Source organism: Cololabis saira, chromosome 5 (assembly GCF_033807715.1).
Source record: "Cololabis saira isolate AMF1-May2022 chromosome 5, fColSai1.1, whole genome shotgun sequence".
NCBI lineage: Eukaryota > Metazoa > Chordata > Actinopteri > Beloniformes > Belonidae > Cololabis > Cololabis saira.
In genome coordinates, this window is record NC_084591.1 from 35,134,757 (window position 1) to 35,249,576 (window position 114,820).

The following is a 114,820-nucleotide window of genomic DNA, read 5'->3' on the forward strand; positions in this document are numbered from 1 at the left end:
GCCTTTGTACTTTTCTTTTTTAACCAGGTAGAACTAGAACAAGCCCATGTAGTATGAACTCATATAAACTCTGTGTGTGTGTGTGTGTGTTTGAGTCTGTGTATATGTGACAAAACATGCAAAAACAAAATTTCTTCCCAAAGAATCACCCAGTGATGTCATGAGATTGACGCGTACGTGGAGTGGATAAAAGAAAAGTAACAAGCTCAATGTAGCCTAATGTAGCGGAGTAAGAGTACAGTTTCTTCTTCACAAATCTACTCAAGTAAAAGTAAAAAGTATAGTGATTCAAAACGACTCCTAAAAGTACAACATTTCCCAAAACTTACTCAAGTAAATGTAACGGAGTAAATGTAACTCGTTACTACCCACCTCTGGAAATAAGGGACGCCCCCATTTCAGCATTGCAGGCGCCAAAAAAAAGGGACATCCCAAAACTTCTAAACTGCATAGAAATTTATTTATTTTATATGAAAAAATAAAAAATAAAATGCTTTGATTTAAAGTCTAAAGTGTTTTAATTGCATTGAACTTGCATGACTGTACAGACAGTAAACCATACTAGCAACTGAATTAGCCTATGCTCCTATTCTATGTATGTCCACATCAGCCCAGATGTTCTGTATGCAGGTAAATATAAATATAGCCTACAGCTGAAGGTCGGAAAATTAGAATATGGTGTAAAAGTTAATTTATTTCAATAATTCAACTTAAAAGGCAAAACTAATACATTACATAGTCTCATTACATGCAAAGCAAGATATGTTAAACCTTTATTTGTTATAATTTTTGATGATTGAATTGTTTATTGATTTCATAAAATATTCAAATTTTTTTAGATTTTTTATTTGGGGTTTTCATAAACTGTGATCAACATTATAAGGAAATAAAGGCTTGAAGTATCTCACTTTGAATGTAGTGGGAAATAATATATTTGTTTCAACTTTAGTTGAATTTACTACGAATGAAGTTTTGCAATATATTCAAATTTTCAGACCTTCACCTGTATATTATGATATAAATATATAAGTGCATAATATATGTCCGTATTGGTTCAATACGGAACGCAAATTTTAATTCCCAATTACGTAAAGATTCCGTATTTTAAGGGACGGTGGCAACCCTAGACCAGATATCAGTACCACTCAAGGTGACAAAACTTGCTTATAATTTAAAAAAAAATATCTATGTCTGTAGATGATATTTTGGTACGATAACCCTTCCCGAGTGGCAGTATTTCATCACGACACCCGAATAATGACATGTACGCTTGCAAAGTGCTACTGCATGACTAGACACTGGCATGTGCATTTCATCTAGCATATTATGTATATACTGTATATATATATATATATATAATGTGTATATATAAATATATATATATAGATTATGTATATATATATGGAGATGTTTATGGATATACATAGATTGATATATGTTTATCATTGTTTCTTCATATTATTAAAATATCTGAGTTTTACACAATCTGCTTCTGCTTCTTTATCATATAGTCGTGTTTGTACATGTATGTGTGTGTATGAAGCCTACCTATCATACTCATACCAGAATATTCTATTACCGTTAAGCCTACCGGGTGACCGGTCCAAGATGGAGGCCCCACGGCTCGTCAGCGCCAATCGTTAATATTATAGATCCATGGCGCCAATAGACAGCAGCGGTCGATGAGGCATCTATGTATACATGTCTATGTATATGTCTATGTATATACTGTATGTCTATGCTGAAACCAGCAAGTCTGCAACTAATGGAAGAAACTTGTATTTGTACCAAATGTGCTGGAAACAAGAGACATATTATGTCCTTTTGTTTTAAAGATGGGTAAACAATTTCCTGAGGTAAAAATAAAATATCAGTGACATATTATATACCACATGATATAATATTAAAGCACCCTTTTCAGCTCTGGTCGTATCGGCCAGTGCAGCGTGGTGGTTTCATCACAGCAAGTAGGTCCCTGGTCCGACTCCTGGGCCCAGCAGGAGTTTGCATGTTCTCCTTGTGCTTCCACGGGTTTTATCTGGTCACTCTGGCTTCTTTCCAGAGTTCGAAAACATGTATGTTGGGTTGATTGATTATTTTAAATTGCCCGTAGGTGTGAGCGTGCACAGTTGTTTGTCTACGTATGTGGCCCATGTAGTTTTAGGTGTTAGTGGAAGTTCCTCGATTGGCCACCGGTTCCAGTATTAAATATCCATATTAAAAGGCCCAACTTTGCATCATTAATAGATTTGTGGTGAATTTCTACAAAGCAATACAATTTATTTATGATATGGAGCATAGACATTTGATTGGCAGTGTTGGATAAACAAGGCGGTCATTCCTGATTTCATCCCCAAAACAACATCTGAAATTCCCTTATGTTTTTAGAAAATCCCTTTGAAGGTTTTCAACATTGAAAATTCACATAATTTTGCAACCCCCAATATAAGCATATGACAAAAATAAATAAATAAAAATTAAACCCTGGTCATATTCATTGTTCCTGCCTCAAAGCTGCCATTTTAATGACATCAATAAATTAATGAATAAATAAATAGCGATCTTTAAAGAATGTTGTTATTCTCTTTTTCTAGCATGTTGGCTATAATTTTTTCATTATTACAAATAACCAATACTTGTATATCAATGAATAAATTAAATTAAACTGAAAGTATGACTGTCTGGTTAAACAGTTACCATGCTTACTGGATAATTACAAACAGTCACAGGAACCTATAATTCATATCATCCTTCGCTCTGTCCCACACAATTATACGCCTGCACGTGTCATCCTATCCGACGTAGGTTACTAACAGCCTTTAAAATTCCAGTATCACTTTATTATAAAGGAAAGCAATTAAAAGAATTATGGAGATAGATAAAAGGCACCTGAGAAAAGTAATTTCCACCCTTTCTGCTCTTGTAAAAGAAAAAGTAAATCATATTGATCAAAATAGTTTTTTTTAACTAAATTTAATCATTTCGGATGATCTGATCGGCGATTTCATGCTTTAATAAAGCTTCAGATACATTTGCGATACAATGAAAACTCCCAAACTGTCTGCGATAACTGTGCTGACACACAGTTATTGTTTCAGTAAGATTCATCTTTATTCTTTTCCTAAAGGACGATTAAGTTGTTGATTTAACTATGCGGTTTGGAAAGTGTACACAGTGGTGTTATGACATTTTACAGCTGTCTATCAGCTTATGACCTTTTAAAGATCTACATCTTTGACAGATATGCCACCCATATCCTTTTTTCTTGTCTATATTTAGTCTTGTCTAGACTTTAGTCAATATCCTAATGCATACACACATGCATCTTTTCACACGTTTGTAGGTTGTTTACTTAAACATTCTGCCTTTTCTCCCAAAGATTTAAACGTTAGAATATCTTCTCTCTGCCTGACTCTTAATAAATAGAGACACATAAGTGAATGTAACAAGTCTGCTCCCAGTTTCCCTGGATAAATGAGGTATTTTTGCTTTCTGTAGCATTTTATGCTTTAAACTTTTAATATATTGTTGCATATTTGGTCGAAACGTGTTAGATAAAAGTTTAAATGAATTGAAATACAGCGGCGGTAACATTTGCACATTGCACTGAGAGGATTCAGTCGCTGAACTGGAGATAACATTTGACCTCAAACCTCACTCTCCCCCTCAAAACAGCGCACAATGACTCACAAAGACCTGTCTGCTATAAGAATAAAGAGTATGCTGGAATTTAAGGGTGTTTTGCAACACTAAGTCATACGTGGAACATAAAGTACAATTCCTGCCTTAGTGCTTTATTCGCCCCTACGCTATTGATTTCTATCATTAGAAATTAGACCTGGATTCAGTTGGAATTGATATGATGGGATGCTGTTCACACCAAGCACTATGTGTCGTGTGAGCGAAATTGGGGCACCCTAGGGGGGAGGGGGGCAGAAAATATGGTCTAAATAAACAGATTTTTGATTGTTGTATCTCCTACAGGTGGAATTCCTTACACTCTCCGTAGAGCTACAGACAGGGACAGTGATTCATGACAGAACCTTGGGGGGAATTAGTTAGCATCAGTGGGAAAGTAAGCAGATCTGTGCCACATTTTGTAAGCGGTATAACTCTTTCCTCTTCTTCCTCCCATTGGGGGTCTCTCCCATCAGTTCCACACTGAACTTATTGTAAACTTGAACTCAGAAAACACAGACGATGAACTGCTGACGCAATTTATCCCATGTCAGGCACTTGGTGGGTACGACACATTGCCTTGCAAACCAATGCACGCGTGTGCACGTAAACCACGGTTTCTGTACAGTGTTTTCCGTTTCTCTTCAGGAAGCTCTTGCTTTGTTCAACAGCCTTCAGCTGTCGTTTTGGTTTATGCAAATGAGCCGTAGGACGTCTGCTGTGTCTCTGCTTTCCAAGCCGGCGGAAAAATGTATGTAATGTAAATGTCATCTGTCTATATCTTCCATGTTCAGTCATGCTTGAAACACTTTCATTTGGAGACTACAGAGGGTTCAGAAGTCACGATTAAGAGGGTTTTAACACTTGCTGAAATGACACCAGGTTCAAATCGAACACTAGCAATCTCGAGAGAAGGTCTGTACTCTCTCTGCTGACAAATACTTTACACGAACTGGACCCAAGCCTTGCGAAACTGTTTCTTTTTTAACTCTTTTTTAATTTTTCTTTAGGGGCTGAAAGACACTGCTGTATGCTGTACAGACAACAGAAAGCCAGGTCTGACAATATCTGCTTTTCACACTCGAGACCAAAGGAAACAAAACCGTCCTGCTTCAGGACCCGTCTGAATATCTGTCTCAAGGTAAGAACTGCATCCACATTACCTGTAAGTCACTGTTTTAATGGCTAACTTATGAATGCAAAACTATCCCCCCCTCATATCAGTGAGACCAGACATCAGCAGAGATCATTACAAATAAAAAGCTCATTTGAGCTCGATGTGACTTTGGACATTCTGGATCGTTAATGGTTCTTTGTAGATCACTGGAATCCAGCATTTTAATATCATGAAACACCACAAAGTGTGGAGTTATTTCCTGCAGCAGCAGCTTTCCACGTCCACGCGAACACAGAAGTCCTTTCAGGCTGTGGTTGACGCCTCCTGGAAAATAAGCAAATAAGACTGTTAGAGTGCTGACTCCATGCACACACTGGGCGACGAATGCTGCTCGTCTGAGCTGGATGTTTGTGTTGTTTTTGATCAGGATCGGACGAGGATGGAGCAAAGAGAGGCCGTGGGGGATCCTGCTGCCGAGGTGACTGACGGGAGGCTCAGGGAGTTAGCGTCCAAGTGGTTCCTAGACACCCAAGTACCACTTATTGTCAGCAACGGCCTCCTCCCCTCCTGGTTCCTGGGCTTCATCACCAGAAAGTAAATATTCTCTGAGGAAACCATTGAAATGTGTGCTTTTGTGAAATCCTCTACTTTAAATTGCTATGATATGCTACTTGTATATAGAATTTCTATTTGTATCTACTTTTCATAGTGTAAAAAAAATAAAGGGCAATGACGTCTTTAGAGGTCTTTTCCCTGATGGAAAGTCCACTTTGCAGCACACTCGCTCTCGGCTGCCATCTTTTCCTCTCGCAGACAAAAACACACACATTTATAGTACGAGTGACATTATTTTGTGTTTTCAAACGGCAGGATTATGGGAAAACTAGTGTTTTTTTTCCTCAATACCTCATAAAAAGTTTGGGTTTTAAAGCCTTTCTTGCTCCGTCTACAGGGTCGCTGAGGACATACTCAGAGAAAAGGACTTGGGCTGCTTCTTGATACGTCTCAGTGATAAGGCCATTGGATATATACTATCCTACAAGTGAGTACCGCTTTAACCTCAGCAAGTTGTCGGTTTAAAGTATATAAAGGATTATAAATAAATAAAAGCATGTATAGGAATAATGGTGTATGATATTCAGGTACTGCTATTTCATTTCAGCAAAATTGAATGTGTAAGTATTAAAAAGGCTGTAAATATGCCTTTAGAGGATATTCAGCCTCCAAAATCCATAAAATGGATGTTTAGGTGATCACTTAGATATTTACTGGGAAGTTTTAATTATTTTAAGAAAGTCCATATGATTTTTCAAGGGAATGTTTCCACAAAAGTCCTGTTCCAATGAATGTTTTGTTTTCAGCATCTCAACGTTGTTCTCTCGTTGCAGAGGCAGAGATCGGTGCCGACATTTCGTGATCAGCCAGAGTGAGACAGGACAGTTTGTGGTGTGTGGCGACACCGAGGGACACAACACTGTGCCTGAACTAATTGAACACTACAAGATGAGCCCCATCCAGCCGTTTGACGAGTACTTGACTTCCTCGTGCTTTGAAGTAGGAACCGTTTTTTTATGCAGGTCAATGGCCTAACTGGCTATTTCAGGGCCATCAATGGCCCGGCACCAGTTTCTGCTTTTTATTGGGGATTGTTGCATTTGCATAACCCTCATTTTTGTTTTTTCAGGCTCTCACTGAAGACCTGTACGACATGATACAGGTCATCCCGAGGGAAAACCCCTTTCCTGCGCTCAGAGCTACAAACAACGGGCAGAAACGGCCGGTGAACTCAGCAGTGTCGGCCACAGAGCAGCAACCCAAATGGCCAGCAAAGACCAATAAAACTCAAGAAGTGAGTTGAATGAATGCAGCACTAAAATGTTACTGTTTTCAAATCTCCACGCAGAGTCCTAAAAACAAATTGCCTTGTTTTGTAATATAGGAAGTACCGCCTTTGCCCCGGAGGAGCAGGCCCCTCGACAACAGCACCTCCAATGACCACGACAGGATCCTGTACGCTCAGCTCAGGAAGCAGACGGCCAGGGACGCACCTCGAGCCCAACACACCTCACAGGACAACCTGCCAGGAGCACACCTAGGAAAGGCAGAGAGGTCAAATCCCAAGGATCAGAGCGGTGGCAGATATAGTCCTCCATCGCTTTACTCTGAACTCGGCCTGCGGGACAGCAAGAGCAAGTCTCTGCCGCTGCTGGACGGCAGCTCCGATGGGGAGCAGTCTTACAGACTGAGTGCACCTCCAGACACCCCGCCCAGACTTTCCCCCAAGCCGGTCAGACAGGCTGACAGCTGTGGCCCGCAGTCGGAGAGGACAGACGTGAGCAGCAGAGCAAACAGCAGCTACAGCATGGACTGCATGAGCGACAGCGGTATTTACCACCTCGCCGGCAGGCCCGGGACCTGCACCCCAGCAGCCGCTGACAACAGATCCTTACCCTCAGAGCAGCATTGTGATCCTCTGTATGCCGAGGTCGCCAGCGAAGCTTCCAAGGTCGCTCACGACAGCACGTATGAGCTACTTCCTGGCCACAAGGAGACGGCCAAGCCCAAACCCCGCAGCAGCGCATATGAGCCCGTGGAGGACTTCAGATCCAAACAGAACAGCTCATCCTGGGGAATGAAGGTCAGTATGACGCTTTCACTTCACTACTTTGTTCTCTTTGTTCTAACTAATGTCCTGTTTTTAATCTGAGAACAACATTTACCTCCAACAGAATGACAAATGGAGATGGCTCTTCCCAGACGTCAAGAAGAAGTGGTGAAGAAGCTCCCTCACCAACTAACCTACAAATGTTTACTTCTTGTTCCTTATTTAACACTACTGTGCTACTTTTTATTATACAATCTGTGAAAACATCTGCTGTGTTTTGTTTTGCTTTTTAATATATTTATTTAAAAGTAGTAACCCTAAACTATATTTCCATGTGAGCTTATGTTTTAAATATATTACATTTGATTGAACCATTTTACACACATTACAATAAAATCTGTATTTGCAAATGATTATTTTCTGAATGATTATTACAGCGACGTGGATGCCACTGGTCCTCCGGATGAGGGTTAAAAAAGAAACATCCATTCCCGAAGGGAGAAAACCTTTTTAAATCTGCTTTTTAATCTGAAGAGACGACTCATACAGTACAATTTGCTGTAAGGATATCTACTTCAAAACATTTCAAAAGGAAGAAAGTTTCCCCCTCTGCATAAGTGGCCAGTCTAAGTACAAAAAGACGGGTTGTAGCTGATGTACGTCATTTCTCTAAGGGGACTGAACTGAAATAAATTGGCCATGGTGAGGTGGGGTCCACGTACTAATAAATAGTAGCAGGAACAGATTTTAACTGATAAAAAAACACAGAAAAGAAAATAGAAAAAGAAGTTTTAAAAACGGATTTTATTCCACTACAAAGGGAAAAGATGAAAGAACTGGATTATTCATAATTTAACTTTTCTCATGAGAAAATGTACTTGTAAAAACAAAAGTGGAGGCGTGACAGCAGCGTCTCTGTGTGTAGATCTGAAATGCAAATATCTACCGACTCAAGAGACATAAAAGGAGAATTATTGCTTTTCCTGAAACTCCTGCTGTGTACGGCGCACTCTTATTGTCGTATGTTTACTCGTGGTTTTCCATCAGAAAACCGGAGGAACATTCCTGTAATGCATGACGGGACGCTGACAGATGCAGAGAAAGACAGTGGAGTCACACAGGATTCACTAAAAATCTTGCACCTGATCTTCAGAAAGGTTGTTTTTGCCATCAGAGCAACACTTCCCACACAGAAAACCTGGTTTGCATACTGATTTCAAACAACTGTATGTGGCAGCAATGGGGAAATGAGTCAAAGGCACTGAAATGACATTTATTATCTTTTACCATCTGCTTCTGTATTATATCCTTGTTATAGTTTTAGTGGGTCCTGTAAACTATCATGAGGCTTGAAGCCCTTTCTGTGTGTATGAATGCTGCCTTAGTGTTACCCTGAAGCAGTTAAAGGGAAGTATGCCAGCACGGCCGTCTGAAATCAGGAAGTAAAGTGTTTCCTCTGTGAATCTTGTAAGGCCAGAACAACGACAAACGTTAAAAATGTCAGTCGTACCGTTTAAGATCAATAACTGTGTGACATTTCTGGCCCCTGATCCATATGATAAAATGTCACTGGAAAACAAACGGCATGAGCTCACAAACACATGAAACACTCACTTCTGCCTGATTGTGCAACGGGGGCTCAGCAGTGGGCATATCTGAGTAACTATATGATGAAATACTGAATTAGGAAAGAAAAAGATGACAGTAGTCGTAGCACACCCTCAAATATTCGTTCAAGTTTTCTCTTCTTAAAGAAAACTTTAGTTTTAAGCATTTACAAACAAGTTCATGAATATATAATTCAAGTGTGTTGAGAACAAAGATTTTGTCATCTTTTTAAATACATTTTAATACAGAATACATGTTTTGATAGGAATATGAAATACTTACCAGTGTTAATATTATGGCATCTTTGACCTGAATCAATGGTTATTAATGCCAAAGCCAGTGGGATTCAAGCCCAGTAACAGATATATTTATTATGAATAATTTTGTGCTGTAGGACAAACTAAGCAGCCAAATCTTCCCTGGCGGTTCTTATTCGTTGTCGCTAAAAGCCCCGCTGTTTTCATGCTCCGAGTGTCATCTGAAATCAGATCAATTCTCATAAAGTGAAACCAGTGTGAGTTTTCAGGCGCTGCTCGGCCCCTCTCAACCCCCCGAAACAGTTACTCACAGCCCTGGTTGGTTTTACAGCCCCTGTATCACATTATACCAGAAGCTTCTGCTCTGGATTTCCAATTAACAGATGTTCCCAGTGAGGCTGGAAATTAATGAGGCCACACAATCAGCACTTGGCTGCCCTGAATATTTTGTTACTGCTGTCATAAAAAGGAAGTTCACATGATTTACGAGCAGCTCTAACGAATGCAGACGGCTTAACTGACTCAGACAAATGTACCTTCTTCAGTTCAAATAGGACACACTCTGCGTTTTTCATTGTAGGAAGGGTGTACAATATAAGTCAACCTTTGCAATCAGCAGTGCAGCTCAGTGTTTCCCCTGATGTTTAGCAGATTCATATCTTCATCATCATAAATGCACAGTGAGCATAATAATCAATATACAGTATGCAGATACACGTCTGAAGCTACAGCTCAGAAACCAATATGTTAATCATCAGCCACCGTGCCCGAGGCGGTTTCCTCCAGCTTTCTGCTGAGGCTTTTCATGCTAGTCAAGCCCGGGACTGCTCATCGTTGACGATAATTACATTCAGCATGTGTGTTGGGCAACACAGAGACACAGTCACAGCCTGATCTGAAGATGTTAGATCGGCTGGGAGGGTCTAAATCCGGTCACACAAAGTAAATAAACCAGAACACACAGAATAAAAACAAAAAAAGTTTATTCCAAGGAAGACAAATATTTATAATTTCAAGTGAAATATTATAAAATACGTATCCAAAAGATGGCTGTGATGGCTGAGGTTGAAGATGAAGGCTGCCAAAATGACAGAGCCCTTTTTTTATCCTTTTTTTTCCTGGAGAACAGTAAGATGTGATTGTCGTCATGTCCCAGTTACATGAACAAAAAAAAAAAAAACACAACTTAAACTCTTAAACTGTACTGTCATTGCATAGGTCGCAGAGAACACACACACACACACACACACACACACACCTTAGAGCCAGTGCTGTGCAATCCTTTACGTCAACATTTATCCATAATATTAATACTGATTATCTTGTGTCATTGTGGTAAAACATGTAGGAAGATGTACAATATTCTGCAGGTAGATGTGTATTGTTTTTGCAGTCTTGAAATGTGCAAGAGATGCAAATCTGGCTTATTTCACATCTGTTTCATTCTAGATAGTTAAAACCTAAAAGTCAAGCCCTTACATATTTAGCAAAAGAAAAATACCCTACATAAAACTCAGGGTATTGGGAATTCAACTATGTTTCTTCTTAACTTCAGCAGGCATCGTTGAGGTAAGAGCATTTTGAGGAGCTGGACAGAAGTGCTGGCTGGCTTTTATCTGAGCGAGAGGCCAGAGGTGTGCAGAGGCCGGGCGTCATCACAGTCTTCCCACTGCTCACCTCCAAAACTTCACTTCATCCAGTCCTCTCAGATACGGATATGGAAAGTACTAGAAGAACGAAAGAGATGATACAAGTGATCAGCACTGATGCAAATAACAAATAACACACACAGGCATCAGAAAAGTCTTCATGTCCTTTAGTTTTCATTCATACGGGAACCTCTCTAATCTCTAACAGAGTTGTGAAAAGTATTATCGCCTTTCGGCTCTTAACATTCGTAACTCATGTGGTTGATTTGTGACTTGTGTACTTGGTAGTTCAAACTTGACAAGGATGACATAGTACTACAGAGGCCACAGGACACAGGAGTGTACTTGTGTACTCGATGGCATCACAGCTAAACTAGCAGGCTAGTGAGTAAAAAGAAATTATAAATTAACATTTTTATCCCCAACCAAGCTTTAAATGTGTTAATTTCTACACCAGGGGGCATGTTCGATAGTTTACACAGTTGACACGGAAACCAGATGCTACAGATGTGGTCATCACTTCACGCTGTGTGATGATGCAACACGCGTGTGTTGATAAATGTAACGTTGTAGTGGAAAGGTTTAGGCTTTCAAGAAGAAAGTGCTCAGGTTTTAGAAGGCTGCATCTATTGGAGCCTGAATTGGTGAAAAGAAAGAGCATATGGTGTTTTGAGAAATACGGTGTTGTAGCCCGGCTGTTTTTCCAAGTAGAACAATTTGCACAACACTATTGCAAAAGCACAATTTTGAGACAATCATTTAAAAACAAAATAAAAACTTAAATACCTTAAAAAATCTGGAGCCCTAGTTATCATATTTTCAAAGTCCGAATATGAAAGTTTGTGGTCTCCGTCCAAATCCGCCTCCTCGATGGTTTTCTCACACACCAGCTCCACCTCCTCAGGGGTCAGCTCCTCCTTCGTCAGCCGGTTCAGGGTCTTCTCAAGGTCCTCTTTGCACAGGTAATTATCCACATTAAAATCTGAGAAAAACAGAAATTAGAGTATAGCACTGCTGAACTTGACTTCACTTCGGCTTTGGAAGCATGAAACATTGTGAAGGACATCTTTTTTACCGTATATCTTAAAGGCATATATGGCCTTGAGTTCCCTCGGGGCCGTCTCACTGAGGACTGAGAACATGTCCACGAATTCATTGAAGCTGAGGTTCCCCATCCCGTCCTCTGAGAAAGACTCCACAATCCTGTTGCGAAATGGGTTTTCCTGTACATAAAACAAATCAGAAATATACAATTGCAAATATTAAAGAGAACATGAACACTTGGTTCAACATGCTGCAGGTTAACATCTGAGCTGCGGAGGTACGACCTCTTTATCATCGGGGTTCAGCTAAAAAACGTTCACTATTAGTCTCTGCTCTAATGGTAACATCAATATTTTCTCCTCTATTGATCAATTATACGCTACTGTCTGGGGTTTTATCTCTTAACTAGCTGGTTTGATAGTATTTTAGATAAATTAATATGTGAAGTTGCCATCAAAAGATAATTTCAGTAATTTTGCAGCCTATGTTCTTGTGTCTGTCAAGGCCACGTGACCATGTTTGCAGACAGACTGGGACTTGGCGGATGCACACAAGAAACATTAATCAGTCTTAGCAGGCGCATATTAGGCACTAACCACAAAAAAGCAACATGGGATTATGCGTCTCTGATTTTGAGTCACAGCGCATTAAGAACCCAGGAGAGCAGCATTAATGCAGCCTGAGGCAGAAACTCACCGTGCACTATTTGCTAGCTTTAATGCAGAAGAAGAAAAGCCACTACATGTTCTCACAGATTAAGAATTTAATAAGAAGCACTTCTCCTAAATGCCTCACATGCAAGCTTAACACCCACCGAGGTAGGCAAGCGTCTCCAGGATTTACTGGTGGGACGTCTGTGGAGCCCGTCTCCATCACATCACCTCCACACCGTCCATTATTCTCCAGTGAGATAGGGCTATATTTATGGACATGATGTTGTAAAGGACTTTAGTTGAATTTGTGCCAGCCATGCCTCACACGTCCTGCTTTTAGTGGTCTCTTTTATGAGAGAGGGTCAATAACACAAACAGAAAAAATCCACATTATGAGGGTTTTTTTCCCCGCCATTTCCTTTATGAAAAATGATTAAACTTGTGAAAAGGTGTTCTTTTCAAATGATAGTTGCTCAGAAATAAATCAGTTCAGAGCAGCGGAGCGTTTTATGGCACTTTAAGGATTTCTCAGAATGTAGAGTCATCCAGTCAGAGCAGCGATGATGATGGTAAAAAAAATCAATGTTGTCCTCTGCATAGGGAAGGTTTATTGATTAGATGATTAGATGTTGGTCGACATGAGCAGTGGGTGTCATGTTTGTGTCCTTCTAGCACAGTTTAAAAAAATAAATAAATACACACACAATAACACTATGATACACAGACAGGAAACAAAAACCGCCTGAAAGAGGCTGAACAGTTTTAGAATATATGAAACATGACTAATATATGAATCATTATTACCTTTAATTCTGGCATGTTGACTATTAAGGCTAACGGCACCTTACAATCAGGTTCATTGGTGTAGTCCATTGGTACGAGATGTGGAGCCAGCTCATGGTATCTCCCATGCAACCTGCAACAGAAAACATATAGACTGTTTTGAACAGTCAAAAAAGTGGTGGCCCAACGCTGCACTCTTAAGTAATATACTATGAGGTAAAGGTGAATAACTGTATACAGCCATTACGGCATATGATGGAGCTGTAGAAAGGATGCAGGCTCTTTAATGTTATTTATCAAAGAGATCACTGTGAGAATATCTGCAGAGTTAGTAGCATCCGTTACATTTGTTGGGAATGTATTTTAGCCTTTGCATGAGGTACAGAGAACTAAAACCTAGATAGAAAGGTCTGAACGTCAGTTGGAGTTTGTGACCTCGCTCACACGCTTATGTATATTAATACCTAATTACTTGAAGTAGTTACCTTATCTTGACAACAGCTTCGAAGAAGAGACAACCAAGATTGATTAACAATCATGATCTTTCTCTAATCCTTTAAGAACGAAACAAACACAGAGCCAAGAAACTGGTCTTAAAGAGCAAATCCAACGGTTGACCTCTTGCATCTGTAAATGGTCATGGATGCACTGCTGATAACATTAACGTTACATCACTCTCAAAGCCAGTCGCATCCTCCACCATCTATGACCTTTGACTAACCCCATGAGGACAAATTCCCCTCCACATTTATTTACACTGAATAGCTCAGTAACCTTTGGTTCTATTGTCAAAACTACTGCACATATGAAGTAAAAAAAAACTACACTTTGGTCCAATATTTGTGTTGGATATCTGGGCCTATATTGTATAAGGAGCTTGACTGGGTGTCGGATAATGAGACGGATCCATGAGGCTGATCTATTCTCTTAAAGTCTACGTGTGCAATGCACTCTAGGTAATGCAGCTGTGTCGCGCGCAAGCAAAGAGCAAATAGAAAGTATGTGAACCCTTGGAATTAACTGTTTTTATATATGAATTCCATTTCAAATGTTTAAGGAGTATAATCAATAAAGATGCAAATGTGTAATAATTCTCAAGCAGATTGTGATTGTCTATTATTGTGACTTAGAAGAAGATTATAACTAATATAAGCAATTAAATGAGATCATTCTGAGGGGTCCGTGTGGTATCAGCTGATGTATCGATACCAGAATAGTGACTAAAAAAGTGGGTCCGGTGCATCAATGCTGACAGCTAATGGATAACAATGACTCCATTCAGAAATGTGTGTTTTGCACAAATCGTATGGAGCCACTTTGCAACATTCTTATAGTCCCTGCATTTAATTGCCTTAAGTAGCTCTTTATCTTGCACCTTCTATAACAGCTGAAAGTGGATACTGAAACACAAGCATCTCTGGACAGTCCCATTAAAAAGAAATGCAAGTCATTTCTGCACGTCGGCAGGCGGCTCAGTGACGGCGAGGGGGAGATGATGCTACCCACTGAGTCACGAGGGCCGTATGCAATCACCGGATGGATTCATATTCATTTTTCAAAGGATGTCAAAAGAGATAGAAATATGACGCTTCGTTGGGTGGTGCTGAAAATGAGGCTGCAGTCAACATGAGAAGCTGCCATACAACAGGACCTTGTAGGTTTTTACTGACAAGCCACAAACGTTTACTTGAGCCACATGACAGCAATATCTGAGAATACTGATTTAACTCACGCATGCTTTTGTCTGCATATGTACTGTCTTGCTGGGGGGATCTGTTCAATCATTTAAGTCCATACAAAGAATTCAGCATTTACTACAGTGAAGAATGTGTTCCATCAAAGGTCCACACTCATTTTGCTTTGCATTTTCAGATGAATTTGCATGTGGTATTTGTTTATGACATGAGACCCATTGTATTGTTGCTTACTGAGAGAAACATTTCCAAGTTTTAAAATATAACCCAACTGCTAGAAGTCATGACTGTGGGTTTAAGTAAAATAATCTGGCATATTAGGTGAATGGAGCCCGCTGCATGTAAAGTTGATAATATGCATGATGTGAAATGGAAGTGCATTTGCACAGCTTATTTCAGCTGCATATGAACTCACATCCTGGTTCTCTATTACCATCTTACTGTCAAAGCAGGGGGTGAAATGTTTCATTCATTACTGAGTGGTCAGATGATCAAAAGATGTAGCAAAAGACTTACCGCAGAATTTCTTTGCGGGTGAAGAAAGTACAGTCCTGCAACGAGAGAAAGCAGCATGTCGAAACACAAATGTCACAAATGCATCAGAGTGACAAAGGTCGTGACAAGGTGTTGGAACTATAACGATAATATAAAATAAACGCTTTCATCAACACACCTGTGAGTCATGTTAAATACAATTACAGGTCCTCTCTGAACGACTATAAAAAGCTAGTCGAGGTGTCTTGTTCCTTTTAAACGAAGAAGTGTGTGAGTACACGCAAGCAACATGATCTGCTGTTGTCTGACATGCATGTGTTGGCAAACGTTTCATCCAGCACCCGCTGCAGGAGACACCTCAGCTTACGTTTTTCTTTTGTGTCCAGCTGTCTGAGCTGTGCTTCTGGGTGTTAGAAGCAGCTGTGGATCTCTAAAGCCAGAGCACAATTTATGCTCTCCTTGTCCACCATTAACAGCGCATGGCCTCTAGAGATGAAACATTTGAAGCAAAATCTGATGAGCCATCAAAGCTTTCTTCTCAAGACAATGATGCAAATAATGCTGAAAGAAAAGGGAGTACACTGGTGTTTGTGAATGCAAACCCTTGAAGCTCATGAGGCAGTAGCCTTGAAGAGAACATGGAAGCAAACAGAAAATAACTTCACTTAAAGAGGGTTTTTTTAAGAGCAGCTGCGGTAACCAGAGAAGCTTTTGAGAACTAAACTGAATCCTGAGAGTAGAGTTTCACAGCATATCGCTGGCTTAGCATCAATAATTAAATCCACACCTATTCTCTGATAAACCTGTGCACAGTAAGACGTGTATCTTCACAGGAATATCTGGACTGTCTGTCAAAGGCAACAAAAGGAGAGACCTTTCCTCACAGTGACTCAATGTATACCATAAGTTTGTGATGGAAGCACAGCCCTGTCAGATCCCCACCAAAATAAAAGACTCAGTATTTCCTTCTGCCATATGACTCTTTAATTCAGGTCTTCAGGAGTTACTGTTCTGCATGTTTTAGATATTTGTTTGCTCCAACACACCTGATTCAAATCTCATCAAGGTCGTCACAACCTGTCAAAGACCCATTACTTTGTCCGGATGTGTTGGAGCAGGTAACATGTAAAACTGAAAACGTGGACTGCAGAACAAATAAGGCTGTTGTCTAGATTATTGAATTGTTTAATAGAGAGCAGATGAGTGAAACATGCTTTTTCTCCCATTTCTTGTTTTTTCTTAATATTATTGAATTAACCTAAGATCTGTAGATCCGAATGAATAATAGTGAGACATTTTCTGTTTGATCGTTTGGGTTTATCTTCCCGTCCTCCTCCGGAGATGATGCACTTCAGCTTACCTGGTAGGCATCAAGCTGCTCATCAGTGAAGATTGTTTGCTTATTTCCCATGTCTATCAAGTTATTTGCTGCTCGTACACATTCACAGCAATGAACGTCCGAAGCCTTTTCTCATTGAAAGGCATTGATGGGGTCCGCAGAGTCCGAGTCTCCGACCAGAATAAGTTAAAAAAAGAAGAAAAAAAAGACAACCTTTATAAAAGAATGTCACTGATGTCCGTCCAGGAAATGATCATCGTGACTTGGGAAAAATGATTTGAAAAAGGAGGAGAGTATTCAAATAAACCGCTAGAATCCCTGCACCGTGGCGGCTCTGGAGCCGTGGATGTTTTTCTGTGGACCCCCAGGGGCAGAGCCTGGATCTGCAGCTCCGTGGAGCCCGAATTATGGTTCTGCGTTAAATCGACGCAGACCCTACGCCGTAGGATACGGTACCATACGCCGTAGGTTCTGCGTTTATGTAACGCGGAACCATAAATCAACCTTAAGGAGTCAGCTGGCGTGTCCACGGATCCACGGGAACCAATGACACGGCAGTAAAAGAAAGAAATATATGTGACCTGAAATCAGCGGGTAAGAATGATGATGTAACTGGTATCTGGGCCCCTTGGATAACAACTTTCATTCACCTTTAATCAGCAAAGTAATAAGTATGTCTCATTTATATATATATATATATATATATATATATATATATATATATATATATATATATATATATATATATATATATATATATATATATATATATATATATATATATACCTGTGTATATATATATATATATATATATATATATATATATATATATATATATATATATATATATATATACCTGTGTGTATATATATATATATATATATATATATATATATATATATATATTAAGTGTAAATACAGTGTACAGTGTAAATATAGACTATGTAGTTCTAGCGCGTACTTGGTGGACCACTGGCCCAATGGGGACCAGATTGGAGTCATCCCTCTATGTACATAAGGATAAAGGATAAGGATAAAGTGTGAGCAAGTGTGAGCAATTCACATGAAGTCAACGTGGAGCCCATTTTTCAGCTCATTTATACCCCAGATGGGCCCCATAAGCAAATGTTCACTCCACTTTTACATTTGAAAACCAACCCATTTGCATGTGTTGTTTCAGTGGTTCAGTTTTTCTACTTTTTTTTCTGTGCTGCATATGGGAAAGTAAGAAATTGCAACATGATCAGAACACAGACAATTAGGCTTCTAACCATAATTACCCGGTAAGTAGACAATATAATTTTAATGATACATTTAAAATATCAGGATTAAATATTTAAAATATGGCAATTTTGAAAAAAAAATATCTTTGAAATTGTTGGAAAATCATTTTAAGTTTTAAGTACTAGAGTTTTTTCCACACCACTTTATTTCTGTTATTATCAGATTATTTCATATGCATTATGTTTCGGTCCACAAATCTGATGCCAGTTGTTGAACAATTTTATTTTAGTGAAATTTTGGGTTATTTGAACACTCACTTGAGAAAATGTAGTTCTGGTGGACCTTTCCTCTCACAGACATGTGAAATGTGGCCCTGGCTGCCTGGTACTACATTTTTGCTTCTAAACTTCTAAAACATGTTTCGCAATCTCCCAAACTAAATGAGGTGGAATTAAAATACTCATCCTAAGTGAAAGTATGTTCAAACTGTACAGTACATTATTTGAGTAATTGCACTTAGAACTATAAAATCCCACAAAAAGGTCACTTTCACGTGTGCATAGGGTTGCCACCGTCCCTTGAAAAACAGAATCGTCCCCTAAAGTACTAAAGTATACGTCCCGTATTGAGCTGAAAAGGGACGCACTTTGTCCCGAATTACTGTGAGAGTCAAAAAATAGTTATAAAATGCCAATGGAAAATGGCATTGAGCTGTTGAGTTCATAAATTATTGTTTTTTGTTTTACTACAACTGTAGTCTACAGTCATGGCCTTTGAGTTTTCTGTTTGCACTTTTGTTCTTGCACTAAATTGTGCACTATTACAGAATACTGGATGTTCTGTTTTCTTTTTATTGTTTTATATACATTTATTCAATTTTAAGTTAAGAAGGACAGGTTTCTGTCTAAGAAAGATACTTATTTTACTCAGTTCATTTTGTTATTTTGTATTAAAGTGAATTGCTGGATAATAATTTGTTTTCCCTGTGTTCATGGCATTCAAAAATATGCATCTAATTCAATTTAGGTTCGAGTCAAATAGTTTAAAAAAATCGTTTCACTCACAAAAAAAGGGGCTAAAAAAATTCACCACACCAGGAAGGGTGAAGGCTGCAGATGAGGTGTACCTTATTAATTTTTCAGGGAATTGGCAACCCTACGTGTGCAGCACTTAGAACAAAATTTTCAAATGAAAGATTAAACCTGTTGCAGCTAAAGTGACATGTGACAAACCATGAAATAGTTGTTTTAAAGCCCCAGATGTGTCCGTGGTGAATGACAGCAGGATCTTCATGTGCTGGACACCAGTCTCATCCACCTGCAAGTCCTCACTGCACCCTGAAGCCGGATTTATGGTTCCGCGTTAAATCGACGCAAACCTTATGCCGTAGGGTACGGGGTATGCTCTGCGTCGGTGTAACGCGGAACCATAAATCATCCTTAAACACGTGACCGCCTCTCACTTCGCCTAAACTACCCCTGCCTTGCCTTGCGTGGGTTTTTAGCCGCCACTTTTAATTGGGCTCGGCGGTTTCTTAACTGGCAAAGTTGCCAATGATGGACTCTAAGAAAGAAAGGGAGCAAGGTAAGTTGTGCAGGATGGCTTGTTGCTACGTCGCTGCGCTAGTAGCCACTAGCGGCTCATGCTACTGTTGATGGTGGTCGAGCTCAAAGATCAAATGCAGCTTATTCTCTAACAGCATTACGTCTTGCGTGTGTCATTACAAGAGGGGGGAAATAAGCACTGCTTGGAGAGTTTAATTAACCAATCCACCCACTTCCATCCGGCTGAATCATCCTGGTGAATCAGCTGCTGCCATAGCAACCACGCTGCTAACACGAGAGCTAATAATCCATTTACTAAATCACTTTCATTTCTCTACGTACATTATTATTTTATGATTGGTGGCACATACCTTTTTCCACTGATGTATTATTCATATTTTGTAGCGGTGCTACACACCCTATCAGTCTGAATGCATTTTACATTTAAGTGAATTAAATGAATACAGTGTTCATATTAATATGAAAATATAATGGGGTGACATGATGAAATGCAGTGACCAAAATCATCATTGAATTAAATTGAATTGAAATCTTTATTTTGAGCATACCTAAAAAAAACAATTACACAAAACAAAACAAAAAGAATATAAATAAACAGTAATTAAACAAAATCAAAGGGAAATAAACCTTCATGCCCGAAAAGGAGTAGGGGGAAGTAAAAACCTTATGCGGTCCTACCCTTTGTTTCTATTTCAATTTTGCTTGAAAATAAAAATAAGAAAAAAATATAACAGCAAGCTTTACTACTTTATCAAAAAAAAATTATAGGCCTACCTGTTATTACCTTATGAAAATAGTACAGCACTTCATTGCAATATTATACCTCAGCATTATAAATATAAATATACTTGAGCATTATAAATATTATACCTGAGCTTTATAAATAAATTATATACCAGAGCAATTATAAATAATTTGCATATACAACATATATATATATATATATATATATATATATATATATATATATAGCCTCTTCCCTGTATGTGGCAACAATCTTTTCTTTGTATTTGCTTTTGAAGATCATCTCAGGTTAAGATAGTTAATTAACTTGTAGTACTGAAACTGCCTAAAGCAAACTCCCTCAGCTATTATTCATTCATTCATGCTTTTGGCAAAATACAGTAATATCAGCCAGCGATGCACATCTGCCCAGTTGTGACTGTGTCTCTGGAGCCGACAGAGAAAACAGCCAGTGGGCTGTCAAGTCTGCATTCATAGTCTGCTTGAAATGGTATTTCCCAGTTATTATAGAGGACAGCATGCGTTGTTTGCTCTCTTCTCTGTCAACAGACCAAAAAGAGCTTGCAGCATTTTCTGTTACTCACAAATTAGAGGTCCACGGTGTATTGCATGTATAAAAATAGAAAAGTGAATAAGCTTTCTGAAAGTGCAGGCTTGCCTCTCTGATTCTTTCAGAAGCAGACCATGAGAAGGTAACTGCTGTGCTGCTCAAGTCACGTACAGGAGAATTTGATTTGGAGTCAATATTATTTCTCAAACTGAGAAATCTTGGTAAGATGAAATTAATACATTTGTAAATTATTTATTTAATGCTGATAGATGCCATTTAATAATTTTTTTTTTCTGTCTTTAGGTATATGTGACCTTGGATGTATTGGAGAGTGTATTAATTTGGAAAGACTGGACCTATCTGGAAACGGTATCACAAATCTAGCCCCTCTAGCATCTCTTCGGCTTCTTGCTGTCCTCAGTTTGTCTGCTAACAGGATCGCCAATTTAGGTAAGATCTCAGGTGAAAATCAGTCATATATTTATTTACTCTTTTAAAAATAATCATCGGTGTGCTACATTTCTTTGCTCCTTCTATATTTCCAGAACCTTTGCGAAGCTGTGAAAGTTTACAGAACTTAAATGTTGCCGGTAATATCATACCTAGGTAAGACTATACAACCACTTGCACCAGAGGACCAGGAATGTGAATATGTTGCTAATTTACTTCTTAAATGTACAAATTTAATGGCATAGGAAACTGTGAATTTAAAAAAGAATAATAATAGTAGTCTTCCTTATATAATCAAGATTGTCTTGGATGCAGACATATGGACTCGTTAAGTAAAGTATGTTGTTCTGCTGTATAGTATTCTGTATATTTGCACCACGGTATTTTGTACTGTCTCACGCTGTATTTTGTTCCTGGTAAATTTTTTAGAGCAGTATTCAGAATTGATCTGGTCTCCTGTTTCTCAACAGTATTGAAAACCTACACTGCCTTGTTTCTTTGAGAAAGCTAGAAAATGTACGCCTGAAAGACAATACGCACAATTATACAAACCCAGGTAGTTTTTTTAAATTTATTATTACTTTATTTACCATTCCAGTTGATGTCAATTGTAAGTTGGTGAACTTATGATGACTTCCTCTGTGACAGTGTGCAGGAACCTGTCATATAGATGTGCAGTGCTTGAGATGTTCCCCAACATCAAGGTTCTGGATGGTAAGATTTGTTTCCCTGTGTTTGTTCTGTGTCTGACTACAGAACAAAATCTATGTAAATCTAAATATAAACTGTATGGCAATTTTAAGAAAGGTGGTGTGGAGGTTTAATACTCAACTTGTTACAATGTTGTTACAATATTCTGTTGGGTGCTGGATGCCGGCACTCACATCTGAGGTACTTTGATACTTTCCATAAACCTAAACATTTTACTTACAATCGCAACCCTTATATAATTTCAGCACTCTCTTATAGTAGCAGCCTCCCATGACAAACAGTCAGGCCAGGTGAATGCAGTGTGACGCATTCACCTGGCCTCAACGCTCCACAGATACCAGTATGATGGCATCTTTGGAGGCCAAAATAATAAGCAGAGTCTCCAACCTAAAACCCACAGGACCCAAATGATCTATTGCTAATGTCTGTAAAACAGACAGCCGAGAACCCTTTCCAGATGTTCTTTGTCCATTTCCTGTGTGGTCAGAGCTGTTTTGGCAGAAACTGTGAAACTAATCAACATTAGGAAGAGTGGTTGTAATATTGTAACTGGTGGGCCTTTTCTTCTCTGTTTTTAAATTTAAGGTGAAAGAGTTGTCGGACGGGGAAGTGACTTGTACCAATTATGCAAAGACATTGATGATACTATTAAAGGTAACTTTTTCGTTTTTAGTATGCATGTGTGCTGTGAACAGTAACTTGTTATCACTGGTATTTGTGATACAATTGTGTTTGACCTTGCTGGAATAGAATAACAGTTTCTAGCCGCTTTTTCTAAAACTTTATTTAACTGTTTGTCTTTCTCTAAATGATTAGCAGGTTCATACAAGAATGGACAGCTTATTGAAAGAATTGATTGCAAGCCATGGGTGGAAGATACTTATTGGGAGATAAAAAGATCAAACAATGCCATAATTGATGAAGCGTATAAACAGTTTAATGGTAAGAAGTCCTGTGTTTCTTCAAGGAAAGTGTTGCATGTATTTTTTTTCTTAGTCATCAACTCAATATTTTTTAAATTGACAAGATATCTATGTTCATTTTTTCCTACAGATGTTCTCCATGAATGCAGACTCCTCAACAACAGAGCCACTCATGTGATTTCACAAACTGAAAGATCCATGAGTTTGAAGAAACAGCCAAAGCAATATGCCATCTGAGTTGGGCTATTATCGACGCATTTGTGTGCAATCTCTATCAACTTTTTGTTGTCCAGTGTACTATGGCTAATATACTGGAGCTTTTTGCAAATAACCATACTATATCCAAATGCTTGATAACTGTCATGGCTGGACACACATGCTCTGTTTTGCAGTGTGTGGCTTTTGCTTTAACTGTATGCATCCTATGCATTAGTTATTAGAAGAAATGTGAAAACCTTTACCCATACTGATGCTCCTCAGTTTGGTTCTAAGATGTCTTAACTTGCACCGTGTGCATTTTGTACTACGCTATAGCCCGCACTTATGATGAGAGCTATGCTGCTTCTAACAATTTCTAGATTTGTTTACCAGGAGCTTTTTTTTCCCTGTTTAGTTTCACTGATTAGTTTGGGGAAATGAGTCTCCTGCGGTTCGCTTTCTTTGTAAGTTGCGTTTTTGAAAATGTGATTGAATGATTTGTTTTCCAGGTGTTTCTACTTGTTTTATACCATAATGTCCATAGTGTGTACAACCAACTTGTGAAAAATAGAGTTTATAAATCTATAAAAGTGTGCTTTATTTAACATTTCTTTTTTTTTTTTACACTTCCATATTTGTCAATATATACATATCCAGGGCCAATCAGTTTTGTTTTGTTGAGGGGAAATGTAGACTTTCTGTCTGAAGGTGACACAAGCTTTATTTGAGTGGTGGCTCATCAGAAACAGTGTACAGATGCCACCTGGTGGTTATAATTTAATGCATTCCTAAAGCACATCTGAGCCCAAAGCCAGATGGATAGGAGAGTTTCTACATAATTACTTAACATAGACTGACACATTTAATTTTTTTTTTTTTGTAAATGTCAGTGTTGCTTCCAGACAACAAATAAGAGTAATAATAAAAGAATAATCAGTAGGGGAGAGTGGGGTAATTTGTGCATAGGGGCAAGTTGTTCCACCCCTGTTATCTAGAAAACCATAGAAGATATTGGTCACGTGATCACATATTTTTGGAGAGGCATCCATTTCAATCATCCTGCAAAGAAGGGAGGCACATGGCTTGAGAGGTAAGCACATTTAAGTTCAAAAAAACATTTTATGCCCTCCAAAGTAAAATTTCTACAAACAAGGTTTTATGATTGCAGTGTTCGAACAATTATAGACCACTTTAAAAAAAGTTCACACATGTTTTAGTTCTTTAGTAAGCCACATCATGAATCTATACAGTTAGCATGATAGTCTTAAAACAGCTAGGGGATGCATTTTCTTCCAAATGGTGGGGTTGGGGTAGTTTGTACCACTGGCACTTATGATAATTTACCAGATAGTGCTCTGAAAAGCAAACCCAAAGAGAAAGAGCTCTCCTGTAGCTCAAAGAATGACTTTCCAATACCACTGAGTGATAGCACTGGTTATGAGAGCTCAGATGTCCAGAGTGATGATGGTGATGATGGTGACAAGGATCTGTCTTCTGGTGACTCATTGTGAAGTTTGCCAGTAAAAAATCCAAATCCTATAACTACATTGGATTGGTGGAGACAGTTGAAGGTGATGACATCAGTGCAAAGTTTCTGAAGCAAAGTCTTAAGAGTTCTGTTGATGGCAAGCCCGTCTTCACATTTAGAGAGAATGATGAGGGGGCTTTCCTTAGATGTGTTAAGAAAACTACCCCCACCACAAACACTTGGTGGTACAGCAAGAAGGGAGCACAAGTTCATATTCCCCTGCAGTATCACAGAGTGGGATGTTCAGTAGGCCCAATCTTTGAAAAGTAGGAATAGGCTACGTGTTCATATGTTAATAGGCCTTGCATACTGGCATTTGATGTTGTGAAAATGATCATGGTTTTGTCAGTTCCTGTTTTATTTTGAAACCTGTGTCTTTGTGTTTTAGTTATCTCTTGACTTCTCTTGTTCCCATCTGCCCTGGTTGTCTGTACCCGTGTCTCCTTAACCCCTGTGTGTATCTGGTCTTGTCTTTCCCTCTCTCCCTGCTGGTCCCTACTGTTTCTACCTCCATGTGTCATGTCATGTTTCAAAAATGTTAAATATTGAATTTGTTTTGCTTTTATATAGCATCATTGTTTGTGAGATTAAAATGATATGTTTTGCCAATGGCACAATTTACCCCAGTGTATTTTGTCTAACTTTACCTTTACTTACCCCGCGCTGGGGGCAATTTGTGCCACAAAACCACTTTTTTTTTTTTCAAAAGCTATATTACTCATACAGTTTACTTTAGATCCAAAGTGATTGTTCCCAGAGATGCACAACATCCTAAACTATATGTACCAATTTTAGTTGGAGGCTTTGCTGTTATCCCTTTGCTTTTTCATGCCTCACTCAGCAAAATCTAAATAAACTACAGTTAATTCAAAATGCAGCAGCCAGACTCACTACCCGGTCCAACAGGAGAGAACATATCACACCAATTTTAAAGTCCCTTCACTGGCTCCCAGTCCGTTTTAGAGTGGATTTAAAAATTTTAATTATTACTTTTTTTTTTTTTAATTTATTACTTTTAAGGCTCGTATGGGGCTAGCTCCTGATTACATAGCTGACCTCCTGACCTCATACTAGCCTGAACGCACCCTGAGATCCTCTGGTGGGTCATTCCTGGCCATTCCTTGGTCTAACTAAGACCCCGTCCACACGTAGCCGGGTATTTTTAAAAACGAATATTTAAAGACCAAGGGTGACCGGGCCTTTTCTGTTTTAGCCCCTTGCTTATGGAATGACCTGCCGGAGGAGATCAGGGTAGCTAACACACTGTCTTCTTTTAAGTCACTTTTAAAAACTCTCTATTTTAGACTTGCCTTTAACTGATTGTATTATTTGTCTGTTTTTATTATTATTGTGTCTTATCTTAATATTGTACTAATTGTTTGTTTCCTGTTTTTAATTGCATGTAAAGCACTTTGTGACTTGTTTTTGAAAAGTGCTTTTTAAATAAAGGTATTATTTAAATGCACTTAAAGTAAACAATGGCACTACTTACCCCAGTTAGTTTTATTTTGAAAGCGGAAGTGAGTTTCCGTCGCTGCTGCATCGTCGACCTTGGATATCTCAGCATGGCAGGGCAGGCGTGGAGGTCAGCGGTATGTACGCCTTAATCTATACTAACTGGGTCATAAATGTGTCACTAAATACCTGATATTGCGTGTTAACTTGTCAGCTAACGTTTGGATATTTTACTGTCATTCTCACAAAGCTGTTAGCACAAAGACGGTACATGCAATGCTAACTACTTCACTAGCTACTGGATCATAATTACTACAGTTACAAACTATTATAACTATTAAACTCTCCAGTAGACAGGAAACTACCATCCTTCATATCTTGAGTCAGAAACCATCTTAGGAATAGTTTGTAGCACAAGTTGAATATTTTATGTTAAAGCTAAGTTATAGCAACACATGTTTATCATCTACAGATTGTTAATCTACTAAGAAAATTGGGTTTATCCATCAATGGCGAGAACATAATCAAACCAGAGAAAGTAAGTTAAGCATTGGTAACTATGGTATTACAATGTTGATTGTCCTTTTTCCGTTAGATTATAGGTAAATACTAGGTAGCAACTTCCTTTAGCAGTAATGTAATTCATCGTAACTGTCTGTTTTGTCATTTTTTTCCAGGTCAAAACACAAATCGGCTGAGCTAAATTACTCTGTCATTTTAAAACTCATAGTGTCCATTGTTTATCAACTTTAAAATATCCAGTAAACTATATATATATATATATATATATATATATATATATATATATATATATATATATATATATATAATTTAAGCTTTTTTGTGTTTAGTAAGGGTTGTTGTTAAGCTCCACTCACACTAGGACTTTTTTTGTTATGATTATCAGGCAAGACTCATTGATCTGATGATTGTCATTTACTCCAGCTGAAAATGCCATTTCAAATCATCTAACATACTGCTTGTTATGGGCTGGGGGTTCTCTCTTAGATCAGCTTTAAAGGAATGCTGATGTCCTAGAAAGGAAGAGTCTAGGGTCACTTGCTTCATGGGTGTATGGAGAGAGGACAGACCTGAAAAGATCAAAACTCCAGCAGACTTCGTTGTTTATATAAAACTGTTTGCTGTTAACATCTTTTGGCGTGTGGCTTTCAACATTAAACTTCCAATTAATGCATAATTGCATTGAGTTTATAAGAATGTTGAACTGAAAAGACAAAACATCATTCTTTTAAAAGATAGTTGCACACATGTTTTTTTTTGTTTATTTATTGAATATATATGTGTATATATATATATATATATATATATATATATATATATATATATATATATATATATATATATATATATATGTATATGTATGTATGTATATATATATATATATATATATATATATATATGTATATGTATGTATGTATATATATATATATATATATATATATATATATGTATATGTATGTATGTATATATATATATGTATATATATAGGCACAAGAGTGTTTTCCAGAAGAATAGAAATCTCATAGGTCAAAGGTCAGAACTCTGTGTAGATTTGCAGTGATCATTCTATCAAATGGACAAAACCCCACCTGCCCTCTGAGACCCATGATCACTTTACTACAAGCCAAGGCTTTAGGTTTTTCATTGAATTTTTTATCCATGACTTATAAACTATTTTGTTTATTGTGAAATGAATACCAAGGTTGTTTTATGTAACTGTCACACATTTTTTAAACAAACAAAGGGCAGAGCTAATAGTAATTTCAGATACATTTTCTTTACTGTCAAATGTGTGAGTGCACAGTTCTGGAGTATTTCTAATATGTTCACACCAACAGTTTTCTGTTTTTACTAATTTCCCATAATAACTGATGTTAAGAGACCCATGTGCCCATTTTTGTCACTTAATGAGTATATTCTATACATTATCATATATGTATATACTAAAACAATATTTATGACTTAATATAGTCTATAAAAGTGAGATATTGTACTGAAAAGAAGGATTGTGATATTTTTGGGCCTTTGTGATTGACAGGTGCCACGGTTAGTTGGTGCTTTGAAGAATGAGGCCGCACAATCCAAGAACTTCATCCGTGGGGTATTTCTATTTACTTCTAAGCTACGGTTCTCTATTTTTATTTGTTTATTTATTATTGTAATGTAGCATAACCCAGTGTATGATGTGTAGTAATTGATGTGTTCTTGAATATAAGATGTCTTCCTTTTGTTTTACAGATGAAAACTGTTACTTTAATTCCCGGTGATGGAATTGGACCAGAGATTTCAACCGCTGTTATGAAGATATTTGAAGCTGCTAAAGTTAGTACTTGATAATGAATATAATGAAGACAGATGTATTTTCATTGCTTAAGCATTCATACAGACAGGATCAGTATTAGAAATACAAGTAACATTTACAATTATTGGTAAGAATAATTGAGTTAAATTTCTATGTAGAAAATGTATACTAAAACTTCATTATGGGAATTAATAAAACTTGTCTTGTACAACCCTTGTTATGATCCAGGCACCCATACAATGGGAAGAGAGAAATGTTACAGCCATTAAAGGACCTGGTGGCAAGTGGATGATTCCTTTGGATGCCAAAGAATCAATGGATAAGAATAAAATTGGCCTTAAAGGTAAACTAAATATTTATTAAATAATGCATAAATAAAATAAAAATAAAAAATAATAAAAAAATTAGATGATCTTCTAGTAAGCCCTTCCTCTCTTGGATGATAATATTGTAGTCTTATAATTCAATTCAATTTTATTTATATAGCGTCTATTACAATACAGGTTTTCTCTGGGCGCTCTCCAGAGACCCAGAACATGACCCCCCGAGCAATATAAAAATTATAAAATATAAAAGAAAATAAATTATTTCTGTAAAGTTAAACATGTCAAGACAGTCTTACAAAGAATTGTCTGTTCCCCTACAATTTCTTAAAATTTGATAATTACAACATATGTTATACTGGACTGTTGCAATTATTGCAACAGCGAGAATGTCAATCAATCATTCTCACATATAGACACATTCCTACTGTCGAATCAGAATTTTACATTCATTTGCAATCGTGAATCTGAAGTAGCTTTTTATTAAGGTTTTTTTTTTTTATATAGGCAAATCAACTGACAGATTTACGAAGACTTACGAAGGCAACCTACAATAAAACCACAGTAACATAGATTTTTTGAATGGGGTCCATGGTACATAAATTTACACTGTTTTCCTCCACTAATATGTTTCGTGTTTTGACAGGTGATTAAAAATATTTTATAACCTACAGGTCCTTTAAAGACACCAATAGCTGCTGGCCATCCCTCCATGAACCTGCTGCTGAGGAAGACCTTTGACCTTTATGCTAATGTACGCCCCTGTGTCTCCATTGAGGGCTACAAAACCCCGTACACTGATGTGAACCTGGTTACCATCAGGGAAAACACAGAGGGAGAATACAGCGGGATTGAACATGTCGTAAGACCCTTCATCAACTCATAGCTCACTTTTTTTTCTCAGACCTTTGTATCTCTGTTGTTTTGTTTTAGTTTTTTTCATTTGGAAATCATTCCAGTATTAGTGTCACTCACTTTTCATACCTCATTTCAGATAGTTGATGGAGTTGTGCAGAGTATTAAGCTCATTACAGAGCAAGCCAGCGAACGGATTGCAGAATACGCTTTTGAGTACGCAAGAAATAATCAAAGAGCCAGCGTTACTGCTGTTCACAAGGCAAATATCATGTACGTTATAGTCACTATAAATTACTTCAACATCCTTTTTAAAGCTCTTGGCTGGAATTAAGAGGTTTTCTACTGTTGTCATTTGTTTCCAGGCGCATGTCAGATGGACTTTTTCTACGAAAATGCAGAGAGGCCGCTGAAAAGCACAAAGCTGTGAAATTCACTGAGATGTACCTGGATACTGTGTGCCTTAATGTAAGCTCCATTTACTTCTTTTAAGACTACGTTATGCCATATCCTTAATGTCTGTCATTTTTTTAAAATATCTGCTGATACGCACTTACAGATGGTACAGGACCCCACGCAGTTTGATGTTCTGGTGATGCCAAATTTGTACGGAGACATCTTAAGGTGAATAATGATCAGGACCAAAGCTCTTATATTGTTTTCGGTTGTTGTTTCTGTCTGAAATTAAAGGGTAGAAATGTGTTCAAGCCAAGAAAGCAGGTCCAAGCAGAAATATTTTGACTGAAAATTATAATTTTCACAAAACACTCAAACTTAGGGTTAGCCATAATAATTTAGACATATCTGAACTGTCAAATCTTCCAACTTAAAGACATGCCAGCAAAGAGAGATCTGAAATCTACTCAGCAACACATGTCCAAAATAAACCTAGAGGTGACTTGGTATTTTACTTGTCACAGTGATCTCTGTGCTGGATTAATTGGAGGATTGGGAGTGACCCCGAGTGGAAATATTGGAGCCAATGGTGTGGCCATATTTGAGTCGGTATGTTGTTTACATCTCGGTCGTCACATTCCTTTTTCATCACAGTTTCAGCTACAAATGTTTCCCAACTTTTTGTCATGTTTTGTTTATAGAAAGGTCTAGCATATTGACGAACTGCTGTTGATGTCTCGCGTTAGGTTCATGGAACTGCTCCGGATATAGCAGGGAAAGACATGGCCAACCCCACTGCGCTGCTGCTGAGTGCAGTCATGATGCTGCGACACATGGGCCTTCACGGTCATGCCAAAAACATCGAAACGGCTTGTTTTGATACCATTCGAGACAAAAAGGTAATCTATTTTTTAAGAAATCCAGTTTTGTATTCATTTATATTGGGATTTATAATGCTTTTGTTTTGTTTTTGTTTTTTTGCCCTTCAAGGTTCTAACCGGGGATCTGGGAGGAACCTCAAAATGCTCTGAATTCACAGAAGCAATAAGTCAAAGAGTGCGAGACATGGACTAGAAAGAGCTAGTGAGCCCAGGAGATGCTTGTTAAAGTTTAGGGGCCAGTTCATTGTGTCTTCTTGTCTTCTCTCTTAATTTATTCAAAATGTATTTTAAAAAAGTCTATTGAAAAATGTTTATCTTCTCTACTCCAAAGGACCGGACTTAAAGTTACTGAATATGATATGCACTCCGTTTGAGGTACTCTTAACTGTAATCTGTGGTGATTATTGTGTTTATTGGCTGAATTTAAACTTTGATAGATTTGACACTGTTACTTAAAAGCACTGTGCAGCTTTTTGCTTGATACAGATTATTTTATCTCCATTTCAAAAGTCTTAAGTTATGTTTGTTGATATGTGTCACATTTATGTGCTTAAAGTATACTGATTAAAACATAATTGGGTTTCTGCGGCACAAATTGTGACATTTTGCACTTAGTTTTCTTTTCTTTTTGTGACATTTGTTTCTGCAGATGTCACGGATGTATAATGTAAAAAATGCCATCAGAATTTGTTTCATTTATACTATTTTGCAAATGGTTTTGTGTGTTAGGCTATTATTTGTTATTGTCAAGTTACATGTGGCATGTTTTATCCAGTGTTTTCAAAACAAACTGAATACCATCATGTACAGAAACGTAAAAGTCTAGCCTGCACTAGTGAAACATATGTCCATCCGGTCATCCATTTACGTGCTAAACCCCCTTCATCCAGGGGGAAAGATGCATTTGCCGATCCATTCCATGGTTAAACAGAGACACGTCCAACTAATTGGCACACGTTTCTGGACTGTCAGAGGAAGCTGGAGTACCAGAATAAAATACACACAGGAAGGAGGAGAACATAGCTTCAAGTATATTACTTCAATATATGAAAAGATAAAAGTTTTAAATCATGAATATTGTAATGCGGCACAGTATTCACTATGTAAAAAAAAAAAGAAAATGGCCCAGTCATATCTCTTGCTTCCTTCGTATAAGATGCAGGCAAAAGACACTTCATAAAGGCCTCTATGACCTTGTACATATACAAGACAACAGAGTTGACCTAAAGGGAGAAGTAGTACAATGAACTACAGTATCAATATAATAAAGATATGTTTGAAACATCGTCCATGTGTTTTCGATCATTTAAGGTCGTGTTATATACTGTCAATACCATTAACTCAGCACTTGAGTGGGTTATTGCTAAGTCCTTCCTCAAAATATCCAATTTCTGTACACACTGAGCATTAGATGTATCCACAGAGTTCCATCTGTCAAATCACTTGAACTGCTTGGTATGTTTTTGTTTTTGCCATATTTGTTCCATGGTGTCTGTCTGAACAAAGAACCAAACTCCCAACATCACACAACTTCAAAACACATCACAAAATGCAGTTGCAGTGTGCTATTCTTTCAGCTGCTTTATGATCCCTGACTTGGAGCAAATAGAAAATGTACAACATCTGAGACCCTGGCCTCAAAAAACAACTGATGGAAAATTGTACCCTTTATAAATTAAAGGCATGAGCAGGCACTTACTCTCGTCTTCCATCCGTATGGTACAGGATGGCAATGGGGGCAGCATTCTTCCCTGCAGTAGTGATGAGCAAGTAGAACTGAAAAAAACAGGGCACCCTGACATTTCAAATGTCTGTGACCCATAATAGAGATAGAGGAACGAACATCTTATTGCCCTGAACAACATGTCCTCAAACATGTCAGAGGTCTTTACACAATCAGGACCAGCAATCTTGAGTTCTGACATTGACCTAATTTCCCTACATTTTATACATTTTTGTACTTATTATTATGAACAAAAAATCATTTCATCCATCTTCACCAGGTCTCAGCAAAACAACACAAAAGGGTTGTGTTGTACATATACTTTTGCTTGTTTTTAAGGAAATTAATTAAAAAAAATGTCAAAAGTGAGCTTCAGAGTTTACATTAGCCAGTTTACAGAGACATGAGCAATAACCACATATGAATCTACATTAGATTAGAGCTAACCTGTAGTGCCAGATCTGTATATCATTCTTTATTCTTTATTCTTTATTCTTTATTCGGATCCCCATTAGCTTCCACTGTCGTGGTTGCTAATCTTCCTGGGGTCCACATAAAACATCACATAAACATACAATACAACATACAAAATAAACTGACACTTGTCAGTCTAAATCTAAGTACATTAAAAATGGCAATAATATAAAAATAGAGATATAAAAATAGAGAAACATTTGTCAAGCATCATGTACAAAAACATTGATTATTCTAACTGTGTGTTCTCACTCATACATTTTTGTTTAATAGATATTTTGAATAAATATTTGCTTTTGATACTTTTCATATTTGCAGGTAATGTGTTCCATTGTTGGGTGGCTCTATACATAACAGATCTTTTAAGTATATCAGAAGTTGGTTTTGGAAGTGTCAAATAACCTAAGCTTACCTGTCTAGTATTATGATTATGCTTTAGACCAGCATTTAGTAACTGATCTCTAAAGAAATCTGGCTTCCCCTCAATCATTGCATTTCTGGAAAACTTTATGATACTACATGTTAACTTGGCCTCTACAGTTAACCATGTCAAACTATAGTGCATCCTTGCCACATTGGTTCTAAATGAACAATTAAGTGCCACTCTTGCTGCTCTATTTTGTGCTAATTGTAGTTTATTTATATCCATTTTGGCAGCAGAGGACCACACAACCATACAGTACTCCAAATGTGAGAGAACTAATGCATTTGTTACCTCCTTTCTAATTAGCGGTGTTATATAGGGAGAGCATCTACGTGCAACACCGATACCCTGCCCCATTTTTACAACAATAGTATCAATATGATCCGACCATGTCAAGCGTTCATCAATAGTGACTCCCAATAACTTAATTTTATTAACTTGCTGTATTGGTGTACCTGCCATAGTTAGACTTAGTTTGGAATCCTTAGTCAGCATATCTCTGGTTCCCAAGACAATGCACTTTGTCTTGGAAACATATCAGGATGTTATCATACACATTTAAATTCAATTAAATATACACAGTAAGCTAAATAGATAAATATTTAGGATTTACATAGTTTCGAAGAAATGCAGTTAAGTGGGAAGATTATTGCACAAAAGACAAAATGAACTGTGTATCTTAACAGTGTGGGTGGGTTAAATGTACATCCATCAGTGACCTGGATAGAGTTGGTTCTGCTGGTGAGGAAGTCCAAAATCCATGAGCAGAGTGTTGTGGTTACCCCGAATCGCTCAACCTGTTTATCTATTTCACAAAGTACTATTGTGGTATAAGCTGAGCTAAATCTACAAATAGCATTCTGACACGTGCGTTGGGGTGCTCCCGGTGGGACGGGTTTGTGTGACGTGCGATCGAGATTGCATCCTGCGTTGATCTTTTCCTATGCAGGCCAACTGGTGGCTGTCCTGATAATTCCTGGCCTTGATGTGTGCTAGAACAAGCGGCCCAAAGCACTTCTCAATAATCAGTGTCAGAGCAACTGGTTGATATTAGTGGAGACATCTGCCCTCAGGCTTTTTGGGCAAATGGAAAGTGATGGTGGGTTTGGGCTATATGGGGACTACAGCCAGCTCAAAGGAAAAGCCACGCCTGCTAGGTGGTCGACACATGGCGTCTTTGTGTTCCCTGGCACCCTTTGGTAATGTCGTTTGATCTCCCGCTGTGCCGGTGTGGTTGTCAAAGCAAACAAAAAGCGGTTCAGGGCATCTGGAAATGTGATGCTATGACAATCAGTATGGCCCTGTTCTTCAGTTGGTTATAACTTTAATGCCTTTGCACATCCTGCAATGTTTTTTATTTTATTTTTTTTTCTTCAAAGTGGTCCTCGTGACGTTGCTACTACCTGAGGTTGGGTATTGGTGTCGGCCAGCCAGTCCCCTGAACTGGAGGCAACATCCCACGTCCTAAGCAGGGATTGTACCTTCTTATCAAGCCATTGCTTTCAATTTCAGAATCCACTGATGGGCTTCGTAGCTATGTCTTAAATCCAGAGCAGACGTGTATGTAGAGCAGACGTTTATGTAGGTCTGAACAGATGAGGCTTATTCCTCTCAATCTGAACTCTGTAGAAACAACTCTTTTCTTTTTTCTCATAAATGGCAGTATGACTTAGCATTTACTGAAAGCCTGGATTCTCTTTTGTATAATATTTCTTTATAAACCGCTTGACTGTGCTCCTACAGAATTAATAATGCTTTACTACAGAACTGATCACTGATAATACTTAGAAGTAGTGTCTCATTAAATTCGATCAAGCTTTCGCGATGTTTGTGTATTGTGCTGAGGCAATTTAAGAGGATTTACTAATGTTTAATTTAATCTTACTTGTTTCATTGTTCTTTCTATTCATGTTATTGGATACTTAGGATCACTCTCTTTCAATGACAAGAACCACTGATGGGCATTGTGAAGGTGTGAAGGTGAATGATCTTAACAAACTGTAAAAGGTTAGGATTTTAAAGAAAGCTCTGTGGATCGTTGTAATGATTTTAAGGCTTGATTTCAGCTGCAACATTCAAATGATAAGGTTTGAATTTGGCGTAAACAACATAAAAGCAAGGATCCATCCTACCTTGTATAAATGATTCAGGCTGCCTGGAATGGGAGATTCGTGGATGTGCAACCAATAATGTGCAGCTGCTGTGTGACGCTATCATCACTTGCCAAAATCTCGAAGGAATGTTTCCAACACCTTGTTCATTCTGAATAATTAAGATAGTTCTGAAAGTTTACCTACTTATGTAACAAATACTTGAATAAAGAAATAGACCACATGTCACCAATCTGTCTTTATTTATACAGACACAGATTGGGACCTGAAGTGGACCACCCACATTAACTCTGTCAGGAAGAAGCTCAGCAGAGGTTGTACTTCCTGCGTCAGCTCAGGAAGTTTAACCTCCACAGCAGCTGCTGATCACCTTTTACTCTGCCATCATTCAGTCTGTTCTCTGCACGTCCATCACTGTCTGGTTCGGATCGGCCACCAAACTAGACAGGCACAGACTGCAACGGACAATTGGGTCTGTGGAGAGGATAATTGGGACTAACCTCCCATCTATCCAGGACCTGTACCTGTCCAGGACCAGGAAACGGGCAGGTAACATCTCTGCAGACCCCTCATACCCAGGACACAGTCTGTTCCAACTCCTGCCCTCTGGACGGCTCTACAGAGCTCTGTACGCCAAGACTTCCAAACTCAGAGACAGTTTCTTCCCCCAAGCTGTTGCTCTGATGAACTCTCATCACTCAGAGTCTCAGAGTAATCAATCACTGTGCAATAATAATAATAATAATAATAATAATAATAATAGGCAGCATGGTGGCTTGGCGGTTAGCACTTTTGCCTCACAGCAAGAAGGTTCCCAGTTTGACTCCCAGGCCCGGCAGGGTCTTTCTGTGTGGAATTTGCATGTTTTCCCCGTGCTTGCGTGGGTTCCTTTCGGGTGCTCCGGCTTCCTCCCACAGTCCAAAAACATGCGTAATAGGTTAATTGATGATTCTAAATTGTCCGTAGGTGTGAGTGAAAGTATGTCTGGTTGTTTGTGTATATGTGGCCCTGCGATGGACTGGCGACCTGTCCAGGGTGAACCCCTGCCTCTCGCCTGAAAATTAGCTGGGATAGGCTCCAGCAGACCACCGTGACTGTCACAGTGTGGTTGTTGAGGACCCAAATGCAGGAGAGCAGGAGGCGGCAAAAAGGCAGGATTTATTGAACAAAACAAAACAAAACCAAAAACGCTGCCGAGCAGGATCACCAAGGCAGAACAAAAAAACAGGAATCCAAAAAATTAGAGGAGAACATGGAAGGAGCAAACAGTACGGACCGACAGGGAGCAGGGAAAGACAAGACTAGATATACACAGGGGATAACGAGACACAGGTGCGGACAATCAGGGCAGATGGGAAACAAGAGGGGCAGAACTGAAAACTCAAAACTGGGGGAAATGTCAAAACCCTGACAGTGACCCTGCAAAGGAAACGGCGGGTATAGATAATGGATGGATGGATTAATAATAACAATCATATGCTGTAACAATGCACCTTTCAATAACCATGTCTACCTCATCCATCGCTGAGGACGGCTGTAAGCTGAAACGTGTCCGATTATCTGCTGCTGTGCAGTAATTTAACTGCATTAAAAGTTTTGTACTTACAGTGAGTGCTGTCGAATTTTGATTTTTTGATACCTCATACACCTTGCCTTTACCGAGAACTAACGCACTCAAAAGGTCTGTTATGTACAGGGCTGTAGCTCACTGGAACAGTCTCCCCCCACACTTGATTTCAACCACAGGAATCGCTAGTTTCAAAAGTAAACTGAGAGAAGCTGTGTTTCGACATAATATTCTGTTACAATAGTCTATTAGAAAACTACGTTAAAGGAATCCATTCATGTTAATTTTTCAATGTTCATATTATTATTATTATTAGTATTTGTTCATATGCACTGAGAAATTTATGTTAATATTTTCAGGTTAATTGATCTATGTAACTCTGTACAAATGCTGTATTGTTGATTAATTGTGTGATTTAATGTGGACCCCAGGAAAAATAGTCTTCGTATTTATGCGGACTAATGGGGATCCAATAAATAATAAATAAATAAATAAATACAGCTGCACCTTTCACTTTTAATTGTATATGTTATTAATAAGAGCCATTTGTCTATTTACTGTACAGTGAGCGAAATAACCGGAGTCAAATTCCCTGTCTGGCATCATGTTCATACTTGGCCAATAAACCTGATTCTGATTTTGATATAAATATGTTTAATTTCATTCAGCATAAGTTAAAATAGTTTCTTTTTTTCCAACTTGCTCAAATCATCCAAAATATTTGACACATAAAAAGGTATTTGCTCGATTATTCAAGAGCAACTTGGCTGTCGCATGTAACAATTTTTGAAAGCATGAATCCCCTGCCCTGCTATTTTTAATTTTTTTTAAATGAAGGTAATACGATCCCTAGAGACGAGGTCAGGGCTCGGCCCATGCATGGGCTGCAGGCCCGGCCTATGGGCCCGGCCATGCGGCAGCAGCTCTTGCCTTTTTTGCTCCGGTCTTTTCTAGACGCTGCACCGCAGCGACGTCACTTCCGCCGCCCTTCCTCAGATCTCTCCAGAAAGTTCTTTACCGATATTAAACCCAGCAGTTCCTCTCTCCGCCAGCCCTCGGGATATAACCCCACCGTGCAGGACAAGTAAAGTAGGACCACAGCCGTAAGTTTGATTGTACAGCTTTAACACGCGTGTAATTGATTTTGTGACCAACGTTAGCGGAGAGACTGCGCTTTATTCACCGGTAACGACACGTGTTGTCGACGACGTTCTCTTTGTGGGGTCAAAGTTACTGAATTTACTAGAATTATTTTCTTAGAATATTTAAAGGGCATATGAACTCGTGTTTTTAAGTAAAAATGATACGGGTAGTAATGTGTGCCGTTAATGTTTCGATGCGTGTTTGCTTTTCCCCGTCGACGTTTAAGGCTGATTTATGGTTCCGCGTTACATCGACGCAGAGCTTACGCCGAAGGTTACGTAGCGACGCGCGCCGTACGTTGCGCGTCGTAGGTGTAGGTTCTGCGTCGATGTAACGCGGAACCATAATTCAGGCCTTAGCGTTAACCGCCTGATTTTTAATCATAATTATAATATTATATTCGTGTTTCTGTTTGGAGGTCAGTCACCATGGTTCTGGAAACCGGCTACTACGACCTGCTGGGTGTGAGCCCCAAAGCCTCGCCGGAGGAGCTGAAGAAAGCCTACAGGAAGCTGGCGCTGAAATATCACCCCGACAAGAACCCGAATGAAGGAGACAAGGTGAGCCTATATGTTTAAGTTGTCCATTTAAAATACACTTAAGTTTCACCCCTTCATTGAGTGGAGACCGGTGCATTGTGTAAGCTTCAGTGTGCAGTCGGACTGTGAACCCAAGGACAGGTCCAATCCCAAGGACTGCCTTTGAATTAGTCTAATTTATTATTAAATGTTTTGTTTTATTATGAACTTTTCTTTGATCCCAATTCAGTTAAGCTAGGAAACGGTGACTGCGTTTACATGCAGTTAATAAACTCTTTTAAAACCGGAATATTAGCAATAACCCGCTGTTCTGCCAATTTCTGCTGCTTTGCCAAAAAATGCTCCCTAATGGTTTTCTACCTTTGTAGAGCTACAATTTTACTGTGTTTTACTCCCTAGCCCACTTCCTTTCCCCCCAAGCGGTCCTTGTCGCTTGCCAGGCCGTTATTGTAAATAAGAATGTTCTTAATGACCTGCCTGGTTAAATAAAGGCCAATGACTGAATGAATATCAAAGCGATAGAATTGGTTGTTTTTTTTCTTTATCGTATAATGTTCACAAAGTGTAATGCAATTCATGTCATGGATAGTGTATTTGGAGGATCAAATACTCAACATCCCATATTATCCATTTTACATCGTGCAAGAAATCATGGACGTGCCAATCAAACTTTGAAAATCGACTGTGCGCATGCGCAGAACCACAGGTAGCATTTCTCGGGAGGTAGCAAGGATTGGCAGAACACCGGTTTGCACGGCCATGTAAACACCAATAACCCCTTCTTAAATAACCAGAATTTGCTCATATTCCGGTTTTTAAAAACCCGAATATGACCCCTGGGTTACTCCTTCTATAACCCGAATATTTGGTCATGTATACGCCTAACGGGATATCCCGATCCAACGGAACATGAATTTGTTTTCTGCGCATGCTCTTTTCGCAAGAAATCTTGGGTCTTTTGAGTCCAGGAAGTTCTTATAAACACGGCGAAATGCAAGACCACGCCACACTTTTGGAGTGAGGAGGAGCCTAATCACTTCATAAATGTAATGAAAGATATTGTAATGATTCACAGACCAGGTGGAGACGGCTCGTCGCTTCCACTTACCAGTTTATTACCAGGAAGGTATTGAATAGTGTTACAGCCAACAACAAAGAGCACAAGCAGACCAGGATGCGCACTTCCCGGGTTAATACCACTACAACTTCAATTAGGACCCCTGAAGAAGAAACTAGGGGTTCAATCCCCCGCTCTCTCCGACCACCACCGGCAGCCTTCATGACATCACGTGCATTCTGGTGACAGGCAGAGAGACGAGAGAATTCAGGCTGATCTCCCCCACTTTGTATCTCTCCCATATCAGGGTCGCTACAATAGGAACATTTTGGCATTTGTAGACGGTTGAAAGTATCGGGATAGCGAGATTTACAAAAAGGTGAGCGAAAAGTTGCGCGAAGCAGGATTTGTACGAACGCCAGACCAGATCAAGCACCGCTGTAAGACGCTGAAAAAGGCGAACTACATGGCCAAGAAACAAAACTACTTGTATTGGGCTGTTGATTATCCGCCGTTTGAATTTGGATACAGGAAGAAGAAGTGGAAATGACGGGAATTGCGTCATGATGTTCTCCGCGCGTCTCTGGTTTGATGGAGATTTCCCAAATGATTAATTACCATGTATAAAGGGATAACCCTGTTTGCTCACGCATGTAAACGGAATATTCAGTAACCGGAATATTGACTGAATGTAAACGTAGACGGTGCCTTTTTAAAATATGAACCCACTGCCTCATACATTAAGAAGGAATGAAGCCAAGTTTTTCCTTAAAAGTGACTTCTTTTTTTTTTTAACTTTTTATTTTAACAGTTCAAGACCATCTCTCAAGCGTACGAAGTGCTGTCTGATCCAAAAAAGAGGGACCTATATGACCAAGGAGGAGAGCAGGCTATCAAAGAGGGAGGCGTGGGTGGAGGAAATAATCCGATGGACATATTCAACATGTTCTTCGGAGGTGGAGGACGGATGCAGCGAGAAAGAAGGGGTGAATATACTTTAAAAATGTATGAACTTAAGGTGGATGCAGTAAAGAATGCATCCAAATTGCATCAATGTAAATTTTTATTTGATTCTATCTTGTAGGGAAAAATGTTGTCCACCAACTTGCTGTTACTCTGGAGGAGATGTACAATGGGTCGACTAGAAAGCTTGGACTTCAGAAGAATTTCATTTGTGAGAAATGTGACGGTAAGTACTCAAGATTAAAAGAAAGCAGTCATGAAATAAAGCACAGCCCTCAATTCAGTAACTAAGCTGGGTTTGACTAGTTATTAATCATTAACATAAAACATGGAAGCCTAATGACTTTGTAAGTACAATATACAGAAGTAAGATCATTCAAGGAAATGTGTAAAATTACTGCCTTGACAAAATGGTTAAAAAGTGCAAATAATGAATGTATAGATGAACTTCCCAAACTCGGACATGTAAGAATTACAGTAGCACTACATACTAAAAAATAAGACGTGGTGGTTAACGTACAGACTAATTAATGTGCTGATTTTAAAGAGCAAAGGCTATAATATCAATAAATGGATTAAACTATCAAATGTACAGGTTATGAAATGAAAACACTATGCTATATATAAATGAGGTACATGTACAAATCTTTAATGTACATAGAGTGCAGGCCATGTGATATGTAATATGTGTAACTCAAAGGATGATGTGTTATTATGACACAAGGTAGAAAAGGTGTCTTATAACGGTCCCTACAATGGAGCGGTCTGAGTCTTTTGGAGAGGGAGCTCTGTTTTCAATCTGGTGTGTGGTGGAGAGGGCGGTCAGGAGTATCCGTGATCTTGCTCACAAGTCAGATGATCTGGTTATCGGCCGTTTCACCTGGTGCTGTATTTTTCATCTTAGCATGACTGTCTAAATGTTGTCAGATATGAAAAAGGGCTGTACTTTCTTTCTCAGTTGACTGTAGATGCCAGTTAAGATTTGTGTGTTTCACGTTGTAGGAGCTTAAACTGTTTATTAATCATAGGTTACGGTGGTAAAAAGGGAGCCTTGGAGAAGTGCTCAAGCTGCAAAGGAAGAGGGGTACAAATCAAAGTACAGCAGATTGGGCCAGGCATGATTCAGCAGATCCAAAGCATGTGTGCGGAGTGCCAGGGACAAGGGGAGAAGTTTAGCTCAAAGGACCGCTGCAAGACCTGCAATGGGCACAAAGTAGAACGCAAGAAGAAAGTTCTTGAAGTCCACATTGATAAAGGTAAGGCACCCCCCAGATATCAAGAGGTCTGTTTAAAAGGCAAGCACAGTGTTCTAAGACCTTACAACTAAAAGTAAATGGTATCTTTCAGGTATGAAGGATGGTCAGAGAATTACATTCCATGGAGAGGGTGACCAAGAACCTGGTCTGGAGCCGGGAGACGTTATCATTGTCCTGGATCAGAAGGACCACGAAGTCTTTCACAGACAAGAGGATGATTTAACCATGAAGCTAGAGCTCAAACTTGTCGAGGCCCTGTGTGGTTTCAAGAAGACCATTGAAACGTTGGACAACAGGACACTCGTCATCACCTCACAGCCAGGTAAAGTGAAAGCATCTCTTGGTTTGACTTGCAGAGCTGGTTGAAAGCATAACCTGGGCTGTGGATGTGGAAGAGCTTTACTGCTTAACTAAAAACTGCAATGTTTTTGTTTTTTTTCTCCCCCCCCATAAAAGGAGAAGTAATCAAGCACAATGATGTCAAATATATTCAAAATGAGGGCATGCCAATATACAAGGACCCTTATGAAAAGGGGCAGCTTATTGTTCGGTTTCAGGTAAGACCAAAGTCACTTCTGTGTGACATAACTTAGATGGTACTTTTTTTTTATTTATTTTTTGTCACATGTGAAATAAACTTAACATTTGCCTTGAAGGTGGAATTCCCTGAAAAGCAGTGGCTCCCAGAGCATCTCATGTTCCAGCTGGAACGGTTACTTCCTCCCAGAGAAGACGTCATGCTCACCGACGACATGGAAGAGGTGGACCTCTGTGAGGTTGAGCTGGGGTCCAATCAGAAACAATACAGTCGGGAAGCATACGAGGAAGATGACGAGGGCCCCAGGGGTGGAGTGCAATGTCAGACACAGTGATCGTAGTGAACTCATTCTTTGTTATGCATGTATGGTTTTTGTTCATGTTTCTGGAATATGTTTGGCAATGGAATGTTTGAACCTTGCCTCTTAAATTTCTATTTCAAAATCATTCAGGCATCCAGGTTACAAACAGCTGCCAATGCTCCAAGAAATATCAAAACTTTATTAAACTGTCTTGTTTTTTCTTTGAATTTCATATACAAATTCACGTATGTTCTTTTTATCAATACGCTGAGCGGATGACATGCGTTCTGTGAAGGTGATGTCATGGCAATGTTATATTTGTCAATAAAGATTCAATGTATCAGCTTTCATAACAAATGTCTTTATTGATTGAAAGGTAGGATTCTTGATAGTTTATAAAATAGTATATAAACTGAACATTGCATACAAATTTTGTATGATTAATGGTTACATGATCACCCCTGCCCTTTGCCCGTAGTCTGCTGGGATAGGCTCCAGCAGACCGCCGTAACCCTGCGCTGGAATAAGTGGGTATAGAAGATGGATGGATGGGTTACATGGTCAACACTTTGAAGTGCGGATTTCCATTTTTAATGTTGCTTCCTCCTGAAAGAACAACCTGTGAATGAAAAGTCAAAGCCAATTAGACTGCTTTCTGCAGTATTTAATATCTGCAGAAAACTTGACCAAGTAATTCAACCTAAGACATTTTGTTTTACCTTCCGTTAATCTGGCCTTTCCTCCTTTTGGCTGGCACAGCACCGTTGAGCATCCCACGCAAAGCACCACTGTTTGTGCATGACTGAACACAGTGGTGATTTTATAGCAACCTATGAAGCCATCAAATCAAACAATTTAGCAATTTAATACAGATGCCAGATGCCTTGGTATACAGTATATTTAAGATATTTTTTTTCCTGTGCAACCAAAACATGGCCTCAAATAAAAAAACACAGGCCTTTTCTTTGGGTATAACAAATAAAAAATGCAGACCAGATATGGGACAGACATTAATACGGTTCAATAATAGTGTGTTCTTACCTGGGCACTTCACATCCATGAAGTAAGAGTTGGGGCTCTGAACCAGTCTTTTCTTCTTATGCTGCCTTCGCTCCAGGTCAATCAAAGGGTGAAGGAGGTCTCTGGCCAGCTGGGAGACAAAAATACAATCAAAAACAGTCTATCAAACCCACTTCTTACTAGATGTACCTGTGTGACACAAAAAAGCAAGACAAAGCTTGTCTGGTGGTGAATCTGGGTCAGAAACTTGTTTCTCATCTGTTCAAGTTCAGTAGAAGTGAAAGCTGTTTCAAACGAGGCAGTGTAACACAGACTCTTTCATTTTGTTTGTAAATCCCCTTATCCTGATGTTGAAAGGTAACACGTGTGATGTGAATTGTAATTTGTAGAATATCCATAATTGCTACTGACGTTTCAGTGACACGACGACAAAGCACATTTCAGGTATATGCACATGTTTTCCTTGTAAAATTACAAACTTAAAAAAAGCGTCGAGCAACGTAATTTAAGAAGTATTTATTATTGAAAATGAAATTAAATAATTTTTTTTTCCAGATGTTACGTGACGCACATAATGTTGTTTTCAGTAAGTAGACGCGACCACACGCAGTTCATGTGTTATGAGCCTGAATTATGGTTCCGCGTTAAATCGACGCAGAACCTACGGCATAGGGTACGCAGCGACGCGCGCCGTACGTTGCGCGTCTCAGCGTACCATACGGCGTAGGTTCTGCGTTGGTGTAACGCGGAACCATAAATCATCCTTTATGTTCAGGAAATAGACGCCATCACGAGCGTGTCGCTAACTTTGCACTATGTGAAGGGTTACTGCTGTTTCAGCTCTTATCAACAACACAACGGCGAACTAACATGCACCTTGTGAAACACGCTGCAGTAATCACACTTCAAGCAAAGACAATCAAGACAAATAACCACAAAAATCTATCAGGACAGATAAAAACAACTTACAGGCATTTTCGCGGTGTTCGAGCAGTCTGCGGCTGCGCATGCGCGTTTTCATGTTACAGAATACTGTCTTACTGACATAACAACATTAGAATTTATTTTAGTCGTTCTACATAAAATACCCTTTCAAAATGTAGAAAAAGCATAACAGACGTTTTCAACTAATACTGGAACAAAATGCAATCTCAATTTTTGAGATTGAGTACTTATTAATTAGCATAAGGTAGGCATATTTATATTTAAGAATAATATAGAGAAGTATAATTGGCTTATACTGAAAAGTATAAAGAAAGTCTAAGACTAAGTACAGTAATACTACAACTTACACGTATACCTAAATACTTAAGTTTATAATTTAGTATACTTTTTCTTGCTTCTGAAAGTGCTAATACTTAGTACATATTGATCCAAGTACTTCAATAAACTAACATGTGGACTAGAAGTATATACCTAGTACACTAATGGTAGCCTATAGATGAGTGTATTTGTTGTATTCTTAAAAGTGTACTTTTGTACATTTAAAATGACCTTATAAAGTATACCTAAAGTATACTTTTATAAACGTAAAAATATTCTTTTTTTTTTAGTCTGAAGAAGTATTAAATTAGCATACTTTCCAGTACACTACAATTACAGGGTCCGTACTTGCTATACTTATACTCAAGCATACTTAATAAAATAAACTTCAAGTGTACCTTTTGCAAAGGCTTATGCAAAATGCAACTAATACTTGTAGCCTACAAAATGTTTTAGAATATGTATGAGTTTGCAAACATTTTGTACATTTATTAAAACTACGCTCTATGAAGAGAGTCTGGAACAATACAAGAGGTGAAAGTGTAGATGTATAAAAATACATGTGAGCTGAAAAAGCAAACGCAGCATGATTTGAAGCTGGGTGAGGACACAGAAGGGGACGCTGGTGAATCCTATTTTGATCTGAGTCTATGATGCGACCCTATCCTTCAAATCTGACTAGCTCACTGAATGATATATTTCCAGACTCTGGCCATCCTACACTGAGAGACCATATTTGTCACTTCAAGCACACAAATAAGCACAATTTTTTCCCCTTGTCCCCGTTAAAGTCTGGGGCCATACCTCAGCCTTTATATGTTAAAAATATATCTTCTTGCCTCTTCTGTGTCAAGGATCAGGCAAAAAATAGAATGTAATATACCGCTAAAGCTTATTAAAGGTTATTAGACTGCATATTTTTCTTGCTCGAGGACTAAATCTGAGCATCTATGCTGTTTTGCTGGGTCATGTAGCGTCACTCAAAATATTCCCTCTAACCTGGGTTCAAGTCATAGACGGAAATATATAAAAGGACGGCAGCTGTCTTCACACACCTCCCTCTGCCAGTGTGCTTAGTAAAGCCTGGCTGCTTAAAATAAGACAGGGCAGACTCTGAAAACATGTTTTATGATTTTTTTTGGAGGTGTCTCTAAGATATACTGTATGCTGCAGGCACAGAAAAGTCTACCGTTTATAATACTCAACTCAACTCGACTTTATAAGAAGAATAAGAATAAGACGTAGCTGTTGTCTTGACTGCGTTGCCACACAGTTCAACCCCATCATCAAGTTTGCTGGCGACATGACCGACATCGGCCTGATCACTGACGGGGACGAGATGGCCTACAGAGAGGTCAGAGCCTTGACATCTTGGTGCCAAGACAACAATCTTCATCTCAACGTCAGCAAAAGCCAAGCAGCTGATTGTGGACTACAGGAAGCGACAGGGAGAGGGAAACGCCCCCATCTCCACCAACGGGACTACGGTGGAGAGAGCCAGCAGCTTCAGGTTCCTTGGAGTTCACATCAGTGAGGACGTCAGTGAGGCCTGGCATGGCATTGCACCTCCCTCGACCGTAAGGCTCTATAGAGCAGGGCTATTCAATTGGCGGCCCGCGGGCCACATGCGGCCGCCAGGAGCTTTTATGTGGCCCCTGGTCATATTTAAAAAAAGGGGTTGTTTGTTGAAATTTTTTTTTTTTTTTTTTTTTTCAGATTTTTTGCCAGTGTTGCACAGTGTTAATGTTTGTCACATTATTATTAACCACCGTTGTACAGAGGACTTGTTGACATCATTAGGCTTCTAGGATTGGCCTGACATTTTTTTCATTTGAATAAGTGAGGACTTTGCATTTCAGATGGAACTTCTAAGCCTCCTATAATTTCATGTGATTGTTTTGTTTTGCTGATATAATGCACAGATGTGTCATTAATAAAGGAGCTTATGGTTAATATTTTAGTTGCTTATTTATAACATCAAACTGGCTACTATGGACTGAAATGCTTGTGCCCAATGCTTAATATAATATTCAAATAAGGAAATCTTGGTGGAAAGTGGTGCTTTGTCATTATGGCGTGTTTTATTAAAAGTAGGTCAATATCAACTTCATTAAGTTTGCACAATGCATGGTTTCAAAATGAACTTGCATTTAAAATAATATTTCTTTATTTGAATATTATATTTAACATTCACAATGACTAAATCTGGAAACAATTAATACATAATTCATATGTAAACTAGATATATTCAAATGTATAATACAAATGTATTATATATACATAAGTCTTCGTCTTTGAGTGCAAAATACCTTTTGAAAACCCCCAAATTTTCAAATTGTGCGGCCCTCTCCATACAGTCCTTTTGCAGATGTGGCCCCCGGCCGAATATAGTTGAATACCCCTGCTATAGAGGGTAGAGAAAACTGCTCAACACGTCACCAGGACGGAGCTACCATCCGTGGAGGACCTCTACACCCAGCGGTGCAGGAAGAAAGCCAGTAGCAGGATAATATGTGACCCCAATCACCCCAGCCATAAACTGTTGTGCCTGCTGCCGTCTGGCCGACCCACACCACCAGGCTGAGGGACAGCTTCATCCTTCAGGCCATCAGACTGTTGAACTCACGAGCCCTGAGATGCCCACAGATGCTGGGGTCTTTTGAAGGCAGTCTGTGAAACAAGTTTTTCCAAGGCTACTCTGCTCTTGTAGCTTGTTGTGCACTTTGAGCTTTGACTTTTAAAGACTTTTCCCCTCTTCAGGAAGCTTGGATGCCAGGTGAAGATGTGCCAGAAACCTTTTAAACCACAGAAGGGATAAAAAGAACACTTTTTTATTATGAAGGCCAAGAGACCTTTTTAAAACATCCATAATTTGTGTGGATGCAGGGGAGCTTGTGTCATAGTAAGAGGCACAGACAATGCAGTGGCTTTTATGCAGATTTTTTTGATTTTATCCATGAAATATTGACATACACTGGCAAAAAAAAAATAAAACAACACCCCCCCCCCAAAAAAAACCCCGGACTAATATTTTTTTGAAATACCTCTACACTGCAAAAACTCAAAATCTTAACAAGGATATTTGTCTTGTTTCTAGTTAAAATGTCTCATTTTTAGTCAAAAAAAATCTCATTACACTTAAAACAAGACTCATCATTGGAAAAAAACTGAAATTGACACCTGTTTCAAGTAGATTTCAAGTAGAACAAGATTGTTTTGCTTGTAATGAGAAGATAAATCTTGTCCCACTGGCAGATTTTTCTACTTATTTCAAGTGAAAATTTACTTGAAACAGGTGAAAATTGTCAAATAACAAGTTATGTATCTGGTAATGACTCTTGTTTTAAGTGTAATGAGATGTTTTTGACTAAAAATGAGACATTTTAACTAGAAATAAGACAAATATTCCTGGTAAGATTTTGTGTTTTTGCAGTGTAAAAATCCATAAAATATTTTTTTAATGTGTGTCTTGTTTTGTGGAGTGTATAACAACAGCCCTTTAGGACTTACTCTTTTATTTCACTTCAGTGGCGTCAATTCAGTGGAAGCTAAGGTATGGCAAGGTTACGAGTCACAGAACTTAACTAGAGTATCAATCAACACGTCCAGCAAATACTCATCACAGAAGTTTATGTAGCTTATCTGTGTGGTCAAGAAAACTGGAACTTTTTCAAATGCAGTCTCGCTCACTGCAAAAACTCACAATCTTACCAGGAATATTTGTCTTATTTCTAGTTAAAATGTCTAATTTTTAGTCAAAAAATCTCATTACACTTAAAACAAGAGTCATCACCAGAAAAAAATAACTAATTTGACAATTTTCACCTGTTTCAAGTAAATTTTCACTTGAAATAAGTAGAAAAATCTGCCAGTGGGACAAGATTTATCTTCTCATTACAAGCAAAAAAATATTGTTCCACTGGCAGATTTTTCCACTTATTTTAAGTGAAAATCTACTTGAAACAGGGGAGAATGGTTGTTTTTGAGTCTTGTCTTAAATGATATGAAATTTTTTTTTACTAAAAATTAGACATTTTAACTAGAAATGAGACAAATATTCTTGTTAAGATTTTCAGTTTTTGCAGTGTAAAATAATTAGTGAAATCAATCATGTTGTTCTGATTTGCATTTGTAGTTATTCTATATGTATTAAGTAATAGAATAATCAATACAAATAGACACAGACTAATTCCATAAATGTATTTAAAAACAAACATTTACATTTTCCCATGAAGCAAAGGTGTGGCGGCTGCCATACCTTGCCATACCCAATTGACGCCCCTGTTTCACTTCCACCCACGTTGGATTTGGTATTTTAAGTGTTGCCTCTTGACATTTCTTTTCTTTTCTTTTATTTCCTTTTCTTTTCAGCAGCCACTCCCGAGCTCCTTTGTCAATAAAGCCTGAATTATGGTTCTGCGTTAAATCGACGCAGAGGCTACGCCGTAGTACGCGTTGACGCGCACCGTATGGTGCGCGTCAACGCGTACCCTACGGCGTGGTCTCTGCGTTGCTGTAACGCGGAACCATAAATCAGCCTTAAGGCTCTGCGTTTCCTGTCAACTACAAACCCCACAATGCAGGCCGTGACGTCACCAGTCTCCAGCGCCGGTCCTGTTTCTGCAGCCAGTCTGATCTGAATCCGTCCGTCGGCCGCCGACAGCTGAGGGTTTCCTGCTCGGGGCTTCCAGCCTGATCATAACGGTCTATTTGCATTCAAACGTTAGTGTCTGTCGTCTGTTTAAATGGCGAAAACGTACGATTATCTCTTTAAACTCTTGCTCATTGGAGACAGCGGAGTCGGTAAGACATGTCTGCTGTTCAGGTTCAGCGAGGACTCCTTCAATACCACCTTCATATCCACAATAGGTGAGTAGCCCTGAGGAAAAAATACCACATCTGTATCCCACGATGTTTTACTGGACTGATAAGATGACGCTTTACTGTTAGTAACGCCTAAAAAAGGGATGGTTTTTAATGTGTACGTTATGCAGCCCTATGCTTTCTGAGAGGTCTCTTATCTGCAAAAGACCAAGACAATGGCATTTGGAGATAAATGATAATCACATTTTTTCCTGCCATTCTTTCCTGCAGGCTCACATCCGCACTTAAGGTCAAATGCAGAATGAGAACACAAAAAAAAAAAAAAAAATACAGTTTGGGCTTTTGTGCTTTGAAAGTCATAATCTACTACACTATATTGTTCATATCATTGCTGTTATAATATTGTTGTATCCTCTGTTGCAGCTGATTTAGAATCATCTCCAATGATATTATTTTACACCTTGAACTTGATCTTTTAGATTTCTTTAAACAATCCTCAGCCTGAGAAATGTCAGGTTGATGATGTGTGATGATGTCATGTGTCTGATCAATGCAGTAAGCATGCTTCTCCGTCTGCACTCGTCTGTTCAAATACAGGGATAGACTTCAAGATCCGAACAATAGAGCTGGATGGAAAGAGAGTCAAACTTCAGATTTGGTGAGTGTCGTAAAATGGGGTTTCCCTCCTTTCACAATAGAAAAGGGAAAATGAAACTAATGTGCTCTTGAAAGAAAAGCTGATCTTTCTGGTTGGTGTACTCAGGGACACGGCGGGGCAGGAGAGGTTTCGCACCATTACTACAGCCTACTACAGAGGAGCCATGGTAAGTCCCCACCTTACCGACCCTGGCGCTGGGAAATCACCTCACTCTTTCATGTTTGGGCTCAGGATTTTTTGTCTTGCAGGGAATCATGTTGGTCTATGACATCTGCAACGAGAAGTCCTTCGACAACATAAAAAACTGGATTAGAAATATTGAAGAGGTGAGCCCTTAATTGACATCGCTGGCTAGAATACTGTCTCTGTTTAAGACGAGCGACTTGGTTGCAATCTTTTCTAACGAGCTTCGTCCATCTTGTCAGCACGCCTCATCTGATGTGGAGAAAATGGTCCTCGGTAACAAATGTGACATGACTGACAGGAGGCAGGTGTCTAAGGACAGAGGGGAAAAAGTATGTCCCTGCAGCGTGTGCTTACTTTTTTTTTAGTTACGGTTATTGTTTGGTGAAAAGGCCGTTTTTGAATTTCTTTCTGCTTTTTGTGTCCTTTAGCTTGCTATCGATTACGGGGTTAAGTTCATGGAAACCAGTGCAAAGACTAGCTTAAATGTGGAAGAGGTAAGCTGAACATTTTAAATCGCGTTTTAAATGACTTGTTAACTGTATATGTATATAACTTTCTTTTCTGTCACTCGAGGCCTTTTATACCATGGGAAGAGACATACTGCATAATCTGAACTCTAAGACGGTAAGTAGTGAAGATTTAGTTTTGTTATTTTTCCTTCTTTGAAAGATAATCCCCTTTTTGTGAGTAAAGCTGTAATTATGACGTGGTCTGACTATGACGCTTCTTCTTCGGCAGACTGACAACAGTGGAACAGGCAAACCGGTCAAGATCACGGATAAAAAGTCAAAGAGGATCAAATTCTTCAAGTGTTCGCTCCTCTAGGCTTCTCGTCTGTGGGGGGGGTTCACGTTCCTAACGTGGCCCTGGGGTTTTTGGAGGGTTCCTGCCTCTCGCGGCGGCGCTGCTCGTAATCACGGGGCCTTACTGCCAGCTGGGGTCACCGACCGGTTCACGGGTGGTCCAGAGACTGCCCCGATCTGCCAACCAGAAGAGGATCAAAGACACTTGAATATCTGCCCTTGCAAGAGACTTCTGCGTGATGGGCAGTGACGTGTAGCTCGCCCTGCAGAGGCCGCCCACAGCGGACGATGGCTCTGCCGGCGTTTATAACACACCTGTTGGATTTAATACGTTGCACACTATTCTCTTATACATAAAGGAAAAAATAATACCATTCTTTCTTATATTGTAGCATCATTTTATACGCAATAGTTACTATCATATTTCCTATAAGGATGCTGTGAGATAAAAAATACGAAAGTCTCGGCACTGATTGTATACGTCTGTGTGAATTAATGTGTGTTCTTCAACTTATGGCCTTTAGTTGCTCCGGCATCATTTCTGCCTCAAAGGAGCATTGCAATGGACAAAAAAAACATAGTAATGCAGCCTGTATTCTCTTATCTTTATTCTTTTTTTTTTCTTCCTGGAAACTATATTTATACAGGTATCTGTCAAAGTGAAACTGTGAAAGGGATATTTATTTGTTGGAAGCTGTGGTGAATACGTACTGTTAATACCACTGTCAGTATTTGCTTGAGAGCTGTAGGGAGACCCCAGAAGGGTCATTACTAAGCACACAGTATCTGGAAATGTTTACAAGCAGTATTCGGACATGTCGATCGTATGTAAATGTTTTTGCTGTTCATGTTTTTGCATGCATGCTTATCTCATTTTTGTTCTGAAACAAAAGACATCCGGCGGGTCCCATTTACATCGCCTACGTGGGGTAACAAGGGGTAATAACTACTGGAACTGATTGTCTCTGTAAGGTCTTGTATGTTACACAAGTGGAAGTCTGCAGAAGTAAAGGAAGTAGATCTTTATGAGAGTGCTGAATTTCACTACCCTTGATCGATAAATAGCATCGTGATGATTCCTCCGTTGCTGTCATCCTGTTAGGAGACGTTTTCTCGGTGTGGAGGATTTGAGCTTTCATCAGTAGCTTTTATTTTGGTTCCTGTGCATCATCCTGCGTCTTTCCCGCCTCGCTCTTGATCTTCTCCTCCTCCTGTCCAAGCGCCGACACCGTGCCAGCTCCCGTGAGGTCTCTCTCGCTGCTGGAGGCTCTCGGCTCCTTGGGGACCACCAGGGGCTTGGCCCCCCTGTCGCTGGCGTTGCAGCTCTGCGACCGCTGAGAGCGCATGTACTTTTCGTCGGCTACGGTCAGATATGCGGTGCTGTCTGAGACGTTTCTCTTGGCCTTCGTCCTTTTACTGCCTTCCTCTGGTTCTGCTGCCGATGCCGTGGCGGTTTGAAACTGTTGGGTGAGCGCTTTGACTGCGGATACTTTAGGCGCGTGTACCTGATACTCTGGATTTGCTGGGCTCTGACTGGGAGATTTAGTGAGCACATCACCCCCACCCTCATCTGGGTTGTAGATGACACTGCTCATAGCCCTCTTCTTTGTGATAAGAGATGTCTCACTTTGGTCTTCTGTCGCAAGATATCTTAGAGAGACAGCCCTTCTTGGAGAAGAAGAGGTTCCTACCAGGGGACTGGTCTTCCCTGTAGGCACGGTGAGTTGATCGGGTTCATCCGGTGGGTTCACAGCGATGCTGCTCATTGCTCTTCTCTTTGTCAAAGAGAGGGGCTGGTCCTCAGCTGCAAAGGATTTTAAAGATTTTGTCCTTTTCGCAGGGGATAAAGGTTTCAGTCTGTTTTTGTCAGTTAAAGGATCAAGCATCATCGCGCTGTCTTGGTTGGGCATGGTTTCTAGACTCGATAACGGAGAATCAGGCTTTTGTTCACACGGAGATATGAGAATGTCCACGCAGGACCCAGGCCGCGCCCTCTCCAAACCCTTCACCTCTAAGGTCTGACCGCTTTCCTTGACATTGAGCGCGGAGGTCGTCTTCTCCTCTGTCTCCTTCGTCTTGGAGGCGAACTCCTCCATGTCCATGTGGAAGCGGTAAAGGCTGTAACCATCGGCGCTGCTGATGCTGCCCTGGCGGAGGAGGGAGGAGGGATCGCACACAGACGAGTTTCGTGAGAAGGTCCTGGTCAACTCCAGCCGGTCCACCCCTGCCAGCTTTTCCAGGGCGACTGCCATGCGTCCATGGATCTCCTCCAGCTGGGCCAGACGCAGGTCCACTGTCTGCAGGGAGGCCTTCATGGTGTTCTCCCTCTCATTCACCTCCTCCAAGCGCATTGACATGTTCTCAACCCTGCCAAGACCACAAGAAACGGAAATGTAAATGCTTTAAAACGTCTAAGCCAGGGGTCGGCAACCCGCGGCTCTAGAGCCGCATGCGGCTCTTTAGCGCCGCCCTAGTGGCTCTCTGGAGCTTTTTCAAAAATGTTTGACCGTTTATTTCCTTTTTTTCCTTTTTTCTCTTTTTTCTCTTCTTTTTTCTTTTTTTCCTTTTTTTCTGTTTTTTTTTCTTCCTTTTTCCTTTCCTTTTTAATCTCGACATTTCAACTTTTTTCTTGACATTTCGACTTTTTTCTCGAAATTTTGACTTTTTTCTCAACATTTCGACCTTTTTCTCGGCATTTCGACTTTTTTCTCGACATTTCGACTTTTTTCTCAACATTTTGACTTTTTTCTCAACATTTTTACTTTTTTCTCGACATTTCGACTTTTTTCTCGAAGTGCATAATGAAAAATAAAATCTTCCCCCGCTTGTCTTCATTCTAAGGCTTATACAAGACTTTTCATTTTTTGCGGCTCCAGACATATTTGTTTTTTGTGTTTTTGGTCCAATATGGCTCTTTCAACATTTTGGGTTGCCGACCCCTGGTCTAAGCCATGAATAAGCAAGTTATTTACCTCTCTGAAGTAACCTTGATGCGTTCATCGCTTGAAGACTGCTGTTCATCTTCTTTTTCACGGAAATATTCCTCCACGCACTGTTCCTCAAACTCGTACAGACTCTTGAGCTCCTCTGGATTCAGCCTGAGCTCTGAGATGAACAATGAGTTGATGTTAGTCAGCTCCAGGATTGTTGGATAAAGCATGATATAAAAGAACAAGACTAAATCATGTAAATTCTATCCTCCATTGTAAGTATATACTGCAGTCAGTGTAGCAATAGAACCCGACTTCAAAGCTGTGTTTCACGTTTGAACAAAAGGGAGATACTGACTGAGGCCTCGATCCTTCTCATCCAGCTCTCCCTCCGCTCTTTTCCGTATGCAGCGCCGGAACAGCCTGTTGAAGACGATGTAGAGGTGGCTGAGGATGATGAGAGGCGGAGGCAGGATTGGGCGGTCGTGGAAAGTCATGATCAGCTGGTATCGTTGAAACTTCCACACCTGGTTGGAAATGGACTTGATTTCACAGAAAGTGTTGCTGTAAGACAGAGGTTGCAAACGAGCCGCATCAGTAGATGTTTCATGCAGCGTGAGAGAGGTGAAAGTCAGACGTTGGAGTGTTTGTTTACTTGAAGACGGCGATGAGTAGGTTGACCAGAAGGATGTTGGCCACGAGCAGGTAGCAGGCCATGATAGCTGGCGTGAGCCAGGCTCCAGGGATGCACGGAGGAAGTTTCTTCCCATCCTCATCATATAAATGTTCTCCACATGGAGCTGGAGAGAGCCAGGAGGTTAAATAAAGCTTTTATTACTTTTTTAATTCACAAATGGTCAAAAAATTGAAGAAAATGACTCAGAGACTACTTACGGTTGATTTCCATAGCATAGACTGGTGCAAAAAAACCCAAAAAAACCCAAAAATCCCAGAAAAGCGCAGTCCCGCAGAAACATGGAGATGGAGTTAGTATACATGAAAATAGCTTTTCTCTTTTTTTTCATGTCATATTTCTGTCAAAGTGAAGTGGAGAGAAAGGCTAAGGACACTTTGTCAAGTGTCCAGTATTTGTTTAAAAAAATAGTGACATTAAATCATTAATATTTTACAACTTAGTTCAGTAATCTGAAAAGTGGAACTTTTAAAGACTGAGAGACTCGATCGTGCATCTTCAAACTTTACGTCACATTCCCAGAAAAGTTGAGATGCATGAAATGTGAATAAAAACCATTGATTTTCAAACGATTTACATCTTATATTTAACTGAAAACTGCAAAAAGCAACCAGTGAAATGTTGAAACTGATTCATTTATAAACAAAAAACTCTTTATTTTATTTATAATTTACCTGACATTTAATATGTCCAGACGTTGGAGGTTTGTTTTAATATGGTTTATGTTTATTAATTTTTGCCTTCACTCTGACAGAAGCAACAGTTGCAGAAACACAACACACACAAGCAGATGATCATGAATGAGGAGCTGTTTGATTCCTGTTCTGTTACTCCTCGATGCAACATCATTGCCATGTGTTATTACAATGAATTATCACAAATAATTCATGTGTAATAACATTGTCTTCATTAAATGTATTATTTTTATTTCATTTATTATTTTTATGTGTATCTCATCCATCCGTTCATCCATCCATCACCTTCCACTTATCCGAGTTCAAGGTGCAGGGGCTGCAAGGAGACCCAGAGCTCCCTCTCCCTGGCCACCTCCTCTAACTCTTCCGGAGGATTCCCGAGGCATTCCCAAGCCACCCGAGAGATGTAATCCCTCCAGTGTGTCCTGAGTCCGCCCCGGGGCCTCCGCCCGGTTGGATGTGAACGATTCAATTCAGTCCAGTACACTTCATTTCAATTGTGGCGGCAGAGGAAGACTGGACATCAAGGGTTTGCAATGTAACATGTTCTTGTTAAACATTGCAAATTAGAAGACATGGCAATTAGTGTGACATCGATCATCTGCCAGAACCAGGAAACAGAATCTTACTATGAATTCTAGTCTTACGGTCTATCGAGTCTGCAAAAACCTCTCCGTAGATCATCCAGTAGGGCATGTAGAAAATGTTTCTGGCCAGGCGCCACGTCGGCTCCTCGTCAGGGTGAAGAATGGCTTGCCGGGCCACCCCAAAGCTCATCAGCACCACCAGCATGATCACCACAAAGTACATCATATCGATCATCTGCAAGGAAAGAAAAATATTCAACACTTCTGTTCATCTTTCAAGTTTGCGGTGCAACTTTCTTATGAAATAACTGTTCTTACCATTTTCCCTATCATCATCACGTAGGGTCCCAGGTATTTGTTGACCCCGAAGATGTCGAGAACACGAATGTACCAGAAGATGATGTCTATGCAGTAGATGACCCTGCCATAACCCATGTAGGGCTCAGGTTGCAGACGTAGCATGACTGCCAGAAGGAAGGTGGCGATGGCAACGAGGTCTGTGATGTTCCAGTAGTCCTCCATCCACACACTGATCTTCTGCTTCAGCTTCCCTGGCTCGGACATCAGAATCTAGACCAGTTTAAACAAAAATTACAACTCAACATCAAATAAGATATTCTGATTCTTTCAATTGGACCCTTGTTGCAACTTTTACCTGTCTGACTTTTTCTGTGCCAAGGGTGAGGATGTATGCTATGACGCTCCACTCTTGTAAGGATGGCCATCGCTCCATTTTCACCAGGATAATGTAATTATACATACACAAATAACCAAGGTAGCAAATCTGTCAGAAGAGCAAGTTCATCAAATCATGTCAATTTGTGAAATGTTCTTGCATAAATGATAAAGGAGGGGAATTATCTTTCCACACGCAAGAAGACACCTACCGTGTTGAACCAGAATTTGGTGAAGGGCGCGTCGTAAAACTCAAAAAACCTTTTTCCAATGGGAATCCTATGGACTTTGACGCTGCCCTCCTCCTCGTCGCCCTTTCGGGAAGTTGTGTCGTTGTTTGGATCCTGCAAAATCACAGAGGCAAAGTCTCAGCTTCTCATCTTTCGCGCTGACAACATGTGCTTGAAGGAGGCAGCATGAACCAGGACCTTGCTGGATTTTGCGTCTTCATCCTTGTTCTTTCCCCCTTCCTTTTCTCCAGGTTTTTGGTGGGAGGCATCATCTCCGATACGGAAATCCAGCAACATGATGAAAAGGGGAATGATGATTCCCAGAATAACCTGGTTGAGAGAGCAGAGATTTAATACAATAATTACGCTATTTACATTGTTAACTATATGCTGTAATTGCAAACATTTTCTTTCATGTTAACCTTGAGACCGGGGTTTTTTCCAATCCTCAAGCTTCCCATCCACATGTCAGTGAGCAACATCTGGCTGCAGGTGTGAGCGATGAAGTCCCGTTGCTTGGCAGCCACTGCCAGCTTCAGACAGGTGGAATTACTCCAGTTCACCAGCTCATAGGTCAAGAGTTTCATGGCCACCTGCTCGTCGTGCTTGTAGGACTGGTCCAGCAGCTCGTAGGCCAGCTGCCCGAACTCTCTGTGGAACGGACGTAACAATAACAGTCCTCCCTTTAAAACACAACCCAGACCCACCATAACTGAACATGTTTTATGTGACAGTATTTTGCTGCGGCGCTCACTTGGAGTTGTTCTCCAGGTCTTGGGAGATGTCGTCTACCAGCTCACTCTCGGAGCACTCGTGAGCCATGGCCTTGTACAGCTTACAGGCCACCAGGGCCTTTGCCATGGCCTCCTCCCCACGCTGCCAGAGGAACAGCGCCATCCTCTGGCGCTTCAGCAGCACTGCCCACACCATCAGCTCATGGAAGGGAAACTTGAACCTGCACACCTCGGGGTCATCCACGTCAATTTCTACTTCTTCTTCTTTCTTCTTTTTTGCCTTTTTCTTGCCTTTAGTCCTTGGTTCATCATCCTGACAAGAAGTAAAGCATCACAACGGACTTCTTTGCTGTAGTGGTTTGGTTGATAGAGCTTATAGAACATATATATATATATATATATATATATATATATATATATATATATATATATATATATATATATGGGTCAATGACGAATAGGATTTTCAACAGGTCAATTTTAAAATAATTAAAAAAAGAATATCTATTGCAGTAGTTCAAACATTAAGAATGTTGTGTACACATATATTCATTTAAAATTTTTAAATTTAGTTTTTTGTATTATACAAAAATGGTTGTTTTTTTAATGGTCGCTCCACATGATATTTCATAAAATGGACATCAGTCAAACTTTGTTTGTATATAATGATGGAAATATAAATACAAATGTGTTGCAATCTTACACACTAGAAGATACTTCGGAAATCATGCCAGATAGGGCAGAAGATTGATTTAAAAACATTTAGAGTGATTTCAAAAAAAGTTTTCAGAACAAGAGTCATGGTCGGACGGTCGCACCACATGACATTTTGACGCTTAAAACAACAACAAAATCTCAAATAACTAGTATTATTTTGTAAAATTCAAGTGAGTCCATATGTGGGACAGGTAGTTCATATATATGGTATTTTCTTATCCATTTAAACCTTTTTTGAATTGAAAAAAATCAGTTTTTCGGAAAATATAGGCGTCACGTCATTGACCCACATACACTCAAATCTTACCTCCATTCCCAACAGCTTCAAAGCTTTAGGCTGCAAGAAATTAGCAGAACAGTGTATTTAGTATCAAATGTTCCTTGATTTGTAATGAATTTTCTTTCATCATGCGTACCCTCTTTAATCCATACAGATTATTGTACAGGTTGCGGAAAGCCTTCCTTGTATAATTGCTCCTGTACGCTCCACCCATGAGGAATTCCAGCACCAGTCCAATGTCAATCAAAGTGATCTGATAATCTGGAGGAAGGTTTCCCTGCACAATCACCAGAGTCATTTATAATATATCAAGTGCACAAAATGATAGATGCTACATGTTTAAAATTATGGAAAAATGTCCTTTCACCTTTTTGACATCCCTAACCACAACGTGCAGAGTATTTGCAGGGCCAAGTTTCTGACATCGGAGAGAAAGGGAAAGAAGGCTTGTCAAGTTTTTATTTATTGTGTTAAATTTAATTGCATCAGCTTTTTCTTCCAACCCACCGTGTTGTATAACTCCTCCAGCCGAGGGATGGTGAGGAAGTGGTGAATGTTGACCCCATTCTCAAGCAGAAGTCTGACGAAGTCCACTCTGTCCAGCACCAGAGCGTCCATCATAGCCTGCTCCAGAGAGTTCACCTGACATTTATGAGACAAGAGTCCTCTGAATGCTTTCATTCTTTGTTCTCTTAAACGTCCACCTGAAGTAAATCATATACATATTGAGTATGTATGCAAAAAAATTATGAAATCCTATGGTATTATTAGAAGAGTTTCTTTCTTTGTTAATCAGTCATGTCCGATGATATTATATTATAGTCTAATTTATCCATACTTGACGTATTGCAACATTGTTTGGGGCGCTTCTTATTCTTCGTACCTTAACCAATTATTTTTAATTCAGAAAAGTTTCCTGAGAATGATCTCATATTCTTCTCATCAAGCACCTTCTGCACCCTTATTTAGCAAATTTAAATTATTATCAATTTTCTCTATTAACAAGTTTCAAACATGCCTGTTTATGTTTAAGTTCATTCATTTCAAACAAGACATTCCAGGCACTTTTCATAATTTTTTTCTGTTATCATCAGATATTCATTCTTATTCAGTTAGAGGTGGGAAGAACTTTCATTTACCTCTTTGTCGTACCTGCAGTCACCAATCCTTTATCAAATTCCATGGCCCTCAACTCTGGAACTCTTTAGATAGATCTCTTAAGTTAGCGTGTTTAAAAATGTTTAGGACCAGCTTGGTGGGGTATCTTTTATTTAGACAAAATTAACAGGCTATTCTTACTGAAATGAAATTGCCATTTCATGGATATTTTTGTTTGTGTACTTATTGTATTTTTCTTTGTTTCTTTTACCTTTTCTTTTCCTTTCTATTCTTTTTCTATTGATTGATTTGTTTTGGTGATTTTGTATTGAGGGGAGGATTTTTTATAAGCCCTTCGGGCTTCTTTTCCTCTCCTGCACAAATTATTTGTCCTTGTATGATAAAAAAAAAAAAAAATGATTGTGTTATCACTGTGCAAATAAATAAATAAAAAAAAATAAAAATAAAAAAATAAAAAAGGAAGTGTTTGCCATTCAAATTTTTACCCAACGCATTAGCTCCAGCTTCCTGGGATCTGTTTCCTCCGGAGGTTCAGGTTTTGCCTTCCCCTTGCCCTTCCCTTTCTTTGCGCGGGCCTTCCCGCGGGGGGCCGTGGCAGGACTCTTGGGTTTTTCCTGAGCCGGGGCTCCAGAGGTGGTGGTGACGGCCATGGCTCCGGCAGGCTGACCGGGCGGAAACAAAAGGAGAGAAAAAATGAAGCTCCTTTTTAGAGCTTGTTTCATGGATTGATTTATTTTTGAGGACAACTCACGGGTAAATTGTGCCCGTAAACAAAGATGTGATTGCGAGCGATATCCACTCTGTTCCAGGCCAGAGCCAGACTGAGCTGGTCTGATGCTGAAGCGTTTGTCCCTGAAGAAGCAGAGAACAAACGAAGCTGCCAGTGAGAGAAAATATTACTGCGAAACAAAGCCCTTTATGTAATGAAGGGTCCTGCCATATCTGGGGTCTTAAAGACGCTTTGATATAGTAAAATAATGATACAAGGTTTAACCACAAAGCTTTTGTTGCAGTCACAGGAACAAACTCTAAATGTTTCTTGTAGCCATCTAGAGTCTTGTAGCAACTGTGCTTGTTATTTCTGCTGCTCTTTGTCTTGTTTTTGTCTGAAAAACATCTTTTTTTAGCTTCATTTTTCTTTTTGTCATAATCCTGAAGACAGATATGAGACTTTGAGATCCTGTTTTTTATGATGGGTTTGATACGAGAGTCCTTGTGACTCCATCAAAGAGATCACAAATAGGCCACAGCTAAATAAAACTTCAACAATTTTTAATCGTAGGAATGTGGTTCTTTTTCTCATGGGGTTCATTAATAAACTGAAGAGCGGCATTAGGTTGGTCTGGGCCTCTTTGCTCTTGTTTTTGTCGTGTCTTTTCATCGACTGGACCAACTGGACCAGGAGTAAACCACCCAGATCCAGATCACTTTAGAGCTGTCTCGTATGGTCTTTTATCTATAATCTTCCTTGGGTTTTTGGTCTTTCAAAGCATCACATACAGGTATAAAAGTGGCCGTTTTATTACTTCAAAGTCTCCTAAAACTATTGCTAAAAGTCACTGCATTTTATAACAGATGACACATATTTGGTAATCCCTTTGTGATCTTTTCAGCAGTAGGGTATCCCATGCGTCCAGTAGCTTTCTTATCTTTGCCATTTAAATGGTTTTATTCATTTGCATTCATTTGTGACGATCGTCTCATCTCTGCACTCAAAACGCACATGTCGTGCAAGTGTGCAAACGTTTGTTTTTCCTTGAGGGCTGGGATGTAGTTGGGATGTAGTTTTTCAGTTTGGCGGTACCTTTTAAGAGGGCGGTAAGTATGGCCATTTCAATATCTTGTTGACCTTCAGACCCCATTCGAAACACTGTGATCTACAGCAACAACAACAAAAGTGTTGGTTAGACCGTTATACACTGGGATTGTGCTGAACAACCAACTGCATAAATGAATGGATGGATGAATGGATGGATGGATGGATGGATGGATGGATCCGATGGATGGATGGATGGATGGATGGATGGATGGTTTGCTGCAGGACGTTCAGCGCTCTGCTGCAACCTCATGAGCACAAGCAGCCAGTTTACTCACAAGACTGAGGGATGGCCTTGTCCTTGTTATGGACTCAGCTATATCAAATGAAATCACGCTGTCGGGCCTGTCACATGTGCACCCATGGTGGAATGGATTAGTCGGGTATGAATGTGTGGCACAGCGCCAGAGATTCCAACGTTGTCCCTTGACGTGTTAACAATCCTCACATCACATCAATTTGAACCTTATTTTTTAACTCTTTCAGAACAGCGTGCTGCTTGTTTTGTCATTTTATCAGCAGAGATTTTTTAGAAATGAATTCAGACTTCAGTTAAATGCAGTATCCTGGTGTTAAATCATCCTCAACTTCTTCAAATCTGGGCTTTTATTGGTCTGAGCCAGCTGTTCACTTGGAACGCATTTGGGATGAGAGGATTATGAGGCGGCTGGACCGAGGCGCTCACTCACCTGTGGATGAGTGAGCGTGGCCTTTTAGTGTACCAGTGTATACTTTTAGTTGTGGTTAAAGTGATAAAACACACGGGTAGCTCTGCCATATTGCCCGGATTGGGAATCAGAAACAGCCAAATGGTATCAGAAAAGAAAAGGCTGTTTTGAGTCGTTTATCTGGGTCTGATGGAGTATTATGTAGTCGTTAATATCAGGGATTGAGATTGCAGAGCTGCTGTTGAAGTGGTAGCTCTCTGCAGACTGAGAGCATGGAGAGAGAGTCCGGTATTGGGATTAGTGAGATAGAAACTCTCCTCCATCTGTGTGCGGCACATGAAGCAAGCAGGTGGCAATGCGCGCTGATCTTTCCCCATTCAAATGTATGGAGGGCAGAGATTAAGTGGGATGATACTGCAAAGTATTTATAACTTCACTTTTGAGGAATCTGCCGGAGTTGCTAAATGCCGCTGCTATTTAAAGTCTTCTTGAATCTCAGCTGTGGGATTAAAATGCTATGCAGGGTCGCTGCTGTGCTGTGATTTTGTGTAACAGTGTACTTGCAAGCGTGCAGATAGGTTAATGATGACCGACTGAAGGAGAAATGACAAGGAGGGGGTTCGGATTATGTTTATTCGGTGTGTTAAGAAAGACACGCAGATGAGAGGAATGAATGAATGACAACAGACACACGATGCTTCACAACTCAAGAACGTTTATTTGACAGAAATATTGATCACTAACATGTGGAACGGGATGATATCAACCCCGTACTCACCAGCTCCCTCTTCTTCATGCACTCCATTACCATGAGCAGGATCTGCTGGGACTGGCTCTTGCTGTAATTGAAGGTCTTTTGAATAGTGACTAAAAGTTGGTCTCTGACATCATCGTTGACCAGCCTGGCAGAGAGGATTTAGAAATGATATTTCTTAGTAATGATATTGGAGAGGATTAATATTAGAGTGACGGACATGTCGTCTTGAACCTCACCCTCCATCCTCTGAGAACTTGTGTGCGAATGATATGATGTCAGAAGCGCGGCCGCTGCCGTCACACACCACGACCGGGATGGGAGGCTCGTCCCTCAGGCTCTCCAGGGCTATGGAGATAACGTTGGGGCCTCCCTCCACTAGCAGACACACCAGGGGAACCCCCTGCCCCAAACCTGGAGGACACAGGAAGACAAAGTCAGTCCCTCTGCCTGGTGCATGTATCACAGACAGCCACAGGCGTGCGAGAGTGAAATAATGAAGCAGAAATACAGCGTGTGGGTGGATGAACCAGTAGGAAAAAGGAGGGTGTGAAGTCAGTGGTGACAGCTGAGCATCCCTTTGCTGTCCCTGCCTTATTTGAGCTCCAGGCATAGGATGACAAAGGGAAGCCCACGGGTCACAGAGGAGCTCTCCATCCACTCGTCCACTTGTTCACCCCACTCTCGATGGTAATTGTTTGTAGGGCGTGTGCAGGCCGCTGCGTGACTCACGGGTGTTTATCTTCTGCAGGGAGATGTGCTTCTCCAGCAGCCGGCGGAGCTTGACCTCAGAGCCGTACTTTCCGCACGTTCCGTTGTCGGTCAGGATGAAGTGGGAGTGGCTGTTGTTGAGCACCGCCAGCTTGCTCAGTGGGTTTGCCATGGTCTGATATGGCCTGGTTACCTGTAATAAGGGGAAAAAAAAATGGGAGCGAACATTTTAAAAATGTTTGCTCCAAAAAAAAAAAAAAAAGAACTTCAGACAAACAGAGAAGTTCTTACATCTTTTCCAAGGAGGTCCTCTTTGTTCTCCAAGATCCCCCATGGAGCAATTCCTATTGCGCACACTTTCCCCCGTGACTTGGAGGAGTGGTCCTTTAAGGCATCTCCAACATGACGGATAACCCCTAAATTGTAATTAAAGAAATAGGGCAATATCAGTAATAGCTCCAGGGGCTTTCTGATGGCCGTGTTCTGGCAGTTGCATGCAAAATCCACACAGATCGTCATGTGTGCTGATTTTTCCATCAGAAGCTCTAATTAAAAAGCTTTAAACCTGTGACAATGGGCTTGGTCAAATCTCCCCCAGGAAATTGCAGAAGCGGCATTATGCAATAACAATTAACAGCAAAAGGCAATCTTCTAATGTCGCAAGCTGACATTTGTTAAGTGAACATTAAAAGCATTACTCTGAGCGGCAGGCGCCCTACCGGTGTTAACGCCGCCCGTGAAGATCCACGCTCCCGTGGTGACGGCCGCTTTGATCAGGCCTTTGCCGAACACTTGCTTGAGTTTGGGCTGGAGGTCAAAGTTCTGGAGACCTCCGTGCACGGAGATGAGCAAGGTGGGCAGCTCCAGCTGCCAGTCCTTCACCATCAAGTGCAGGAGGTTGTCAGGCTTGGTGTCGTACGAAACCCGAATGAACTGCAAAAAGGAAAGCATTTCAAATCAGCCCCTTATCGTATCAGTTTGCTTGTTTTAAACTGTTATGTGGGAAAACCCGCGTCCACTATCTCAACAGGATGTGGACGAGACTCACCATGGCCTTGTTCATGAACCCTCCTCCCTGGAATTCGATGTTTCCATAGGAGTCTGTTGGATACGTCCTGGTGTGTTTGATCACACTCCATTTGTCATTTTGGGGGTCGATATTCACCAGGGTGGCTTCCTCTAAGGAGCTGGCTCCGGGAGGGATGGCCGGGTGCTGCGTTACCAGCTGACCACAGGCACATCTATAGTAGACAGATCACTGAGGTCAGTAACAGCAGCTGGAAATGAAGGAAAAACCCCGTCTTGTGCCCATCTTTGGTAAATAGGCCCCTGCCGGCCTGCTGTCAGCAGCTCGGGGTCTGCTGCAGCAACCGTGTCTGACAAGACTAAAAAAAAAACAACTGGAATGGAAAGATACGGAGGAATGATTTTCTTGAGAGATAAGACTGAAGTCTTCCTTATACTCTGAATGAATAACCCAGAATGTGGTCAAAGTTACCTGGTTGGATCCTTGCCGGGAAATATGTGAACACATTCTCGCTTGACAAAGGTCCTCTCAATCCAAGCCCTCTGCGCCTGCGAAGACAAAAGGGTTGGGTCATTTTAGACCATCGTCGGGAGAGGAAGCTTCGATATAAGTTTCACTATCAGAATTGTCTTTGTAGCAATTTGGGCCAAAAGACAGCGACAAACAAGTTAGAAGAGGGGAAATAAGGGCTCTGTTTGTGCTGCAAGCTGGAGTTCACGTGCATATCACACCGTATCACACCGGGGTCAAGCATAGGCTACCCTTTTTTTTTTTTTTTTTTAGTTTATTACAACACAATTGAAGTTGACTGACGGCTGTCGAGTCTGTTCAGGTTTGATCCCGCGGACAGAACTGTGTCTCCACACTTTGTGGAGGTCCTGTTGTGACGGCTGTCTGATCCCCTTCCAGCACTCCAGCAAAAAACACCCCGAGTACAAAGCAAAGTTTCTCTGAGGGCCTTTGTTGACAGTGGCAGCCCAATTAAAACCCAAGCACCAGAAGCACGGCTGTCCGATCAGTGGGAAGTAAAACCCAAAACAGAACAGCACTCTTTTAAAAGCGCTGTTATCTTTAAAGCGCTCCGTTTGAGCTTTACTCACTAGCCTGGAGTCATTTGAGTATGAATTAAAGAGCATGCATGAGCGCCGCTGGTGTCTTGTGACCGTCACAAGTGCTGCAAGCACAGTGCCGGTACTGTTCCCGTCCTGCTCAGCTGGCAGGGCAGATGCTGTGCAAAACAACAAGCCTGCTTTAAAACAACTGACCCGAACCTCTGCTTTCCTTTCAGAGTGTGTTTGCATCAATATGAAAATAGTAAAATAAAATTAGTAATAGAAGCTGCAAATGAAACCAGTATAAAAATGTGAAACAAACAACTATATTGTATTTATTTCTTCAGTATAAGTTAAATAATTGAATGTGAAATATTTTGCTATATTATCATAACACATTTTTTTCATACCAGATTAATTTAGGAAGTATTTCCTTTTGTTTTTCCCCCAAACCATCAACTGGAATCGGCTGTTTTGCCAAATCAGTTGATCAGAAAACTTTTCAATGGATGCTGGATGTTTTTTTTTTTGTTTTTCCTTATAATGTGTATGCTTTTGAAATAACATCACTAATCTGTTGTAATTTCCCATCTATCGTGTCTTGGCAATTCCTTCCCAGTTTTATGATGCATCATTGAGCACCCAGAGCTCCTGCAGCGCTGCCTGTTCACATTTACTTCATCTGAAATCACCTACAGTTCAAACCACATCCATTGTTATCAAACAATACCCAACCGATTCTGTCAAAAAAGGGATGAAATTAAGTTTTAAAAAGACTTACACTCACACACAGTCCCGTGCCGGAGCCTCAGAGTCCTAGCCCTAGTGCTGCTGCAGACCGCAGCTCTCAGAGTTGAAGGGAAGTCGCTCCTCTAGCTGTGCTTTCCTCTGCTGCTGCACTTCCAGGCAAGTGCTCTCATTGAATCCCACAGGACATGAAACTTCTTCACTTTATGAGGGCCGGTTAATATGATGAGCATGTGAGCAAGGTCTTTGTTCACCCAAGTCTCATGACTCCAGTTGAAGGTAATCCTTTTGGGAGTCCCATGACCCCTTCTCCATGCCCACAGGGTATTTTCATCCTTCACTTGAACAAGGCACAATAAATCTACTTTGATAACTGGCCCCTAATCTCCCAATTTATTGAAACGCCTTTCTTTGTGTTCATTTCACAGTGTAGGAGATCTTAGCTTGAATGAGAATACTGAGCAGAGCCTAACCTAAAAGATCTGCCGTCGCGTCCAGAGGCTCCCAAACTTTTCATTGGAAAATTTGCACCCCCTCCAACTACTTTGATTTCAACTTAATTTGCATAATTGAGAGAATTGGATGCAAGGCATTCTTTTGTAAGGCGCCTTGTTAAGACGTGACTGGTGTGCAGGCGGGGGCAAGGTCATTCAATGCTAATTGCAGCTAATCTCTATTTCCACCCTCCATGTTTTTGTGGAGGAAAGAACAGCTCAGCAGACGAGCTAAGCTATTCTTAAACGCTCTCTTAAAGTTGCTTTCCAGCCATCAACCCATTTTCTATCTCCCACTCGCAAGGGTCACGGGGAAGTCTAAATGTGGCGACGAAGAAAATGCACATCTGTAAGCTTTAGAAAATCCACATATGACACATTTTGATTCTTTTTATTGACTTTAATACGTAGTGGAGAGCATTAGCTAAGCATGAGGCTGATATGGAGTTAACAAGCGCAGAGTGGTGCATATCTGCTTAAAACCTTCCTCATGTGGATGGTTTGATAAGCACTCCTTTTATGGTTGAAATCAGCAGTTAGAGCGTGACTGTAGCCGACTAAAACTCACAGGGGCAGCTTGCAAGTTTAGAATAAGAGAAGAATAAGAGAAGCCTAATACCGTCCAACTTTTCTACTTTTTGTTAAATTTTGATTAAAAAAAAACAAATAGAACAAAAAACAACCAGAAGGTTCGGCCGGTGTGACGCAGTTACTTCACCTTCCATAAACTCATTAAACCACAGTAATTAAAACCAAAATCCCGTCAGGAACCAGCTCTCAGTAAAAGCTGCCTTTTTAGCACTTCAATGCAAAGACCCTGAAGAATTAGTCCCTGCCGGATCAGATTGGGTCACACCGAGCAAATTAACAAGATTTGGGCCAAGCCTCAGAACAAAAAAACAACATTCATTCCAACAAGCACGCTTTACTGAGAAAATGATTGCTGCAAATAAAAGGCAAGCCCTGCGTAATGGAAATTCATAAATACCAGCTTGTTGATTAAGTAACAGTTGAACAAAACGCATTTAATTAGCTGTGCTGATGAAATGATCTTTCCTCAAAAGGCTGACAGTTTGTGAAGCTTTAACGCAGATAATCCCGTGTGTGCACTTTTTTTTTTCTCTCCTGATTTTCTCCACGGGTTCTTTTTCTATTGTTTAATTATACTTTGGATGTCACATATAAAAGGTCACATGTATGCCATACATTCGTTGCTTTTTGTACGGGAGTCACATGGTCCCGGTCTCCTGACCCACTGCTTTGAAACTAGATCACAGCTAATTTGTTCCAGGGAAGCCACAATTGCACTATTCATCTCTAAAAGTCATACGGAGAACATGTAAGGGTTACTGTGTTTCTGGGCGTTTGCACCCCACTGTCCTTTCAACCGGAGGTGTTCGTTCAGAAGCCTCCTCAGCACGTTGGTGAAATGGATCAGTGAAGTTTGTAGGGGTCTGATGGAGAATGACATGTGATAAAACAAATAATCGCCCGGCAATTCGGTTCAAAACTGATGCTTCGTGACAGAAGAGCAAAAATACCAAAGGGTTGTGTTCGATATAAACTTTTACGTGCTTTTTCCCGTGAAAAGAAGTTGTTTTGACGAAGCAACACGCTAAAGTTCCAGTTTAATTTTGCATTAAATGCGAGCTGACTGTTTTCACTCTACGCTGTTTGTAAAAGCCCTCATTGTTGAGTTTGAAAATCCAGTTAGCCATCACGAGTCCGACATGTCACTGATTATCCCCAAGAGACGAGGGAGTCACAAGACATGTTTTAAAAGCTGCATTTTTTTCCCCCTGTTTTCCCCTGAAGAAAACCCTGACTGAAAATAAATAAATCAATAAATAAAATTAACATAAGAGCAAAGAATTGGATTAAAGGTAGTGGCAGCTGCACGTTGCAACGGCAGTATTAATTCTATTTGGATTAAAAGTGAAGAGAAGGTTAATTTAATTTTCTTGCTGGGGGAATAACACGATATGCTTCATATTTAAATGATGATGTATGTGGGGGTTGTCATCCTTGTTTTACATTTTTTAGAGTTTTTAAGTAAATGTTTTCAATAGAAAGTAACATAGAATAAAGGGAGTGTACTTATGTGCGATCAGATTAAACATGACGTTTCTATCTCTATTCTTTGGGGTGAAAATTAGTAAGAACAGCCCTTTTATTCTAAGTGTATTAAAAAATGAGGCTACCTTTAAATGTTTGGAGGCCTTGAGGGCGACTCCAGGACGTCAGTTTGGGTTTATCGTGGTGTCTTTATTCTTTTACATCATAAAAGTCGTAACTTTGCTGCTATTTAGTGGACCTGCTTTTATTGAGAATCAGGTATCAAAGATGACATATTTAAGGGTTATTTGTGCTTTTTTTGTTGTTGTAAATTTGGATTGTTAGTTTGCACACTTCAGATGTTAAACATTTTGCACTTAGAAGCTGTTTTAATCAGCTTCATGGGGTCCACAGTCTTGTCTGAGGACGTGGTGACGCATAGTGGAGCTCTGGGTTGACTTTCCTGCCGGAGGATGCCTGACCTCGACCCGCTGAGGTCACGATCCCCCCAACAGATCCTCTCATGACACATCTTTTGCTTTTAAGGTTATAATCGTCTTTATGCATGATTTTAAAGGAGGGCGGGATTATACTGACCTCTTAAATATCAGTTTCATCCAACTGTGAACCACCTTATCTGAACATGTCATTTCTATTTGACCATCTTTGACGCTCAGCTTTGACTCACTATTGAGGCCCGACAACCTGCATTTGCTCCTCAGCTGCAGCACAAACAGAACCTTTTTAACATTCAAGCATTCTTTCTTCAAAATTATTTTTATTTTTCTCGAGCTTTCCACACACAAAGGAGTCCGCTGTGCCTCGGCCTTAAACTCTTATCCTCAGTTTAAAGTCCTGAGCCCTAAAGCTTTTCCAGGATCTTTGGCCCTCGTTTGACCTGAACCTGATTCTTGCATCACATGCAGTCATATGAGCCTGCAAACTGAGAAAAAAAAATCTAAAAATCTTTAGGTTCTTTAAAGAAATTCACAGCAGTAGTGGCTTTAAATGAAAGCTTTAATGATTTACTTTAATAATGAGTTTAGCTCTCTCTCTCTCTCTCTCTTTTTAACACCCATCTGGCCTGCAGAGGCTTTTAGACCAGGCTGTTTTTTCTGACTATTTTACAGAAACCTGTTTCTCAATATAAGAGAGATGGAGTTGAACTCTTTTGCTAATTTCATTAATGGCAACAGGGTAACATCTTCTGAACACATTTAACTTAATGTGCGGGGGCCAAACAGTAGTCAAAGCTTCCCACAAGCATGACTTTTGTCCTCATTTTTTTTACAAATGCAACACTTCTGCTCTTTTTATAAATGGCATTTTGTTAAAAATAAGTCCCTCAAGTCCCTCTTCATACACCACGAACCACTGTAAATTATCTTTATGTATATAATTTGACATAAGGACGATTAATAATGACCGTCATAAGAACATGGCAAATGATCAGAAAAACAATGGAGAGCATTGGACTTGAGCGTTCATCATGAGTTTACGTCTGGCAACGTGTCGGATCTTATTAAAAGCACAGTATTTTTTACTTTCTCTCTTTAAAGGGCAAAAAACATATGCAAAGAGTTTTAAATGGCCTATTGAATGGCATATTGCTCTGATGTGCAAAGCCATCACGCTGAGTGACCGTTTAAGGTGATAAACAACATCCAGCATCATCTTCAATCTTTCATGGTTATATCTCTATTTTCTGACTATTTTGAAAGTAATTTAGGTGAAAAGAAAAGAAAGGTCACACTCATTTTTCACCACCACTGTGTTTTTGCAGGCATCTACCGACAGATTGCTCCCGCTGAGGAGAGAGAAATCAGAAAAAAAAAAAAATAGACGCCATAATTGCAAGTAAATGCTGGCGAGAATGTGGTAATCACATGAAAGCAGAACTGAGACAGATATGAGTCCTTAATCTGTCACGACTGTGGTCGTCTACGCTGGAGCCATTACGAAGGATTAAAGTCGCAAACGGGAGAAAGTGAAGGCTCAGCGTTGAACAGCACTTAACTGTAACTTTTAAAGGGTTAGGAGTGCACCACATGTGCATCACACCAGCGTACGGGCAGCTCTGCCCGGCCATGCTCGTCTGTCTGCGTGCTGAAGAGAAAGGCTATAAAATCTAACGGCCATGTGCTCGGGACTGCTCAGAGCAATGTGGTCATGTGACATCCTGTGCAACACAAGTAATCTGAACAATGGTGCGCGTTCTTGGCATGAACAGTACTAATCAAAGCAAACAAAGAGAAGAGTTGTCATTCAGTTCATGAATAAAAATAACCAGCCATCTAAATAGACACCATTGAGTGAATAATGCAATAAAATGAAGCTTTATCCAGATAAAGTTAAGCACTGCTGGATGGAGATGGTACATCAAACAAGAAGCACCTGTTGAACGTGACACGAGTCCCTAAAGAAGTCTTCATCTTACCTTCTGCGAGCCAGATGCGCTGCGTTTCAGGGAGGACCTTTTCACTTGGCCACCGGGACCCTTAGGGTCCATGTTGAAGACTTAAGTCAGGAAAGGGATCCTTGAAGTGTGGCAACATTAGACAGAAACCCCACGAGAGCCACTGAGTCAGGGCATGCCAGCAGAGTCTGGGCTCACGCTACAAACTGATTAAACCTATGGTTCACCATCAGTGCAGGTCTGAACGCTTCTCTCTCCTCTGTGTGGCAGACTCTCGAATGACAAGACAGAGATCCCAGCCAGGGATATAAATCACTCGATGACACACTTGACACATAGACCCTTTTCCTCTGCCAGGCATCCCATAATCAGGCTTAATGCAGCCAGCTCTTGAGTCTAATGGATAGAGATTTAATAAATGGTTATTGAAGGTAAATCTACTTTGGCACACCACAGTTCTAAAAAAGGCTTAGAGAGACCGTGCAAGCTGTGTGACTGAAGTTAGGCGGCAGAGAGCCAAAAGGGTGTCCCACCAGATGAGGCTCATTGTGCCTGACAGGGGGGACAGAGGTGTCCCGGCTGGGCGCAAACAGATATGCAGACAGAGCCAGAGACTCAATTAACACACAGTCAATATCGGCCAGTTCTTCTGGACTCTGCACATTTGCTGTAGAACAAGCTAGTCGATTCATATGGAACTGAAAGTGGTCTCCACGATGAGGATCAAACTATGCATCATATTTAGAGCCCTGATTGATTGTGTGTTGCATGCTCTGACTATCCATCCAATAAAACGACAACTCCAAAGACGTTTGCAGAGGTGGACAGAGTACTCGACTCCAGTACTTGAGTAAGAGTACAAATACTACTGGTCAAAATTTACTCCGTTACAAGTAAAAGTATCTCAGTCAAAATATTACTCGAGTAAGAGTAGAAAAGTACTTGCTTTTAAAGGTACTTAAGTATCCAAAAGTAAATGCTTTTAAATTTACTTTAAGTAAAAGTAAGAGTACGAGTAAGAGTAAATTTCTTATTTTCCACATCAGTAAATTACGGTACTATATTTTTTCTAAATTAATTTAAGGATCTTGTAACTCTTGTTTCTGAGAATTCGATGTTGAGTTGTTGAAAGCAGAGAGGTAGTTCTGCATACACAATAAACATTTGAAAATAAATGTCTGTGGTTTGTCTGTGCCCTCGTTTTTTACTCCACCCCAATAGGATTTTAGGGAAGAAGAAAAAAGAGCAGATCTGAAAGTAACGAGTACTTTTCAGCCTTCCTAGAAATGTACTCGAGTAAAAGTAAAAATATTTGTCTTGGAAATGTATTCAAGTAAGAGTAAAAAGTACCAAAGAAATCTAATACTCAAGTAAAGTACAAATCCTCTGGATATGTACTTAAGTACAGTACTCAAGTAAATTTACTCTGTTACTGTCCACCACTGGACGTTTGTAAATGCATGCTTTATGTTGAAACTGAGAAATGTTGCCATTTTGTGGGGAAAGGTAGCTCATTTTGATTCTGAAGGCAGCAACACATTTAAAAAACAAAAAAAAGTGCATTATGCTGATATTTACCATCCTGTAAAATCTCCTCTTAATGTTTTCTAACAGTGAATTGTCTGGACAGCAGGGAGGCCAGTTCAGCACCCGGACTCTTCTCCCGTTGAGAAGAATGGATGCAGTGTGTGGTTTTGGTGAAACATGCAAGGCTTTCCATGAGGTGTTGTGTGGATGGGAGCATTTGCTGCTCTAAAACCTCTGTATGCTTTACAGCATCAATGGAGCCTTTCCAGATGTGAGCTGCTCACGCCACAGGCACTAGTGCCACCCCCTCAGAGATAGGGGCTTTCAAACTAAGTGCTGATAGCAAGCTGGACGGTCCTGGATGCTACATCCATGGTTTCTGAACAGAATTCCAGATTTTGATTCACCCGACCTTTTGAATGAACTTTGTTCTTGAAAAGACACCAGCATTTCTGGGTCATGTTCACGTAGGGCTTCTTCTTTGCATAATTAGCTGCGTTTGTGTTCACAGACGGTGATCTCTGGACATATTACTGGGTCAACACAGTAGAGAATCACTTCTGTTTTTAATGTAGGGCTGTCAGAGGGCCCGGAGATTACAAGCGTCAGTTTTGACCTCTGACCTTGTCCCTTGCGCTTGGAGATTCCTCCTGATCCTCTGAGTCTTTAAATGATATTATATACTTTAGATGGTGGGATACTCAAAGTCTTTGTAATTTTATGTGGAGGAATATTTTCCTGAAGTTCTTTCACAGTTTTTTTGACGCAGCTCGTCACAGTTTGGGTTAGGGTTGCAAATTAACCTGATTAGTTGTCAAACGCTCCTCCAGTTGTTTTTGATTTGTGCCAATTGCCTTTCCGGTCTTTTTCTGCCGCCAATACCAATTTTTTTTTCATTAGATGTGTTGCTGTTATCCACAGAAGAGTATTAGGACCGCTGAAGAAAAAATACACACAATTCTGAGAAAAAAGTCTGAATTCTGACTTTTTTTCTCAGAATTGTATCGTACTAATCAGGTTGATCATGTTGTTTATGTTATACTAGCAATAAATAAATCAGGTTTAAGAAATTTGGAGATCACTGCACTCTGTTTTCATTCACATTTTACACGGCATCCCGACCTCATTGAGTTTGTATTTTTTTAATATACTTATTTCATCCTGGTCTGTCCCAGCTGAGGCCGGTGACACCTTCAGCAGGTCAGCGGTCCATCACAGAGACAGACATTCACGCCCACACTCAGTTCTACAAGCAAGTTAGAGTCACAAGTCATCCAAACGTCCACGTTTTTGGACTGCGGGAAGAAGTCAGAGCAGACCATGGAACATGACAAATAAAACCTGAGACAATTATGGATCAAATATGATCACATCCAGACTTGTTTCAGCACTGTGCAAAGTTATTGTGAGTAGTTACATCTATTATGAGTCAGGTTAGAAGAAAATGACGACGCATATGTGCATAATCTAGAATTTAAACTTATTCCAAGTGTAAATCAGATCCTGTAAAAGAGGCCACTTTTATGCTGTCAGGGAAAATCCAGTTACAGATTTGATCTCGACTACAGATTCTGTGTTTGGATGGAAAAAATTAGATATCCAGCATCTCCATCTGCTGGAGACTAAAGAAAATGGTTTTAATGGTGTAAAGGAGCAATGTTGTGTTTTTGGCAAGTTGGCAACTGTTGGCATTAACTGGAAAACATGTAAAACAAAAACACATGTAAAAATAAATGACTTCTACAAGCAAGTCGTTTAGTTCCCAACTGAAAATTAAATGAACAAGTAAACTTTCATCCTGCAGTAGAAACACATGGTGACACGTTGCAGCACATGAAATCAGAACCCTTTAAACCCATGCATGTGTGGAGCAAGCAGGAAACCAGCCAGGTGGCCCGAGAAATCACAAGAACCTGATAGCATTATCAGTGCTAAATGATAAGTAACAAAAACAGGAATACCTGCCGAGGTCAGACGAGTTCCTCTGGTCACATTTTCAAACAACACAGGTCACAAATTGATGATTTCCTCTCCTGTTTTGCAGCCATGTGCCTAGTTGTCTGCTTCTAAGAATGGATAATGCCTAATTTCTCCTCGTAAGCAGACACAGATGAGCTTTATTATCTGTCGGTGGCTTTGCATTGGTCAGTGGAAGAGATTATATGTCTGCCGGAGAGGTAGAGCCGACGACAAGCAGAAAAGAGAGGGGTATTTCTTTAAAAAGCATGGGAAGATCAAAAAGCATGGCATCACTCTTTGTCACAAACACGATTTTTGATGTTTTGTGCTCAAATTGTACTTTCTTTAACTCAGAGGATCTTTTTTATATGAAACCTGTTTTTTTTCAACATGCAGCATTTACTGATTAATTAACAGAAGAAAAAAACTTGTTGGTGCTGCTTGGTAAACCCTGTACAAGATTTTGAAGCTCAGAAAACCCTATTAGATCAGGAACTCGAGGTTTCACATGCCACAGATAATAATAAAAGCATCATTGAAATGACATAAATCAAATAGGCAGGCTTATACATCCAAATGCGCATTAAATTCAGCTAAGTTATTTGCATTTTTTTGAGAACCTTCCTTCACTAATTTATATGAATTAAATGTTCCCTATGGCCACATGAATATACAGCAGTACACTTTGTCTAACAAACCCGTATTTTATTAAAATCTGTTAAGAACTGATTCCTGTATAATAAAGACATACCAGATTTTGCCACTAGAGGGAGCCCCCGCATGGCCGTGGACAAAGGAGCAAGGAGCGATTGTGAGAAATGTGTTTGTGTTTCTTTCCTCCAGTTGTCTGAGAACTATTGTTTCAAAGGTCAGGACCATGAGAACAAATGTGCATACTCAAGCACAAAAAAGGTGCTCTGGTTCCATGTGTCTAACACAGACTGTGAGGCTCGGCCCCAGCTTTACATCAAATTACTCTCATTTGTTTTTACTTATAATAAAAAATAATAATATTTACTTAATTTGTAAATGCATGTGTGACTGATCTCATCACTTACACCAAATGGCATAAAGCCAGGAAGGCAGGTTTGGGTGAAAATACTTACACGTTATCCGTGAAAGTAGATTTGAATCAAGGAAGAGGGCGTGTTTTTATCTTTTTATACACAAGTGTCCTGTGGAAATGCTACTTTGTTCCTGTGAAGTGCTTACAGGCACAATTACTGACAAGGAAAACCCATGAAAGAGACAAGAGTTCTGCAGAAACCTGTGGTTGGCCAAAAAAAAAAAAAAAGGGGAAGGAAAAAAAACACATAAATCAACATTTTTATTTATTTTTCTTATCACTGTGATCTGACATGATGTACACAAACAAAAAAGCAAAAGTTGTGTGTTTCTAATCTGGGGATCTGCCACTGTTTGTTCTGGTTGCTAAGGAAACAGGTCGCACCGGCTCCCGAGACCTTGGTGCGTCAGGTGTGTTTTGTTCCTGAGCACTGCAGACGAGGACAAACACACTCATCTGATTATTACGTGCATTCTGTTGGGCAAATATCATTACATGTTCAGCAGGAGTCTACGTATTGCACGTGTGACGTCTCTTTAAAGCATGTTGACGTTTCATCCGTCTCAACAGAGCAAAAGACTTTACCTAACTTAATGGAAGGAATTTATGTTCATTCAGGGGTTTATTACAAGCAAGTCATGCAGAGACTTGTTCTTTCCATGTGCTCTGTGGGTGAATGAGTCGCATCTTGAGCTTCCCACATAAAAAATAAATAGATACACTTATATGGAAAAATCAAGAAAAAACTTGCATGCCTGAACCTCAAACCGGGGACACATTCAAGAGGTAATTTTACACTTTGTGATTTCCTTTTTCCTTATTGCACTTTATTGGTTTTTAAGCATGGAAAATTTTTCCCGAGTTACCAAACCTTGAGTCCACACCCAGGAGGGGATTGCTCACAAGGCAATGCCCAAAGACCTCATCTGCAGCATATGATTTGTATTTACTTGACTAAACATTGTAAAACATTTGCATAACGCTTGTCCAGTTGTCAAGCTTGGCAAACCCTCATACACGCGAGTTAGAAGGAACTGAGTTGAATACTACTTTATGCATTTTTAAAGGAAAGTTAATTTGTACCGTTGTTTTTAGAACAATTTGGCAAAATGTGAATGAATGATTGACATGGTGGAACTTTGGGATGTTGTGTTTGGACTGTGGTTCAACTAGGGCTGTGCGATTAATCAATTTTAAATCTAAATCGGATTTTTTAATCACAATCGATGTTAAAAAAAGGAAATCGGAAAATCGATTTATCTTTTTTTGCAGCTGGCTGCATTACAGACAGAGCTCGTCTAGTTATCTTTGTTTGGTCAACAAAATTGTAAATGTTGTTACTTTACTAAACTCAAGGAGGATTTACAGTATCTTTCAATTGCACTTCATTCCCAATAGGGACATTTGTTTGCTATTTTTCTTTAAAAATAAAGATAAAATATTTTAAACAATTTATTCCATTGACTTTTGTAGTTTTACCAAAAAAATCGAAATCGAAAATCGGGTTTTCAGAGAAAAAAATCAGGATTTTATTTTTGTCCAAAATCGCCCAGCCCTAGGTTCAACCAAGAGATGACTTCACATCCAAGTTTTGGTATTTCATCTTGAGCAAAATGTGCACGTTGTCGCACAAGTCTAAAAAGTAGTTAAGAATTACAACAAAAAAAAGTGGTTTAGTTTTTATCACTGAGTTTGTGAATAAGCAGATGCCCTACTTGGCATTCTGCCAATCAGAGCTTAGCGGGCTTTAAAGGTGGGATAAGACATTTCTGCATAAGATCAAATCTGTTTAGATTTGTACAAAACATAAACAATTCATGCACCGCTAGCTCCACCCTCCTCATCTCCCCCTGAGAAATCAATGCCCCCAAAACATTCCCAAGCCCCGCCCCTTATCCTCTTCATGTGCACGAGCAGAAACCTGACTAGAGCTACATTTGTTACGGTTTGGGAGGGCACGGCTGTTCCACAGACGGGGCTGTAAATGAAAACTGTAGTTTGATTGTTTGTTTGTTTGGTGAGCAGATATTTCACGGATATGTTTTGAATGTGACAAAAAAAAGTGTTCTGGTTTATGAGTCATGTGGAATCGCTTAGCCTACCTTTAAAAAGAGCCGAGCTAAAATCAAGAAGAGCGGATGCTGCATGTCCAATACGTGAAAAAGAAAAGATTAGTTTAGAACAATAAATCATTTCTACAATTAAATCCAGATGAACTTTTAAACTTTTTAACATGCTCTTGAACAGAGTTTTGGCTCAAAGTCCTGAGTTTAAAAAATTCAGCAATGAAATCTGAGCTACTCACATTAAAGTACCTGTTTATGAAAAAGTACTTGGAACATTTCAATAACTAACCAGTCTTACAAATTAAAAGTTGAGTATATCAAGCAGTCGAACATTCCTTTGTTGAGCTCAGCCACATGTTTAGATTCTGATAGACGGTGTTTATCGTGTCCCGTACTTCACTCGCTACGCTGACTGCTCGTCAGCAGAAATAGAGCACAAACCTGCTTAAACTTGTCCTTGTAATGAGATAAAACCGGAACGTGAACAGAGAATTCTAATCTAATCATCTAATCCCGCGGCAGTGGTCGCTCTGTACTCCGCCGTCAGCACAAAATTGATTTTAGGGATGTAGATAAAGGGAGGTGTGGCAGACTGTTCACATAGGCTTCACCAGGGCTGGCTTATTGTGACTCGTTACACGCATCCATAGCGAAGCTGTTCCTGGAAACCCTTTTCCCCGGGAGAAGTGTGTTCCATGAATCCTGTGGTTTGACATATATATGGGCGGCGTACTTATCTCTATTCTGCTGAGAACATGCTGGCATAAGGAATTTCCCAACATAGGCCCGGGGCCCTCGCAGAGGTTACCAGGGAGTCCACATGCTGCTGGGATGCTGAATTTATTTCACAATCCGTGACATGACAAATAACAGAAGTGAGCAGTGGAAAATCTCTCCTTTGGTGAGGTGGCTTTCATGAACCTTTGTGTTTGTGAGAAGTGCACTTTCCCAGGGAGCAGCGAACCGACAAGGGGGTGGGGGGGTTTGCTGGGTCCTGCGCTCAGCTGCGTAAACTTCCAGTATCAGCTTATCGGCCAACATTCACACAACCAGATGTTGGATTCACACTCCAAAACGTTGTTTCCACCACACGTTCATTCAACATGGACATAAGTGAAGGATTTCAGGTGCGCTGCAGAAATACTACTGGTGGAAGTCAAAAAGTGCAGAAGTGCTGATGAACGCCTTCGTACCCGGAAATGAAGCCGGATGGTACAAGTGTCTTTGCGCAAGATCGTGACCACAGTTTAGTACATGTAAATGAATGTCAGAACTGCATGCAGGAAAGCAAAATCAATAATGTTTGCTGCTGTTGTTTCGTTTCCCTCCTCAGCCAACGAGCTGCCGTGAGCGGGATTAATTCAATTCAATTCAATTTTATTTATATAGCGTCTAATACAACAGAGTTGTCTCTAGACGCTTTACAGAGACCCATACCCAGAACATGACCCCCGAGCAGATATTACATAAACAATGGCAGGTAAAAAACTCCCCTAGTGGGAGAAAAACCTTAAGCCAAACAGTGGCAAGGAAAAACTCCCCTTTAGGAGGGAAGAAACCTTGAGCAGGACCAGGCTCATCAGGGGGGACCCTCCTGCCGAGGGCCAGACTGGTGGGTCAGGGACGGCAACAGCACAGCAGGCAGGTGGAAGCAGCAACGGGATGACCGGGGGTGGGGACCGCAGGCCAGCACACAGCTCCCGAAGCTCCGGCCCAATCAGCAAGTCCCAGGTTGGGGTGCAGGGTCAGGAAAAGACTTGTGCTCCGTAATGCAAGCTACAAGCCACCCACGGCCACCTGCAGGACAAAAGAGAGAAAAGGGAGGAGAAGGGGGGGGCAGCAACGGGATGACCAGGGGTGGGGACCGCAGGCCAGCACACAGCTCCCGAAGCTCCGGCCCAATCAGCAAGTCCCAGGTTGGGGTGCAGGGTCAGGGAAAGACTTGTGCTCCGTAATGCAAGCTACAAGCCACCCACGACCACCTGCAGGTTCCGGTGTCCGGCAAAGGATGCTGCAACATGGACAAAAGAGAGAAAAGGGAGGAGAAGGGGGGGCCAGCACAAGAAACTACAGGAGCGACTCTGACACACTAAAGTTTACACTACCTAGAGATTTACCAACACCAGCTAGAGGTTTACTAAACACTAACTATAGGCTTTACTAAACAGAAAGGTTTTAAGTTTAGTTTTAAAGGTGGAGGTGGAGTCAGCCTCCTTAACCCAGATTGGAAGTTGGTTCCAAAGTAATGGTGCCTGATAGCAGAACGCCCGCCCTCCAAATCTACATTTAGATACTCTAGGAACTACGAGTAAACCTGCACTCTGAGAACGGAGAGCTCTGACAGGAACATAAGGCACTATCAGGTCTTGCAAATAATGCGGAGCTAAGCCGTTTTGGGCTTTATACGCAAGTAATAAAATTTTAAATTGGATTCTGAATTTTACGGGTAACCAATGGAGCGACGCTAACACTGGAGAGACGTGGTCTCTCCTGCTAATTCCTGTCAGTACTCGTGCTGCTGCATTTTGGATCAGCTGGAGCCTATTCAGCAAATTACTTGGACATCCTGCTAACAACACATTACAGTAATCTAGTCTAGAAGATACAAACGCATGAACTAGTTTTTCTGCATCACTCTGTGAGAGGATTTTCCTAATCTTTGCAATATTACGGAGATGGAAAAAGGCTATTTTACAAACCTGATTGACATATGGTTTAAACGACAAATCCTGATCGAAAATAACACCAAGATTTCTCACAGTTGCACTGGAAGCCATCGCAACACCATCTAATCCCTTCCTAAGATGGTTAGTGGGCATCACCAGCCAAAAACTGTCAATACTTACAGGGCCTCGTCTGAGCCCCCGGGCCACCGTTAGCGCTGCAGATATCGCTGTCATCCACACTGTTATTGAATCATTCATGAAGACTCCTGTGCAGCGAGGCAGAATAGGGAACTCTGACTCTTTCATTCCAGTCTCAGCTAACATCTAAATGTCAGGATGTGAAGAGGCGCTGACATTTATCTGCTCAGGACTTGACGGAGCCATAGGTGTGGATCATTTCGGCTCAATCAAATTACTCTGGGAGCAAATCATAGCAAAAAATCAGGACCGCAAACAGGTCCGTTCAGCACGAAATACTTCTCTTGGAATACTTGAAGAATGTGTTTTTGAAATCATCTCTGTAACATAATCAAGGCCTCAGCTGAAAAATACATCTGGATTACAGCAACTGCTGCTCCAAAACCTTTATATTTATTTTTTCGTGTTAAAAGCGGTTCACAGATGTGCAGATTATCCCTGCCATTCGCTCTAATGTACCCCACACCATCTCATATGCCGGCTTTTAAACTGTGCGCTGATGACGGGGTGGACATTTAATCTGAGATGCATGCAGCATTTCAAAAAAATTGAATTTATATTTTTTCATCACAGGAAAGTTTCCTCACTTTGCCTTAGTTCATCTTTAATGAGGTCTGGCTCAGAGAGCTGAGACATTTGTGTTGTTGTTTTTTTTGCATGGTAGAGTTTTAATTTGCACCTGTGGATGCACCGACCACCTGCATTCACACGTTGGTTCCACGCAATGATTTCCATGACAGATGTACATCGGTCAATGAATCGACTAACACTGTACGGATGTTTCTGTCATGCTTATGCACCAATGACTTTAGTTTTCAAGCTTGAAATGTGATTCTCACATATGAAGGATAATAAATAGTTCACCTTTTGTTTTTTGGTGGAAGTAAAAAGCTTGATGCATCATTATCTGCTCATGTCAGGTGGTTGGGCCTGAACAGACTGGGTCCTGCAATCCGCAGGCTCCGTTCATATCCAAGAGTTCTTGTGAAATCAACAAGACACAATCCAGACCATTGCAGAACATGCAGAACTGTTTTAGCTGTTTGGCTTTATCCAAGATTTTGTTTGGGGTGTCTGTTCTGTAAAACTAAGGTACAACGGGGCGATTTTTTACCTCATCAAGCTGATCTATGATAAACCTGAACCAGTGACAGACAGTTAGGGGTTTATCTTAAAACACTAGGATGAGATGAGTTTAGAATGAAAAAGGTGTGCATGCACATCAAAGGCATTTTCACAGCTACCTCGCTCGTTCTCCGTATAATTAAATAACTCCATTAATCGTGGTGTTTGTGTGTCCAACACCAGACAGAGCTCTGCAGCTGACTGCGCCGTGGGAACACAAACACTTGTTTGCTAATGAAAATTGCATTGCAGAGGACAAAGAGTCACGCTGGGTTCTCCTCTCCCCCTCTGACGGTCTGTCTTAGAAACCATAAAAACCCAAGTCGAAGCAAGTCGACAAGTAACTGTCTAATCCTGCTGATCATAGCAACGTCGTCATTATCTGAGGCTCTGGCCGGGGACTGTGATTAGAGCTGCCTTGCATGATCTGAAACACAGATGGTGTTGGGGAGACTAAGCAACTAGCACTAAGGTAATCTGTCGGGAAGTGGGGGGAAGACAAATCTTTTGAGACCTGAGCTAGGGCTGAACAGTCTCTGCACTGAGATGCAATGAGACAATCCAGGGAAATTTGTTGTTTCTTCATTTTAGAAAGCACTAGAGAAAAAGAGAGGAAAAAAACCCTCTTGGGCTGTGTCACAACTGTGGATGTGGTCCGGTGGACCTGGAATGAAATTCAGGGATAGAAATGCACTTAATCGAATAAAACTACTAACAATTGAATCACATGAAGTCATGCCCTCATGGTGTTCATTAAGATTTTTAACCGAACCACACGGATGTGGTACATTTAAAACCACTGAATTGCAGCACAAGGCCCAGGGTTATTGCTTGTAGTAGATGCAGACGTCAGCTCGTATTCAGTTTTCTTATCTATGCAAATATTTTTCCTTTTAATGCAGCGATTTAATCACACTCCCTGAAAGTAAATAGCTGACCTCATATAGAAAGTGCCCTCAAAGTGCATTTGGTACCTTGAAGATTCTGCTCCAAGACACTAACATTCTCCAAAGATGAATTCAAATAATCAATTTAAGCTCAGGCTTCATTTATTCCAAAGATATTACTTTTTGTTTATTTGTGGGTTGTTGTTTTTTGTCCTTTCCTTACTTTTAACTGTGCATTCGTTGATATGTACGCCACCTGGACTTTTACTCCTGATCCTGACAGTAAAAGTTAGAAAGTGGAAAGTCTGAAGGGACATTAATTAACACAGCACTAGTTTTCGGGTTAAATGGAAAACTTTCCTTGAAGTTTCACCTTTTGTTTAAACAGCAACAGCGTTTTGGGTCTGTGGCAATTCAACATTTTGAAACCAGACACCAGACTCTAATCTTTCAGAAAAATCTACCCTTGCTGTTACCATGCAAAAGAGGCAATACGGGAAACGTGACTTCCATTTCTACAGGGAGGCTGAGATAAATATTGCCAAAGCTCTGTAGTGCTGCTTTGACATCCCTCCTGCAACATTGGTTTTTTTTTACACCGTTTTTGTTCTGTTATGTACAACAACAAGTCATCTTTCAACGTCCCTTTGCATGAACATCTTTCTCACCCCACCAGCTTGTAAATGTGGAACCTTTTGAAATGTTAAGGGAAATACTACAGAGTTTTCATGTGAACTCTTGTGGTATAAACAGGCCGAGGATGAAAGCAGGGTATACGATGAGCCTTGAATGCTGATGCTCTGATGTGGCAGTCAAGGCTGTGTGTGGATGCACAGCCTCACTCCTCTGACCGTTCCACTTAATTCAGAAACATAGGCATGTTATCATTTAACAAACTAAAACACAGGCATTTTTTTAACACTATGGTGACCCTCGAACATGTTCCAGTTAGTATACAAGTTTTTGATCAATGCAGGAGAGCTTTTATTGTGAAAGTGCCACGCTCTGCTTTCACCTCGCGCACGTTATAGGCTCTTGGCAATGCTTTGGTTGCTTTACTGTTGTTGACCTACATACAAGTTGTCATGTCAGCCCACAACTGCGCATAGATCCTCGAGACAGGAGACTCCCAGTGAACATAGCAACAGAAATCCTCCTCCCACCTCTCTCTCCCTCCCTCTGGTTGGAGCTTTGCGGACCAGGCTCTGCGCGCTCAGCCCCTGCCTCACTTGGCTCCGGGATTGGGGGGAAGGGGACTGGGTTAACATATGGCTTATTGTGCATTGTGGGCTCTTGTCTTTCAGCTCTTTTTCTTTCTTGCTGGAGGATTGCCCTTGCAGACTTTTCGTGCATTCGCAGTATTTGTTTTCCACGAGCTGAACTTGTGTATACACAAACTCATGCCATCCGTTTATACACGTTACACCCTGGAAATGCGCACTCAGCGGCGGCCGAGTTGTTGTCAAAAAGACTCAGCTCCCGTCGCCATAATAACGATGAGTAACTTTTTTCAAAGTGGCAATCACACACACAAGCTGCTGCAAGAATGATGACTACCTGTTTTATAGCTATGTTTGTTTTTGCAGGACAATGTGTTGCGCTGGCACAGTTTGGAGCTCGGTTGCGTGCCAGCGGAGCGCTCCGCCACGGTTTGGTGACGCAGGGGGAACTATTAATATCTCAGGAACGGGATGTTCTCGTTTCAGCATTGGGGTCATTCGAGGATGAAGAGCGTGCCTCCTCCTGTAAACTGTGTCAATATGACCAGTGCGAATGAGATGTCTGGGAGGAGAGGCTGCAGCCCCCCCAGCAACCCCCCCAGTCCCAGACCTTCCATTTGAAACCCTGGCACATCCCCAGGTCGGGTGGGTTCGTGCAGAGCTGCTGGGGTTTGCACTGCCACTGTCTGCGTGGAGCCTCGCCCACTTGTGAACCCAGTGACACTGGAGCGCACTCTCGCCGGAGCTGCGAAAACAGTCGTGTGATGTAACAGAGCCTCTTTGGAAATCGCATGTTTTGAAATTCAGCCTCACTCTTTTCCGTTTGAACTCTCTCTGCACCACGTAGCAAGACTTTGGGCGAGGTGGAGAGGGTGGGGGGATCACAGCCGCTGCTCTCTTCAAATAACAAGCCTACAAAACATCTCTGCAGCGCATAACTGCAAGTTGTAGAATGCAGGTTTGATATCGCTGCCAACACGAGGGAACAGTTAGAGAAAAAAAAAAGCTGGGCATGGAGTTGCATTGCTGTCTGGGAAATCCTCAAATATGAAATCAGTTACTTGAGAAGTGTACATTTAAGGCAAAATCTGTCAACATTTTGAGACAGTGTGATATGCCAAGGTGTTAGCCAGAAATGGAAAGACATTTGGCAAAAACAGCATATTCAGATAAATAAAAAAACATTTAAAAGCTCAGTAACCAAAAAATAAAGAGAAAAACAAACCAAAAGCCAGAACATTTGATGCCAAATATTTAATGAGCAAAATACCACTAAATTAATATGACTTGACATTTATTCTGACCAAATATGTCTCAACATACTGGTTCCAAAACGTCACCACTGATACAACATCCAAAACATGTGTTAACAGAGTTGGAACGAGCTAAGCACTGCTATGACCTGCAGTCACTTGGCCTGTCACCAGTGGGAGGTAGACCCGATGCTGTCAGCCAAACCCACCAGCATCACAGCCTGATGTAGTGCAGGCCACAGCACACTTCCACTGGGATGATATCACATGGCTCCTGGCCACTTCGGGCCGATACGCGCTGGAGGAGCTGCTGGTGAACATTTACAACATCCAAATTCATTTTGGTGGCGAAATCAGAAATGATAACCGCGTTAAGCCGACACTTGGTTAAACGAGTCACGTGCTCTTGCTCTTATCTAGTCTGTGCCCTTAATCCTTTGTGCAATTTTGTCTTTATGAAATTTTACCTGATGCTGTACTAAAAAATTATCTCCGCCCCATCCCAATCGTTGGCAATCGGGCCTCCCCTAAATGGAAATTATTGATCGGAAACACATGCTAGTTTTGCATGTCGTTCCACTTTGCAGACACTTTAGCAGCACATTTCCTGAACCCGTGCGCGGCACTGCAATCATGTTCAACTTGGAGCACAGGTTCAGATTTAACTCAAAATCCTGCAGTGCACGTGGGTTTGTGTCAAGGAGACCTATGTTAGCCATAAGCACAATTACAAGACACGTTTCTGTTTATCTTCAGTGCCTTTGCACTTTGGATTGTTGCTCATATGAAGAGAAAAAAGTGCTTTAGATATGGAAATACATAAGCATTCTGGTATGTTATGTGCCAAACCATTATTTGAATGAATGAAATATCTACTTACTATTGATGCAAAAAATGATCAGTTGGAGGTATGTTTAGTTCAAAGTAATACAGTTTTCTGAATAAACACACCGTGATTATCTTCGCTGTCTTGTATAAACTCGATCACAGGCCAGATTTACTCCTTGTATATTACAGGTCATTTACACTGAGTGCCTGAGTTGAGTGGCCTCAGAAAAGATGCCGTCATCTCTAGTTTCAGCACAGCGAGTTAATGCAGCGCCCGCAGACTCACCACTCAGCTGAATGGTGTGTTGCAGAGACGGGACCCCTTCACAGATGCCTGCGAGGCACATCCCTCTCTAACCATCGCACTGATCAATGCACTTTGAATAGGCCGCAACACTGACCAGAAAATGGGTGCAAAAAAACAAAACTGCGTCCGCTTCACTCTGCTTTTCTGAGCTATTGTGTGGAAAAAAACAAAAAAACAAAAGCCACCATGCTGCGGTGTGGATCAACAGTGATGCCTGTGGATCAGCGTCAGGCCAGGGGTCACGTGAGTGACGTAGAGGTCAGTTTATGATTACGAACTCATGCATGACAGTCGTCACTCTTGTGCTCTTTTAGAGAGTAGTCTTCTTTTTTTTGTATTAATTATGCAGCAGAAATGCAACATGGTTTGTCAGTGATGTTGTGCAGCTTTCTGTTCTTTGTGCCTGTGTGGCAGAAAGGCATCACCACAGCGGGGGAGGCGAGCGGGATTAACATAGCGGTAAAGAAGGGTGCCTCTGTTGTGTGGCTGAACATTGTCAGCCTGGAGGCAAGAGGCAGAGGGAGGATGACAGTCCAATTCAACTCTATCCTAAACAGCACCTCCCACTGCAATCCTGTTTTCATCTCCCATTCTTGCAGCTCAGCTCAGTCCAGCTCATCTGTACAGTACATGGCACTCCTCAAGAAGAAGTGTGACGCCAGTTGTGTTGCAGAGGAAAAACTAAACTTTTAAAAAGGGACAAAGATGAAGAAACTGAGCTAAACTAAGTATATCGATTAAGATATAAAAGAGAGAAAGCTTTAGATTAAAAAGCAGAGAGAGAATCAGCAGTTTGTGGAGAGGACAGGAGCTTAAAGGTCAACACCTATCTACATTTCTATGCTGGAAATTCTGCTCTGGGAGCAACTAAATCTTGAACGTTAGGAGTTGTTGTCCCATTTGGAGAGTTATTGTGATAAGGAGGATTTAACCATTCATTCCAATTTAAACAGGTCATGTAGAGAGGCTAACACAAGAGAAATGTGATCACTCTCTGTGAAGACAGAAAAGAAGCTCATGAGACTTCCAAAAGACTTGGAACTTTATTTAATTTTTCTTTATTTTATTAACTCTATGCTTGTGTGTGTTTTTGCAGGTTTTTTGCAGGGTACTTTACTTACTTTACTTTACTTTACTTACTTTACTTTACTCCAGTGCCAGTGCTATTTGCTATTTGAAGGTTGAAATGAACAGGAGGTGTGAATTCATTCAAAGTGACATTTTCATCCTGATTGTAGCAGGTTTCTGTTAGAAAAAAAACTATTTTATGTTCAGTAATAATGTTGTAAAGTGACTTTTGAATGGGCTTTTTCATTATAGGACATGATGATGCTTTATCCTCTGCCTTCTCCAGAGTCTCATTAGCTAGACTGACTTTAGGGGTTAATCTTACTTTAGGTGTTAGTCAGACTTTATGATTTAGTCTAACTTTAGGAGTTAGTCTGACCTTTGGATTTAGTCTAACTTTAGGAGTTAGTCTGACCTTTGGAGTTAGTTTGACTTTAGGAGATAATCTGACTTTAGGAGTTAGTCTTCTTTCAATTTCAGCTGCACGAATCTCTGCAAATCACTGCTGCCTCGCTGCACAGGTCTTTATGTATGATTTCTCTGTATGATCAGTCAGCTTGGTCTCATGAACGAGCATGTTAGTTACACACCATATCATGTCACATGCCACTACGACACCTTTGTTGGTTTTATGAATCAGTACACACCATGTACTGTGCAGGAATAAAACCTTGCCATGTCATTTTTACCCTAACTCTAACCATCTGGCAAGACATTTTGAGTTAGTTGAACCTATATGTGCCATAATTGTTCTCCATTGTTCTTGTAGTTTGTTGTGCTGGTCTCCCCCCTCCTTTTCTCTTCTGTAAATGTTTGCCGGCCAGAGCTTCCAGAGCTGCATGCTGCCCTGCAGCCCCCCCCCCACCTCAGTGTCTGTTGTCTAACTTGTCTACATCCGTTTATATAGTGGTCTTTATAGTACACCAACTAACCATGTATCAGTAATTGCTCACAGATAATTCTTACTAATATATCTTGTCTTTTGTACCTTTTGTACCAGCAGGAGGGCCCCCCCTTATGATCCAGGTTCTGATCCAGGTTTATTCCCTCCTAAAGGGGAGTTTTTCCTGTCACTGTTTGGCTTTCGGTTTTTCTCCGACTAAGGGAGTTTTACCTGCCATTGTTTGTGTAATAATTGTTCAGGGGTCATGCTCTGGTCTCTGGAAAGCACCTAGAGACAATTTGTATTGTAATAGACGCTATATAAATAAAATTGAATTGTATGTTTGCATCATTCAAAGAAAAACAGTTCCCAGTCAGTCGCATGACAGAATGAGAGCAGCTGATCTGAAATCGACATAATCCCGACTAAAATTAATATGCTGAGCAGCATGCAAATAAAAAAAAGGAGAAAAAATAATTACGTGCATTTACTCAGTAATTCCTGATATGTAATCTTACACAGAGCCTTTTAACGTCTCACCGAAAAAACAATCAAAGTGAATGGAAATGAAAAACATTAGAAATGTATAAATAATGTATGTATATTTCTTTTTTTCCCTGTTTAGTCAAGATTTGTGTTACAAAATACAACTAGTTGTCTCTAAGACTTTAGTTTGTTGTTGTTAATAGCAGCCAGATTTTAAGATTGAAGGGAAGTGACTCCATCCCGACCTTCACAGGATTAATAAGAAAGAAAGGTGAATTAATGATTTTTTTTCCTTTGGTGCCAGTGGGCTATGTTCTACCTCATTATGGCACTCTTTATATCTAATGTTGATCTTATCACAGTTAAGTCTCGTTAAGGACGGTGCGAGTGTAACTTGTACATCCTGCTAGACAACAGGAGGGCTGAACTTTGCTACGATAACATGCAGTTTGGACTTGTTTACTCATTGTGGTTACGCCTGAGTGACTCATTCTGTGCCTGCATTCGTGCATACATCAGTACATGACCTGGTGTTCTTTTCATGTCAAAGAAACAAGGAACTACCTTTCACTTGCTCTCTACCGAAGAACAAACATGTGATTCATTTCACCGGGGAGGCCAGATGGGGGCAGGTAGTTTTAACTTTGTCCATCAAACCAACATGTTTACTCTTTGACACCTGGGTGTCTTCTGTAGGACTAATTCACTTATTCTCTGTACAGGTGAAAACACAACGTGTCTTGACATCATTGGTCACGCGACCCAACTGTCGGTGTGTCATTAAGCATGAGTAAGCTTTTAGAGCGACAATACAAAAGAGAGAAGTGTTGCATGGCGGCGCCACTCGAGCACCTTGTGCTCTACAGCTGTCATTACCTCTGCAACATTCATCCACCCATTTTCTAGGGATGTTTTTTTTTCTTTTATAAGTGGTACTCAGACAGAATCTATGCTGGCGAGTGGAGAACATTGGAACTCCAACCAGAAAGGCTCCGGTGGAGATTTGACCTAGGAAACTTCTCTTCTTAAAGGCAACAGTGTCAAAAATCAAACCACCATATGTCAAGCAACTTAAGAGGGAGAATATGAAAGTAATCGCTTTTTTCTGCACTAGAGACTGCACATTATTGTGTTTGAAGTCACTACCAACTCAAAAAACCCTGATATTACACGTCCCATCCAATGGAGATTGCTCTGAGTGGGAGGGGTACCAGACCCATTTCCTGAGGGTTAGGAATTTCTTCAAGATGGATGATTGTGACAGGCTGGGCGGGTTCATCCGGTGAGTGGTTCAAATCTGTGGGTACTCAGACATCACAGAGTCAGATCAGAGCAAGCTTATTCAGCCTACCTATGTTTATTTCCATTCAATTTCACATAAGACTTTGTTTGTTCTGTGACACAAAGAATGAAATGTCTCGGCCATGGAAGATGGGCGAAGATCTGAGTCATGTGACTTACTGCATCCCCTAAAACTGGCTTCCGTAATAATAATAATGGATTCGATTTTTATCGCACTTTTCTGAGGACCCTCAAAGCGCTCACAACAGTTCCATTGTCCATTCACTCCTCATTCACACTTGGTGGTGGTACACTATATGTGAGTAGCCACAGCTGCCCTGGGGCAGACTGACAGAAACGTGGCAGCCACTACGTGCCTAACGCTCTCCAACCCCCGCTGGAACATTCATACAACATTCCCTCGACAGCGATGCCCTCACTGGAGGCAAGGAGGATGAATGGTCTTGCCCAAGGACACAACGACAGATGACTGGGGGCAGCGGGGTTCGAACTGCCAATCGCTCGACCATTGGACAACCTGTTCTACCACCACATTATGGGCTCTGCTCCAAACCGTGCACTTGTGCGCTAACGGGGAGCTACCACAGCAAGGCTGCGGCAAGGCTCATCGGTGGATCCTTCCCACGTGCCTCCGTCGTACATTAACCACCAATCAAATATCTTCCTGGTTACAATACAAGTACATTGGGTGCTCTGAAACAGCCCTGCTCTTTTGTATGATTTTATTGGCTAAATCTCCCTGTGTAGCTGCAAAGCGTGAAAAGCTGAAAATTCCTAAACTTTTAATAGGGCCAACGGTGCTACTGCGACATACGGAACCTACAGTTCAGTTCGGCAATGCTTGACTTCACTAAAGACGCTGCTGAAGAGTTAACACAGTACAGTTGAGCCTGTTAAACTATGGGAAAGGCAATAGCTTCAGTTAAAACATCATTGGGTCAAAGTTAAAACTTTGACCCAATTATGGGTCTAGATTTAGGAACTGCCTCCCGGGTGGATTTTTTTTTCTTTCTTTTTTTAATTAACTGAAATACAATCAATCACATACCAGATTGTTTATTAACTAAAAAGCTTTTGTGAGTATTTTCTTGACGCCAGCGGTCAGAAGGGCCCTGCGGCTCCTTGCCCCTCAGGAATTACACTCTCACCAGAACAGAAGAAGAACTGAAGGTATTTTATTGCAGCCGCCGCAGAGTTCACTGACCTAAATCCGTTGAAGGAGACATAATCTGATCTTTCTTCAAAAGCGGACACAATTCTCAGAGGTTTTGACAAAATGAAGAAAGTACAAAGTAAAGTATAAAACGTAGATACTACAGTATATGTAGTCTTTCTGCCAAATGAATCCTGAAGCAACAGTCCAGCCAGTCAAAATGCTGCAGAGCTCAGGCTGAACCGTTTTTTCAGAGAAATTCTCCCATCGCAAACAGAAGCCAATCAAATCACTGTTTCCTGCATGAGAACATTATGTCAGTGCCAGACAGTGTGCTGTGTGGACACTCTGCACTGACGGTTGCTGCTGGGATTTGGAAACGTACAAAAGGTCTCTTGAATCATCACGTTACTCTAGCTACAGAGAGCGATATTCTCTCTTTTACCCCCCACCCCCCAACCCAGTGAGTGGGATTCTTCAAGATCACTTGAACAGCTGCTTGTTACCTTTGGAGCTGTTAAACTGTGTAATCTGCAGCTGATTTCCTGGCTGTCTCATTTGGTTTTCTTGCACTTGACACCCGAAGGGAGTTGATAAACACTTGCAGTTTCTACACTCAATCGGGGGAAATAACGCTGCGAAAGAGGAAGCATACCCTCTTGCTCCGCTCTCATCAGAAAAGATAGCCAAAGTGCGACATGAAATACAAGAACGCCACATTTTTGTGGTGAAAGAATATGTAAAATAATACAGCCAGATGGCCCTCTGAATGCCACATTGCCGCGCTCACACTGAACACTGGGAACTTTAGCAGTGTGGGCTTTTGTGCACAATGCTGAAAGTGTGCATTCATCCTCACACGAGAGCTTCAGCTGCTGCAGAGAAGCAGGTTGTGTCATATACTGATGAAGGGCAGGTTTATTATTTTTATTGATGAATGCTTTTCAGCTAGACCTTTTGTCAGCTGATGTTCAAGCTAGTTACATAACAGCTAAAATAAAAATCCATGTATAAAGGAGAATTTTGCTTTGCTCCTTATCTTAAACAGACATAAAGAGACCTGTGAAATAATGGTGAAGTTCATTTGGGTGCAGAGGGAGATAACAGGGCCGTCCAAGTGTGTACCTGCTGTTATAATCAATAGCATCAGCTGACTTGTTTTCTACCAGGACTTTGAAGCTAAGGCCACACCATTTTCTATCAAATATGCATTTAAAAAGAGTAAAATTAATGAAAAATAGCCTTTTAATGGCTTTAATTCCAGGCGGCTGGAAATCTGTTTGACCAAAAACTAGCATCATGACATAAATGATTTTGTAGCCATGACCGTGCCATGATGTCCCACAGCTTTGCAGCTTTTCTTTCTTCCCCATAATGGTGTCACTTGTCTCCTGCTGGAAGATAAACCAAGGAAGACATTGCCTGTGGTCGCTGGCTGGATTTCAGTTGGCTGAGACCAGAGAGTTGCTCGTAGGAGGGGTTTGACTTAGAATGTTGGTTTGCAAAAAGAACGGCACTGTCTTCCAAAGGGGAAAAGGGTCTTGAACAGTTCATTTAGTTACATATGAAAATATCATGAATCAACAAGGTCTCTTTTTGCGTCAGTAGAGGATATTTACTAATTCATATAACGTGTCCATATTTGTCCTATTTACTTCATACAACTTTACACACCAGTATCCTAAAATCCTTGTAAGATCGTGTGTCAAAAAAGCGTTTCCTCTCTCTTTTAGCGGACTAAACCAAGAACGTGGAAGCAACCAGCATTTAAGCTCCCTTCTGGTGCACCTTGTTTCTGAGCAAAGGCGACACAATGTGTTTAATAAATCAAGGACAATTTGTTGATCTTTTTTTTTTGCAAACAGTTTATTTCCCTGAGTGTTACAATAATGTTCTGGTAAATATGCGCCTTCAGTTTAAGATGCAGAGGAAGTCACAGCCACACAGTTTCAGGAATCCATCTCATTTCTTTGTTACACTACAAAAAACAAAAGTTTCATATTTACCAGTAGCTTGTAAAGGGGAAATAGTGCACATTTCCCATCATCCAAAACTTTTGTCAAGCTTTAAGTTGACTGCTGGGATTGATTTTGTTTTTACTGTTAAGCACTTAGCGCAGAGTGCTAATTGTTTTGCTAAGCACGGTAGCATGTTGATTACAAATGAGGAAGTGATAATTCTAGCCAATGTCTTTCTGTGTAGTGCATGTTCTCTTCATGCTTGCAGATACTCTGGCTTGTGCCTAGAGCCCCAAAAACATGTATGTTCGGTTGATTGATGATTCTAAATTGCCCATAGGTGTATGTGTGTGTATAGTTTTTGTATATATATAGCTCTGCGATGGACTAGTGACCTTTCCAGGGTGAACCCCTGCCTTTCACCTGTAATCAGCTGGGATGGGCTCCAGCAGACGCCTAACGCCTTGTATGTAAGATTAAACAGTAGAAAATGGATGGATGAATGGAAGTGATAATGGCTAGTCATTGGCTGAGCCGCTTGTCAATCAGTCATTTTAGAAATAAATGTATTACTTTATATAAACTCTCTTGACCTGGCCCAAAATACCCCCCCCCCCAGAGTTTTAATGGATGTGAAATGAAGACGATTGAGACCAAAACAGTTTTTTGAATCAGGCTGTAAACTGATGGCCGAAACACAAAAGCTCCTATCGGCAAAACGATGAAACAATGGAGGGAAAATCTTCTAATCTCCATTTTGCAACTATTTAACGCCTAGTCAGTCTTGTTGACATGTATTATAGGAAACCTGTCCAAAAACAGTGTAACATTTATTGGATGTCCATAAATAATGTAATTGTTCAGAAAAACAAGTTTTTCTTTTCGTTCTCTCGGGAGAGTGCATTTTTCAGATAGAAGGTTTTGCAGTTCGCAGTCAAAATATGTTTGTTTTGGCTCTAAAGTTGGATATTTTAACATTGGAGTCAGTCTAGTTTGACTCGCTTTTGGACCGAGCCTCCAGCAGCCAGTCGACTTCAAAACATTTCAAACTCCAGTGGACTGCAACTCAAAGGTGCCAGCCTCTATCATGAAATAGCTACTTAGTAAATACAAATTTCCCTTTTAGATTGTTGTCATTTATTCTGTTGGATCACTGCTCAGCTTTCAATATCTTTCTGTTGGCAGCAGGTGACTTTGTCCAGATTTTATTTACAATGTATAGGTGCACATTTGAAAAGGGTCAATACCAACTGCCTCTTCAAAGGTGGGGACACCATAATTAATATTGTATTGTTTCTTTGCTAATATACACTACATTTCACACATTGACATATTTCCATAATAATTATATGCATTAATAGAGTTCAGAGCTGTTTAATTTATCTTTAAAAAAGGAATATGATGTTATCAATAACTAATGTCCTGGGTTGTTATAAATATTAGTATAATAACATTTCACATTTGAATTGTGTATCAATAACTGTTGTATTTCATCTGATTTTAGGAAACGAAAAGACAAAGAGGACAGGATGATGTCATAAGTATATGGCCTGGTTCCTTGTTAAAGGGGACATATGAAAAAAAAGAACCTTTTTCTGTGGTTCAGACCATTTATTTGGATATGTGAAGTCAATACCAAATCAAAAAACTCAACTAAAGACAAAGACAAAAGACATAAGACAAAAAGACAAAAAGACAAAAAAGACAAAAAGAAGAAAAACAAAGCGGAGATGTTTTTTGTTTGCATACGCTTCGATGGCTCGGGCTCGGAGAGGACACAGAAACAGTTGACCAACCTCATGTTCGCCCACAGCATATCTAATCTGTTCACAACTGGTGTTCAGTAAAAGTTGAGTGTGGGTCTATCTGTGTGGATTTTTTTTCTGTTCTCATAGTGCTTGTGTGGGATTTTTTCTGGGTACTCTGGGTTCCTGCCAAAGTCCACATACATGTATATATCAGGTTAATTGGTGATTGATTTGGTGATGATTTACCAGTTGTGGGTGTATGTGGCTGTTTGACTTCCAAACTGTCCCATGGTGAGCCCCTCCCTGGTGCCTGAGGAGAGCTGGGAGAGACTACACCAGACCCCTGAGACCCAACTAGGAATCAGCAGGTATTATAGGTGGTTCGGGGGAAACTGACTCACTTTTAGAGTCATCCTCTATTGGTCATTGAATGAGCTACACTTTTCCATTCTTTGGTGTTGGATCGGTTTAGAAAAGTGCACGCAGCACCTTAAAGGGGACCTATTATGGCATCTAAGACCTATTTTAAACAGGCCTTGAATGTCTTAAAAACAAGCTTTTGAACGGCTCGTAGAAGCCACATCACACTGGACGGCTCATCCGGGCGGCTGTACAGACACTGCAGAATTTGGTTGCTTTCCTCCTTCTCTGAGTTGGCAGGCTGAGGGAAGACCACTATATGTTAAAGCAAGAAAAAACTTGTTTTTCATAAAAGGTCCCCTTTAACTTTGACTGAAATGTGTATTTCACTCAGACCTCAGAAAATGGTATGTATTTAAAAAAAAAGAAGAAAAAAAAAGTGAAAAATAAAAAGCCATGTTTTTTTCTTAAAAAAAATAAACCCCGTGTATCTCACTAACTTCCTGGTTGAGGCCATGGCTGTGTGGATTTAAGGTCCCCATGTGTCCCAACGGAAATCAGATCCTCTCCCAGTAACCTAACGTTAAGGTCAGAGCTCCGTGTGGGGATCGCCATCTGTCGCGAGAATCCTTCCTCCCATTCAATCAGGAGATAATTATCTTTCTCTGGTTGGCATGCGCAGCCTGAAAGTGTCAAAGAAAGCTTAATCTGAAATCTGAAAAAAAAAAAAAAAAAAAAAAAATCGGCTGCATATCTGAATCTTACGACGTAAGTATTAGGGCCAAACTAAGACCAAAAAAAATGGAAATTACGAGAATAAAGTCATAATGTAATGAGAATAAAGTCGTAAAATTATGAGAATAAAGTCATAATATTACGAGAATAAAGTCGTAATATTACGAGAATAAAGTTGTAATATATTATAAATATATAAATATAACTTCACAAGATGCTCAATATTCTTCATTTTAACACAGGGAGAAGACTGCTCTTCCTGTTAGAGTTCTCATAAATTACCACTTTATTTTCATAATATTATGACTTTATTCTCATAAATTACCACTTTATTCATTACGACTTTATTCTCGTAATGTCACAACTTTATTCTCTGAATTTTACGACTTTATTCTCTGAATTTTACGACTTTATTCTCGTAATATTACGACTTTATTCTCATAATATTACGACTTTATTCTCATTATATTACGACTTTATTCTATTACGACTTTATTCTCGCAACATTATGTCTTTATTCTCGTAATTTTACGACTTTATTCTCATTATATTATGACTTTATTCTCGTAATTTCCAATTTTTTTTGTTTTAGTTTGGCCCTAATACTCCGTCGTAGAATCTCGCATGGCGCATGGACAAAAACCTGTGCCGAAACTTTGGTGTGAAGGCTGATTTATGGTTCCGCGTTGCACCGACGCAGAGCCTACGGCGTAAGGTACGCGGGCGACGCGGGCCGTACCTTGCGCGTCGCCGCGTAACCTACGTGCGTCGATTTAACGCGGAACCATAAACCAGGCTTGACTCGTGCTGCTCGGTGTACCCGGGGACACGAGGAGCCAATGAATGAGCGCGGACTGTGACGGTGCTGCGGAGCGCTGGCGGCCGGCACGCCCCCCGCATGGATACACAGACCGGGAACAGGCGCTCCGGAGATGCACGCACGATGCTGGAGTCTGCGCGGAGCCGCAATGAGAGTTAACGCATCCAAGTTTCGAGAGTTCCTGTTATCAGCGTCGTTGCACTAAACAAAGACTTTGGTTTCTCTTTTCTCTTTCTCTCTCTCTGTCTGAGAGAGGGGGGGCTCTCAGGCTGTCTGCGTTTTTGTCCGAGGCGTTTCTCGCACAGGATGTTGATGATATTGGAAAGCCGGGTAAGATCATAAAGTCAGTTCTCTTGATGAGAACGACCTCTTCTTCACCGCCGCTAAACAAAGGGAACCTCGGTACAAGTACTTTTTTTTTAACCCCCCCACCCACCGCCCACCCCCCCAAAAAAGCCATCATTTTATTTTATTTTATTTTTTGAATGTCATTAAGAAGCAGAGGGGGTTGTTTCAAAGACAAAATGGATCACTTTGCAGCAGAGTGCCTTGTTTCAATGTCCAGTCGTGCAATTGTTCACGCTCCTAAAGGCAACAGGGAGATTAAACCCGAAATCCCATCCTCACCCAAGAACGGAGAGGAAATAAAAGATCCCCTGGTGAAGGATAACTCCTCGCTTTTCGTGGTCGCACGGATTCTGGCGGATTTTAACCAGCAGACTCCCGACAGTGTTGCCGAGCAGGCAAAAATAAAGGATGAGAGCATGTCGATCCTCATAGATGATGGAAACTCTGCCACACCTACCACCATCAACGATCCTTCGCCCAAACAAAGAGGCAAAAGACCGAGAGGTCGAATTGAGCAAGAACCACCTCAGAAAAAGCACAAATGCCACTATTCAGATTGCGAAAAAGTTTATGGCAAATCATCCCACCTCAAAGCCCATCTAAGGACACACACAGGTCAGTTGCACTGGATGCAAGTGTTTGTTTCTGTGAACATGACTAATTGCTTTTCCCTTGCGTATCCGAGAGTGGATGAGAATATTAAACCGAGAATAACTGATGCGAATTGTGGATTATTTCACATTTTTTTGGAGAAATGTGTTCAGAGGAGGGTGATTGCTGTGTTATGGGGTCATGAAATCATATTCAAGGATCCACCCTAAATGGAAATGATGAGCGCATTCAGCAGAGTTAAACCTGGATTAGTTCATAATCACGCATCTATAAAGTTAAGTGAACTTTGATATGTTTTTAATGTCTGTGGGAGGGAGGAGGGGGTCGTGAATGGTACCACGCCCACTCAAGTCTCCAGCTTTGTCACGGTTTTGCCTGTGCGCCCCCCCCCCCCTCGCACTGAACGCAAGCACATGCATGCGCCACCGCATTGGACAAAGTGTACGTAGTGAAACTGCAGTGCAAAGCACAGAAATTACACAGATCAAATTCCCAACATTATTTTCGTCCTCATTGATTAGACGTTGGGTTGTTTCGTGGCACCGTGAGAGAAAAAAAACCCCCACAAGATCAATCTTCAACAACATGTAGCCTCAGGTGCACTTTGCAGAAAAAAAAAATCCAAGTGTGCACCGGCATGCAGAAAGTTTAGATCAATCCAGAAAGTGTATCATCAACACTGCTGAGAGACACGACTGTCAAAATGCGCTCCGCGTCGGGCTGCAGCTTATGTTAGGCGTGACCTTCCCAAAGGTCCGTTTTTGGGGTTGTTTTTGTGCGCTTTGCGTCCCCGCAGGATGGGCCGCTGAGAAGTGGGGAGGGCGCGGAGATAAAAATCGACTCAAATTGGGGGGTTGATGGGAGCTGTGCAGCCGCCTGTCTGCCCATAGTCCTTTGTTATGATGTGCCACACCCCCGCTAGACAGACTGCCAGCTGATCTGGCCAGCAACAGACTCAGCTAGCTGAGCCTCGACTCAGGAGGCACTGCCTTTCTCCTGATCCAAGCACTGCAGCTGCACGCTTCATCTTTCCACTCCTTTCTTTACTCAAACACACCATCATCATCATCACCATCATCATCACCACGATCTTGACAGATCGATCTCTCTGGATCACAGGAGATAAGGCATGACCCATATTCACCCCATTTGTCTTTGACATAAAAAGGAAAAAAAAAATCAGAAACTCGTTTCCAAATATGTAGGAGATCTTCAAGTCATTCTTGCACTCTTCACCTCTCCGTTACATGCGGATGGCTGACAGGTTTAAATCCTCATCTGGGATCCAGTTGATGTTTTGTGTCTTGATATTCCCCTGGCTTTCAGAAACATTACACATCAGTGAAACATTCAGTTAAATAAAATAACAACTCGGGAGAAAACATGTCCAGACGCCACATGCTGAAGGATTTCCTTTGTACTCATTCGGCTTTGATTGCAGTCAAGTTTTTATTGTTACGCATTAACTGCAGCTTGAGCTGACTGCTGGGGTGTAAAATCAGTTTTTTTTTTTTCATACGTATGATAAAAAAATCTGTAAAGCTCCAGCATAATTTGGTAAATGATCATCCAAAGTCTAATGTGAAAGATAGATAGTAATTTCTTTTGTACTGTGTGTTTTAGCTCAGCGTTATTGCTGTTAATCAGTGCCAGGCCCCATGTCTTTTGTTTTGGGATACCTTCCCATTAAATCTATCTAATTGGTCCACATCCTATACTTTCATACAATGGGGATGGTTTTGCTTATTTGTTTGGTAAGATCCAGAAGGCTTCAGTTCTGCTGTTGCGTCTCAGCCAAACCTGCAACGCTCTCGCAGAGCCAGCCTCTGCCAATCAGCGTGTTTCCGCTCACTCCAGACCATGTGAAGCTTGGTGCACTTTTATTGCCTCGTACCAGCTCCACACTTGGCTCTGTGCCCATTAAGCATTTCCTTAACCTGCCTCTCTGTTTGGACACACTCTGGCGCTTGGCTTCACGATTGGTTCGTGTCCTATAAATTCTGATAATAATGACTCCCTCGGCTGGTTTGACTGGGTGGGCCCAGAATGTGGGTCATCTGAGTTCAGCCAGGCTGCTCCAGCTGGTCTTGCAGTGCTTTCATGGGGTAAGACTGGCAGTGTGTGCTTCCCTTCAGCCCCGACTAGCAGAGTACAGAGAGAATGGATCTCAGCCCAGACAGGTCCAGCCAAACGCAACTCTCTAATTGAGGGAATCACTGTTATAAACACCAGACAAAGAGGCAGGGACGAGATGTCCTCACTTGACTCTCGTAACACCCATTGCCTCATCATCCCAGCTTTTGTTGTTTTTGTACATGTGATTTGTCAGAGATGCACTGTATTCTTAATATAATGTTCAAAAGCTACATGGGGCAAATATATATCAGCATTCTACACTGAATTACCTTAATATGTACTTGTACAACCAGGAATCTCCCTGCAAACTTAAGGTTGTCATGAGGCTTCCCCCCCTGGTCAAGCTACATTAAAAGTCAGTTTTTATCATTCAGTTATAAACCTCTCTGGGAGTGGCTCCAGACAAATAGGTTCCATTTGAACACTCATTTCATGAGGGGCATCAGAGTGTAGCAGATACGGGTGCGCTTGCTCATTATACCGCATCCAGTCTGCTGGTGGAGAATCCACTGCAGTTTAGGGGTCTAAGGTTACCAGACAGCTTTTGTCTGGTGTCCCGGTGTGGGAGGTGGAGCTTTTCTGCTGTGGTATGGAAAATGCATTCATGTAACACTGATGAGCTGATAGTGGTATATCTAACAGATGTTGAAACCTGCTTCAGATTCTTTCCAACAACTTTTGAAAGCATTTTTTTGTAACTATTCATTTATGTGTGTGTGTGTGTGTGGTGTGTGTGTGTGTGTGTGTGTGTGTGTGTGTGTGTGTGTGTGTGTGTGTGTGTGTGTGTGTGTGTGTGTGTGTGGGGGGGTTCTCTGACTTAAAGCAACACAGAGGACCTTTTGCAGTTTTTCAGAGGGTGCTCCTACAGGTTAATTTACCTTTAAGACATTGCAGGATTTACTCTTATTCACTTTCATCATAACTTTCTGTGTCTATTCATCGGCTCTGTGATTTAGGGACATAAAGTAATAGACAGTTGTCATAAGCGATACTTTTCATGATTTTTGCTGATGTTAGGTATGGGAGACTGCAAGAGCTGGACAATGCTTTCCAAAAACTTCTTCAAATAATGCACAAGATAACTTCCTCAAGAGGAGGCTCACGGTCAAGAGAGTGCAAAGCGTTGATGTGAAACCACATTACTTTGCTCTGGTTGTGTCATGCCGATCTCCAGACAAGCGATGGCCCCTCGCTTTTCTGTTCTCCCTGCAGCCAGGGCCCTCAAAAAGTAATCTTGTCAGTGTTCAATACTTATTTGGAATCTACTGGATTCACAGGAAGTAACAGGGTCAAAATTAGTCCGCAACAAAGATCATAATGACGTATTTTACATTTGGGTGGGTGTTTTCATGTCTAGTGTTAGAGTGCCTCAACTACAGTCAGATGGCCATAAAACCCCCTGCTTTCCTAAAGTCTTGGGTGCCCCACCTCACATCATGGTTCCACTGCTGAAGATGCCTTTATTCATGTGTGTTACCTATTTTCAGCCGAATAACTGTGGTTAATGACATTTTTTAAAATGTTAAATCATCCCAAACTCCATGTGGAAAAAGCAGCAGGAGTTTGTGATTATATATGCTTCATCCCTGCCAGTGGTTTTATATTTGGCTGCACTGCAGCACAGAGTGCACAGTGTTCCTGTGTGGCTGGTGGCAGTGATGAGGTAGCAGGGTGGAGATGGGGTTTTCCTGCCCCTGCCCGAGTCCAACCCTGGCACGTCAATGGATAAACTCTTTCTGGGTAGAAGAGTTCAGCGCGTCTGCTTGCCACACAACAGGATTTCCACCACTTCTCGTCTAATGACGTAAAATGAAAAGACAATGCCTCAGTTTGAACAACAGTTTTCATCTGTGTCAAGCTGCACATTTTTAACCGTGTTAGCAGATGATCCATCCGCTACTCGATAGGTGACTTTGGTGGCATAACAAACCATTGAGGTATCAGCTCCAGGTTGACATTTGTGGTTCTGAGTGAAGCATCTCAGCTTTATTATGAGAATCAGAATCATCAGAATCATGTTTATTTATCAGGTCAAACAAGACAGGGAATTTGACTCAGTTATTTTCGCTACAGTAAATAGACAAATGGCAGCTCTTATTAACATATATACAATTTAAATAAAAAAGTGAAAGATGCATTTGCTAAATGAAGGCCTCAGAAATGTATTAATATATGAAATGATGAAAAACACATCTTCATTTGGTGGTCGGGTTAAAATTTAAAATTGTTTAATGCTTTATCAGCTTAACTGTTTGACGAAGGATCATTTTTCATCCAACATCTTACTAGCATTGGTATGTTAGCATCATTAGCATGTTAGCTGCATTAGGCCCTTGCTGTATATTTGATGTATCTCTCATGAATGAACTGGTTGGTTCATGAAGGTCATTAGTAGCTGTACAGTGGATGTCCAATTGAGGCAAAGTATTAGTTAAATCTACTTGATCCTCAGGATGTAAATAAAACCAGAGTGGAGCCACCATCTTGCCTGTTAATCTCCTGGTGCAGGTTACTCCCCCGTGGAAGACATCTTCAAGGCGTGTGCTGGAACACGTGGTGCCCATATGGTATCGGGTGCTGGTAGACGGACAGTTTCACACTCATGTTGGAATATAAGCCTTATTTGACTGTGATTAAGCAGCCGAGGAATGAGGATGGTGATAATCCTGAAAGGCCTCAGTCAGGCCGGGCCCTGGCTGTGCAGCCTTCGGTAGCCCATGGGGCTCATGTATTCTTTGGTTAGCTCGGGGGAGTAGCTCTATAAAAGCAGCTCTGTCTGTCCCCCCACGGGCCCCTCCCACCCTTTTCCAGCTTGCAAAGCAAAGTAGGTGCTGAAGCATGTTGAGCTGCAAGGCCCAGCTCTGTCCACGTCTTGTGGTGCGATGTTAATTACAAGCGACAGGAAGAGCGTGACATAGACCTGTGGAACAGTACACTTTTTAACCCCCCTCCCTTCATTTGCTGCTCAAAAGCTGCCGGCCACATCTAGCATATGATGCATGGATCTGCAGTGCAAAGACAAAATGTACAGTAGAGTGCAGTGGGGTGGGGGCGGGGTTGGACACCATATTTACTGTCAATGCCATCCATTGATGTAGGTCATTTATTCAGCTGCATCTGCAGCTAATCTGATTAACGTTTGAAGGGCTGTGACCTCAGCAGCAGAACGCTCTCCCGACAGGCCGCCCCCTTGCAGGGTCCCAGACTAACTGTCCATTGAGATGTGTTTTGGAGAAGCTTGTTTAAGAGAGGGACGATGGGACTGTTTTGTCTTTGGCTGTGATGTGTCTGTTCATGCCGGTATGTAAGGTGTGTCCCCCTCCTCTGAGTGATTAATCAAACAGTGGCGGACCGAAACAGAAGTGGGGTGTGGCCTTTGGGACAAAACAAGCTGTATTTTGCGGAGCCTTGCTGAAAGAGAGGCTAATCATTTTCTCTGGAAGACCTGAAAATACTTCTCCTACAGTCGGTGGTGACAGTATCAGCCAGTGCAGTGAGACAGCTTGCACTATCACTGTTCTCTGTGTCTTCTTATCAGGGTCTGGAAACCGTTTGTGCAATGTCTGTGCTGGATGAAGATCCCGTGAAAGCTATAGTGTCAGAGGTTATCTGTGGAATGACTTGGCACTGTACTGAGTGAGAGTCATGGATGATGGGGTATTCCTGTTCCCACCTGCTTCGGTGCACCAACTGTAAACACCCTTTAATGACTGCAGCAGTTTAGTGTGTCGTCAGTTAGCTTGGCTTCAAGAGATAAGCGCACTGCCTGGATCATCATGGCTGCAGGTGGTTTTAACATGCTCTCAAGGCTGAAGGAGAACATGCTCTCAAGGCTGAAGGAGAGTGACCATTCTGACTAAATGAGGCAAATGTGATATGCTGGTCGATGCCGGCCAAAACTGTCTGCCTTCCCTTCAAACAGTTAAGTGGCCGAAGTAATATATAGCAAAGTGTATGCGGGAATCAGATAGTTGACAACAGTGAACATTTCCGTGTGAATGTCGATAGTCCTGCGTGTAGATTAGGAGGAGGGAGTTATGCTTAGTACGTGCAGCCTCTGTGATTGAAATGCATTAGAACAGGGCCCTTCCTGCTGGGAGTATGGCAGTTGCTATTGTTCACAACCTCACAGCTATGGGCCAAACAAGGGAAGGCATGCTATTCAGCAACAAGCACTGTCCCTCTCAATAAAGACAAAAGATGGTGATACATTAAAGTGCTCAAAGTTTTCAGAGCTTTCTCGTGACAAGTTAGAGCTGATTCTCAGCAAGAGCACCTCACCCACCCCAATGGGCCCTTTGTTGGGCCTGCAGAGTTCTCCGCAGCTCAGTCCGGATGAATCCTCCAAGAAAACATGTTGTAACTGGGTGGTTTTCTTGTTTTTTTTCTCGTCTCCCACTGAGCTTTCATGGACAAGGAGCCACATAAACAATTGTTCTGATCACCAATGTGTTTCAGATCACGCAGTGTTTCTCTGCAGGCCACAGAGCCGTGGATGTCTTTGTTGTTATTTATGCACAAGTGAAGCTTGCATACACTGGTTTGTGAACAATGAAAGGAGGAGCTGCAAAAATTGTTCTGTGCATTTGTTGTTCTGCAGACATATGATAGCGTTTATACCTTCCTGGCACATGATGGTGAGTGTCTGGGAAGAGGCTGGGTATGATTGGGTTAACCCCGTCTACTGTGGTTTCTGCTGATAGCCATTTAAGTAATACTCAAAATCCCATGAATGGTCTGACGGCTGGGAGAGATGCACTCCTGGTTACAGGTCATAGTCTGTTGTACACATGAAATGAAATGAAATTACAGGTTTGTGCTCAGTCTTGCAACTGGAGTTAGTGGTGTCCCTCTCATTTCATGTTGCCAAGCTGACTGTGCCACCAGGCCTGAACTGAAATGAGGAAGCTCTTAGTCTGGAGAGCTGTGATCTGAAGTCTGGCTCTCATTTTACTCTTCTGCTTGAGTCATTTTCCTCTAAAAGTCTTTGCAGGTTTGAGGGATGTCTTGTTTTTGTTCTGAGCCGTGCAAATTATTTATCCTACCATAGTTCTCACTGAGAAAAATTAACCTCAACATGATTTACGATTCACCCATAGCGTCTGTGTTTTCCCCTCTCACTCCGCAGAGCTATTTACGCTAGTACGTGTATGCAGGGATCACATGGACGGTTCAGGTGTACACTCTGTGCCCGTGTCTGAGGACACACAAGGAATGTTATCTGCTTCTGGCTGAAATGCTGGTAGCTTTCATTGGAGCAGGTGATCAAGCTCAGCTCCTGTACTGCTGCTTACGTCAAGAAGAGATCTGATCTTGCCCTTGCAGATAGCATCCCTTACACCAGGGAGCCGGACTGCATTTCTCTCAACAATTTTCTCTAAAAACTGGCCAGATATGAATGAGATGAGGATGGAAGGACTAACTGTTTATTTACTGACTCAGTGGACTTGTCCAGGACAGTTATATAACTAGAGTACCTGTGACATAATAAAAGCCTTTTTTGGGGGGGGCAGTGGGGGGACAAGTGCTTAGTAGAGGTGCAGTTTGTGTGCATGATGTAACTCAGTTTATGGGTAACTGGGTCACTGTGTTCATTTAAGAAACGGTTCCCTGGTTTCTCTCCCTCCTCCTCCTTCTCCTCCTCCTCCTCTTCCCTCAACCTCTGCAACTGCCACATTCTAAGAAAGACAAAACCAGACCCTGGATGTGGCTCGCTGCCAGGGGCGGGATAGCCAATCAGTGGGGCCTGACATCACGGCTGTCACGGTACCCTGCTGTGACCTCACTGTAACTCAACGGAAGAAAAGCAGTGTAAGAGGATCAGCCGGAGCGATTCCTTTTTTAAGCAGAGATGCCGTGTAATTGCTACAAATTGTTGATATAGAGTGGACAGGGACACCCTCCAGCATCTATCCGTCCATGGAAAGGTTAGATAAGCAGGGTCAGCAGTCAGAGCGGCAAGGCCCAGACCCACCCTCTTCCTGGCCACCTCCTCCAGCTTTTCCCTAGGGGATAGACAGTTCCTCTCAAATAACTGAACTTCTCACCCTCCCTCGACGTGTGATATCATCACTTCCACTCAGAAAAAAAACACCTATTCCCTAAAACTATCTATTACGGGCATTGCAGCATTTATCACTTTAATTTGTATCCTGTAAATTAACGACAGGAGTTGAGGAGTCATTTTCATGCCTTTCCTTTTAGCGTGTGACAGTTCATCTGACTATTATTCATATTGTTGCCCTGAAAATAGTCTCTAACTCATTTGCCCTGTCCCAGTGAATTGCTGCTCATTATCAGATGCTTCAACTACACGTTACTTTATCAGGGCGACTTGACTGGATATCGCAGCCCAGGCTCTCTTGTGTCCGTTCAAATATTAATGCAGCTGGATCTGTTACGCCGCACATTGAGCCTTAAGCAGCCTGCAGAAGTTAGCTGTACTTTTAGGCCACTAACTCCTTTTGCAGTGACAGGAGGCAGCCCGGGCTCCTTTTCTTATTAATATGGTATGAAATCAGTCTAACGTGGGACACCTCAGTCATACGACTGCTTTGAAATTTACGGCCCTTCTCTTTTCACCAGGAGCTACGCTTCGAGGAAAGTGAACTTAAGCGTTCGGGGGCAGCTTCAAACAATGGCAGCAGCTGTATTTTCATGAAATGTAATCATAATTTCACGCTGGGCAGATGGGCACGTTTCTCTATACCTGAAGATTGACATCAGCTCAGGTAGTTTGTATAAAAGGCCATGGGGGCGTGTGTATATGCAAATGTACATTTGTCGTTCTGAGATGGTAACACCCTGTTGGAGCCTGCAGGAACTGGAGTGGGCAAGGCCAACTGAGTCTGTCTGAGGGCTGAGGTGAGGCGTCAGCGGCAGGAACACAGACCGTACTGTCTAGACTTGCTCTGTCTGTCTGCATGTTTTGTAACCAAGCAGAATGGGGGGTGGGGGGGTGGGGAGGGGACCAAGACGAGTAGTGCAGCAGAGTTCATGTTTTTTGAGACTCTCTGGCATCAGGTAGCATATGAGTGTTTGATGCTTGCAGCACTGTTTCCATTGTCCCCCTGAGGGAAACGACAGAACAAAGAAAACCTTTGCCAGGCCCATTCTTCATGTACCATCTATAAACATACAGGTATATCACCATCTCTTTCCCCTTCATACGTCTGCATGGTAAATCATATTCAAAAGAAGGGAAGCTTAACATTCTCCATAGACTATACTTATGGATGTTGTTTTTTCTTATTCAGAAACTCAACGAAATTACACCAAATGAAATAAAGTTGTTAAGGCATTTTCACCAACTACACAAACTGCTGCTTGTATGTTCAGTTAGCACTATTTCCACTGCACAATAAATGGAGGTAAATCTGTAACGTATGTTAAAAGTGTATGTGTTTATGTATGTATGTATGTATATATATATATATATATATATATATATATATATATATATATATATATATATATATATATATATATATCCATCTGGCATTGAGTAGATATGTTTCAAGCTCATTTTTATTGGCGGGGGGAGGGTGTAATTTCCCATGTGCCGAGTCACAGATAGCTGCATGTTGGGAAATGGGCTGGGTAATCATTATGAGTGTGATTAGCATCTGGAGCGTAGATAATTAAACTGTGTCTGCTTCGCTCATGCCATGCCCATTTTTTAGTTGATTTATTGGAAATCTCATTGTTACAGCCTATTAGTCTCATGTCATTTCATATTTTGTTGAGATTTTATTGGTTTTTAATATCCTTCTCCTTACTCATATATCAAACATAGTTTCAGAAAAACTTTCTGGTCATCCCTGGTGTTAAGAGTCACTGCGGGCAGCGATGAGCGATGTAATAAACATATTACATTATGAGCGCCAGTTTTATCAGCAGATTAGCCGTCATCATTTGAATAATGTCACACTGAAACTGGCACCAGTCTGAAAAGGCTCAGTTTACCTGTCTGTCCACACATTAAATACTCCTGAAGGTGGGGGCATGTTTGGGGCGGCTATGACATGTTTTGGCCCATTTACCACAAATCAGATATAGTTTACATTCCTGTTTGCTATTTCCCAAGAAAAGTTGAACTTTTTTCGATTTTAACAGCCCTTTAATCATGTTGTTTCAACCTTTAAGGCTGCCACTGGAGAGATAACATTTGTTTCACTACAGTTTCGAGATAAAAATATCTTTAAGCCATTGTCATTTTTCTTACATCAATACAATATTGAGCTACAGGCACGTATACATTCGCTGGCCACTTTATTCGGTACACCTTGCTAGTACTGGGTTAGATTCAAAAAGGTACTGGAAACATTCCTCAGAGAGTTTGGTCCATATTGACATGATAGCATAATGCAATTGCTGCAGATTTGTTGGCTGCAGATCCATGATGCGAATCTCCCGTTCCACCACATCCCAAAGGTGCTCTATTGGATTGAGATCTGGTGACTGTGGAGGACATTTGAAGACAGTGAACTCATTGCCATGTTAAAGAAACCAGTCTGAGATGATTCGTGCTTTATGAAATGGTGTGATATCCTGCTGGAAGTAGCCATCAGAAGATGGTACACTGGTCATAAAGGGATGGACATGGTCAGCAACAATTCCCAGGTAGGCTGTGCCGTGGACACGATGCTCAGTTGGTACTAATGGGCCCAAAGTGTGCCAGGAAAATATCCCCCACACCATTACACCACCACCAACCTGAACCGTTGATCCAAGGCAGGATGGATCAATGCTTTCATGTTGTTGATGCCAAATTCTGACCCTATCATCCGAATGTTGCAGCAGAAATCGAGACTCAACAGACCAGGCATCGTTTTTCCAATCTTCTGTTGTCCAGTGTTGGTGAGCCTGTGCGAATTGTAGCCTCAGTTTCCTGTTGTTAGCTGACAGGAGTGGCACCCAGGTGTGGTCTTCTGCTGCTGTACATCCGCCTCAAGGTTCCACGTGTCGTGCGTTCAGATATGCTGTTCTGCATACCTCGGTTGTAACAAGTGGTTATTTGAGTTACTGTTGCCTTTCTATTAGCTTGAACCAGTCTGGCCATTCTCCTCTGACCTCTGGCATCAACAAGGCATTTGCGCCACAGAACTGCCGCTCACTGGATATTTTCTCTTCTTCGGACCATTCTCTGTAAACTCTAGAGATTGTTGTGCATGAAAATCCCAGTAGATCAGCAGTTTCTGAAATACTCAGACCAGCCCATCTGGCACCAACAACCATGCCACGTTAAAAATCACTTAAATCACCTTTCTTCCCCATTCTGATGCTCGGTTTGAACTGCATCAGATCGGCTTGACCATGTCTACACACCTAAAGGCATCGAGTTGTTGCCATGTGATTGGCTGATTAGAAATTTGGGTTTGCATTTTGAAGAATGGTTGAATGGATATTTCAATATGGGAAAAAAACCCTCCTTTGTACTGCTTTAAAAGCACATTTCTCATAATATCCACACTTTTTCTGGTGTTGCAATTCACTGGCGTAATAGCATCTGCATAATGTACACTAAACAAATCATTATAAGTGAAAATGAAGCAAAATTAGCCAGAAAAGAGAAAGAAAAAAAAGTCAGATGCAGGGAGAAAAATCGCTGATTCAAATCCAAGCTGGAGCCTTTTTGTGTAGTTTGCATTATGTTCCCGTGTTCGTGTGGCTTTTCCAGATACTTTGGTTTGCTACTACAGTCTGTAAACATGCACGTCAGGTTACCTGCTGAGTCTGAAGTCACCCGAATGAGTGTGCATGGTTGTTTGTCGATATGTGGCCCTGTGATGGACTTGGGACCCGTCTTTTGGCCAAATGCAGCCGGGATGGGTTTCAGTTCACCCCTGTGACCATAAAGAGGAGGATGTTGGATAGATGCCACTTTCTTCTACTGTAACTGGATCTTTTCTGTGTGTGTCTTGCAGGCGAACGACCCTTCCCATGCACTTGGCCCGACTGCAGTAAGAAATTTGCCCGGTCCGATGAGCTGGCCCGCCACTACCGCACCCACACAGGGGAGAAGAAGTTCGGCTGCCCACTTTGCGACAAGCGCTTCATGCGCAGCGACCACCTGATGAAGCATGCCCGGCGTCACTCAGACTTCCAGCCCGGCATGCTGAAGAGGCCCCACGGCGGCAACGCCAAACGCCCCAGCTCGCTTAGCGACTACAGCCGCTCGGATGCCTCCAGCCCCACTCTCAGCCCCACCCTCAGTCCAGCCAACTCGCCTTAAACTGAAACCCGGACGCACTTTTCTGCCTCCATACGTTGAGGCCCATGTTTTTTTCATCTTAACACTTTTGTTGCACAGTTGCCAGCAACTGAACGCCCCGCCCTCCCCAATGCTTTGCTGTTCCCGTGCTTGCTGTGGTGTACCATACTGTACATAACTGCTAATTGTAGTGCAATTACTTGTGTGATCCTTAAAGAAGATAATGCCTTTCCCGGATGGTGATATCTACGTTCTGTACCACATGTCTGTACTTTTTGTTTTTTCTTTTCTTAGCTTCTGATCATGGCTAGTTGTTCAACGTATGTTTGCAGTTTAGACGGAGAAAAGAACAGACAGACTCCCTGATAAGTCTTATCAAAAACGTTTTTTTTGTTTTTTAAGTATTGTTTTTTTGGGTTTGTGTTTTGAACAGGTTGGAAGAAGGGGTACACATACACACACACACCTCAGGATTGAAGACACTTACGATTTCCGTAATACCACAGTACTTAAAAGTACACACATCGACTGCACAATATACTCATCACTTTACTCTGAAATTCAACGGGGGTTGAATTTTGTGCCCTGCTCAGGGATGGCCTTGTTAGCTTGAAAGAATGAACATGGTGAAGAGAAACACACATTACATATATCGCAGCCTTACACTTACAACACGATTTGCACTCTATACTTTTCAGTTGGCTTTCAAGGAAATTAGCCGTTCAGTTATGTGGTTATTTATACCCAAAAGTCCTGCCCTCTGTTATGTTCGTCATTACAGCGTTTTTTTTTTTGGAGAAAACAATCATAGCCCTCAGCGTGAGAAGGAAAATACATCTGTAATGTTGGAAACACTGGCGTTACGCTTGGTTCGGTGTGCTCTGCGTTACTTAGTTGTATTCAGGTTAACGTGCGTGGGAGGAACGTGAGATCGGGTTAATAGTTATTATAAACGGACGTATTAGTGTAAACATTTTCTGAACCTTTACAAAGAGACAGTTTCAAAGCAGCTGTTCACGCTCAAAGAAAAATGCCGTCTCATCGGTGAGGGTTTGTTCCCAAAGTGGAAACAAAGGGACTAAAGTTGAAAAAGTTGCCCATCTCTAAAGCACAGAGGGAAAATGACCAAAGAAAAGAGTGAATGAAAGAGTTTTATTCATTCCTGAAGCTGCCCTGCGCAGAGGCCTGCCGCTCTTTGGCAACAACACAGGTAGAGCCAGACGCCTGCTCACTTTTCAACTCCTGCCGCCGCCTTTGGTGGCTTCCTCGAAGGGAAACAGCTGCACCCAAAAGAATCTTTGCGCTGCCTTCGTGGAAGGATTGCTCGCTTGACATTCCCCAAGCAGTCCTTCCTATTCAGGCTCTACCTGTCCCGTCAAGGCAGCGAGGCGCCGAGCCTGCCAAACTACGCGGAGGCTGCCTAATTCGGAGGTCAAATTCAGGCCAGAGCGTTAGGCAAGGACTGAGCTGGGTTGGGCTGTTGCATCTCCAGCTCGGAGGGGGACAAAGGAAATATCTACGACAAGCAGGCAAGAGAGGGCAGGTCCTGATAAAAGAGGAGAGGTTTATCACCAGCTGAACAGCACAAAGGAGGAGACGCGCAGTCGCAGACACCCTTGTTTCCTCCTCCTTCCCCTCAACCCCCCCACCCCTCTGCCAGCATAAAAATGGCTGTAATTAGTGGCTTTATCTAAACTGTGGGATTAAAGGAGAAAAAGGAGAGGTGTATGAACAACATTTGTATGTAGACAACACCCACACCATGGGTGGGATCTGCCCCACTCCAATCTAAGCACAAACAGAATTCCTTCTGCTCCTGCCGGAGAGTCGGATTTCACAACGCCAAGGAAGCCGTCTCTCCAGGCTCCCGCCGATAAACCCCAACTCCCAAACAGCTGCTTTCAAACTTTCCTCTCACAACAAGGGAGGCTTTTTACGCCGTTGTGAAAACATCTGAACCAAAATGAGCATATCAGCAAAGCGCAGAGCTTGATTAACCCCCCCCCCCCCCCCCCCCCCCCCCCCCCCGTCCACCATCATTTAGCATGTGACGCTCAGATGTCCCGTGAGAAAACTCACTTGTGTTTCTAGGCAGACATGCCTCAATAAGTCAGGCAAAAGGCACGGTAAACCTTCCATGGAAACGGGCACCCCTATCAAAACTGCCACAGCACCGCTGGTCTGTGTTATGCCTGCATTTTCTTTTAATAATGCAGCGCTGCGGTGGGAAATGGCGTCACCCGTGTCGTTGCGACCCGTCAGACTCCTTCGACCTGACTGCCATCCCCATCCGTACCTGAGAACTCAGCCTGGCTGACTCTGGCCCTGCAGCCTGGGCCGTGACGCTGCATGCATGCTAACTTTGCCTTGAAAGCGGAGAGTGTTTCTTGGTGGGGTTTTTTTTTTTTTAGGCGTTCTGGCAGGTGTAAGTTCATGAATGGCAGGCCTTGTCCCTCGTCCTCCACAGCAGCTATCTCCCTTTAAAGTTTTGATGAATCTGCTCTTTCCCATTCTACAGAAAGAAAACATCTCCTATTTAGATCCAAGGCAGTGGTTTCCTTCAAATACCGCACACATGCACATACATCATGTATGTATGTATATATATATATATATATATATATATATATATATATATATATATATATATATATATATATATATATATATATATATATATATATATATATATATACACACATATAGACACACATATAGACACACAAAAACAATTTGTAAAATGTTTAAATAGTTTCAAGGCTACAAGATGACACTTTGAATGCCGCTGATCATCAGCTCTCAGACAGAAGTGAGAGTCTTACATTTTTACAACTGCTGTTGAACAGCTTTTTTTTTTTTGTTTCTGTCCACAACATTTTTTTTAAATGATTTTAAACCTGAATTGAAATGGGACTCTTGCTTGCAAAAAAAAAAAAAAAGAAGAAGAATTTTCTGAGTAGCTCACCATCAAGCATTAATCAGTTTTTAATCTATAATCTGCACATTTTCCTCAGGGTCGACATCTGCCGAGCAGATATATGGGACAGTTTCTGGATTTTGTTGTAACATCAGTTTGCCGCACGCATATATATCAGCCTGCCTCCCCTCGGTGTTCCTGGGTGCTTATAGTGTTCACTGCAGGTCAGTGTCCGACAACACTGGAAACACAGGAGCACGTCAGTGCAGGCCCAGCCCCTTTGCCTAATCTGTGTCTTCATACAGTAACATCCTACTGTCCTGCTGTTGATGTACTCTGGAACTGTGTTCGGAGGAACGGCCCTTTAAACACCGCTGACTCTTAGAGGGAGTGGACATACGGGACGGGAGACTCCTACCGTCTGAAAATAAAGCGGCTGCGACAGTGTAGACACCCCAGTCTGCCCATCCATCCAGACTGCATCAGTGATATGTAAGGCGCCCACAGGCAGAGTGTCCACAAACTTTTAATCTAACTGTAAGAAATGTACTTGAATAATTCCAACACAAAAGGCCATTGAACACAGTTTTGTACATGTCCTATTTTATTGTACTTGCTTTGGTTGTCTAATTATTAACCTCTGAAGAAAGGTGTAAAGTCTTTTTGTTCAGTGTTTCATG

General features: G+C 41.0%; 9 protein-coding genes across 13 annotated transcripts; 6 read left to right on the top strand and 3 right to left on the bottom strand.

Moving 5' to 3' along the window:
* The first annotated feature begins 5,174 nt into the window (after nt 1-5,174).
* Nucleotides 5,175-7,758, top strand: LOC133444741 (SH2 domain-containing protein 7-like). The gene is made up of 6 exons (XM_061722622.1): nt 5,175-5,389; nt 5,748-5,837; nt 6,184-6,349; nt 6,480-6,644; nt 6,735-7,433; nt 7,525-7,758. The coding sequence occupies exons 1-6, from the start codon at nt 5,235-5,237 to the stop codon at nt 7,570-7,572; spliced, it is 1,323 nt and encodes a 440-aa protein (XP_061578606.1). The 5' UTR covers nt 5,175-5,234; the 3' UTR covers nt 7,573-7,758.
* A 2,504-nt stretch (nt 7,759-10,262) lies between these two features.
* On the bottom strand, nt 10,263-17,209 carry cib2 (calcium and integrin binding family member 2). Its single transcript, XM_061722623.1, has 6 exons — nt 16,944-17,209; nt 15,605-15,639; nt 13,416-13,527; nt 11,990-12,137; nt 11,701-11,896; nt 10,263-10,992 (listed from the first exon to the last, which is right to left on the bottom strand). Exons 1-6 carry the CDS (start codon nt 16,992-16,994, stop codon nt 10,971-10,973), a joined length of 564 nt encoding a protein of 187 aa, XP_061578607.1. The 5' UTR covers nt 16,995-17,209; the 3' UTR covers nt 10,263-10,970.
* A 2,372-nt stretch (nt 17,210-19,581) lies between these two features.
* On the top strand, nt 19,582-23,877 carry lrrc61 (leucine rich repeat containing 61). 2 transcript variants are annotated; one of them, XM_061722624.1, is made up of 9 exons: nt 19,582-19,730; nt 21,131-21,226; nt 21,309-21,455; nt 21,551-21,611; nt 21,926-22,011; nt 22,104-22,169; nt 22,752-22,820; nt 22,983-23,108; nt 23,220-23,877. In XM_061722624.1, the coding sequence occupies exons 1-9, from the start codon at nt 19,700-19,702 to the stop codon at nt 23,324-23,326; spliced, it is 789 nt and encodes a 262-aa protein (XP_061578608.1). In that variant the 5' UTR covers nt 19,582-19,699; the 3' UTR covers nt 23,327-23,877. The 2 variants fall into 2 exon arrangements, with proteins under 2 accessions (XP_061578608.1, XP_061578609.1); XM_061722625.1 differs by having other exon boundaries at nt 22,986-23,108.
* Nucleotides 23,878-26,318: 2,441 nt separating this feature from the next.
* Nucleotides 26,319-32,334, top strand: idh3a (isocitrate dehydrogenase (NAD(+)) 3 catalytic subunit alpha). Of its 2 annotated transcripts, XM_061721810.1 has the most exons (12): nt 26,326-26,407; nt 26,743-26,808; nt 28,330-28,392; nt 28,530-28,613; nt 28,822-28,936; nt 29,591-29,778; nt 29,911-30,044; nt 30,137-30,239; nt 30,331-30,395; nt 30,692-30,776; nt 30,914-31,066; nt 31,158-32,334. In XM_061721810.1, exons 1-12 carry the CDS (start codon nt 26,381-26,383, stop codon nt 31,239-31,241), a joined length of 1,167 nt encoding a protein of 388 aa, XP_061577794.1. In that variant the 5' UTR covers nt 26,326-26,380; the 3' UTR covers nt 31,242-32,334. The 2 variants fall into 2 exon arrangements, with proteins under 2 accessions (XP_061577795.1, XP_061577794.1); XM_061721811.1 differs by lacking the exon at nt 26,743-26,808 and having other exon boundaries at nt 26,319-26,407.
* A 5,981-nt stretch (nt 32,335-38,315) lies between these two features.
* On the top strand, nt 38,316-43,489 carry dnaja (DnaJ heat shock protein family (Hsp40) member A). The gene is made up of 8 exons (XM_061721814.1): nt 38,316-38,450; nt 38,909-39,050; nt 40,898-41,072; nt 41,171-41,275; nt 42,078-42,305; nt 42,397-42,627; nt 42,762-42,862; nt 42,962-43,489. The coding sequence occupies exons 2-8, from the start codon at nt 38,919-38,921 to the stop codon at nt 43,175-43,177; spliced, it is 1,188 nt and encodes a 395-aa protein (XP_061577798.1). The 5' UTR covers nt 38,316-38,450; nt 38,909-38,918; the 3' UTR covers nt 43,178-43,489.
* Nucleotides 43,485-45,204, bottom strand: rps27l (ribosomal protein S27 like). Its single transcript, XM_061721818.1, has 4 exons — nt 45,134-45,204; nt 44,186-44,294; nt 43,864-43,974; nt 43,485-43,763 (listed from the first exon to the last, which is right to left on the bottom strand). Exons 1-4 carry the CDS (start codon nt 45,137-45,139, stop codon nt 43,735-43,737), a joined length of 255 nt encoding a protein of 84 aa, XP_061577802.1. The 5' UTR covers nt 45,140-45,204; the 3' UTR covers nt 43,485-43,734.
* Nucleotides 45,205-50,042: 4,838 nt separating this feature from the next.
* LOC133444220 (ras-related protein Rab-8B-like) lies at nt 50,043-52,936 on the top strand. 2 transcript variants are annotated; one of them, XM_061721816.1, is made up of 8 exons: nt 50,043-50,296; nt 50,849-50,909; nt 51,015-51,075; nt 51,158-51,235; nt 51,335-51,424; nt 51,524-51,589; nt 51,669-51,719; nt 51,834-52,936. In XM_061721816.1, exons 1-8 carry the CDS (start codon nt 50,173-50,175, stop codon nt 51,918-51,920), a joined length of 618 nt encoding a protein of 205 aa, XP_061577800.1. In that variant the 5' UTR covers nt 50,043-50,172; the 3' UTR covers nt 51,921-52,936. The 2 variants fall into 2 exon arrangements, with proteins under 2 accessions (XP_061577800.1, XP_061577801.1); XM_061721817.1 differs by having other exon boundaries at nt 50,090-50,296; nt 51,141-51,235.
* Nucleotides 52,582-72,764, bottom strand: LOC133444218 (transient receptor potential cation channel subfamily M member 1-like). Of its 2 annotated transcripts, none has more exons than XM_061721812.1 (27): nt 72,321-72,764; nt 66,007-66,083; nt 65,557-65,749; nt 65,228-65,441; nt 64,800-64,924; nt 64,530-64,701; nt 64,037-64,211; nt 63,822-63,945; nt 62,364-62,436; nt 61,311-61,411; nt 61,045-61,221; nt 59,948-60,082; nt 59,808-59,858; nt 59,577-59,717; nt 59,468-59,497; nt 58,464-58,756; nt 58,132-58,360; nt 57,908-58,039; nt 57,692-57,823; nt 57,460-57,588; nt 57,123-57,374; nt 56,847-57,039; nt 55,723-55,743; nt 55,484-55,628; nt 55,187-55,392; nt 54,871-55,003; nt 52,582-54,265 (listed from the first exon to the last, which is right to left on the bottom strand). In XM_061721812.1, the coding sequence occupies exons 1-27, from the start codon at nt 72,390-72,392 to the stop codon at nt 53,047-53,049; spliced, it is 4,944 nt and encodes a 1,647-aa protein (XP_061577796.1). In that variant the 5' UTR covers nt 72,393-72,764; the 3' UTR covers nt 52,582-53,046. The 2 variants fall into 2 exon arrangements, with proteins under 2 accessions (XP_061577796.1, XP_061577797.1); XM_061721813.1 differs by having other exon boundaries at nt 56,865-57,039; nt 72,321-72,763.
* A 25,224-nt stretch (nt 72,765-97,988) lies between these two features.
* On the top strand, nt 97,989-113,242 carry klf13 (Kruppel like factor 13). The gene is made up of 2 exons (XM_061721819.1): nt 97,989-98,877; nt 110,937-113,242. Exons 1-2 carry the CDS (start codon nt 98,400-98,402, stop codon nt 111,242-111,244), a joined length of 786 nt encoding a protein of 261 aa, XP_061577803.1. The 5' UTR covers nt 97,989-98,399; the 3' UTR covers nt 111,245-113,242.
* Nucleotides 113,243-114,820: the final 1,578 nt, after the last annotated feature.

Excerpts from the sequence above, each read along its gene's own strand:
- LOC133444220 (XM_061721816.1), top strand. The coding sequence starts at position 50,173 with ATGGCGAAAACGTACGATTATCTCTTTAAACTCTTGCTCATTGGAGAC. Across the intron at positions 50,910-51,014 it reads AGAGTCAAACTTCAGATTTG|GGACACGGCGGGGCAGGAGA; the intron begins GTGAGTGTCGTA and ends TGGTGTACTCAG. Across the intron at positions 51,590-51,668 it reads CTAGCTTAAATGTGGAAGAG|GCCTTTTATACCATGGGAAG; the intron begins GTAAGCTGAACA and ends CTGTCACTCGAG.
- rps27l (XM_061721818.1), bottom strand. Across the intron at positions 43,975-44,185 it reads CATGGATGTGAAGTGCCCAG|GTTGCTATAAAATCACCACT; the intron begins GTAAGAACACAC and ends ATGGCTTCATAG. Across the intron at positions 43,764-43,863 it reads AAAGGCCAGATTAACGGAAG|GTTGTTCTTTCAGGAGGAAG; the intron begins GTAAAACAAAAT and ends TTTCATTCACAG.
- klf13 (XM_061721819.1), top strand. The coding sequence starts at position 98,400 with ATGTCATTAAGAAGCAGAGGGGGTTGTTTCAAAGACAAAATGGATCAC. Across the intron at positions 98,878-110,936 it reads CCATCTAAGGACACACACAG|GCGAACGACCCTTCCCATGC; the intron begins GTCAGTTGCACT and ends TGTGTCTTGCAG.
- idh3a (XM_061721810.1), top strand. The coding sequence starts at position 26,381 with ATGGCAGGGCAGGCGTGGAGGTCAGCG. Across the intron at positions 26,408-26,742 it reads GGCAGGCGTGGAGGTCAGCG|ATTGTTAATCTACTAAGAAA; the intron begins GTATGTACGCCT and ends TATCATCTACAG. Across the intron at positions 30,045-30,136 it reads GTTCACAAGGCAAATATCAT|GCGCATGTCAGATGGACTTT; the intron begins GTACGTTATAGT and ends ATTTGTTTCCAG.
- LOC133444218 (XM_061721812.1), bottom strand. The coding sequence starts at position 72,392 with ATGGACCCTAAGGGTCCCGGTGGCCAAGTGAAAAGGTCCTCCCTGAAA. Across the intron at positions 63,946-64,036 it reads AAGTTCTCAGAGGATGGAGG|GCTGGTCAACGATGATGTCA; the intron begins GTGAGGTTCAAG and ends CCTCTCTGCCAG. Across the intron at positions 60,083-61,044 it reads AGCTGGAGCTAATGCGTTGG|GTGAACTCTCTGGAGCAGGC; the intron begins GTAAAAATTTGA and ends CATAAATGTCAG.
- cib2 (XM_061722623.1), bottom strand. The coding sequence starts at position 16,994 with ATGGGAAATAAGCAAACAATCTTCACTGATGAGCAGCTTGATGCCTAC. Across the intron at positions 13,528-15,604 it reads ACCCGCAAAGAAATTCTGCG|GTTGCATGGGAGATACCATG; the intron begins GTAAGTCTTTTG and ends TTTCTGTTGCAG. Across the intron at positions 11,897-11,989 it reads ATATGCCTTTAAGATATACG|ATTTTAATGTGGATAATTAC; the intron begins GTAAAAAAGATG and ends TGTTTTTCTCAG.
- lrrc61 (XM_061722624.1), top strand. The coding sequence starts at position 19,700 with ATGATGGACTCTAAGAAAGAAAGGGAGCAAG. Across the intron at positions 21,456-21,550 it reads TAACAGGATCGCCAATTTAG|AACCTTTGCGAAGCTGTGAA; the intron begins GTAAGATCTCAG and ends CTATATTTCCAG. Across the intron at positions 22,012-22,103 it reads GCACAATTATACAAACCCAG|TGTGCAGGAACCTGTCATAT; the intron begins GTAGTTTTTTTA and ends CCTCTGTGACAG.
- LOC133444741 (XM_061722622.1), top strand. The coding sequence starts at position 5,235 with ATGGAGCAAAGAGAGGCCGTGGGGGATCCTGCTGCCGAGGTGACTGAC. Across the intron at positions 5,390-5,747 it reads CTGGGCTTCATCACCAGAAA|GGTCGCTGAGGACATACTCA; the intron begins GTAAATATTCTC and ends CTCCGTCTACAG. Across the intron at positions 6,645-6,734 it reads AGACCAATAAAACTCAAGAA|GAAGTACCGCCTTTGCCCCG; the intron begins GTGAGTTGAATG and ends TTTGTAATATAG.
- dnaja (XM_061721814.1), top strand. The coding sequence starts at position 38,919 with ATGGTTCTGGAAACCGGCTACTACGACCTGCTGGGTGTGAGCCCCAAA. Across the intron at positions 41,073-41,170 it reads GATGCAGCGAGAAAGAAGGG|GGAAAAATGTTGTCCACCAA; the intron begins GTGAATATACTT and ends TCTATCTTGTAG. Across the intron at positions 42,863-42,961 it reads AGCTTATTGTTCGGTTTCAG|GTGGAATTCCCTGAAAAGCA; the intron begins GTAAGACCAAAG and ends TTTGCCTTGAAG.